This window comes from Phalacrocorax aristotelis, chromosome 33 (assembly GCF_949628215.1).
Source record: "Phalacrocorax aristotelis chromosome 33, bGulAri2.1, whole genome shotgun sequence".
NCBI lineage: Eukaryota > Metazoa > Chordata > Aves > Suliformes > Phalacrocoracidae > Phalacrocorax > Phalacrocorax aristotelis.
The window spans coordinates 1-116,629 of record NC_134308.1 but is presented as its reverse complement, the minus strand read 5'-3'; the positions used below and the strand labels follow the sequence as shown (position 1 = coordinate 116,629).

The window sequence follows — 116,629 nt, the reverse complement described above, 5'->3', positions numbered from 1 at the left end:
TGCTCTGCTCATGTCACGCACACAGCAAGCACACGCTGTGCACATGCTATGGGATGCTTTGCACACACCATCCACATGCCGTGCACATGGCAAGCACACACCATGCACATGCCGTGCACACGCCATTCACACGCCATGGAATGCTCTGCTCATGTCATGCACACAGCAAGCACATGCTATTCACATGCCATGGAGTGCTTTGCACACGCCATCCACATGCCATGGACATGGCACGCACATGTGCCATGCGCACAGCAAGCACACGCCATGCACACGCCATGCACATCGGCCATGGACACGCCACGCTACATGCTATTCACACGCCATGGAATGCTCTGCTCATGTCATGCACACAGCAAGCACATGCTATTCACATGCCATGGGATGCTCTGCTCATGTCATGCACACAGCAAGCACATGCTATTCAGCCATGCCATGGATGCCACGCACACGCTACAGCACGCACGCACACGCCTGAAGCGCACGGTACTGCTTGCCGTGCACATGCCGAGCACACACATCGCACATACATGGCACGTATGTCCCCGCACATGCCCTGTACACGCCACGCACACGCCGTGCCCCGTCCCGCCCTGCGCATGCCAAGCGCACGCTAAGCCCCACGCCCGCCGGGCACACGCCTCGCCCACGCGCCGAGGCCCGGGGGTCGCACACGCCACATACGTGCCGCGTCCTGCCCCTCCCCCGCTCACCCATGGGCACCGGGGGGGGGTTGGGCTCCACCAGCGCCGCCTTCGCCTTCACGGGGAGGGGGGTGCTGGGGCCGTTCACCATCACGTGACCTGGGGGGGGGGGGGGGCAGCACGTGGTCGGGGAGGGGGGTGGTCGCCCCCCACCCCCCCCAAAAACCTTCCAAGGTCCCCCCAGACCCCCCGAGGGCCCCCTCCCAGGCCCCCCCCAGTTCCCCCCCAGACCCTCCCTAATGCCCCCCAAGGCCCCCCCCGAACCCCCAAAGGACCTCTGAGGGCCCCCAGGAAGCCCCCAGACCCCCCACAGAGCCCCCCAAGACCCCTCCCAGCTCCCCAGGGACCCCCACAGAGCCCCCAGGGTCCCCCCCATGGCACCCCAAGACCCCTGAGGTCCCCCCCAGGGACCCCTTAGAGCCCCCAGACCCCCCCTATGGCCCCCAAGACCCCTCCCATCCCCCCCCGTACCCCTTTAGAGACTCCAGACCCCCCAAGACCCCTCCCAGCCCCCCTATACCCCTTTAGAGACCCAGGGCCCACAAAGACCCCCCGGGACCCCTTAGAGCCCCCAGGGTCCCCCCAAGACCCTTTCCAGACCCCCAGGGACCTCTAAAAGCCCCCAGAGGCCCCCTAAAGCCCCAGGGTTGCCCCAAAGACTCCCCCCAAAGTCCGCCCCACAGAACCCCAAGGCCCCCAAAGACTCCCCCCACAGAACCCCCAAGACGCCCCCAGCCCCCTCCAAGCACCCCTAGAGCCCCAGGGCCCACAAAGACCCCCCCTGGGACCCCTTGGAGCCCCCAGGGTGCCCCCAAGACCCCTCCCAGTCCCCCCAGTAACATCTAAACCCCCACGGTCCCCCCAGGGCCCCCAAAGACCCCCCCCAGGGACTGCTTAGACTCTTCAGGGACCCCTCAGATCCCCAAAGACACCCCCCCCAGGGACCCCTTGGAGCCCCCAGGGCCCCCCCCCACCCCCGAGTTCCCCTAAAGCCCCCATGGTCCCCCAACCCCCCCCCCCCGCCCAGGGTCTCCCAAGACCCCTCCCAGCCCCCACCAAGACCCCTTAGAGCCCCCCAGGGACCCCCCCAGCCCCACTTAGGGACCTCTAAAAGGCCCCCAGAGCCCCACCAGAGCTACCTTATCACCCCCGCACAGACCCCTTCGAACCCCCAAGGAAAAACCCCCCCCCCGCCCCCCAACCCCCCCCCCCCCCCATACCCAGGTAATGAAGCAACTTCTGGGCCCGATTCTGGCCGGGGCGGAGGTGGAAGAGTTCGGGGTTCTCATCGATGAACTGGGTGTCGACGGCGCCCCCCAAAAACTGGGGGTGGGCCAAGACGTTCTGCAGGAACGGGATGTTCGTCTGCGCGAGACGCGTCCGTCAGCGTGCGACGCACAAGGGGCCGGCCACCGTCCTCCTCCTCCGCCCCCCACCTCCTCGTGCGATGCACCAGGGCGGGGGGGAGCGTCCCCTTCGTGCGATGCACGGGGACCCCCGGTGCAGTGCACAACCCCTCCCGCCTCGTCGTGCGTTGCACGAGCTCCCTGCCCCATCGTGCATCGCACAAGGGGCCCCCCCACAGCATCCTGTGCCTTGCACGAGTCCCCCAGCGCATTGCACGAGAGCCCCCAATAACCCTCTCGGCATCGCATGAGTCCCCTGGTGAGTTGCACGAGCCCCCTGCCCCATCGTGCATCGCACAAGGCGCCCCCCCATCATCCAGTGAGTCGCACAGCTTCCCCGGTGCATTGCACGACCCCTCTACCCCATTGCATGTCGCACGGGGACCCCCGTGCATCGCACGAGAGCACCCCCAAATCCTCCTGGCGCAATCGCACGCCCCCACCCCTCCGTGCGTTGCACGAGGGCCCCTGTATATCGCACAAGTGGCCCCCCCACCACTCCCCCGTGCCTCTCTCCCCCGCCCCACACCCTCGTCGTGCATTGCACGAGGGCCTCCCCCTCCCCGTGCCCCACCTTGACCCCGCGGATGCGGAACTCGGCCAGGGCCCGGCTCATCTTGGCGGCGGCGGCCGGCTGGTCGGGCCCGTGGGCCACCACTTTCACCAGCAGCGAGTCGTAGTGGGGGGAGATCAGGGCCCCCTGGAAAGCCGACGCCCCGTCCAGGCGGATCCCCATCCCCTCGCCGCTGCGGAACACCTGCCGGCACCCCCGGACCCTATAGAGGACCCTACAGGCGCCCACGAGGCCCTATGGGGTCTTGTGGAGACCCTATAGGGCCTCCTTTGAGCAACCCACTGCCCCACTGAGCCTCCTACAGGCACCCACCCACCCCATAGAGCCCCCCTAGAACCTCACAGGGGCACCCCCAGACCCTACAGATACCTCTATAGGCATCTACAGGCCTCATAGGGTTCTGTGGAGACCCTATAGGGAATCCTCTGGGCACCCCACTGCCCCACTGAGCCTCCTACAGGCACCCACCCACCCCATAGAGCCCCCCTAGAACCTCACAGGGGCACCCCCAGACCCTACAGATACCTCTATAGGCATCTACAGGCCTCATAGGGTTCTGTGGAGACCCTATAGGGAATCCTCTGGGCACCTCACTGCCCCACTGAGCCTCCTACAGGCACCCACCCACCCCATAGAGCCCCCCTAGAACCTCACAGGGGCACCCCCAGACCCTATAGATACCTCTGTAGGCATCTATGGGCCTTATAGGGTCCTGTGGAGACCCTGTAGAGCCTCCTCTGGGCACCCACCCACCACACAGAGCCTCCTACGGGCTCCCCCCAACTTACAGAGACCCTACAGAGCTTCCTACAGGCACCTCTGGACCCTATATGGCACCACAGAGTCCCTATAGGGAACCCTATAGGCACCCACAGGCCATAGAGACCTGCACAGACCCTATAGAGCCTCCTAGGAGCACTGCTGCGCCTCATAGAGCCCCTATAGAGTCTCCTATAGGCACCTATGGGGTCTATGTGGCTCCCCAGACCCTTATAGAGCCTCCTGCAGGCACCTATGGATCCTATATGGGACCCCCTTGGGACCCCCAAAGGGGGTGTCCTGAGTTGAGTCCCGCGGGGGGGGTCCCATGGGGGGATCCTAGGGGGCATTCCACGGGGGGTAACTGAAGGGGGGGGTCCGATGGTGGGGGGTTCCACAGCGGGGGGTCATATGCAGGGTGACTGAAGGGGGTTCCCATGGGGGGGGTCCCAAAGGGGGGTCCCATGGGGGGTCGGGGGCCCAAGAGGGGTCCCAAGGGGGCATCCCATAGTGGGCAGGGACACCCAAGGGGGGTCCCATGGGGTTAGGAACACAAAGGGGTCCCATGAGGGTCCCATGCTGAGGGGTCCTAGAGGGGTCCCTAGGTGCTTTCATGGGGGATCCCAAGAGGGGTCCCACAGGGAGGTCCTGGGGGTGGTTTGGGGTGTCCATGGGGGATTCACAAGGAGCTCCCATAGGAGTCTCAAGGCAGGTCCTAGGGCAGGGTCCTATGGTGGGGTCCCAAGGTTGGGGGGATCCCTGGGGTGGGGGGATCCCTGGGGTGGGGGGATCCCTGGGGTGGGGGGATCCCTGGGGGTTGGGGGATCCCTGGGGTGGGGGGATCCCTGGGGTGGGGGTTTCCCAGGGGTGGGGGGTCCCGGGGTGAGGGTTTCTAGGGTTGGGGGCTCCTGGGGTGGGGGATCCCAGGGTGGGGGGTTCCTGTGGGTTGGGGGGTTCCTGTGGGTGGGGGGTCCTGAGATGGGGGATCCTGGGGTGGGGGAGTCCCAGGGGTGGGGGATCCCGGGGTGAGGGTTTCTAGGGTTGGGGGTTCCTGAGGTGGGGATCCCGGGCTGGGGGATCCCTGGGGTGGGGGTTTCCCAGGGGTGGGGGTTTCCCAGGGGTGGGGGATTCCTGTGGGTTGGGGGGTTCCTGTGGGTGGGGGGTCCTGAGATGGGGGATCCTGGGGTGGGGGAGTCCCAGGGGTGGGGGGTCCCGGGGTGAGGGTTTCTAGGGTTGGGGGTTCCTGAGGTGGGGGATCCTGGGCTGGGGGTGTCCCGGGGTTGGGGGTCCCGGGGTGAGGGTTTCTAGGGTTGGGGGTTCCTGAGGTGGGGGATCCCGGGCTGGGGGGGTTCCTGGGGGTGGGGGGCTCCAGGGGGGGCACCTCAATGCGGCCTGTGTCGGGCTGGAAGCTGCGGGCGGGGTCCTCGGTGGTGACGCGGCACTGGATGGCGCAGCCGTTCACCCGGATGCTCTCCTGCCGCAAGCCCAGCTCCGGCAGCGACCGGCCCGCCGCCACCTGCAGCTGTGCGTGGACCAGGTCCACGCTGTCCGGGTGTCACCAGGGGGCACCCGGGGGTCCCGGCACCCACTCCGCCACCCCCAGGGGTCCTGGCACCCACCCCACCACTCCCATGGGAACTGGGGGTCTGGGCACCCACTCTGCCACCCCAAGGGGACCCAGGGGTCCGGGTACCCACTCCGCCACCCCCAGGGGAACTGGGGGTCCTAGCACCCACTCCGCCACCACCAGGGGACTGGGGACCCATGCCACCACCCCCAGGGGACCCGGGGGTCCAGGCACCCACTCCACCACCCCCAAGAGAACCAGGAGTCCTGGCACCTGCTCTGCCACCCCAGGGGTCCCGGCACCCACTCCGCCACCCCCGTGGCAACCGGGGGTCTGGGCACCCACTCTGCCACCCCAAGGGGACCCAGGGGTCCCACTCCGCCACCCCCAGGGGTCCCAGCACCCACTCCGCCACCCCCAGGGGAACTGGGGGTCCTAGCACCCACTCAGCCACCCCAAGGGGACCCAGGGGTCCGGGTACCCACTCCGCCACCCCCAGGGGAACTGGGGGTCCTAGCACCCACTCCGCCACCACCAGGGGACTGGGGACCCACGCCACCACCCCCAGGGGACCCGGGGGTCCAGGCACCCACTCCACCACCCCCAAGAGAACCAGGAGTCCTGGCACCTGCTCTGCCACCCCAGGGGTCCCGGCACCCACTCCGCCACCCCCGTGGCAACCGGGGGTCTGGGCACCCACTCTGCCACCCCAAGGGGACCCAGGGGTCCCACTCCGCCACCCCCAGGGGTCCCAGCACCCACTCCGCCACCCCCAGGGGAACTGGGGGTCCTAGCACCCACTCAGCCACCCCAAGGGGACCCAGGGGTCCGGGTACCCACTCCGCCACCCCCAGGGGAACTGGGGGTCCTAGCACCCACTCAGCCACCACCAGGGGACTGGGGACCCACGCCACCAACCCCAGGGGACCCGGGGGTCCAGGCACCCACTCCACCACCCCCAGGAGTCCAAGCACCCACTTCACCACCCCTACAAGACCCAGGGGTCCAGGCACCCACTCCACCATCCCCCAGCAACCCAGGGGTCCAGACACCCACTCTGCCACTCCCCAGGGACCCAAGGGTCCCAGTACCCCCTCCGCCACCCCCAGGGGTCCCAGGGGTCCCGGCACCCACTCGGTGATCTCCTCGGTGACCGTGTGTTCCACCTGCAGCCGGGAGTTGACCTCGATGAAGTAGTAATCCCCGCTCTGGTCCACCAGGAACTCCACCGTCCCCGCGTTCTCGTAGCCCACCTGCGTCCCCCAAAACCATCAGTTTCCCCCCCCCCCAGTACTGGGGTCACCCCACCCTGGATGCATGGGTCCCCCAAACGCCTGCATCCCCGTTCCCCCATCCCAATGGTGGCTTGCCTTGGGGGGTCCCCTTGGAGCACCCTATGGGGGCATGCACCACCCCCCTGGACCCCTGCGTCCCTCTCCAGACCCCCCCATGGGGTCTCTTGGGTCCCCCCACCCAACTCCTGGGTCCCCTGGAGATGGCTGCAGGTCCTCTCCTTGACTCCTGGGTCCCCTCCCACCCCACCATGGTCTCTTGGGTCCCCCCACCCAATTCTATGGTCCCCTGGGGTGGGTTCAGGTGCCCTCCTTGACTCCTGGGTACCCCGATCCACCTTTAGGCTCCCCAGGAGTGGGTGCAGGATCCCCCCACCCCAGACTCCTGGGTCCCTCGGGGAATGGATGCGTGTCCCCTTCCCCAGAGTCCTGGGTCCCACCCTGAACTCCTGGGTCCCCCCACGGACTCCTGGGTCTCCCACTCCAACTCCTGGGTCCCTTCCCTGAACTCCTGGGTGTCCCCCCATGTTCTCTTGGGTCTCCAACCAGACCCGTGGGTCCTCCCCCCCCCCCCCCAACTCCTGGGTCCCCCATGTTCTCTTGGGTCCCACCATGGACTCATGGGTCCCCCCTAGGTCTCCCACCCCAAACTCCTGGGTGTCCCCCCGAACCCCTGGGTCCCCCCCACGGACTCCTGGGTGCCGGTACCTGCTGGGCGAGGCGGACGGCGTCGCTGGCCAGGCGGGCGCGGAGGTCGGGGTGCAGGCGGGCGGCCGGGGCGATCTCCACCACCTTCTGGTGCCGGCGCTGGATGGAACAATCCCGCTCGTAGAGGTGAACCACGTTCCCGTGCTGGTCCCCTGGGGACGGCGGTGGGGTCAGAGGGGGGGGACCCAGGCGTCTGGGCACCCCCAAAAAGGGACCCAGGCATCCGGGTACCCTCACACACCCCCCACTGAGGGACCCAAGTGTTCAGGCATCCCCAAAAATGGACCCTGTCTGGGCACTGCCACTCTCCTCCCATTACCTCCTGCCCCCCCCCAGGCCCCCAAACACAACTGAGCCCCCCAATCCTCTCCACCCCAGCCCTCCAAAACCATCAGACTCCAAAAACCTCCCAACTGCCCCCAAACCCCTCTCCAGACCCCCTAACGCCCCTTTAGACCCCCCAAACCCCCTTGAAGTGCTACGAGAGGACCTGGAGACTGCTTCATATCCCTGAGAACCACCCACAAAGCCCACCAGGACCCCCCCCCGAACACAACTAATCTCCCAAACCTCTCCACCCCAGCCCCCCCAAACCCTCAGACCCCAAAATCCTCCCAACTGCCCCCAAACCCCTCCCCAGACCCTCCAACACCCCCTCCAGACCCCCAAAAACCCCTGGAGGTACCCTGAGAGGACCTGGAGACTCCCTTGAATCCCTGAGGACAGCCCCCTAAGCCCCCAGGACCCCCCCCCCGAAAGCCCCCCGACGTACCCAGGATCTGAACCTCGATGTGCCGCGGGCGCTCGATGAATTTCTCCACGAAAAGGGCCCCGTTGCCGAAAGCAGCCAAAGCCTCCGAGGAGGCGCGGGAGAAGCTCTCCTCCAGCTCCTGCACACACCGGGATGCCTGGGTCCCCCCAAAACCTCTGGGTGCCCCCCACCCACTTGGGTCCCCTCCTGGAAGCCTGGGTCCCCTCCCGGACACCTGAGTCCCACCCAAAACTACTGGGTTCCCCCCACTCACTTGGGTCCCCTCCCAAACGCTTGGGTTCCCCTGCAAATACTTGGGTTCCCCCCCAAATGCTTGGGTTCCCCACCCCACTTGGGTACCCCCAGACCCACCTGGGTACCCCCAGCACACCTGGGTACCCCCCACCCATGTGGGTCCACAGCCTGGGGGGCTGTTGTGAGGAATTCAGGGTCCCAGGGGTTTTTGGGGTTCCAGATGTGTGGGTCCCATGGTGGTGGTGGGGGTCCTGCGGTGGGATTGCTGGGGAACTGGGGGTTCTGGATGTGTGGGTGCCACGGTGGTGGGGGGGGTCCTGGGGCGGGACTGCTGGGGAACTGGGGGGTTCCGGATGTCTGGGTCCCATGGTGGGGGGTGTCTTGGGGCAGGGGTCCCAGGGAATTGGGGGTCCCAGACACCAGGGTCCCATGGTGGGGTGGGTTCCCAAGGGGTCTGGATGCTGGGTCCTATGGTGGGGGGTGTCTTGGGGTGGGGGTCCCAGGCGACTGGGGGTCCTGGACACTGAGGTCCCATGGCAAGCGGGCCCCAAGGGGTCCAGATGCCAGGGTCCTATGGTGGCGGGTGTCTTGGGGTGGGGGTCCCAAGGAATTGGGGGTCCCAGACACAGGGTTCCCGTGGCAGGGAGTCCCACGGGGCCTGGATCCCGGGGTCCCATGGTGGGGGGTGTCTTGGGGTGGGGGTCCTGGGGAACTGGGAGCCTTGGATGTTGGGGTCACATGGCGGGAGGGTCCCGAGAGGTCCGGATGCTGGGGCCCTATGGTGTGGGGTGTCTTGGGGTGGGGGTTTCAGGGAATTAGGGGTCCTGGGTGTTGGGAGTCTCATGGCGGGGGGCTCCCTTGGGGCCTGGATCCTGGGGGTCCCCCATACCTGGGGGGAGCGGACCACCCGCATGCCGCGGCCGCCGCCACCGTAAGCCGCCTTGAAGATGATGGGGAAGCCGACCCGGTGGGCGAAGTCCTGCGCCTCCGACAGCACCGACACCGGCGCCGGCGTCCCCGGCACCACCGGCACTCCTGGGGGAGCCCCGTCAGTGCCGGCATCGGGGACACGCTGCTCCCCCCGCCCTGCCCTGAACCCCCAAGCCCACTTAACTCCATCCCCCTCCCCTGGAACCCATAGCCCCCATAATCCCCCCTGTAGCTCCCCAACAACCCCCCAGGCCCCCCCCAGCCTCCTGTAACCCCCCAATAACCCCATATCCCCCCATAACAACTGCCAATAACCCCATAACTCCCCCAACAGCCCCCCATAATCCCCCCAAAACCACCCATTACTTCCTTCAATATCCTTATATCCTCCCAGAAAACCCCATAACCCCCCCCAATAACCCCATAAACCCCCATAACCCCCCCAAAATCCCATAACTCTCCAATAAACCCACAACCCTCCCCATAACCCTCCCCAGCCCCCCTAATAACCCCATAACCCCCCGATAACCCCATAACCTCCTCATACCGTGCAACAACCCCCCAAAACTCCCCCAATAGGCTAAAAACCCCCAATAAACCCCCCGAATAACCCTACTATCCCCCCCCAAAAACTCATAACCCGCCATAAACCACTCCAAAAGCCCATAAGCCCCCCAAATAACCCCATAAGCCCCTCATAATCCCCCAACAAACCCCCTTAACTACTCCATAACCCCCATAAGCCCCCCATAACTCCCTCTAATAACCCCATAATCCCCTCGTAGCCCCCCAATAACTACATAATACCCAGTACACTCCCTTAATAATCCTACTACTCCCAATTGCTCCTTCGATAACCCCATAAACCACAAATATCCCCCAAATAACCCCCCGGTGACCCCATAACTCCCCCCAAATAACCCTAAAACTCCCCCATACCCCCCCAAGCCCCCCCAAAACCCCATAACAGCCCCACCCACCCACCGGCAGCGATGGCAATGCCGCGAGCCTCCACTTTATCCCCCATCTTGCGGACGACGGCGGGGGGGGGTCCCACAAACCGGACCCCCGCGTCCAGGCAAGCCTGGGCGAAGTCAGCTCGCTCCGACAGGAATCCGTACCCCGGGTGGATGGCGTCCACCCCATTCTCCTGTGGGGGAACCCAGGTGTCCAGGGGGGGTGTCACGTGACTCCCAGCACCCCCAGACCCCCCACCCACAGAGCCAGGTGGGTCAGGTGACCCCCTTCAGCACCCTGTCCCCAGACCCCCCACCCAGGGACCCAGTGGCCTCATCTCCAGGGGACCCAGGAGTTCCCCCCTACCCATGGGTTCCCCCCCGCAGGGGACCCAGGCATGCCCCCCACCCATGGGTGCCCCCATAGGGGACCCAGGCATGCCCCGCCACCAATGGGTTCCCACCCATAGGGTCCTCAGACATCCTCCCCATAGGGTTCTCAGTGATGTCCCCCCCCAGGAGACCCATATGTGCCCCCTTGCCCATGGGTTCCCCCCACCAGGAGACCCAGACATGCCTCACACCCATTGGTTTCACCCCCAGGGGACCAAGACGTGCCCCACACCCATGGGTTCCCACCCCAGGAGACCCAGACATGCCCCCCACCCATGGGTCTCCCCCCCAGGAGATGCAGGCATGCCCCCCATGGATGTCCCCAAAGTGGACTCAAGCATGCCCCCTGCCCATGGGTCCCCCCTCAGGGGACCCAGACATGACCCCACCCATGGGTTCCCCCCCCCAGGAGACCCAGGCGTGCCCCCCCAACCCTTGGGTGTCCCCAAAGGGGACCCAAGCGTTCCCCCTCACCCATAGGTCCCCCCACAGGGGACCCAGGCGTTCCCCATCCCAGGGGACACAGGTGTGTGTGTGTCCCCCCAAAGTGTCCCCACCGTGGGGGTACCTGGGCGACGCGGATGATGTCGGGGATGTGGAGGTAGGCCTGGACGGGGGGCAGCCCCCTCCCCACCAAATAGGCCTCGTCTGCCTTCTGCCGGTGCATCTGCCCCGTGTCCTGCTCCGAGTACACGGCCACCGTCCGGATCCCCAGCTCCGTGCACGCCCGGAACACCCGGATGGCGATCTCGCCTTTGGGGGGGAGGGACACGGGGACTTGGGGACACCCCTGGGGCACCCCAGGGACACCCCAACTCGCTGGGGACACGGGGATGGGGACACCCCAGGTGGGAGGGGGACGCGGCCACCGTCCGGATCCCCAGCTCCGTGCACGCCCGGAACACCCGGATGGCGATCTCGCCTTTGGGGGGGGGACACGGGGACTTGGGGACACCCCTGGGGCACCCCAGGGACACCCCAACTCGCTGGGGACACGGGGATGGGGACACCCCAGGTGGGAGGGGGACGCGGCCACCGTCCGGATCCCCAGCTCCGTGCACGCCCGGAACACCCGGATGGCGATCTCGCCTTTGGGGGGGGGGGGGGACGACACGGGGACTTGGGGACACCCCTGGGGCACCCCAGGGACACCCCAACTCGCTGGGGACACGGGGATGGGGACACCCCAGGTGGGAGGGGGACGCGGCCACCGTCCGGATCCCCAGCTCCGTGCACGCCCGGAACACCCGGATGGCGATCTCGCCTTTGGGGGGGGGGACACGGGGACTTGGGGACACCCCTGGGGCACCCCAGGGACACCCCAACTCGCTGGGGACACGGGGATGGGGACACCCCAGGTGGGAGGGGTACACCCTGGGGACACCCCATGGGGACAGCCTGGGAGGGACCCAGGGGACATGGGGGGGGATGGAGGGGACAAGGTGGGGCAGCCAGGGGACAAAGGAGGGGGGGGACAACAATGGGGCTGGGGTTGACCCCAGAGCACTCAGGGGACATGGGGGGGGGGCAAAGGGGGGGCACCCAGGGGACATGGGGGGATATGGGGTGGTGGAGGGGACAAGGGGGGGCACTGAGGGGACATGGGGGGGGATGGAGGGGACAAGGGGGGGCACTGAGGGGACATGGGGGGGCACTGAGGGGACAAGGGGGGGCACCGAGGGGACAAGGGGGGGCACCGAGGGGACAAGGGGGGGGATGGAGGGGACATGGGGGGGGATGGAGGGGACAAGGGGGGGCACTGAGGGGACATGGGGGGGCACTGAGGGGACAAGGGGGGGCACCGAGGGGACAAGGGGGGGCACCGAGGGGACATGGGGGGGGATGGAGGGGACATGGGGGGGGATGGAGGGGACAAGGGGGGGCACTGAGGGGACATAGAGGGAATGGAGGGGACAAGGGGGGGCACTGAGGGGACATGGGGGGGTACCAAGGGGACATGGGGGGGGATGGAGGGGACAAGGGGGGGCACTGAGGGGACATGGGAGGGCACCGAGGGGACATGGGAGGGGGATGGAGGGGACAAGGGGGGGCACTGAGGGGACATGGGGGGGCACCGAGGGGACATGGGGGGAATGGAGGGGACAAGGGGGGGCACCCAGGGGACATGGTGGGGGATGGAGGGGACAAAGGAGGACCTGGGGAACATGGGGGGTCCTGGGGGACATTGGGGTGTCCCCCAGGTAACAGGGGTGTCCCCAGGGCTGTCACTCACCTCGGTTGGCCACTAGGACCTTGCGGATGGGCTGGTAGCTGACGGGGCGGGTGGTCGCGGGGGGACCCCGCAGCAGCCGCACCCCCAGGAGGGCCCGGCCCCCGCGGGGGACGCATCGCTGCAACATCTTGGGGAGGACGACACACGAGTGGGGGAGATGGAGGGGGTGGGGTGTCGCAGGTCAGCGTGGCAGCCGGCAGCCCCCCAAAACCCGCTGCCAGCACAACCCTATACAAGCCAGTGGAGAATCCCCACCTCCCTCCCCCTTTCCCAGAAGGGACCCAGGCATCTGGGGCCGCTCACCTTTGCCCCAGTGCCCTTTGACACCCCTTCTTCCCAACCAAAAAACACCCACATCCCCTGTAGGGGATGGTGGAGAATCTCCTCCCTCCCCCCCACCCAATTTTCCCAGAAGGGACCCAGGTGCCCGGGCCACCCCCTCCCCTGCGACCTTTCCCCCAGTGCCCTTTGACCCCCAAACCCTCAGGAAAGGACCCAGGCGTCTGGGAGGGCCCCCCACCCCCAGCCCTTGCACAACCCTATACGAGACACTGGAGAATCCCCCCCCCCCTTAATTAGCAGGGGTACGTTAACGGGGGGGAGGGGGTTGTGACACGTGTGTCCCATGCACACGTGCAAACCCGCCCTCGCATGAGGAGCTTTGCATGAGCTTTGCACAAGGACCCCTTGCACGAGCCCCCCTTGCATAAGCCCCTCCCTTGCATGAGCCCCCCTTGCACGACTGCCTTTTGCACAAGCACCCCCCTTCCACAAGCACCACCTCGAGCCCCCTTTGCACGAGGCCCCCTCACATGAGTACCTTTTCCACGAGCCCCCCTTGCACGAGCCCCCTTTGCATGAGCCCCCCTTGCACAACCACCTCTTGCACAAACAACCCCCTTGCACGAGTACCTTCTCCACAAGCCCCTATTTGCACGAGCACCTCTCTTGCATGAGCACCTTCTCCACGAGACCCCCTTTGCACGAGCCCCCATTTGCACGACCACCTCTTGCACAAGCACCACGAGCACCTTTTCCATGAGCCCCCCCTTTGCACAAGTGCCCCTCGCACTAGCACCTCTTCCACAAGCCCCCTTTGCATGAGCCCCCCTTTGCACGAGCGCCCATCCCACGAGCGCCTCTTCCACAAGCCCCCCTTTGCACGATCCCCTCTTGCACAAGCACCTCCCTCGCACGAGTACCTTTTCCACAAGCCCCCCTTTGCACGAGCCCCCCTTGCACAAGCACCCCCCTTTGCACAAGTACCTTTTCCACGAGCCCCCCTCGCACAAGCGCCTCCTCCACGCGTGCCCCTCGCCTGCCCTCTGGCTGCCCCTCACCGCGGGCAGGCCGGGACTCGCCGCCGCCCGCCCGCCGTCGCACGCCCCTCGCACGCGCCCTCGCACGCCCGGCCCGCGGCTCCCCGCCCCCGCCACCCGCCGCCCGCGTGAATCATTGACCCACGGGGCAAAGTCCATACGGCCCCCGACGCCCCCTCCCTCCGGGCGCCTATGGCTCCATACGGCCCCGCGGGGCACGTATGGCCCTGTATGGCCCCGTATGGCCCCACGGATGAGCGGCCCGGTGGGGCCAAACTGGGAGCACTGGGCCATACTGGGGCTCTAGGAAGGACCAAGTCTATAGGGGACCTGGTCTATAGGGGCTGCCAGGCCCTATAGGGGGTCACAGCCGGTATAGAGGGCTGATTGGGGGGAAGACTGATGCAGAGGGATCTTGGTCCTATAGGGAACTAGGGGATCTGGTCCTATAGGGGACCTGGTATATAGGGGGTCCCAAGCCCTATAGGGGGTCCCAGCTGGTATAGAGGGCTGATGCAAAGGGGTCTTGATCCTATAGGAGACCTGGTCTATAGGGGGTCCCAAGCCCTATAGGGGGTCCCAGCTGGTATAGAGGGCTGATACAAAGGGGTCTTGGCCCTATAGGAGACCTGGTCTATAGGGGGTCCCAAGCCCTATAGGGGGTCCCAGCTGGTATAGAGGGCTGATGCAAAGGGGTCTTGGCCCTATAGGAGACCTGGTCTAGAGGGGGTCCCAAGCCCTATAGGGGGTCCCAGCTGGTATAGAGGGCTGATGCAAAGGGGTCTTGGTCCTATAGGAGACCTGGTCTATAGGGGGTCCCAAGCCCTATAGGGGGTCCCAGCTGGTAAAGAGGGCTGATGCAAAGGGGTCCTGGCCCTATAGGAGACCTGGTCTATAGGGGGTCCCAAGCCCTATAGGGGGTCCCAGCTGGTATAGAGGGCTGATGCAAAGGGGTCTTGGTCCTATAGGAGACCTGGTCTAGAGGGGGTCCCAAGCCCTATAGGGGGTCCCAGCTGGTATAGAGGGCTGATGCAAAGGGGTCTTGGCCCTATAGGAGACCTGGTCTATAGGGGGTCCCAAGCCCTATAGGGGGTCCCAGCTCGTCAAGAGGGCTGATGCAAAGGGGTCCTGGCCCTATAGGAGACCTGGTCTATAGGGGGTCCCAAGCCCTATAGGGGGTCCCAGCTGGTATAGAGGGCTGATGCAAAGGGGTCTTGGTCCTATAGGAGACCTGGTCTATAGGGGGTCCCAAGCCCTACAGGGGGTCCCAGCTCGTCAAGAGGGCTGATGCAAAGGGGTCTTGGTCCTATAGGAGACCTGGTCTATAGGGGGTCCCAAGCCCTATAGGGGGTCCCAGCTGGTATAGAGGGCTGATGCAAAGGGGTCTTGGCCCTATAGGAGACCTGGTCTAGAGGGGGTCCCAAGCCCTATAGGGGGTCCCAGCTGGTATAGAGGGCTGATGCAAAGGGGTCTTGGTCCTATAGGAGACCTGGTCTATAGGGGGTCCCAAGCCCTATAGGGGGTCCCAGCTCGTCAAGAGGGCTGATGCAAAGGGGTCTTGGTCCTATAGGAGACCTGGTCTATAGGGGGTCCCAAGCCCTATAGGGGGTCCCAGCTGGTATAGAGGGCTGATGCAAAGGGGTCTTGGTCCTATAGGAGACCTGGTCTATAGGGGGTCCCAAGCCCTATAGGGGGTCCCAGCTGGTATAGAGGGCTGATGCAAAGGGGTCTTGGCCCTATAGGAGACCTGGTCTAGAGGGGGTCCCAAGCCCTATAGGGGGTCCCAGCTGGTATAGAGGGCTGATGCAAAGGGGTCTTGGTCCTATAGGAGACCTGGTCTATAGGGGGTCCCAAGCCCTATAGGGGGTCCCAGCTCGTCAAGAGGGCTGATGCAAAGGGGTCTTGGTCCTATAGGAGACCTGGTCTATAGGGGGTCCCAAGCCCTATAGGGGGTCCCAGCTGGTATAGAGGGCTGATGCAAAGGGGTCTTGGCCCTATAGGAGACCTGGTCTATAGGGGGTCCCAAGCCCTATAGGGGGTCCCAGCTGGTATAGAGGGCTGATGCAAAGGGGTCTTGGTCCTATAGGAGACCTGGTCTATAGGGGGTCCCAAGCCCTATAGGGGGTCCCAGCTCGTCAAGAGGGCTGATGCAAAGGGGTCTTGGTCCTATAGGAGACCTGGTCTATAGGGGGTCCCAAGCCCTATAGGGGGTCCCAGCTCGTCAAGAGGGCTGATGCAAAGGGGTCTTGGTCCTATAGGAGACCTGGTCTAGAGGGGGTCCCAAGCCCTATAGGGGGTCCCAGCTGGTATAGAGGGCTGATGCAAAGGGGTCTTGGTCCTATAGGAGACCTGGTCTATAGGGGGTCCCAAGCCCTATAGGGGGTCCCAGCTCGTCAAGAGGGCTGATGCAAAGGGGTCTTGGCCCTATAGGAGACCTGGTCTATAGGGGGTCCCAAGCCCTATAGGGGGTCCCAGCTCGTTAAGAGGGCTGATGCAAAGGGGTCCTGGCCCTATAGGAGACCTGGTCTAGAGGGGGTCCCAAGCCCTATAGGGGGTCCCAGCTGGTATAGAGGGCTGATGCAAAGGGGTCTTGGTCCTATAGGAGACCTGGTCTAGAGGGGGTCCCAAGCCCTATAGGGGGTCCCAGCTGGTATAGAGGGCTGATGCAAAGGGGTCCTGGCCCTATAGGAGACCTGGTCTATAGGGGGGCCCAAGCCCTATAGGGGGTCCCAGCTGGTATAGAGGGCTGATGCAAAGGGGTCCTGGCCCTATAGGAGACCTGGTCTATAGGGGGTCCCAAGCCCTATAGGGGGTCCCAGCTGGTATAGAGGGCTGATACAAAGGGGTCTTGGCCCTATAGGAGACCTGGTCTATAGGGGGTCCCAAGCCCTATAGGGGGTCCCAGCTCGTTAAGAGGGCTGATGCAAAGGGGTCTTGGTCCTATAGGAGACCTGGTCTAGAGGGGGTCCCAAGCCCTATAGGGGGTCCCAGCTCGTCAAGAGGGCTGATGCAAAGGGGTCTTGGTCCTATAGGAGACCTGGTCTATAGGGGGTCCCAAGCCCTATAGGGGGTCCCAGCTGGTATAGAGGGCTGATGCAAAGGGGTCTTGGCCCTATAGGAGACCTGGTCTATAGGGGGTCCCAAGCCCTATAGGGGGTCCCAGCTGGTATAGAGGGCTGATGCAAAGGGGTCTTGGCCCTGTAGGAGACCTGGTCTAGAGGGGGTCCCAAGCCCTATAGGGGGTCCCAGCTCGTCAAGAGGGCTGATGCAAAGGGGTCTTGGTCCTATAGGAGACCTGGTCTAGAGGGGGTCCCAAGCCCTATAGGGGGTCCCAGCTCGTCAAGAGGGCTGATGCAAAGGGGTCTTGGTCCTATAGGAGACCTGGTCTAGAGGGGGTCCCAAGCCCTATAGGGGGTCCCAGCTCGTCAAGAGGGCTGATGCAAAGGGGTCTTGGTCCTATAGGAGACCTGGTCTATAGGGGGTCCCAAGCCCTATAGGGGGTCCCAGCTGGTATAGAGGGCTGATGCAAAGGGGTCTTGGCCCTGTAGGAGACCTGGTCTAGAGGGGGTCCCAAGCCCTATAGGGGGTCCCAGCTGGTATAGAGGGCTGATGCAAAGGGGTCTTGGTCCTATAGGAGACCTGGTCTAGAGGGGGTCCCAAGCCCTATAGGGGGTCCCAGCTGGTATAGAGGGCTGATGCAAAGGGGTCTTGGTCCTATAGGAGACCTGGGCTATAGGGGGTCCCAAGCCCTATAGGGGGTCCCAGCTGGTATAGAGGGCTGATGCAAAGGGGTCTTGGTCCTATAGGAGACCTGGGCTATAGCAGGTCTCAGGCCTATAGAGGGAGCCCTTTTCCGTGCTTTTCCCAGCCACTATAGAGGGCTGATGAGGGGGACCCGCGCAGAGGGCTCTTGGTCCCTATAGGGGGATTAAGCCTATAGGAGCCTGGTTTATAGGAAGTCCCAGGCCCTATAGAGACTCCTAGGCCTTACAGGAAACCTCAGCTCACATAAAGGGTTGATGGGGGGCTTATGCAGAGGGACCCTGGCCACTATAAAGGCACCAAGTCTATATGTGCCTATAGCGAGTCACAGGCCCTGTATGGGGGGCTAGGCCTTAAAGGGGGGCTCATGCAGAGTGGTCTTGGTCCCTATAGGATGGGCCTGGTCAATAGGGGTCCCAGACCTATTGGGGGGGGACACAGACACACCGGCCGGGGTCCCCTATGGCCTGGGACATATTGGGGGGGTTACTTGGGTCACGGCCCCTATAGGGGACCCCGGGCTATGGGGGGGGGGGGGGTGTCACGTGGGTCCAGGCCCCTATAGCGGGAGGCCGGGGGGAAGGGGGGGTCGCGGTCTATGGGGGGGGTCAAGCCATGTGGGTCAGGCCATATAGGGGAGGGGGCAGGTGACCCGGGCCCGGGGTCACGTGGTCCCCGGTGTCGCTCCCACCCCTCAACTCACCGCTCCGCGACCGCGACCGCCGCGTCCCGGCCGGCCCCGCTAGCCCCGCCCCCTCGCCCCCGATTGGCCAGCGACCGCCCGCCCCTTCGCTGCCGCGCCCCGCCCCTTATCGGAGGCCGGCGGGAACGAACGCGCCTCATTGGCCCGCCCGCTCCCGTGCTCCCCTCGCTATTGGGTGAAGAGGCCGCCACTCCCACCGGAAAAGCCACGCCCTCTCCAGGGGAGGGCGGGGCGTCGCGACGTCTCGGCGGCGTCGCTCGCCGCCATTGGCGCGCTCGGCGGCTCTGATTGGGTGGTCGGGCGTGGGCGGGGCCACTGAGAAGGAGGGGCGGGGGCACGTGACCCGGGCGGCATGCACGTGACCACTGCAGCCGCTGCCGTGTAGCGCTGGCCCTATAGGGGTGTCCTGCGCATTCCGGCACTTATAGGGCGCTGACACCCCCAGGTTCATAGGGGGCGCCCTATAGAGGGCCCTAAGGCCGCTCCCTTTTCTATAGGCAGCTTTCTATAGGCCCCTGTCTGTTTTAAGGGTCATTCTGTAGGCCCTTTCCCCTATAGAGAGTGCATGGCTTGACTTCCACAGGGCCATAAAGCCCCTCCATGTGCTACTGAGAGTATCCTATAGGTCCCCCACCCTTACAGGGGATCACATAGGGCTCTGTCTGACCTATAGGGGAGCATAGGCCTCACCCATGCCCCCCCCCTCAGGAACACACTATAGCCCTCCTCCCCTTTAGGGGACACCCTATGATGCTACACATCCTATAGGGAATCCTATGGATGGCATGATGCAATGTCCCCCCCCTCCCCCCATACCATCTTTCCCCCTATAGGGGACAACCAATGGTGCTGTTTGACACTGGCAGGGCGGCAAAGCCCTGCCATCCCCTATAGGGGAACACCTTGTAGGCTCCTGCCCCTTATAGGGGACACCCCATAGCCCCCCCGTCCCTTATAGACGCCTGTATACAGGGGGAGAGTCCTGGACTACAACTCCCATGAGGCACCGCGCCTGGGTGCCTTGGCGACGGCGCGTCTGACACATGCGCAGGGGGGGAAAAGGGGCGGTGTTTTCTCCCACGGCTGCGCATGCGCAGTAGCGCGGAGCTGCGGCGGGAGGGAGGCGTTGGGCGCATGCCCGGCCGTTGGCGCATGCGCCCCGCCCCGCGGCCCCGCCCCTCGCGGCCCCGCCCCGTCAGTCGGTGCGTGGCCGCCGCGCCGGACGGACGCGCTACCGCGGGGCTCCGCGATCGCTGCCATGGCCGACCCTGCCACACAGTCCCCTTTCGTCTCCTCATCCTCCTCCTCCTCTTCCTCCTCCTTCTCCTCCGGGCAGCCCCAGGTCGGAGGCTGCGGGGGCGCTGGCTCCGCCTCCTGCGCCGGTAAGGGCCTGGCGGGGCCTGAGGAGGGGGGCGGGAAGAGGCCTTGAGGGGGTAGGTATGAGGTGAATAGGGGTCGGGGGGCAGAAACGGTGGGGGAGAGGCCTTTAGGGGACAATTATGAGGGGAAAAGAGGCCTTTGAGGGGGCAGTTGTAGGGGAAGGGGGCCTTTAGGGGAGTAGATATAGTGCAAGAGGCCTATAGGGAGGGTAATTATAGGGAAGAGGCCTTCAGAGGGCGCATATAGGGGAAAGAAGTCTTTGGGGAGCCAGATATAAGGGAAAAAAAGTCTTTGGGGAGCCGGATATAAGGGAAAAAAAGTCTTTGGGGAGCCAGATATAAGGAAAAAAAGTCTTTGGGGGGCAAGATATAAGAGAAAGAGGCCTTTAGGAGGGGAGCCAGATATAGGGGAAAGAAATCTTGGGGCGTCAGATCTAGGGGAAACAGGGCCTTGGGGGGCGCAGAGTCACACCCAGCCCCGGATCCTACAGAAATGGCGGGGAAAACATGCAGAAAAGGGACTGTTGATTTTTTTTTTTTGGCGGGGGGGGCGGGGGAGGTTGTTGGAGGTTGTTGGATGTCTGGGCTGTTCCGTCCGTCTGTCCGTCCTAGGGGGGGTCCTGGCATTTTAGGGGGTCGGGGGGGCACTTTGCCATCCCACTCACCCCCAGGAGCCCCCCCGGATGCCAGCGCTCATTTCAGGGCGCCCTGACTTTGTGATTGCCGCCGGTGCACCCCAATATTGTCCCATGGATTACCCCAGTTGTCACAGCCCAATACCACAGAGCCCCAAAACTCGGTGGTTTTACCCCAAATATCACCCTGGCGGGGGGCGAGTGGGCTTCCCCAGGGCTGCAGCGCCGAAGGGGGGAAGGTGGAGATTTTGGGGTGACCCGACGCCATCCGTGCTCCGGTTGTTGTCACCCAGCGGTGACAGCTGCTGCACTGGGATCCCAGCCTGAACAGCATGACCTGGGTGGGGAAAATGGGGTTTAAAAAAACCCCAAATTTGGTCATAACAGGATTTTGCCTGATGGTCTGATGTCAAAGAGGCGGCGGCAGGTCACCCCGAAAAGGGGAAGCTGGAGGAAACCCGGTTTCCCCTCTACGGTACAACCAGGTACCCCAAAAGCCCCAGGACCCCCCTATTTTGTGGTTTGGCGGGAGGGATAACACCTGGAACGACTGTGAAACCGCCGGCGCCTGACGCCCGCCGATTCAGGGTAAAACCCTGTGGAAAAGGATATGGAGACTCCAACTGCGGGAGTTTGAGGGTGCTCAAGCCACACCCTCCCCCCATCTGCCCGTTTTCAGGGTGAAGAGGCAGCAATCGTTCCCAATTTTGGCTGATTTCACCACGAAAACTCATCAGTGCCCCCAAAAAATTCATCAACACCCCAAAAAGATGCCGGAAAAGCCGGGACAAAACCTTACTCGTCGAAGTGAAACCCCATCCCTGCTTTGGGGGGGTGGGGGGGGGGATGGGACACCCCGGTGGGTTCTGGGGGGGGCTTTGGGGAGGCTGTGGGATTTTGGGGGGGGCCCCGCCCAGGGCGCTGAGCTCTCACCCTCTGTGTTTTCTTGCAGATCCCCCCGCTTCTTCCTCTTCCTCCCAGCCTGTCTCTCTCTTTGCGGCTTCACCAGGCAAGTCTCCCCCCCTCCACACCCCCCAGGAAGAAAAATGTCGGGGGGGGGGGGGGAGGCTGTAACCCTAAAACAGCCCCCCTGGATTTGCAGTGGGGGTTGTCTCTAATACCAGTTTGGGGTCCCCAATGCCGCTGCGCTCTCCATCTGGGCACTGCCGGTGTCTCGGGGAGGGGGGTGACCCCAAAAATAGCCCCTGTTTTTTGGGGGAGCTTCACCTGCAGCTCATTTTGGGGGGGTGAAGGGGTTTGAAGACCCCCCCCTCTAATGGCTGCCTGGGGGGAGGGGGGGTGGGATGTTTTAAAACCCGCCAAAACCAGACATTTTTCTTTCGCTCTCTTAATTTTCCTGCTTATTAACACAATTTCTTCTCCCTTTTTTGGGGCGAGCGCCTGCCCCACAGCTTCGCGCCTGCCCCATGGCTGTGCCCCCCCACCCCGCCCCACGGCTGCTGTTCCTGCTTTGCACGCCCTGCTGCTCCCCCCCCGTCCCCCCCCCCGCCGCTGCTCGCCCAGTTGAGGAGGAATTCGCCGTTTTTCTTGTTGTTTATCCTCAAAAAACAACCAACCCCCCACGACCCGCCTGCGCCCGCGTCCCACCCGCCGCCGTCTGTGTTTGTGTGTGACCCCCACCCCGCCCCCCGCCTGGATCCGCCCCTGAAATTTGGTGGGGAGGGGGAGGGGAAGGTGAGGACCCCCCCCAGATCCTCCCCTCCCAGCTCTGGAGGACCCCAAAATCCCCAAATCTTGACCCAAAATGAGCGGGTGGGGGAGGCTGCTACTATGTTGGGGTTGCACACCCTTTGGGGGGAGGGGGGCCTCAATCCTGCCACCCCCCCCCATCCTCACACTGGACCCGAATCAGGTGGTTTTAGCCCCAAAATGAGGTCCCCAGCGGGACACCCCCCCGCCCCGTCCTGGTGTCGAACCTACAGGTTTGGGGTGTATTGGGGGGCGGGGAGGCATCTGACTGCTCGCGCCGCCGCGGGACCTGCTCAAACGCCCCCCCCCCAGCATGGCTGCGCCAAGGGGGGGGGACCCCGAAACGCCGCTTGGGGTGCAGCCGGGTGCATGGTGGCCCCCCCCATGCATGCTGTGCCCCCCACCCCCCAAAAAATCTGCCCCCACTCCATGCCTGACTGTCTCCCCTCTCTCCGGCCCCAGCGGGTGCTGAAGCGGCACTGGGGGGACAAGGAGGTCGGGGAACCTTCCTCCCCGCCCCCCACCTCGCCGCCGCCTCCTCCTCCTCTTCCTCGGGAGCCCCCCCTCAAAAAGAACCGGATTCCCCCGAATCACCTTTCGAGGTCGTACCGGATCGCGCCGCTTTCGACCGAGAATACGGCACCGCGCTGCTGGGAGAGCGCGAGGTGCTGAGTCAAATCCCCGAGGATCGCGTCTGCGACTTCCCGGCAAAACCCCGCGCCGGCAGCGCCGGCGTCACGGCGAAGATCCCCGCCGGGTTGTGCCGACAAACATCCGGCACCGCCGCGGCGTTGGAAGAGGTGTCCAAGTGCGTCCGGGAGATGCATAGTTTCACCAACGAGTTGCTCAGCTGGGATTTGGTGGAGCGTAACGGCATCGGTAACGGCCTCACCAGTAACGGCGTCACCGGTAACGGCGTCACCGGTAACACCGGCGCCGAAGCCGACAGCTCGGGTGACTCCGACGACACCGTCATCGAGGAAACGCCGGTTGAGGACGTCACCGTCCCCCGGCACCACGTGACCGCCGGCGGCACCGGCATCACCGTCGTGCCGCCGCCGCCGCCCCCCCTCCCCGAACCGTCCCCCGGTGCCGCCGCCCGGGATTGGGAGGAGGAGCGGATGACCCTGCGGGCGCTGCGGGAATTGGGGGAGCCCCCCCGAGGTACCCCAAATCCCCCCGGGGTCCCGGCTGAACCCCCCGTGGGGACCCAGCTCCTCCCCCGCCTGGCAGGTAAACCTGAAGAAAGCGCTTTTTTTACCCCAAAAACGCCGCCGTTGCTGCCAAGTTGCCCCCAAAAACAGGTTTGGGGGGGGTGGTTCAGCCAGATCCCCCCCAAAAATGGGGTGGGGTGTGTGAAAAAGGGGGGGATCTGGCCCCAAAATGCTGCTGGGGATGTGGGGGTGGGTGGGGAGCCCCGCGTCTGCCTCTCGTTTTGGTGTAAAAAGGGGGATTTCTGGCAAAACCCGCCGCCATGTTGGGGGGGGCTAATTAGCGCCTGTTTGTAGCGGGGGGGGGCTGGGTTAATTAGCGCCTGTGTCTAATGAGCGGATGGATTGGGGGGGGGGGGGGGGGGGCACAGGGACAGTGCCAGCCTCATTTTGGGGCAAATCGGGGCGAATTAAGGCGAGACAAGACCATCGGTGAGGACACAACCATCCGCCGCCTGTGATGGGGGGCGGGGGGACAACACCACAGGGTCCCCCCACTTTTCTCAACCTCTGTGTCCCCAACAGCCCACGACCTCCTCTTCTGGCGGGACGTGAGGAAGACGGGGGTCGTCTTCGGCATCAGCTTCATCCTCCTCCTCTCCCTGGCCACCCTCAGCGCCGTCAGCGTGGTCGCCCACCTCGCCCTGGCCCTGCTCTCCGTCACCATCAGCCTCCGCGTCTACAAAGCCGTCATCCAGGCCGTCCAGAAGTCAGAAGAGGGGCACCCCTTTCGGTGAGGGATAGATTTTGGGGGGGGGTCCCCCCATTTTTTGGGGGGATTTTGGGGTTTCCCGCCCCTCCCACACCCCCACACCCCTCCCAGGGACGGCAGCTGGGTGATGCACTTGGTGGCCTGGCTGCTGTTTCCCCCTCTGCAGGGTGGATGAAGGTTTTGGGGTGCAGAGTGGGGGGAGCTAGGGGTGTAAAGGGAGATTTTGGGGTGCGGGGGGGCAGAGCTAGGGGTGTAAAGGGAGATTTTGGGGTGCGGGGGGGCAGAGCTAGGGGTGTAGAGGGGGATTTTTGGGGTGCCCCCCCTCAACTGAATGTGCTCACCCAACTCAGACCTTACCTGGAGCTGGATGTGACGTCCCCCAAGACCTTCCAGATTTTGGGGTGCGGGGGGAGGTTTGGGGTGTAGAAGATGATCTTGGGCTGCAGGGGGGGATTTTGGGGTGTAAAAGGTGATCTTGCGTGTGCGGTGGGGGATTTTGGGGTGCCCCCACCCCTGGAGCCAGACATGCCATTGTCCCCTGAGACCTTCCAGGTTTTGGGGTGCAGAGGGGGATTTGGGGGTTCAAGTGGAGGTGCAGGGGGATTTTGGGGTCCCCCCTCAGCTGACTGTGCTCCCCTATCCCAGGGTTTACCTGAAGCTGGACATGCCATTGTCCCCCTAGACCTTCCAGGTTTTGGGGTGAAGAGAGGATTTTTGGGGTTCAAGGGGGTTACAGGAGGGGTTTTGGGGTGTAGAAGGGGGATTTTGGGGTGCCCCCAACTGATTGTGCCCCGTACCCCAGGGCTTACCTGGAGCTGGACATGCCATTGTCCGCTGAGACCTTCCAGGTTTTGGGGTGCAGAGGGGGATTTTGGTGGTTGGGGGGGGCACAGGGGGATTTTGGGGTGCAGGGGGGAGATTTTGGGGTGCCCCCTAACTGACTGTGTCCCCCCACCCCAGGGCTTACCTGGAGCAGGACGTGACCTTGTCCCCCGAGACCTTCCAGGCTCATGCCGCCGCCGTCGCCCTCCACCTCAACCAGGCGCTGCGGTTCCTCCTCCGCCTCTTCTTGGTGGAAGATCTGGTGGATTCCCTGAAGGTAAGGGGCCTTCCTCCCCCTCCTCATCTCCCCCTCCTCATCCTCCTCATCCTTCCGCCCCCCCCCCGGGTACCCCCAAAAACCAGCCTCTTATCGCCGCCCCCCTCCACAGCTGGCCTTGGCGATGTGGCTGCTGACCTACGTGGGAGCCGTCTTCAACGGCATCACCCTCCTCATCCTCGGTAAGAGCCAGCCTTTGGCCCCCCTACCCCTATAAAATAGACCCCCAAAGTTGATTTTGGGGGGGGGTGGCCCCCCAAAAAAGAACACTGGGGGGGGCTTGGCCCCCATCTCATGATGCTGAGGCCCCCCCGTCTCTCTTGCAGCCGAGCTGTTGGCCTTCACCCTACCGCCCCTCTACGAGAAGTACAAGGTGAGCCTTAAATTAGGGGTGCGACACCCCTAAAAATAAGGGGGGGAGTCCCAAAAATGAGGGCACGCCCAGAAATCAGAGGGGCACCCCAAAAAGGTGGGGGGCACCCCTTTAAACCCCCTCCCCTCTACCGCCAGGTGCAGATCAACCACTATGTGGGTATCGCCCGTCGCCAGACCAAGGACATTGTGGCCAAGTAAGTGCCGATGGGGCCCCCCCCAAATCCTTGGGGCCCCCCCAGAATCCATGTGGCCCCCCCCCAAATCGCTATGCCCCCACCCAAAATTGCTGTTTCCCACCCCCGCCCGCCCAAGCTTCTCACCTCTCTCCTCTCCCTATAGGATCCAGGCGAAGCTCCCAGGCCTGGCCAAGAAGAAGCCGGAATAAAACCCCGGGGGTGGCGGGGAAATATCGGGGTGCCCGGCTGGTGCCCCCACCCCCAAAGCTCGTCTGCCCCACCCCAAGTTCATCACCCCCCCCCCCAAACTCATACCCCCCCCCCCAAAAAGCTCGTACACCCCTCCCATATCTCACAGTGGCGTCTGTCTGTCCTTCCACGCACCCCCCCCATAAGCCTTGGACTTGGCCTCCACTGGGGGGCTATCGGGGGGGGGGCTGCACCCCAAAACCCTGTTCCCTGGGGGGGGCTCCCACCCCCCCAGCTCGTTGCTCCCCCCCCCCCCGCCTTTTATTTTTTTTAACGTTAATTGAGGTGAAATGTCTGTAACTGCTGTAAACTGCAAGGGGGGGGGGGGGGCAAAGCTCCTTGAGGGGGGGCTCAGCCCCCTCCCGCAGCCCCCCCAAACCGCACTGCGTCCCCCCCAGACCCCTCCCCCTTAATCTGGGGGGGTGGGGAATGGGGGGACACCCCCCCCCCCATCTGCCCGCGGGGATGTGGCATCAATAAAACACCGCGACGGACGCCTCCGCTCCCCCCCTTTGTGCCAGTGTGTCGTCGCCCCCCCCCAAAATGGCCCCATGTCCCCCCAGTATGGCCCCGTGTCCCCCCCCCCAAATGTCCCCATGTGTGTGTCACCCCCAAAATGTCCCCGTCACCCCACCGCGTCACTCCACGGGACCTCCAGGAATGGGTTTATTGAGGGGTGTCACGTACAAAAAAAGGGGGGGGGGGGCTTAGAAAAATAAAAGGGACACACACGCATAAATAGGGTGACACCATGGGGGGGGGGGGGGGGATGTTGGGGACCGGTGACACCATCAAGGGGACCCATAAGTGCCGCTTCTGAGGGGTGGGGGGGCACTGGTGATACTGGGGGGCACTGGGGGGTGGGTCTCTGTCATTCCCCCCCCCCGGTATCCCCATTCCCCAGGGGCTCAGGCCGTGCAGGCAGGGGGGGCTCCGGGGTGCATGGAGAAAATGGGAGGGCTGCGGCTGCCGCAACCCCCCGGCGGGGCCCCCCTTGTAGCCCCCGCCCCCCCCTCGTCCGCTGCAGCGGCTGCTTCGGCCTTGGTGGTTGCTTCATCCTCATCCTCCTCCACGGCTGGGCTGGGGGGCTGCGGGGCTGGGGGGAGTGGGGACAGCCCTGTTCCCCCCCCGGCCTGCCCCCAGGTGGGCACGGGCTGGGCCCCCGGGGTGGCCCCAGTCGCCCCAGCGCCCCTGTGTCCCCACACCCCCCAGTGGCCCCAGTCGCCCCAGTGCCCCTGTGTCCCCACACCCCCCAGTGGCCCCAGTCGCCCCAGCGCCCCTGTGTCCCCACACCCCCCAGTGGCCCCAGTCGCCCCAGCGCCCCTGTGTCCCCACACCCCCCAGTGGCCCCAGTCGCCCCAGCGCCCCTGTGTCCCCACACCCCCCAGTGGCCCCAGTCGCCCCAGCGCCCCTGTGTCCCCACACCCCCCAGTGGCCCCAGTCGCCCCAGCGCCCCTGTGTCCCCACACCCCCCAGTGGCCCCAGTCGCCCCAGCGCCCCTGTGTCCCCACACCCCCCAGTGGCCCCGGTCGCCCAGCGCCCCTGTGTCCCCACACCCCCAGTGGCCCCGGTCGCCCCAGCGCCCCTGTGTCCCCACACCCCCCAGTGGCCCCGGTCGCCCCAGCGCCCCTGTGTCCCCACACCCCCCAGTGGCCCCGGTCGCCCCAGCGCCCCTGTGTCCCCACACCCCCCAGTGGCCCCAGTTGCCCCAGCGCCCCTGTGTCCCCACACCCCCCAGTGGCCCCAGTGGCCCCAGCGCCCCTGTGTCCCCCACACCCCCCAGTGGCCCAGTGGCCCCAGTGCCCCTGTGTCCCCACACCCCCAGTGGCCCCAGTCGCCCCAGCGCCCCTGTGTCCCACACCCCCCAGTGGCCCCAGTCGCCCCAGTGCCCCTGTGTCCCCACACCCCCCAGTGGCCCCGGTCGCCCCAGCGCCCCTGTGTCCCCACACCCCCCAGTGGCCCCGGTCGCCCCAGCGCCCCTGTGTCCCCACACCCCCCAGTGGCCCCAGTCGCCCCAGCGCCCCTGTGTCCCCACACCCCCTAGTGGCCCCACTGCCCCACACACTCCAGCATCCCCATTTCCCCCAGTATCCCTATGTCCCCCCAGTGTCACCATGACCCCACATCCCCGTTTCCCCCCACCATCCCCATTTCCCCCGACATCCCCATTCCCCCCACATCCCCATTCCCCCCCACATCCCCATTCCCCCCCACATCCCCATTTCCCCCCACCATCCCATTCCCCCCCACATCCCATTCCCCCCCACATCCCCATTCCCCCCCGACATCCCCATTCCCCCCCACATCCCAATTTCCCCCCACATCCCAATTTCCCCCCCACATCCCCATTTCCCCCCACATCCCCATTTCCCCCCACATCCCCATTTCCCCCCACATCCCCATTCCCCCCCACATCCCAATTTCCCCCCATATCCCCATTTCCCCCCCACATCCCCATTCCCCCCCACATCCCCATTCCCCCCCACATCCCCATTTCCCCCCCACATCCCCATTTCCCCCACCGTCCCCATTCCCCCCACATCCCCATTTCCCCCCCACATCCCCATTTCCCCCACCATCCCCATTTCCCCCCACATCCCCATTTCCCCCCCACATCCCCATTCCCCCCCACATCCCCATTTCCCCCCACATCCCCATTCCCCCCCACATCCCCATTTCCCCCACCATCCCCATTCCCCCCCACATCCCCATTCCCCCCCACATCCCCATTTCCCCCACCATCCCCATTCCCCCCCACATCCCCATTCCCCCCCGACATCCCCATTCCCCCCCACATCCCAATTTCCCCCCACATCCCCATTTCCCCCCACATCCCCATTTCCCCCCCACATCCCCATTTCCCCCCCACATCCCCATTCCCCCCCACATCCCCATTTCCCCCGCCCCCCTCACCGTCCCGCCGCCGTCCCGCGGCCCGGCAGGCTCGCAGCAGCTCCCCGCGCTCGGCGGGCCCCAGGCGCAGGGTGCCGGGGTGGGCGGCCAGCGCGTGCCGGCGGATGTCGCCGAGGTGCAGCGAGGGCAGGGCGCGGGCGCACAGGAGGCACCGCAGCCGGTTCCCCCCGGCCTCCAGGTCAGCAGCAGCTCGGCGCGAAGCCACCCCCGTAGCGAGTCCCCCCCCGGGCGTCCCCTCGGCACCGCCGCCCCCCGGGGGGACGGTTTGGCGTCTCGCGGGGACGGGGGACGGCGGCGGGGGCGGCCGGGGGACGGGGGGCCTGTGGGAGGACGGGACAGCAGGGTCAGCGAGGTGGGGGGACACAGACAACACCTTGGGGACAAAGGCACATGTTGCGGGCCTTGGGGACACCTTGGGGATGTGGGGAGGGGACAGGGGCCTTGGGGACACCTTGGGGACATGGGGAGGGGACAGGGGCCTTGGGACACCTTGGGGATGGGGGGACAGGGACTTTGGGGACACCTTGGGGACATGGGGGGGACAGGGGCCTTGGGGACACCTTGGGGATGGGGGGGACAGAGACTTTGGGGACACCTTGGGGACACGGGGGGGGACAGGGGCCTTGGGGACACCTTGGGGATGGGGGGGACAGGGACTTTGGGACACCTTGGGACACGGGGGGGGACAGGGGCCTTGGGGACACCTTGGGGACACGGGGAGGGACAGGGGCCTTGGGGACACCTTGGGGATGGGGGGACAGGGACTTTGGGGACACCTTGGGGACACGGCAGGGGGACAGGGGCCTTGGGGACACCTTGGGGATGTGGGGAGGGGACAGGGGCCTTGGGGACACCTTGGGGATGGGGGGGACAGGGACTTTGGGGACACCTTGGGGACACGGCGGGGGACAGGGGGACAGGGACTTTGGGGACACCTTGGGGACACGGGGGGGGACAGGGGCCTTGGGGACACCTTGGGGATGAGGGGGACAGGGACTTTGGGACACCCTCGGGACATGGGGGGCGTCGGGGACCCCATGGGGAGGTGGGGGCACGCTGGGGACATGGGGGCGCGCTGGGGACACGGGGACAGCAAGCTCGGGGTCCCTGCATAGGGGGGCGGAGCCCAGCCGGGGAGGCGTGGTCTGAGGGGGCGTGGAAATAGAGGGGCGGGGTCTAAGCAAGGCGGCTGCTTGGGGCGTGGCTACGGTGTGGGTGTGGCTAAGTGGGCGTGTGCTACAGGAATGGGTGTGGTCTGTCAGTCCAGGGACGGGGCTTGACTTAAAGGGGCTTGGGGGTGTGTGAGAGAGATTTAAAAGGGGCGTGGCTCCATGTGAATGAGCGTGGTCACATTAAAGGGGCGTGGCCCACATTTAAAGGAACGCGGCTTAGATTAAAGGGGGTGTGTCTGGTTTTATGGTGGTCCACATGGAAGGGGGCGTGGTCAATATTTAAAGGGACACGCACCAGATTAAAGGGGGCATGCCTTGCTTTATGGGGACCACATTTAAAGGGACACAGCTCAGATTAAAGGGGGCGTGGCCTCATTTAAAGGGCCATGGCACAACTGGGGGGAACACATGTTGAGGGGGCGTGGCCGCTATTTAAAGGGACATAGTACAACTTGGAGGGGGAACACATGTTGAAGGGGGCATGGTCCACATTTAAAGGGCCGCAGCACAACTGGGGGGGAGAATCCACATTGAAGGGGGCGTGGCCCATATTTAAAGGGCCACGGCTGAGGTTAAAGGGGCGTGGCCCATCTTTAGGGGGACCCACATTAAGGGCCCCCACATGAAGGGGGTCTGACACAGCCCCCCTACCTGTCCCGTGGCCGCTGCCGGGGGGTCCGTCAGGGCGAGCGCGGAGCCCCAAATGGGCGTCCCAGGAACGGAGGACGAGCTGCTTCTCGCGGGGTCCCCAAGCGCCGGAATAAGGATGTTTCTGCCGGATGTGGCGTTTGATGGTGCTGAGCTTGAGGGTGGCGAGGGCGCTGCCGCAGACCATGCAGAGCATCCCGTGTCGCGCCGCGTTGAATTCCATCAGGTATTCGGCTCGCCAACGCTCGTGGTAATACCGACGGTGATCCCGACCCGGGATACGGCTCCGACCCGGTCGCGACGCTCGAGCTTCGCAGTGGTCCGAGCTCCGACGGCCCCCCCGCGGTCCCGGCTCTGGCGGGGGGAGGCTGGAGGGAGGGGGACATGGGGAAAGGGGGTGATGGAGGGAGGGTGTAGGATTTGGGGGTGTTGGGGGACCACTTTATGGGGGGCTCTAGGGTTGGGGAGGGGGATTTGGGGGTGTCTAAGGGACAGAAGGGTCATGGGGGATCAATGTTTGGGGGTTCCAGGGATGGGGAGGGGGCTTTGGGGTGTCTAAGGGATGGAAGGGTGTTGGGGGACCACTTTATGGGGTGCATTAGGGATGGGAAGGGGGATTTGGGGGCACTTTGGGGTGTCTAAGGGACAGAAGGGTCTTGGGGGATCAATGTTTGGGGGGCTCCAGGGATCAGGAGGGGGATTTGGGGGGCCTCCAAGGATTAGGGAGCTGGGGGGGGGCTCTTGTATGGGAGTCTTTAGGGCTCCCCAGGGATGAGGAGGTTTCTGAGGGTCCCTGGTGATGGGGGGGTGCTTGGAGGGACGCTTATGTCGGGGTTTTGGAGGGGCTTCAGGGAGAGCAGGGCCTCAGGAGACCCATTTTTGGGGGTCTTTGGGATCCTGGAGGAGGGGAACCCCCATATGGGGGTCTTTGGGGGTGCCTATGGGGGGTGGTCCCCTAGGTTGGGGTCTCAGCCCTGCTGGGGGTTGGACACATGAACCCCAGGAGTGACCCAAAATTAGGGGGATCTGGGGAGGGGGGGAACTGGGGGCTCTTAAAGGGATAGGGGCAATCAAAAGTGGGGGGCCCCACAGGAATGGGGTGTCTTAAAGGGGCAAGAGGCGCTCTTAAAGGGGCAGCGTGTATTAAAGGGGCAGCGTACTTCAAGGGGCGGGGCTTGTGAATGGGGTATTTAAAAGAGGCGGGGCATCTCAAAGGGGAGGGGCCTTTAAAGGGGCAGGGGCATGTCAGAGGGAATGGGGGTGGTTAAAGAGGGTGGGGGTATTATCTTAAAGTGACAGCAGCACCTTAAAGGGGCAGAGGCATCTTAAAGGGTCAGGGGCCTCATAAATTGGGTGGTGGTATCTTAAAGGGACAGAGGCACCCTAAATTGGATGGGGGTACCTTAAAGGGACTGGGGCATCTTAAAGGGACAGGAACACCCTAAACTGTATGGTTGCATCTTAAAGTGACAGGGGCATCCTAAATTGTATGGTGGCATCTTAAAGGGACAGGGACACCTTAAAGGGGCAGGGGCATCTTAAAGTGACAGGGGCATCCTAAATTGGATGGAGACATCTTAAAGGGACAGGGGCACCTTAAAGTGACAGGGACATCCTAAATTAGATGGAAGCATCTTAAAGGGACAGGGGCATCCTAGAGGATGACAGGGGATGGCAAAGGGATGGGGGCAACCCCAGGGCTCGGGGGCATCTTAAAGGGCCAGCATTGCTCCCATTGTGCATGAAGGGGGAGCCCAGCTCCCCCTCGGCGGGAGAGGGGTCTCCTTAAAGGGGCTGCACCTCCCTCCCTCCCCACTCCCCCCCCCCCGCCGTGTCGTTGCTCACCTGGGCGGTCCGGGTGCGGGACTGGGCCGGGGTCGGGGTGGGGGTGCGGGGGCTCCATGGCGGGGCCCGGGGCGGCGGCGGCGGCGGCGGGCAGGGGCCGGCCGGGGTGGGGACGCCGCCGTGGGGCCCCTGGGGCTCCTTTAAGGGCTCCTGGGTAAATTTAAAGGGGCCGCGCGCCTTTCCCATCCCCCCCTCAAGCCCGCCCCGCCCCGCGGCGGGGGGCCGCGGTGGGGGCGATGAGTTGCCGTCAGCTCTCAGCCCACCCCCCACCCCAAAAAAGCCTACCCGCCATAAAAAAGATTTTAAGGTGGTCTCCCCCAAGGGGGGGGGCGGGAAGGGCAGCCCCTGGATGCTTCCCTCCCCCATGCAGCCCCCTGCCGTCCCCACCCCCACCCTGCAGCATCGCCCCAGGGCCCCCGGACCTATGGGGCACCCAAGAAACCATCACCACCCCCACATCCCCGAGCTGGCCCCGCCCCTTTGGTCCAGAAAGGGCGTGGTCTGGGCGTGGAGATCACACCCTCCCTGTGGAGGAAGGGGGTGTGGTTTCCCCAGCTGGCCCCGCCCTTCATCTCCTAGACTTAGTCCCCCGGGACCGGTTCCCCCTTCCCAGTGCTCCCAGTACCTCTCCCCACTGCAGCCAGGGAACCCAGGCGTCCGGGCCCCCTACCCCAGTGCCTGGGGAGGATCCGGGAGCGGACACCACACACCCCCCCCCCCAAAAGCCGGGAGAGGACCCAGGCGTCCGGGCCTCCCCGCACCCCCTTCCCCCCTTGGGGTCGCCAGCAGAGATGGGGAAGGAGGGGGATTCGGCTCCGCTCGGGTGTTTCCGTCAGTCAGCGGAAAGACCCGATGGCAGCCGAGGGGCGTTCGGGTCTTTCCGGATCCACTCGGCGGAGATGGAGTTCGGCTCTTTCCGCCGCCGTCAACGGAAACTGCCGAAGGAAGCTTCGGGTCTTTCCGCGGCGGGATGGGACCAGGGAGAGACATCGGGTGATTCCGGAGCGCCGCCGGAAACGCCCGAAGCCGGGAGCCGAATCTATCCGGAAAGAGCCGAAGAGAAGCGGGAGGCGTGTCGGGTGTTTCCGGCGCGGCGGCGGAAATGGCCGAGGGCCGGCGGCGGCGGCCATGTTGGGAGCCGCTGGGTGCTGAGGAGGCGCGAGTGTGAGGCGGCGGCGGCCGGGCCAGGCGGACTCGCCGCCCGCTCCCCTCTTCCCCTTTTCTCCTCTCCCGTCCCCCTCCCCGGCCTCCCCCATGCCGGTGGCTTGGCCTCCCCCCGCTCCCTGAGCGCGGCCCGGGGCTCCCCTACCTCCCCTTCCCCCTCCCCGTACACCGCCCGCCGCGGCTTCCCCCTATCGCGATAGTCGCCGGCGGCGGGGGGGGGCCGCCATGTCGAGCAGCGGTCGCAGCCCTCTGCCTACGGTCAACGAGAGAGACGCGGAACAGGTAGGGCCGACGACGGGGAGGGCCTCTGTGAGGGGAAAGGGAGGGGGTGTCTGAGGGGGTCGGGGGCTGTTTTGTGCGGGTAAAAGGGGGTCTGGGGTCTGTCTGTGAGGGGGAGAGGGTGTCTGAGGGGGTCGGGGGCCTGTTCTGTGAGGGGAAGGTGGGGCCTGAAGGGGTTGTGGGCTGTTTTGTGAGAGGAAAAGGGGGTCTGGGGTCCGTTTGTGAGGGGAAAAAGGGGTCTGAAGTGATCGGGGGCCTTTTTGGTGAGGGGGAAAGTAGGTCTGAGGTCGGTTTGTGAGGGGAAAAGGGGGTCTGAGGGGGTCGTGGGCTGTTTTGTTAGGGGAAAAGGGGGGTCCTGGTAATTTTATGAGGGAAAAGGGGTGGTCTGAGGGAGTCATGGACCGGTTTTTGAAGAGAAAAGGGGGGCCTGGGGTCGGTTTGTGAAGGAAAAAGGAGAGTCTGAGGGGGACCTGGGCAATTGTGTAAGGTAGAAAAGGGGGTATGAGGGGGACCTCGGCTGTTTTGTGAGGGGAAAAAGGGGGTCTAAGGGAGCCGTGGGCCCTTTTGGGGAGGAGAAAGAGGGGGTCTGAGTGGATTGTGTGCCATTTTGTGAGGGAAAAGGGGGTCCTGGGCCTTTTTGTGAGGAGAAAGGTCGGTCTGAGGGGGTCCTGGGACCCTCTATGAGGGGAATAGGGGGGTCTAAGGGGACCCTCTGCCCCGCAGCCTGGCCCCTCTGCAAGGCCCTCTCACAGACCCCCTCTCATGAAGCATCCTGGGGTCTCCCATGACCCAGACCCCTGTGTGGGGTTCGGAGCCAGGACCCCCCACCTTGGGGGGGCTGGATCGGGCTCCTCTATGGGACCTGACATAGGAAGGGGTGCTCCTGGGCTGGACCCCACCCAGAGGGGTCTGGGGTCCCATTTTTGGGGGTCCTTGAGGGGCATGAGGGTCGCTCCTTTGCCAAAGGCAGGGGTGAAAGGGGTCAGGCATTGCAACTCAAAGGAAGGGGGCCAGGCAGGGGGGGTGCTAGCCCCCCATGTTGCCCCCCCCCACCGCAAGGGTCTGGTATCTGCCAGGGTGGGTGCGAGGTTTGGGGTGTCATCGTTGTTGTCATCGTTGTCGTCCCCCCTTCCCGTTTTGGTGGCTGCGCGGACTGGGTGTGGGGGCGTGAGCCCACCCCCTTCCCTGCTGCGGCCCCCCTCCCCACGGCGCGGGGCGGGGGTTGTGGGGGCGGCATTGCTGCCACAAGCTGGGCGCACTGTTGTGGGGGCCTGTGAGGTGTGTACCCCCCAAAATTATGTGGGTACCCACCCCTGTCATGGGGGCCGAACCTCCCCCCAAGGTGGAGAGGGTGGGGGTTTACTCCCTGTGTCTGTTTGGGGAAGGGGGTGGTGAGGCCCAGACCACTTTGGGGGCAGCTGGAAGGGGGGGTCCCCCCCATTTTAGGGTGTAGGTCTGGGGGGGCTCTTGGGGTCCCTCCTACTTCCAGGTGTGTTGAGGGGACCCCACTTATGGCTGAGCCCTGGTGGGGGGCCTGGGGGCACCTCTGCTTCCCCAGCTGTGCAACACCTCCATTTTTGGTGGTATTTTGGGGGGCTCCCCACCATCCGCAATGAGGGGGACCCTCAAGCGATGGGAAGGGACCCTAGCAGGATGCGGCCCAGGGCTGGGGAGGAAGGGGGCACAAGTGGTTCCATCTCCGTGTCCCCAGTGCTGAGGACAAAGCAATGCCACCTGCACTCTGGCCTTCACCGTGGCATCGGGCACCCCCTCATTTTGGGTCATTTTTCCTCTATTTTTCCGCCGTTATGTAATGACAGAACAAAATTCTTCCCGGCTGGGAAGGTTTGGGGAGGGGGCGGCGGAGGAGAGTTGGGGGGGCTGCCACATCTCCCCCCAAACTGGCATCTGAAATTGGGGTGCGTTCCTTCCCCCCCCCCCAGTCACGTGGAGGCTGATCTGGTGTGGTTTTTATATATAAAAAAAAAAATTTGTCAAAAATAACTAAATTTGGCTGACATTTCAGCGCCGCCGCACCAAAGCTGTTTCACCATCTCCTGGTGGCTGCTGAGGCGGTGGTGGGGTTTGGGGGGCAGGGACGGGACACTGCCCACCCGCCGCAGGTAGGCCCGGCATGGTGGCCGTTACCGGTTCCACCGTTACTGGTTACCAGTTACGCCGTTGCCGGGTGTCACCAGTTTTGTGCCCGTGGCACAGTCGGGTGTTAGCGCCACAGCCTCTTTGCGTTGGGATCTTTAGAGCTGACCGGTGACATCACCCCTGGACCTAATGACATCACCCCTGGACCCGGTGACATCATCCCTGCCACCATTCCATTGGTGATTCCCAGTGGTTTGGCTCTAGCACCAGCCAGTGAGCGAGCCGGGGCCTTCCCATCCCGATATGTCTCATTAGCATCGATTTTTTTTTTCCCTTTCCCATGCTGTTTTCACCCCCGTGGTGCTTCAGGTGTTCCCCAAAACTGCGGTGCAACACCGTAACCCCGCCAGCTCCCATGGCCCGGCTGAGCCGGCGTCAGCCCCAACCGGTTGAGCTGGTCTGGCGTTCCCGGCGCTCCTTAGGGAGTTCAACTCTCGGCGAGCTTCCGCCGGCACCACCCCGCACCGGGCCGGCCGTGGCCGTTGGTGTCGCTGGCACTGCCGCGAGCTGAGCCGGTTTGGGGTTGCCAAGCGTGTGAGTCCCTGCCGTAGCGCCGGGTTTTGGGTGGGGAAACTGAGGCACAAGGGGTGACAGCAACGAGGGAGGGGGTTTAGAGCCCAGCTCAGGACCCGTAATTAAACAAGAGTTTGGTTAATGAGCGCAGAGCCCGGTACCGCTCTTCATAGCCGCGGGGGGATGCCGCGGCGCTGAGGGCCAGGTCCTTCCCCGCTGTGCCAGAACTGGGAGTGCCAAGGCGGCTGCCCACATCCTGGTGAGGGAGACGGTGACAACCTCCTGGTGTTTTGGCACCGCACCGGCAAAGCCTGGAGCCGGTAGTGCTTTTGGCAAAACCTCACTGGGCCCCGGCGTGGCTGCCACTGCTCTCCTGGCATGACCTTTGCCAGTGCAGGGAGGTGGAGGAGAGCCACCAGCGCCAGAGGATGTTTGCCAGCTGCTCCAGCCTCATTGATAAGAGGTGCCGGAGAAATGCCAGGCATGCTGGCTGCTCACCAGCACCGCCGCGGACCCCCACAGCAGGGTTTTGATGGTGGGGGGGGAAGGTGGCATTGGTGCTGCCGCACGCCTTGAAACCCCGAATTAATTCCCCAGCAGTGTGGCCAGATGGCGGAGCACGCTCCCCGCCCAGTTGCCACGGCAGTTCTTTGGCAGAAAAACCCCATTTTTCTTCACTTTTCTCTATCATCCTTCCAGCAAAGTGCTGGATTTTAGGGGAGGGGGAGGATTCCCCTCCCCAAAATGCCACATTCCCCCCCCCCTTAAATATCTGGGGGCTCAGTGCCTTGCACCCAGTTGCGCCATCGTCGGCTGAGCAATAGCTAAAACTCCCCTCCTCGCTTCCGCCAGCAGTTTCCTTCCCACGGGGGGGGCCACCCCAAGAGTGTGACCCCTCCCAAAACCGCAGGGAGGTTTGGGGGGGGGGGGGGAGGGAAGGGAGGGGCTGTGGTGGCCCCAAATCCCAGGGGTGGGCGGTTCGGCTCAACTCCCCACCCCCCCGCCCACTCACGCGCACCCGTTATCTCTGGTGTCACTGGAGTGGTGACAGCACGATGTGGGGGGCGTGACAGCGCCCATCGCTGGTGTTTCGCTCCCCATAAGGAAACACCCCAAAAAGCATCCCCAAAGCTGGGGTGACCCTCCGGGGCAGGGGGGGATGGTGGTGTCCGGGGGGGCTTCTGGGGTGCAGGATGGGGGGGTTTGGTGCAGTGGTGTCTTGAGAGACTCCCTCCCCGTTTTGGCTGTGGGATGAACCCAGGCACCTGGGTTGCCCATTTTGGGATAAAATCAGGATATTTGAGCACCCCATTTCTAGGAGGGGTTTGGGGAGGGGGCAGCCATGTCCCTGTCCCCTCCCGGAGAGGTGGTGTCACTGCACTGTCCCTGCCGTCGTTGTCCCATCCCACACACACACCCTGGGCCCAGCCCGAAACCGCGGTGCTTGCGTCAGGTATCGGGGGCGGCTCCCGGCCTGCCCGGGGCGCGGCACGGCGCTGTATGGCAACGGCGCTCCTGGACTTTGCTCCCGGCTTTGCCAAGAACCTCCGGACCCCCCCGCCCGGGAATACTTAGGGGGGGTAGGGGGACACGGGACATGGAGCTGATTGTCCCCTTCATGTCCCCGCAGCCGGGTCCCGTGGAGGGGAAGGGTGGCGGGAAGGCCAACATGCTGCGGGGCCGGAACTCGGCCACCTCTGCCGACGAACAGCCCCACATCGGCAACTACCGCCTGTTGAAAACCATCGGCAAGGGCAACTTCGCCAAGGTCAAGTTGGCCCGGCACGTCCTGACCGGCAAGGAGGTGAGTGCCACCATGGTGTGGGGATGATCCTCGTTCCATCAGTGCCACCGTGGTGTGGGGACAGGCTTGTGGTCCTTGCCCTGTGGGTGCCACCATGGGGACAGACTTGTGGTCCTCGTCCCACTGCGGTGTGGGGACAGCTCTGAGCAACCTGTCCTTGCCCTGTGAGTGCCACTGTGGTGTGGGGACAGCTGTGGGCTTCCCATCCTCATCCCGCAAGTGCCACCGTGGTGTGGGGACAGCTCTGGGCCCCTGGTGCTTGTCCTGCAAGTGCCACCGCGGTGTGGGGACAGCTCTGGGCCCCCGGTCCTTGTCCTGCGAGTGCTACTGCGGTGTGGGGACAGCTCTGGGCCCCCGGTCCTCGTCCCGTGAGTGCCACTGCAGTGTAGGCACAACTCTGAGCAACCTGTCGTCGTCCCATGAGTGCCACTACAGTGTGGGTACAGCTCTGGGCTCCTGGTCCTCATCCATGAGTGCCACTGCGGTGTGGGGACAGCTCTGGGCTCCTGGTCCTCATCCATGAGTGCCACTGCGGTGTGGGGACAGCTCTGGGCTCCTGGTCCTCATCCATGAGTGCCACCGCGGTGTGGGGACAGCTCTGGGTTCCTGGTCCTCATCCCCTTGAGTGCCACTGTGATGTAGGGACAGCTCTGGGCTCCCTGTCCTCGTCCTGTCAGTGCCACTGTGGTGTGGGGACAGCCCCGTCCCCCTGTCCCTCACCCTGCAAGTGCCACTGCTGTGTGGGGACAGCCCTGTCCCCCGTCCCTCACCCTGTGAGTGCCACCGCAGTGTGGGGACAGCCCCGTCCCCCTGTCCCTCACCTTGTGGAATCAGTCTTTGGGACAGTCCCCTCCCCATGACACCTTCTCCCCTGTCCCAGGTTGCCGTGAAAATCATTGACAAGACACAGCTCAACTCCTCCAGCCTGCAGAAGGTGAGAGGGGGGTGTCACTGGCGGGGAGAGCTGCTTTTCGGGGGGAACACAAGGCGGGTTGTGGCATCTCATGCTCACCCGCCCCACCCTGTTCCTCACAGCTCTTCCGGGAAGTGCGAATAATGAAGGTCCTGAACCACCCCAACATAGGTAAGCCCCCCAAAAAACCTGCCCAGCTATATGCTGGGACTCCTGTGCCCCACTTTCCCCACCCCTGAGGGGGATCCCTCACCCCTGGGGGGGGGTCCCAGGGGGTGGCCCCCACCTTGCCGCCCCCCCCCATCTCCAGCCCTGCTTTGCCCCCTTTTACAGTGAAGCTCTTTGAGGTGATCGAGACGGAGAAGACGCTTTACCTTGTCATGGAGTATGCCAGTGGGGGTGAGCAGCAGGCAGGGGCAGGCAGGGGGTGGGCACAGCAGGCAGGGAGGGGGCAGGGCTGCCTCTCACCCCTGCCTTCTGTGTCCCCCCCCTCCCCGTGCCCCCCCCAGGTGAGGTTTTCGACTACCTGGTAGCCCACGGGCGCATGAAGGAGAAGGAGGCCCGGGCGAAGTTTCGACAGGTCGGGGGGGACACACCGGTGTGACACCCCCGAGGGGGTTTGGGGACACCTCTGTGTCCCCAGGGGGGCTGGGGGACACCCCTGTGCCCTGTCCCGGGGTGGGGGCCTCCCCTGACACCCCCCTCTCCTGCAGATAGTGTCAGCTGTGCAGTACTGCCACCAGAAGTTCATTGTCCACAGGGATTTGAAGGTAAGGAGCACCCCCCCCCCGCTTTAAAGCCCCTCACCCCCCTTGGGACCCCTGCCAGCACCCCAAGGTGCTCTATGGATTCCACACGCCACGTCTTGACCCCAGAGTGGCACCTGGATACCCTTAGGACCCCCAGGACACCACCCATATACCCCTAGGACCCCTTGGGAGCTGCCATTGCCCTGTGGGGCACCACCCAGGCACCCTCAGGACCCTCTGGGAGGCACCCAGACCTCCTGGGGCATCACCCAGTCACCCTCAGAACCACCAGAGCAGCACCCAGACAACCCTGGACATCCCTGGGACCCCTTGGGAGGTGCCAGGATCCCACCCAGGGCAGCACCCGGATCCACCTGGGAGGTGCTGGGGCTCCCAGAACAGCACCAGATAACTCAAGAAACCCCCCTGGCTGCAACCACATACCCCCTAAAATCCCCCCATCAGAGCACCCAGACACCCCTAAAGCCCCTTGGGGCCCTCTCCCTCTCCTGGGACAGGCGGAAAACCTACTGCTGGATGCTGACATGAACATCAAAATCGCCGATTTTGGCTTCAGCAACGAATTCACCTTCGGGAACAAACTGGACACATTTTGCGGGTCCCCCCCTTACGCCGCCCCCGAACTCTTCCAAGGGAAGAAATACGATGGCCCAGAAGTCGACGTCTGGAGCTTGGGTGTCATCCTTTATACCTTGGTCAGCGGTTCTTTGCCTTTCGATGGGCAAAATCTTAAGGTAATGCCTCGTTTTCTGGGGTTCCCTGGGTGGGGTTGCAGTGTGCTGATGGATGGCTTTTGCTTCAGGAGTTACGGGAGCGGGTGCTACGGGGCAAGTACCGGATCCCCTTTTATATGTCCACCGACTGCGAAAACCTGCTGAAGAAGTTTCTCATCCTTAATCCTACCAAGAGAGGCACCTTGGAGGTGAGGAGGGGTGCGAGAGAGACCCACGGGAGCACCCCCACCATGGTCCTGGCCACCCCTGGGACACCCAAATGCGGTCCTGGGCACCTTTAGTGTGGTCCTGGACATCCCTGGGATCTCCCAGGACCCACTGGTGTGGATCTGGGCACCCATAAGAGCACCCCAAGACCCCCCAGCGTGGTCCTGGGTGCCCCCAGGTTTCCCCAGGGCCCCCCAGTGTGGTGCTGGGAACCCCCGCCCCCAGGCACCCTAAAGACCCTTTGAGCACCCCCAACATGGTCCTGGGCAGCCCTGGGACCCCCCAGCATGGTCCTGGACACCCCCAAGAGCACTCAAAGGCCCCCAGGATGGTTCTAGGTGCCCCCAGGGACCCCCAGTGAGGTGCTAGGAATCCCCAGGAACTCCTAGACACCCTTAGGATCCTCTGAGCACCCCTAGTGTGGTCTAGGGCACCCCTGGGATCCCCTAGCATGGTCGTGGGCACCCCTAAGAGCACCCCAAGATCCCCCAGCATGGTCCTGGGTACCCCCAGGTTTTCCCAGGCCCCCCAGTGTGGTGCTTGGAACCCCCAGCATAGGCCAGGGCACCCCTGGGACTCCCTAGCATGGTCCTGGGTGTCCCTGAGAGCACCCCAAGACTGCCCAGTATAGTCCTGGGTACCCCTCTGGGACACTGAGTATGATCCTGGGATCTTCCAGGACCCCCCTAGCCACCCCCAGCATTGTCCCGGGCACCCTCAGAACCCCCTAATGTGGTCCTGGTTGTCCCCTGGGCACCCCCAGCATGGTCCTGAACCCCCTGGGACTCCCCCAGGCACCCCCAGCATTGTCCTGGGCACTCCCAGAACCCCCTAATATGGTCCTGGGCACCCCCAGCATGGCCCTGACCTCCCCCAGCACCCCCAGTATGCTCCTGGGCACCCCCAGGAGTCCCTTGGGACCCCTCAGTACAGCCCTGAGCCCCCACAGTGAACCCCCAGCACAGCACCAGGAAACCCTGCCCCCCAGAATGTCCCTGCCAAGCCCCCCAGGAAGCTCCCAGGGACCCCCAGACCCCCCCCCTCAAGACCCACTTTCTTATGTCTGTGTCCCGCACCCAGCAAATCATGAAGGACCGCTGGATGAACGTGGGCCATGAGGATGACGAGCTGAAACCCTACATGGAGCCTGTGCCAGACTACAAGGACCCTCGGAGGACAGGTAGGACCCACCCCCAGGACCCCCTTTTTGGGGGTTGGGGGGTCCTCAAGGGGCCACCTGGATGCCGGGGTTCCCCCACTGAGGCTTGTGTCCCCCCCCTCAGAGCTGATGGTGTCCATGGGGTACACGCGGGAGGAGATCCAGGAGTCGCTGGTGGGGCAGAAGTACAACGAGGTGATGGCGACCTACCTGCTGCTGGACCACAAGAGCTCAGAGGTGCGAGGATGGTGGGGACACCACGGGGGTGCAGGGGACATGGGGACAATGGGGTGAGGTGACACGGGTGAGGGGACGTGAGGAGGGTCATGGGGGCACAGGTGTGATGGGGAACACGGGGGGATGAGGGGATGCAGGAGGGCCATGGGGGTGCAGGTGTGATGGGGAACACGGGGGGATGAGGGGATGCAGGTGTGATGGGGAACACGGGGGGATATGGGGACGCAGGTGTGATGGGGAACATGGAGGGTCGAGGGGATGCGAGGAGGGTCACGGGGATGCACGTGTGATGGGGAACATAGAGGGGATGAGGGGATGTGAGGAGGGTCACGGGGACACAGGTGTGATGGGGAACACGGAGGGTCGAGGGGACGCAGGAGGGTCACGGGGATGCAGGTGTGATGGGGAACACAAAGGGGATGAGGGGGCATGAGGGTCATGAGGACACAAGCATGACACAGTACATGGAGGGGATGAGGGGACACGAGGAGGGTCTTGGGGATGCAGGTACGATGGGGAACATGGAGAGGACAAGGGGATGCGGGAGCAACCAGGGGACGTGGGGACAAAGTGGGACACTGAGGGGGGGCACACAGGGACACGAGCGACACCGTCCTCGCATGCCAGTGCATCCTGGTGCCATCACGTCCCCCCTTCCAGCTGTGCCGCATGCTGGCACGTCCCCGTGCTGGCGCATCCCTGTCCCCAGCTGTGCCGCGTGCTGGCACGTCCCTGTCCCCAGCTGTGCCGCGTGCCAGCACGTCCCTGTCCCTGCACGTCCCCCACACCAGCACGTCCCATCCCCTGCCCTGGTCAGCGGGTCCTCATCCCTGTGCCTGCTTGGTGTGTCCCCACATGTGTCCCCTTCATGTCCCCAGCTGGAGGAGAGCCTGTCGCTGAAGCCGCGGGCGGCCCCTGACCTGGCCAACAGCTCGGGCCCCTCCCCGGCACACAAGGTCCAACGCAGTGTCTCTGCCAACCCCAAACGCCGCGTCAGCGACCAGGGTGAGCCCCCTCCTTCCCTCCCTCCCCGGATGCCTGGGTCCTTGGGCGGGGGGCAAGGGAAAGGGGCTGGATGCCTGAAGCACTGGGTGGGGGGGTGGGGGTGAGCCCCTGGGTCCCGGGGAGGTGTGGGGGGGCCCAGATGCTTGGGTCCAAGGGGGGAGTCGAGATAAGGGGCTGGATGCCTGGGACACTGGGTGGGGGGTGGGGGTGAGCCCCTGGGTCCCTTGAAGTGTGGGGGTTCCCAGATGCCTGGGTCCATGGGGAGGGGGGGCAGTCACCTGGGTCCCTTGGGGGTGGGAGCAGGGGGTGGGGCTGGATGCCTGGGTCCCTTGGGAGTGAGGTCCTGAGACACATGGGTCGCCATTAGGGGTGGGGGGGGTGTAGAGTGGGGGCCCCCCACATACGTGGGGGCCACCTGGGTCCTCAAGGGTGGAGGGGATGAAGTAAGGGGGTCTTTGTGGGGCAGTGGGGTGGTGCAGGGGCCCCTTGGGACCCCTGGGGTGGGGGTGTGTGTGTGGATTGGGTCTGTGGGAGGGTGGGGAGCAGGTCCCCAGATGCCAGGGTCCCCATGGGACTCCGCCCTTGACACTCCCCTCCCACAGCCGGCCTCTCCATCCCCACTTCGGCCTCCTACTCCAAGAAGACGCAGGCGGCCAACGCCGAGAACAAACGAGGAGGAGGAGGAGGAGGGGAGGAAGAGGGGGGGCGGCGGGCAGGCAGCACTGCCAAGGTGCCCCCAAGCCCACTGCCGAGCCTAGAGCGAGCCAAGGGCACGCCCTCGCCCTCCACGGTCAGCATGGGGTGGGGGGGACACCCATGCTTGGGTCCCCTGGGGGTGGGAGCAGGGGGGGCTCAGGCACCTAGGTCCCCTGGTTGGGGGGGTCAAGGTTTTCTGGGGGTGCAGGGGTGGAAGCCAGGGGGTCCTGGATGCCTGGGTCCCCTGGGGGGGGTGGGAGAAGGGGGGCCTGGGTCCTTCAGGGGTGCCAGCATGCTCTGGTTCCTGTGGGGGCCTGAAGGAGGGTGCCAGACACCTGGATCCTCCATTTGGGGGTTACCCATGGGGTGCCCAGATGTCAGGGTCCCCCTGTGAGCACCCCACCTTGTGTGCCCCGCTCCCACAGAACAGCGTTCTCTCCACCGGCACCACACGGAGCCGTAACTCCCCGCTGCTGGACCGGGCCAGCCTGGGCCAGAGCTCCCTGCAGAACGGCAAGGACAGGTAGGGGATCACCCTGCACCCCCCCAAATATCCCCTTACCCCCCTCCTTAACTCCCCCCCCGGCCCCCTGCTTTTCTTTCCTAGCCTGCCTGCACCAGGCTGCCGGCCCTCACCCGCCGCCCCCCCGGCCCCTGGGGCCCCCCCGCGGTCCCGGCAGCACCCGAAACCCACCGCCACCCCCGCCGACGCCAACTGCGAGGCCCCCCGGCCCAGGCAAGGCCCCCACCGTGCCCCAAAATCCCAGCATGGGGCCCGTGTGCTGGGGGGGGACCCCTGGGAGGGTTTGTGGGGGTCCCCACGTGCCTCTCCCTGACCCTGCTGCAGCACCCCGGCATGTCTCCAGGGAACAGGAGGGGGATTTGGGGTGCCGGTGTCCCCACGCCTGGCACCCCAGCATGTCCCCAGGGAATGGGACGGGGATTTGGGGTGCCGGTGTCCCCACGCCTGGCACTCCAGCATGTCTCCAGGGAAATGGGAGGGGGATTTGGGGTGCTGCTGTCCCCACGCCTGGCACCCCAGCATGTCTCCAGGGAAATGGGAGGGGGATTTGGGGTGCTGCTGTCCCCACGCCTGGCACTCCAGCATGTCTCCAGGGAAATGGGAGGGGGATTTGGGGTGCTGCTGTCCCCATGCCTGGCACCCCAGCATGTCTCCAGGGATCGGGGGGATTTGGGGTGACTGGGGGTGCTGCTGTCCCCATGCCTGGCACCCCAGCATGTCTCCAGGGATCGGGGGGATTTGGGGTGACTGGGGGTGCTGGTGCCCCCATGCCTGGCACCCCAGCATGTCTCCAGGGATCGGGGGGATTTGGGGTGACTGGGGGTGCTGGTGTCCCCATGCCTGGCACCCCGGTATGTCTCCAGGGATCGGGGGAATTTGGGGTCTCTTGTCTCCAGCCCAATATCTCAGGGTATCCCCCAGAGCAGGGGGGCATATGGGGTGACTGTGGGGTGCCGACAGGTCCCCAGGTGCTGCAGGGTGTCAGTGGGTCCCTGGGGTGCTGGCAGGTTCCCAGGGTGCAGCAGGGTGCCAGACGGTCCCTGGGGTACCTTTGGGTGCTGAGGGGTGCTGGCAGGTCCCCAGGGCGTAGCAGGGTGTCGGCGGGTCTCTGGGGTGCTTTGGGGTCCCAGTAGGTCCCTGAGGTGCTGTGGGACCCCAGGATATGGCAGGGCACTGGCAGGTCCCCAGGGTGCTGTGGAGTTCCTGGTGGGTGCTCAGGGTGCAGTGGGGTGCCAGTGGGTCTCTGGGGTGTGGACAGGTCCCCGGGGTGCTGTGGGGCACTAGTGGATCCCCGGGGTGCTGTGGGGTGCCAGTAGGTCCCTGGGGGGCCATGGGGGCCAGCCATCCCCGCCCAGGTACCCCCAGTTAACCCCTCCATTCCCACAGCGGGGTGCCCAGCCGGGTGCCGGCAGCTTCTCCTTCAGCCCACAACGTCAGCCAAGGTCCTGGGGAACGTCCCAGCTTCCCCCGGGGGGTTTCCAGCCGCAGCACCTTCCACGCCGGGCAGCTCCGGCAGGCACGCGACCAGGCCCCCCTGCCCTACGCGCTGCCCCCCGGCCTGCCCCCCGCCTCCCCCTCCGGCACCAGCCAGGGCCGCCGCGGCCCCTCCGCCAGCCTCTTCAGCAAATTCACCTCCAAGTTCGTCCGGAGGTGAGGAAGGGAGGAGAGGGACCCTCGCCACATGTCCCCAATGTGTGTGGTTCCTCGGTGTGTGTCCCCTGGGCTGCCCCTGTGTACCCCAGGGATCCTATGTGTCCCCTCCTGTGTCCCCTTGTCCCTCCCAGGGCTCCTCTTCTGCCACTTGTCCCCCACAGGGATCCTCTGTGTCCCCTCCCTGTATCACCTCGTCCCCCCAGAGCTCCTCCGTGTTCCCTCCGTGTGTCCCCTTCTCCCCGCCAGGCTTCTCCTGTGCTGCCTGTCCCCCCTTGGTGGCTGTGTGTGTCCCCTCACTTCCCAGGGATCCCCTGTCCCCCACTGTGTCCCCCCACTTTGTGTGTCCCCTTGTTCCCCTCCATGGCTTCTGCATGTCCCTTTGTCACGCCAGAGCTCAGTGTCCCCTCTGTGTGTCCCCTTGTCCCTCCCAGGGCTCCTCCGTTTCCCCTCTATGTCCCCCCTTGTCTTCCCCATCCCAGAGCTCCTCAGTGTCCCCTTGTCCCTTCCAGGGCTTCTCCTCTGCCACTTGTCCTTCCCAGGGCTCTCCGGTGTCCCCCACATCCCCCCGGGGCTCCTGTGCCACTCATGTCCCCCCCACAGCTCCTCAACGTCTCCCTCTGGGTGTCCCCTTGTTCCCCCCAGGGCTCCTCCTTGTCCCCTTGTGTCTCTCTGGGGCTCTTACATGTCCCTTCTGTGTCCCTCCTCCCTTGTCCCCCGGGGGCTTCTGTGTCCCTTCTGTGTGTCTCCCCCTCTATGTCCCTTCTGTGTCCTCGCCCTTGTCCCCCAGGGCTCTTCTGTGTCCCCCCCAGGTCCCTTCCCGTCCCCCAGGTCTCCTGCCATCCCCTGGGGGTGTCCCCTCCTTGTCCCCATGTCCCTTCCCCACCTCTCTGTGGTGCCACAGAGCTGCGGAGGGGGCGACGGGGTGGGGGGGGCTGCTTCACCCCAGATGCCTGGGTCCTCTAGCTGCCCCCAGCCCCATTTGGGGGGGACTGGGAGGGGGAGGAGGGGGTTCCCCAAAGTGTGGGGGAGGGGGATGGCTCGGTCCCGGCCCCCCTCCCCGCCCCCAACGTCGCCCTTCTCTTCTGTTTGTCTTTGTAGAAATCTGTCTTTCAGGTTTGCCAGAAGGTAGGGCTGCGTCGGACGCCTGGGTCCCCCCCCTCCCCCCCCTCCTTCACTGCATGCTACCCCCTCCCCGTGTGCCCCACCCCCACCTGGGGAGATCAGGTCCCAGCCCCCCACCCCCTCCCAACCCCCCCGCGTCGGCGCTGCACGGCCCTGCACGGCCCCCCCCCCTCCCCGCTCGGCTGTGGCTGTCTGTCTGTCTGTGTCCCCCCCACCCCTCACCGCGTGTGTGTGTATGTGTGTCTGTCCCCCTCCCTGTGCTGTCTGTCCGCCCGGACGCCTGGGTGCTGTGCTGGGAGGGGGAGGGGCTGCCCCCCACCCCATCCCCCCCTCACTGATCTCTGCCCCTTCTTGTTTCTCAAGGAACCCACACGAGCCCGAGAACAAGGACCGGGTGGAAACGTTGAGGTGAGTGTGGGGACGGGGTCCCCGTGATGCCCCTGGGGTCCCCGTAACACCCAGGACCACTGCCTTGTCCCCCATGACACCCCTGGGGTCCCTGTTGACACCCCAGGGTCCCCAGGACACCCATGGGGTCCCCATAACACCCAGGACCACTGCCTTGTCTCCCAGGCACCCATGGGGTCACTGTTTACACCCCCCAGCTCCCTGAGACATCCAGGACACCCCTGAGGTCCCCACAATACCCCCAGGGTCCCCAGTCACCCATGGGGTCCCCAAGGCAACCATGGGGTCTCTGACACCCCCCTGGCTCCTTGGGACACCTATGACACCCTTGGGGTCTCCAGGACACCCCTGAGGTCCCCACAACACCCCCAGGGTCCATGGGACCCCTAGTGGCACCCAGGACCACCACACTGGGCCCAGTGACATCCCTGGGACACCTGGGCTGGCTGTGCCAGTCCTGGTGACATCCCCAGGGTTTCCATGACACCCAGAGCCACTGTGCTGGTCCCAGTGGCATCCCCAGGACTATCATACTGGTCCTGGTGACATCCCATGGGGCACCCAAGCCCACCATACTGGTCCTGTTGACATCCCTGGGACACCCACAACACCCAGCACTGCCACCCTGGTCCCTGTGACATCTCCAGAGCCTCCGTGGGAAACCTAGGCCCACTGTGCCGAACCTGGTGACACCCCGGGGGTCCTTATGACCCCCAGGACCTCCAGGGGGGTCCTGGTGACAGCCCTGGGACCCCCAGAATGTCCACGCCAGTCCTGGTGACATCTCTGGGGTCCCTGAGACGTCCACGCCAGTCCTGGTGACATCTCTGGGGTCCCTGAGACGTCCACGCAGGTCCTGGTGACATCCCTGGGGTCCTGGTAACCTCCAGGCCCTCCATGCTGGTCCTGGTGACATCTCTGGGGTCCCCACAACATCCATGCCAGTCCTGGTGATGCCTCTGGGGTCCCTGAGACCCCCATCCTGGTCCTGGTGACACCCCTGAGATGTCCGGGACCTCCATCCTGGTCCTGGTGACATCTGTGAGGTCCCCACAACCCCCAGACCCTCCATGCCGGTTGCGACGTGTTGTGTGTCCCGTCCCCCCCCACCCCATGCTGCTTCCGGTACTGCCCCCCTCCCCTCGGTGACCCCCTTGTCACCCCCCTTTCCCCAGACCAACAGTCGGTCCCGAAAAAGAACCGCGCGAAGCGAGCGGTCGAGAAGCCAAACCTCGTTCTTTACGTTTTACCTGGAGCATGAAAACGACGAGTTCCCTTGAACCGGGCGAAATGTTACGGGAAATCCGGAAAGTTCTGGACGCCAACAGTTGTCGTTGCGAACCCCAAGAGCGTTTCGTCCTCCTCTGCGCCCACGGAGCTCCCGGCCACGATTCTTTCGTCCAGTGGGAAATGGAGGTTTGCAAACTTCCCCGGCTTTCCCTCAACGGCGTCCGCTTCAAACGCATCGCCGGGACCTCCATGGCCTTCAAGAACATCGCCTCCAAGGTGGCCAACGAGCTCAAGCTCTGAGCGGGAGGGCGACGCTGCCCCGCCTCGTCACCCCGCCCGCCCGCCTGTTGACGGGGGGGGCGGGGGAGGACGCACGGACACACGCACACCCCCTGCCCCGAGGCGATGGATTGAGGAGGGGGGAGGGGATCGGGGTGGGGGGGATGGGGTGGGGGTGGGGTTGAAGTTGCCTCGTGGTGGAACGTTGTGGATGAAGCCAAGGACCTTCGGGGGGGTTCGGGACAGCGGGCGGCGGGGCCCGGGGGACGTTTGGGGATGTCCTCAAGGGCTCCGGGGACGCTTGGGGACGTCCTCAATGGACCAGGACCTTGTGCGGACGTCCTCGATGGCTCCAGGGATGTTTGGGGACATCTTGGATGACTCTGGGGATGATTAGGGACGTCCTCGATGGGTCTGGGGACTCTTGGGGGCGTCCTCAATGGACCAGGACCTCATGGGGATGTCCTCGATGGCTCCAGGGATGTTTAGGGACATCCTCGATGGCTCTGGGGCCGTTTGGGGACGTCCTGGATGGATCAGGACGTCATGGGGACAGCCTCGATGGCTCTGGGGACATTTGGGGACATCTTGGATGGTTTTGGGGATGTCCTTGATGGCTCCAGGGACATCTTGGATGACTCTGGAGAGATTAGGGGACGTTGTGGATGGCTCAGGACCTCATGGGGATATCCTTGATGGCTCTGGGGACGTTTGGGGACATCCTGGATGGATCAGGACCTCAGGGGGATGTACTCAATGGCTCTGGGAATGTTTGGGGACATCTTGGATGGTTTTGGGGATGTCCTTGATGGCTCTGGGGACCTGTGGGGACATCGTGGGTGGCCCAAGGCCATCCCCTGGTGGCCCAGGTCCTTGTGGAGACATCTTGAGGGGCCTGGGGGACCCTTGGGGACATCCTCGATGGCCCAGGGACAGACATGGGGACATCCAGGATGGACATGGAGACGTCAGGGATGGACATGGGGGGTCCCAGACAGCCTTGGGGACACCTTGGGTGTCCCAGGACCTCATGGGGACACCCCTGGTGACCTTGGGGACAGTGACCTTGGGGATGTCACGGAGCCTTATTGGGGGGGGAGGGGGCAGCTTGGGGACATGGGGATTGTCCGGGGGAGGGGGGTGGGGACAAGGCCCCCCCCCCCAGAGCCTTATGGGGACACCCCCCACCCCCGATGTCCCTGATTCCCTCCCCCAGGGACCCCCGGTGGCCTTAAGGGATCCCCCGCGGGGTCATTGGGGGTGTCCTGGTGCCACCCCACCCCCCAGGGGGGCGTCCCCTCCCCCCCTCACTCAGGAAGGGCCCCGGGGGGGTGGGGGAGGGGTTCTGCTGCTGCTGGGGGTCGCCCCTCCCCCCTCCCCCGCGAGGGGGGGGTTGGTCGTGCTGCCCCCTCTGACCTGCTGTAGCCCCGCCCCCCGGGGGCGCGCGGACGCCTGGGTCTCGGGGGGGGGAGGGGCTGCGCCTGCCCTTTACATACCTCGGGGGGGAAATGTCTCAGCCCCCTCCCCCCCTCCCCCCCCCGGGCGCTGCCACCCCCCTGCCAGGCGGGGGGAGGGGCGGGGGGGCACCCTGGGGTGCTATTGCCCGGGAGGGGGCAGAGGGGTCACCCTGGGGTGCTGCTGGCCCCGCCCCCACCCAGCGCCGCTGCGGCTTTTCCAGGTTCTAGATTAAAAACTTTCCAGAAAGATCTGTTGTCTCTGACCGGTGCTCCCAGTACGGATCAGGGGTCCCAGTACAGACCAGTGCTCCCAGGATGGCCCATACACCCCCCAGTACCCACCTGGTGTAGCCTAGCACTTCAGGTACAACCCAGGGCCCACCAGGAACGGCCCGGTGCTCCCAGTAAACCCTCCCAGTACCCACCCCAGTCCTCCCAGTAAACCCCTCCTGTGTTCCCATGAACCCCTCCTCCCCCACCCCAGTAGCCTACCCAGTGCTTGCCCCATGTCCCAGTAATCCCTCCCAGTAGCCACCCCCTCCGCTGCTCCCAGTAACTCCATCCAGCCCTCCCAGTAACCCCTCCGCTGCTCCCAGTAACTCCATCCAGCCCTCCCAGTAACCCCTCCGCTGCTCCCAGTAACTCCATCCAGCCCTCCCAGTAACCCCTCCGCTGCTCCCAGTAGCAGCCCCCTCCAACTGCCCCCAGTAACCCCTCCCAGGAACTCCCTCCAGCCCTCCCAGTAGCCCCCCCCGCCCCCCCCCCATTGCTCCCAGTACCCACCAGTGCATGCACCACTCTAGTAAAATACCTTTATTGCAAACGCGGCCGGGGCACCCCCCAGCCCCCCTCCCCCATCCCGGGACAACCCCACCTCCCCGCGCCCCTCCCCCCCCCCGCCCGGGACCGCGTGTCCTCCGGCCCGGCAGGGGGCGCTGCGGAGGCGGCGGATCCCCAGCGCTCAGCGGGGCGGGGCGTGGCCGGCGGCGGGGGGGCGTGGCCGGGCGGCGGAGGCGTGGCCAGGGCGGATGAGGGGGGGCGGGGCCCGACCCTGCTGGAGCGGCGGCGGCGGCCGCGGCAGCACCGGGGCGTGGGGCGGGGCCGGGCGCAGGAGGGGCGGGGGCTGAGGGGGGCGCGAGGGGGAGGGCGGGGGTGGTGGTGCCGGCGGAGGGGGCGGGGCCGCGCTGGGGGGCGGAGCCGGGCGAGAGACCCCCGTGATCTGCACCTGCAGGGAGAGAGGCGGTGTCAGGGCGGGGCCGTGCCGGGGGGCGGGGCCGAGCCGGGTGGGCGGGGCCATGGCCAGGGGCTCCAGCACCGGGAGCAGGACCAAGACCGGGACCAGAGCTGGGGCTGGGACCAGTCCTTGCCTCAGGACTGGGACTGGTACCAGGAATGGGGCTGGGACTGGGGATAGAACTGAGACCAGTCTTTGAACTGGGACCATGTAGGACCAGTGCCCAGATCAAGGCTGGGACTAGGACCAGAAATAGGGCTGGGATTGGGACAAGTGCCTGGCTCAGGAATGGAACTGGGACCAGGCCTGGGACTAGGATCAGTGCCTGACTTGGGATGGGAGCTGGGACCGGGGATGGAACTGGGACCAGTGCCTGGCTCAGGAATTGAACCGGGACTAGGATGGGGATCAGGAATAGGGCTGGGGCTGGGACCAGTGCCTGGCTTTAGGAGGGGAACTGGGACCGGGACCGGGACCGGGACCAGTCGCAGCCCTGATGCGAGGGCCTCGTCCCAGTCCCTGGCTCAGAACTAGTCCCAGTCCCCTCCCGCCCACGTCCACACACACACTCACCTCTTCGTCCTCCTCCTCCTCCTCCTCCTCCCGCCCTGGCGCGGGGGGAAGCGCGGGGGGCTCCCCCCCCCTCAGGGCCTCCCGCTCCCGCAGCAGCCGGTCAAGGCCGAAGCGGCGCCGGGCGCCCAGGACGAAGCTCTTCACCTGCGCCGCCGTCTTGTTCCCCAGCACCCCCGCCACCGCCGGGAAGTCACGGCCGTAGCGGCGCAGGGCTGGCGAGGGTTAACGAGGGCGGGGGGGTTAATGAGGGGGGGGTTAATGAGGGAGGGGTTAATGGGGGGGTAACAAGGGTAATGGGGGGGGCTCACCCTGCACCGCCAGGAGCTGCTCGTCCGTTGTCCAGCGAGAGCTGAATTTGCTGCTGGCCTGGAGGGAGACGGGGGTGTGGGGAGATGTGGGGGGCTGGGGGAGATGTGGGGGGATCTGGGGGGCTGGGGGGAGATGGGTGTTGTGGGGAGATGTGGGGTGATTGGGGGATGGGGGAGATGTGGGGGGCTGGGGAAGACTGGGGGGGACGTGGGGGGTGTGGGGAGATTGGGGAGCTGGGGGAGAGAGGGGGTATGGGGAGATGGGGGCTGGGGGAGGTTGTGGGTGTGGGGAGATGTGGGGGCTCGGGGGAGATGTGGAGGGTGCGGGGAGATGTGGGGGGCTCGGGGGAGATGTGGGGGGTGTGGGGAGATGTGGGAAGCTCGGGGGAGATGTGAGGGTGTGGGGAGATGTAGGGGGCTCGGGGGAGATGTGGGGCGTGTGGGGGGATGTGGGGGACTGGGGGAGTTCTGGGGGGCTGGGGGTAGATTGGGGTAGGGGAGATGAGGGCTGTGGGGAGATGTGGGGAGATTGGGAGTTGGGGGAGATGTGGGGGGCCGGGGGAAGAGGTGAGGAGACGTGGGGGGCCGGGGAGAGATTGGGGGGTTGTGGGGAGATGTGGGGGGCGTGTTGGGGGCTGGTGTGATGCGGTGGGGAATGGGCAGGATGTGATGGGATACGGGTGGGGCACGGCAGGCCGCTATGGGGCGCGTGGGGCCTCCCCCAAACCCCCACCTCCGGCGGCCGCAGCCCCTCCACGCCGCCCTCCAACGCCTGCTTCAGGCCGCTGTTGATCTGCTTGATCCGCTGCACCTGTGAGAACGAGGGGCCCACGACTTGGGGGGCACCCCACGACTTGGGGGGCACCCCACGACTCGGGGGGCAGGCCAGGTTATTGCTCGCTACCTGCCGTTTGAGGGAGACCAGCTGACAATCCAGCTGCCGCAGCGCCAGAGCCCCCAAATCGGGGTTCGCGGTGACGTCGGCGACGTCTTCCCGGCTGAGGTGCATCCCCCGCGGTGGGCGACGCCGGTGCCGCGCCGGGGGGTGGTGACGATATTGCGCCTCCTTCCGTGCCGCGGTTTTGGGGTAAAAAGGCTGGAATTGATTAATTTGGGGCGGGGGGGGAGGGAGGGCTGGGGTCACCGTGCTCACAAAGTGACCCCAGCCCTCTTTCCACCCCACCCCCAAACCTCTTTTTTGGGGTCCGGTGTTTCTGTTTCCCCATCGTTAACGGGGCGGTGGTCGTCGGTCTCGTCGTTGCTATGGAAACGGGGGTGAAAAAGGGGGTTTGGGGTTTTTTTGGGGGGGGGGTTTCTTGGGGGGGGTGGGGGCGTTACCTGTCGTCGCGGTCTTTGCGGCCGAGGAGGCGTCGCGCCTGTCGGTCCATGACGCTGGTTCGGGTGCGGGTTTTTTTCCAGGAATAATAATATTTAACGAGGCTGGGGATCAGCTTGTCGGGGAGCTGCGAGGGGGGGTGGGGGGGGCGAGGAGGGGGGGTTTGGAGGGCACAGGGTGAGTTTTGGGGGGGTTTTGTCTTAAGGATGGGGAGGGGTGGGGGGAACCCTCTAAAAATGGGAGGAAACCCCCCTAAAATGGGGGGGCAGAACCCTCTGGAAGTGGGGGGGGGCATCCTAGACAAACCCCTAGAATTTGGGGGGAACCCCCTAATGATGGGAGGGGCAATGGAGGAGGACCCCCCTGAATTGGGGGACAGCCCACTAGCAATGGGGGGGTGGAGAACCCCTAAAAACGGGGGGAAGCCCCCTAAAAGGAGGGGAGGGGGAGGTACCACCTGCTGGGGGGGAGCAGGTGGCACTGCTGGGGGCAGGATGGGGGCGGCAGGTATCATCCCCTATGGGGGGGCCGGGGGGTAGCACGTACCATCCCCTATGGGGGGGGTGTTGGGGGGTGGCATGTACCACCTCCTCGACACCAGGGGTCCCAGGAGAGTCCGTCATCCCCCCCCCAGCACCCCTGGGGACACCCTGGGGATCCCATGCAGACACCAACCCCCAGCCCAGCATCACTGGGAGACACCGGAGAAGGCCGGGGATGGATGCAGCTGCTGCTGGGGGGTCACCAGGGGGCACAATGGGGTGCAGGGGGGTTTGGGGATGCATTTTAGGGGGGTCTCTCACCATTTGTTGGATGCGGGCGAAGCTTTTGCCGTGGAAGCTGAAAGCTTGTTCGAAAAGGACCTTGTCCTCCACTGTCCACTCGTCCGGGAAGGGTGTGAAGTTGGCCAGGTCGGCCAAGGACTTCTCCACGTCGTGCTTGTGCCACAGCAGCATCCCCAGAGCCTGGGGGAGGACAGGGACACGGACACAGACAGATGGACACAAGGCGGGGGGTGGAGATCAGGAGGTGCTTGGGGTACAGCCTGGGGGATTCCGGGCTGTTTGGGAGGGGGGAAGGGGGTGTCCCCAGTACCTGCTCGATGTTGTAGCCGTGCTTGTCCTTTGCCATGGCAATGTACTTGTCCACTGAGGGAGTAAAAAGGGGGTTCGGGGGGGTTATGGGGGGTACAGGGCGTGTGGGGAGGGTAAAGGAGGGGGGACGGCGTGTTGAGGGGGTGGGGGGGGACAAAGAGGGTATCAGAGAGGAAAAGGGGGAATTAGGGAGTGTTGGGGGGCAAAGGGGAGTTATGGGGGAGAAAAGGGAAGGTTAGGGGAGGTAAAGGAGTGACTGGGAATGAAAACGCGGTGTCGGAGGGGGTAAAGGGAGTGTCAGGGAGGCGGGGAGCACCCCACAGCCCCCCCCCCCGCGCCGAAGGACACCCCGATATGACATGGGGGGGCTCACGTTTGGCATCAGAGACGCAGTGGTTGGGGGCCCAGACCAGCATCCCCTTCAGCTCCTTGTTGCTGTAGCGGGCAGGGCTCTCTGGGGGGGGGGCAGGGAGGTTAAAGGGGGGTGGGGACACCCCCCAGCCCCCCTTCAGCCCCCCCAGATCTCCCCTACCTGGTTTGCAGTCGGGGATCACCGCCTGGTAGTCGGCCCCCACCCGGATCATGCTGTCTGGGGGGCGGGGGAGAGGGAAAAGGGGGGGGATGGGGGTTAATGGTGGGGGTCTACGCAGAACCCCCTCATGTTGGGGGGGGGAGGCAGTGGTTGTGCCCCCCTCCCCGCCGGCGAACAAAGCCGGCAGCCGATGCACACGCGGGCAGTCGGGGACAATGGGGACGGGGCTTTGTTGTTCCCCCCCCCCCAACAACGTGCCCCCATGTCGTGTGTGTCCCCCCGCAGAATAAAACCCCCACGGGTGGGGGGTGACGTGAGCGCAGCCCCCCCCCGCCCCCAACACGTGGGGCGAGTGTGGCGCCCCAACACATAGATGTGGTTGGGGGGGTGTGGGGGGCGCAGGCATGTTTTTTGGGGGGGGTCACAGGTGCGGGGGTTTTGGGGAGGGGGGGCAAACTCACCGTGGGCGTGCTCGTCCTCGCTGCCCTCGTCTTCGGAGGGGGGGGGACCACCGCCGGCGGCCACCGACTTCGCCCGGCTGCGGGACAGGATCCCCGAGGGCTTCTCCATCACCGACGGCATCGCCTGGAAGGGGGGGGGGGGCTCAGGGTGACCCCCCCCTCAAATCCCCCCCCGGGGACACCCCAGAAAGCCCCGCCGAGGGGGGCGGGGGGGGCTTAGCCCCGCTGCCCCATGCCAAACTTTAACCCAACCTTGGTTATCGGGGGGGGGGGGGGGGGGGCGTGGGAATTTGGGGGGGAAGGTGGTGTTGCTGCGTTGGGAAGCCGGAGATCCCTCCCCAAAAAGGAAGGAAAACACCCCCCCCAAAATGAGGAGTAAAGTGGGGGAAGGGGTGAAGCGGGGGAAAGGGGTGATGTTTTCGGGGGGGTCCCGGCGCCCACCCGAGCCCACCCGCGCCCACACAATGCGCCGCCGGCCGCTCCCGCCGCCTGACAGTGCCAAAGTAGTTCCAGCTCCCCCGGCCTCAGCACGGCCCCCCCGCCCCCAGCGTACCCCTCCGCCGGCGGCAAGGGGGGGGGCGCCGGGGGGGGGCAAGGGGGGGTGGAGACACGGGGGTCCCAGCCTCGCTGTGGGGCGTGTGTGGGGCTGGGACCCATGGGGGGAGGGGGGACACATGCGTGTGCCGTGGCACCCCCTGGTGTGTGGCTGGAGGGAACAAAGGGCCAGGGGGTGATGGGGGGACAAAGGGGCTGATGTGGTGCTGGGGGGGACTGGCCCGCTGGGGGGGGGCTGTGGGGCTGCTGTGGGGCTGGGTGGGGGTCTGGCTCATTAGGGGGGGCCATGAGGCTGGGGGTCTCTCACACTGTGGGGCCATGGGGCTGATGTGGGGCTGAGGGGGTCTGTCCCTTGGGGGAGCCATGGGGCTGATGTGGGGCTGGGGGGGGGGGTCTGTCCCTTTGGGGGGCTAGGGGGGGTCTGGCCCACTGGGGGGGGCATGGGGCTGATGTAGGGCTGGGGGGGGTCCTGTCCCTTGGGGGGGCTGGGGGGCTGATGTGGGGCTGGGTGGGGTCCTGTCCCTTGGGGGGGCTGGGGGGCTGATGTGGGGCTGAGGGCTCTGTCCCTTGGGGGGCCCATGGGGCTGATGTAGGGCTGGAGATTCTGTCCCATTGGGGGGGCTGTGGGGCTGATGTGGGGCTGGAGGGGGTCTGTCCCTTGGGGGGGCTGTGGGGCTGATGTGGCACATGGGTCTAACCTACTGTAGGTAGCGGGGCAGGGGGCCCATGGGGATCCCACACACACCATCACAAGCTCCCTGATGCTCACACACCATGGGGCTGCCCCACACCTCCCTGCCACCCCCTCTTCCCCCCCCATCTGGGGGTGCTCACCACTGTGGGGGTTGTGGGGCACAGCGGTTGGGATGGGGGTGTAGGGTGTCCCCCCATTGCTGGGGGGCTGTGGGGCAGGCTATGGGGTTTGGCTGGGGCTATGGGGCCAGCTGTTGGGCTGGGTATGGACTATGAGGCTCAGGACTATGGGGCTGCCGTGGGTCAGGGCTCAGGGGTAGGCCATGGGGCCACTATGGGGCAGGGCTGTGGGGGAGGCCAAGAACCCTGTGGCCAGGATGTGGGGCAGGGCTATGGGGAAGGCTGAGGGCTCTTGGGCAAGGCAATTGAGCTAGGCTATGGGGCAAACTAAGGGCTGTGGGGCAGGGCTACAGGGCAGGCCAAGGGCTGTGAGGCAAGGTTATAGGCCATGCCAAGGGCCCAGGGCCAGGCTGTGAGGCTGGGCTGTGGGGCAGGGTTATAGGCCATGCCAAGGGCCCTGGGATCAGGCTGTAGGGCAGGATTATGGGCTGTACCAAGGGCCCTGGGGCCGCTGTGGGTCAGACCTGGGGTCCGCAGATCCGCCATGACACCGCTCCCCTTAGCGAACCGCCGCCCCGGCCCCCCCCCGCTCTCCCGCCCTCACCCCTCTCAGCCAATCAGCGTCGAACTCCCTTCGCGCCCAACGGCGCCGCCACGCGCCGGCTCTCCCTCCCTCCCCGCCAATACAGCGCATGAGCGTCCCCTCACGTACCCCCACCGTGCTTGCAGTATTGCGCATGCGCAGCGCCGCTCTGTCCTCCCCCTCCCTTCCGCGCGGGCGCAGTGGCGCTGGCCGGCCGCAGGCGCGCGCACCTCCCCCTATATATAAGGCGCGCTCCCGCGCGCGCCCTATTAGTCCTGTACGCGCCCCCGCGTTGTGTGGGTTCGTCGCGGCCGCGCTCGCCGCCGCCATGGGGGTGAGTGGAACCGGGCCGCAGCTCATCCTGAGGAGAAGGGGGCGGGGCCGGGGCCTTTGAGTAGATTTGGGGCCGTTTGAGTGGTTGGGGGGATGGAGGGGGCTCCTATGAGGAGATATGTGGCTTCTCTGAGGTGATTTAGGACCTTCGGAGGGTGTTGGGGGATTCCCATGAGGAGATTTGGGAGTTTCGTAGGTATTTGGAGCCACCTGAGAGCATTCGGGGCTCTTATGAGAATACCTGGGCTCCCTGAGGGGACATGAGGGGGCTTGGGCTCTTACGAAGAAATGTAGGACCCTCTGTAGGGATCTGGGGCTCCTGTGGGGTACCTCTGAGGCCGTTAGGGCTCCTGTGAGGAGACTTGGGACATTTTATGCGGATTTGAGGCTTCGGTGAGGCGACTTGGGTTTCTCTGAGGCTATTGGGAGCTCTTCTGAGGAGATTTGGGACTCTTTAAGGGGTTTTGGGGCCCCTGTGAGGTGCTTTGGGACCTTTCATGGGGACTTAGACCTCCCATGAAGAAATGTGGGACCCTCTGAGGGGATTTGAGGCTCCCTGAGGAGATTTGGGGCCCTTCTAGGGGATTTGGGGCTCCTGGAGGGGGGTTAAGGAGGGCCGGGGGGGAGGTGGGGGGGGGTTGTGAGGGAGTTTGAGGGGGGATTTGGGGCTGTTTAGAGGGATGGAGGGGTTTCTGAGGTGGGGGTCTGGGGTTTTGGGGGGACTGTGGGGAGAGACGGAGGTTTGGTGGGGCTGAGGGGGGAGGGCAGGTGTTTGGGGTGCAGTAGGGTACATTCAGGCGTCTCAAGGGTTTTGGGGGTCCCTATGGGGGGGTTGCAGGGACACTGGGAGACCCCAGAGACCTCATGCCACTTCCCCTTTAACCATGGACCCCAAGTGCTGGAAAACCTGCAGGTTTTCTCCCTAAAATGAGCCAAACCCGGAGCTTTTGGGGTCTGTATCCCAGCCAGCAGCAGGTGGTTGGGAAAAACCACTGATCCAACCCTCAAAACCTCTTAATTTCCTCCGGAAATGCTGACAGGTGTATTTTTGGGGGGAGGCTTGCCCTGTCCTGCTCCCCAAACCATGTGCATCAGTGTTTTTTATCCTGTAAAACACTGTTTTTGGAGTGTTTTCAACTTAGTTTTGGCAGAGATTAAGCTCAGGAATCCACAGATCCTCTTTGACACCCTGTGGGTCTTTGGGGTTTGCTGGGGGTTTGGAGGGATCCCAGCAAGGATCGTGGGGCTCCCCTCCCTCGTTTTGGGGTAAAATCACCCATGTTTGGGCAGCAGGCTCCTAAAATGTAAGAGAAAGAAGCACTTAAAAGCAGTAATTTTACATGGGTGCTGCTTGATGCTACCTCCCTGTCCTGGTCTGTCTAATGAGCACCAGCTTCGTTAAAACACAAAAGATTTGTGGGTAAAACCCTGCTAATTTAATTACCCACGGGGTCCGGAAGGGTTCAGTGCACCTGAAAGTGCTGGTTTTTCCCAAAAAATCACTTTTTTGCAAGGATTTATTGGCAAACCACACTCCGCACCTGCAGCTTGCTTATTTATTTTCTCCACGGGCTTGAATTATTATTAATTTCTGGGCAAAACATTCCTGCTGTTGGTGGGTGGAGCTTAATTATTTGTTAAAATAACCCAAATTTAGTGAAAATTAGTGCTTTTTTGCTGCTTTTTGCCACAGAGGAAGTCGAGTAAAGCCAAGGAGAAGAAGCAAAAGCGCCTGGAGGAGCGAGCGGCCATGGACGCAGTCTGTGCCAAGGTGGAAGCCGCCAACAAAGTGAGTGTCGCCCTCGCCGGCGGGGTGAAAAAAACGGGTTAAAACTCCACAGAATTGGTGAAAACCCCTTCCCCGCCGAAGAGCAAGGGCCTGGCGGGTGGGAGCAAACCTTCCCCGCTTGTTTTTCGGGGTGCTGTTTGGTGTCTTCCAGCTCGAAGATCCCCTCGAAGCATTCCCAGTTTTCAAGAAATACGACCGGAACGGGTGAGTGTTGCCCGCCGCGGTGTCACTGAAGCCGTTCCCGGCGTCGCCGGCGTATCCCCGGTGCCGACGCCGTTTCCCTCCCGGCATCTCCCGTAGTTTGAACGTCGCCATCGAGTGTAAACGCGTCTCCGGGCTGGAGCCCGCCACCCTCGAGTGGGCCTTCGAGCTGACCAAGACCAACATGCAGACGCTGTGAGTCGGGTTCTGCTGCGATCCCGGTGATCCGGCCTCTTCCCGGCATCCCCGCGGAAACCCTTCCCTGCCGGGACCCCAAATTGTTGTGATTTTGCTCCCGAAATCGTTGGGGTGGTGTTTTTTTTTTTTTTTACCCCCAAATGGTAGATTTTTTGCTCCTCCCCCTCCACATCCTTGGGGTTGTTCTACTTCCCAAATCTTTGGCGTTTTCTTTCCCAAAATGTTTGGGGTGGGGTTTTTACACCCCCAAATTGAGGAACTTTTTGTGTCCCGTCCCCCCCCCGCCCCCCCAGATTGTTGGGGTTTGGGTTTTGCCCCCCCCCCCCAGAACGGTTGGGTGGCGTTTGCATTTTGCCCCAAAAATTGTTGGGGGCTTTGGTTTGCCCCCTAAATTGGTGGGGTTTTGCCCCCCCCAAATTGTGGGGGGTTTTGGGTTTTGCCCCCCAGAATGGTTGGGGGGTGGTTTTGCCCCCCAAGTTTTGAGTGCTTTGGGGTTTGCCCCCTAAACTGGGGGGGGGGGGGGGGGGGGCTTTGGGTTTACTCCCCAACATTGTTGTGGGGGTTGTTTTGACCCCCCCCCAAGATTGGTGATTTTGCCCCAAAATGGTTGGGGGGTTGTTTTGTCCACCAGGATTGTTGAGGGCTTTGGGGTTTGTCCCCCAAATTTTCAAGGACTTTAGGTTTTGCCCCTCAAAATTGTTGTGGGGATGGTTTTGCCCCCCAAAATTTTGAGGGCTTCGGATTTTGCCCCCCAAGATGGTGGGTTTGTGCCCCAAATTGTGGAAGGCTTTGGATTTTCCCCCAAAATGTTTGAGTGGGGTTTGTTTTGTCCCGCAGAACAAGAGAGGGTTGTTGGGAGGGTAGTTTTGCCCCCCAAATTGGTGATTTTGCCCCAAAATTATTGGTGGTTTTGCCCCCAAATAGTTGTGGGGGCTGTTTTTTGCCTTTCACAAATTGTTGGGGTTTGGGGGTTTTTTTGCTTCCCCCCCCCCCCCCGCAAATCCCTGGGCTTTGCAGGGGGGTTTTTTTTACCCTCCAAAATCATTGCGGGGATTTTGCCTCCCCGATCATTGAGTTTTGCTCCAAAATCCTTGTTTTTCACCCCAAATGGGCAGGTACGAGCAGAGCGAGTGGGGCTGGAAGGAGCGGGAGAAGCGGGAGGAGCTGCGGGACGATCGGGCCTGGTACCTCATCGCCCGCGACCCTGGCGCCGGCCCCGTCGCCTTCTCCCACTTCCGCTTCGATGTCGAGTGCGGCGACGAGGTTCTCTACTGGTGAGTGCCCTCAAAAACGGGGCAAAAAACCCAAAAAAGGGTTTTTCTCACTTTATAAGACCCCGATTTTTATCTCCGCAGCTACGAGGTGCAGCTGGAGAGCAGGGTCCGGCGGCGAGGGCTGGGCAAGTTCCTCCTACAGATCCTCCAGCTGGTGGCCAACAGGTGACAACCGGCAACTTTTTTGGGGGAAAATCAGGCGGTTTCGGGGCTGCCCACCCCCTTGGCTGAGCTTCTCCCCCACCCCCCCACTCCCAGCACGCAGATGAAGAAGGTGATGCTGACGGTGTTTAAACACAACCACGGCGCCTACCAGTTCTTCCGAGAAGCGCTCCAGTAAGCGTAAAAAAACACCCAAATTTGCTTGGTTTTACCCCGTTTTCCAGCCCCGGGGTGGAGGGAGGAGTGGGGGGTGGGGCAGGGGGGGTTGTCCGTCCGTCCGTCTGTAACACGTTGTTCGCACGACTGTCTTTTCAGTGCGCTGGCAACGTGCCGGGGCCGGGCGACGCGGGCAGGCGGGGCAGGGGCAGCCGAGAGAGGTGGGTGCTCGGGTCCCCCCCCTCGGCGCCAGGGCCCGCGGGAGTTTTGCCCCTTTTCTGGGGATTTGAACCCATTTTCTGAGGGGTTTTTACACCTTTTCCGGGGATTTGAGCTCATTTTTCTGAGGGCTTTTAGTGCCATTTTCTTGAGGGGTTTTTGCCCCTTTTCTGGGGATTTGATCCCATTTTTCCAAGGGGGTTTTTAGCCCCATGTTTTGAGGGGCTTTTGCCCCTTTTCCCAGGGTGTTTGAACCCCTTTTCTGAGAGTTTTTACCTCTTTTCCAGGGTTTCGAACCCATTTTTCCAAGGGTTTTTTAGCCCCCTTTTCTGGGGATTTCAACCCCTTTTCCGAGGGGTTTTTACCCTTGTCCAGGGATTTGAACCCATTTTCTGAGGGGTTTTTGCCCCTTTTCTAGGGGATTTGAACCTAATTTTTCCAAGGGGTTTTTAGCCCCATTTTTCCTGAGGAGTTTTTGCCCCATTTTCCAGGGATTTGATCCCATTTTCCAAGAGGTTTTTGCCCCTTCTCTGAGGTTTTAAACCCATTTTCTGATGGTTTTTTAGCCCTGTTTTCTGAGGGGGGTTTTACCCCTTTTCTGGGGTGTTTTCACCCATTTTTCCAAGGGGTTTTAGCCCCATTTTCTGAGTGTGTTTTGCCCTTTTTCTGGGGATTTGATCCCATTTTCCAAGGGGTTTTGCCCCTTTTCCAGGGATTTAAACCCATTCTTCAAAGGGTGTTTTTAGCTCCATTTTCCAAGGGGTTTTGACCCTTTTCTGGGCCTCTTTCAACTCATTTTCCGGAGGCTTTTGCCCCTTTTCCAGGGTTTCTTTTATCCGTTTTCTACTTTGTGTGTGTGTTGGCTTTTTGGTGTTTGGGGGTTGTTTTTTTTTTAAACCCCTTTTCTGGATGTTTTCTGGGTTCTTTTTACCCCTTTTCCGGTGTTTTGGGGGTTTTTTTCCCCCTCCTTTTCCAGGTGGTTTTACCTCATTTTCCAGATTATTTTTTTTGAAAACCCCTTTCCTGGGTGTGTTTTTGGCCCTTCATGTAGTTTTTGAGCTTCTTTTTTGGGAATTTTTTAAATTCTCTTTTCCAGGTGATTTTTTTAACCCCTCCTTTTCTGGGACTTCTTAAAACTTCCTTTTTTGGTGTGTTTTTCTCTTTTTTCCAGGTGTTGTAACCCCATTTTTCCAGGATTTTTTTTAATCTCTTCTCCAGGTGTCTTAAATTCTTAATTATTTTTCTGGTTGGTTTTTTTTTCCTTTTTTAAATATTTTTTTAGGAATTTTTAAAAATCCCTTTTCTGGGTGTTTTTAACCCATTTTCTGTGTCTTCCCCCTTTTCCAGGTCTGTTTAATCTTTCCCACTTATTTTTACCATTAATTTTTACTCCCTTTTCCAGCTGTTTTTAGAGTGGTTTAACCCTGTTTTCCAGCTGTTTAGTTTTTACCCCTTCCCCAGATGTGTTTTAACCCCTTTTCTGGATATTTTTTGGTGTTTTTACCCTTTTCTGGGTGTTTTTCCCCCCCTCTTCCCGCACCAGCCAGGGAGGGTGACACAGTGGGGGGGGGGGGGGGTGTTGGGGTGACACGGGGTACGGTCAGGGTGATGTGGGGGTGTTGGGGTGACACGGGGGGGGTCAGGGTGATGCGGGGGGTGGGGTGACGCCCTGTCCCCCCCCCTCCTCCCCCCAGATTCGAGGTGGACGCCGCCTCCCCCAGCGTCTCCGGCTGCTGCGGGGACGATTCCTCCTACGAGATCCTCAGCCGACGCACCAAGTTCGGGGAGAGTCACCCCCACCCCGGGGGGGGACACTGCGGGGGTTGCTGTCACTGAGCCTCTCCCCCACCGCTTTCTGGACCCAAATTGGATGGTTTTACCCCAAAACCACCACCTCGCCTCGGAAACGGGTAACCGGCCCGGTTGTAAACCCTGCTTCCGGTCGCCGAATGGCTGACGGGGTCCCCCCTCCTCGTCCATCCCCCTCCTTTGGGGGGGGGTGGGGGGCTTATTTGGGGGGGGGGGGGGGGGGGGTGGTGTGTTCATTTTGGGGCTGGAAGGGGATTTTTGCCTGTTTTGGTTGTTTCTGGTGCCTCGCGGGAGTCGAGGCCCCTCCTTCCCTCCCTTTGTTGTTTGGTTTTTTTTTTTCTCCCAGCTATTTTGTTTGTATGTAACAAATAAATAATAAAAATTTAATCTGGTCTCGGGCAGGGGGAGGGGCAGGATCCTGCCCAGTTACCCCCAGTTAGTTACTGGTGCAACAGCGCCCCCCTGTGGGCGGGAGGACCGCTCTCCCCAGCCTGGGCATGCGTAATGGCGCCGGGCGTGGGCGTGGCTTCGGTTGATGGGCGGGACTTGGTCACGGCGAAGCGGCTCTGTGGGGATGGAGTTGTGGGAGGGGCCTGGCTGGTGTGCGATAGGCCGGGATTTAGGTCGGGGGCGGGGCTTGAATGCGGGAGGCGGTGCCGCTATTGGGCGGGGCCCGAGTGGCGGTCGTGGTGTGCGATAGGTGGAGGCTGAGCTTGGGGGCGGGGCGTGAATATTGGGGCGGTATCTGGGGCGTGGTCTCGGCGCAGTGGGCGGGGCCACGTTACATGCAGGGAGTGCCTGTGGGCGTGTAAATGGGCGGGATTCCTGTCAGTCTCCTCCGCCGGAAGTGGCGGGCTCCGTTACTTCCGCTTCCGTCGCCGCCATGCCGCTCGCAGCCCGCCTGGCCCGTTCCCTCCTGCGCTCCACGGCCCGGCCTGGCCCGGCCCGACGTGGCATAATCTCGGGGCCACCGCAGCAGCCGCTGGGACCCGGGGTGAGCGCCGGGGGGGTGGTTTGGGGGGGGGGGGGGGGACGACACGACACGGGACGGACACAACCGGGGCGGCGGGTGACCTTGGGCCTGGGGCTGACGGCGCTGTGCCCGCAGGAGAGCGTCGTGGGCTTCCTCGCCATGTTCACTGCCTGCCTGGGCCCCGCTGCCTGGGTGCTCGCCCACCTCGAAGACTACAAGAAGCGGGAGTGATACGCCCCACCTCACCTCCCGTCATTCCACTGGGACCACCCACCGCCGGGACCAGCCAGCACTGGGACCACCGGGGGCTCCGCACCAGGACCCCCCCGCCGATGGGACCCACCTCAATAAAGTCCGTTGATGCCGCTCTCGGCTCCGCTCTTCCTCCCTGCCTGGACGCTGGGGTCCCTCCAGCGGGGGGGGGGAAGGGGCCTTGAGAAGGGAGGGGAGGGTCCCGACGTGGGGAGGGGGGGTTGTGAGGTCATCTGATGGCGTCACGGTGAGGTTACCGAACGGGGGAGGGGGGGTGGGTTGGAGGGGGAGGCCCCGTTGCTAAGGGCGATGGTGGTTGCCAAAGTCGCGCCCTGGTTGTTAGGATGGGTGGCTGTTGCCATGGGGCGGGGCCTGTTGCTATGGGCGGAGTCATTGGGCTCTCCAAGGGCGGGGCCTGTCGCTAAGGGGCGGGGCTTTTATACTCTTCGGGGGTCTCCAGGGGTGGGATCTTTCTAGTCTCTGACAGTCCATAAGGGCGGGGCCTGTTGCTAAGGGGTGGGGCCTTTCGTCCCCGTTGGCCTCCAGGGGCGGGACCTGTCGCTAAGGGGCGGAGCTGTCCCGTTCCCAAGCCGTTGCTAAGGGCGAGGCCCGTCGCTAGGGCTCGCTCCAGAGCGCGCCTTCCCGGAGCACTTCCGGCGTCCTGGAGGACCGCTGGCCCATAGAGCGCCCATCTTCCGGAGGACTGACGGGCACTTCCGGTCTCTTAGAGAACTTACCGAGCTATAGCGCGCCGGACTTCCGGAATGCTGACGAGGGGGAAGGGAAGCGACGTGGCAGTGACGTCAGCGCGGCCGGTAGATCCCGGTGGCGGCGGCGGCGGCGCCAGGCCCGAACCAAGTCCCGGTGAGTGCGCGGGAGGGGCGGGGCCACGTCAGCTCCGCCTTTCCGGTAAACACCCCCTCCCCTTCCACCCCGTTTCTCCCCCGGGACACGCCGGACCGGGGCGGGGGGTCCCGGCCGGTCGCTGACTCTCCCCACCGTTTCCCGCCGCAGCGGCAGGTGATGAGCCCCGATGAACGCGCGGCGCCGGCACGGCTCTAGGCAGCGGGAACCGGGCGTTTACCTGGGACCCCCCCAAACACAGGCCGTGCCCCCACCCCCCCTCGCCGCCCCCTCCCCGCCGCCCCTCCCCCCGCCACCGGACGCCATGTCGTGTCGCGATCGGACCCAGGAGTTTCTCTCCGCTTGCAAATCCCTGCAGGGCCGGCAGGTGGGTGTCCCTGCCCCTCCCCCACCGTAGGGGACCCCTCCTCCAACCGGGGGACCCCCTGCACCCCCTCCCCGGTATCACACACCCACCCCTCCCCCCGGTCTCCCCGCTGCAGGAGGGGGCGCAGCCCGGCAGAGCGGCCCCGGGCCCCGGGCGGCAGCGCAGCGAGTTCAGCCTCATGGCGAAGTGAGGGGGAGGGACGGGGAGGGGCGGTGTTCGGGTGCTGGGGGTTGGGGGCTCCTTGGGGGGGGGGGGGGGGTGGGACAGAGTCCCCAGGGGCAGGAGGAGGACGGGATTCTGGGGGGTCCCATGTGGGGGGGGTGGGGGTCTCCTGGGGGGACACATGAAGGGGATGGGAGGAGGATGGGGTGCAGGGGGATGGGACAGGGTCCCCAGGGGCGGGAGGAGGACACGGTTCTGGGGGGTCCCCAGGATGGGGGGAGGGCAGGAGAGGGATGGGATGAGGGCAGGGTGCTGGGAGGGGGACAGGAGGGGGATGGGGGGTGCTAGGGTGCATGGGGATTGGGGGTCCACAGGTGGGGGGGGGAAATTGGGGAGTCCGAGGGGGGTACAGGAGGAAGATGGGATGCTGGTGTGTAGGGGGACAAGATGGGGTCCCTGGGGGGAGACACAGGAGGAGGACAGGGTGCTGAGGTGCAGGGGGATTGAGGGGTCCAGGAGGGGGGACAGGAGGAAGATGGGGTGCAGGGGGATGGGATGGGGTCCCCAGAGGCAGGAGGAGGATGGGGTGAACAGGGATAGGGGGGTCCCCAGGTTGGGGAGAGCAGGAAGGGAATAGGAAGAGGATGGGGTGCAGGGGGACAGGATGGGGTCCTGGGGAGGGGCAGGAGGAGGACAGGGTGCTGGGGGATGGGGGTTCCCCATGTTGGGGGTGGGAAGGAGGGGCATGGGAGGAGGACAGGGTGCTGGGGGATGAGATGGGTTCCCCAGGGGTGGGAGGAGGATGGGGTGCAGGGAGATTGGGGGGTCCTGGAGGGGAGACAGGAGGAGCATGGGGTGCAGGGGGATGGGACGGGACAGAGTCCCCAGGGGCAGGAGGAGGATGGAGTGCGGTGGGACGGGGGGGGGGCAGGAGGGGAAGGGGGATGGGGATAGGGACGTGGGGGGATGGGATGGGAGGGGGATGGGGTGCTAAGGGGATAGGGACAGGGACACGGGGGGAGGGGGATGGGGTCCATAGGCACGGGGGGACGGGGGGGTCGGGGTCCTTGGGTGCAATGGGATGGGGGTGCCAGGGACACCCCAGCTCTGACGTGTCCCTCTCTGGTGCCAGGCGCATCGGGAAGGACCTCAGCAACACCTTCGCCAAGCTGGAGAAGCTGACGATCCGTGAGTTTGGGGGGACTGGGGGGTGCAGGTGGCACAGGGAGGGGGTGCCCTGACATCTGCCTCCCCCTCTGTGTCCCCCGGCCGACGCTGGCAGTGGCCAAACGGAAGTCCCTCTTCGACGACAAAGCAGTGGAGATCGAGGAGCTGACCTACATCATCAAGCAGGTGGGGGGTCGGGGGGGGGTTGGGGTGGGGGGGGGAGTGTTAAGGAGTGTCCCTGACCCACCCGTCCCCCCTTGCCTCCCCCCCCACAGGACATCAACAGCCTGAACAAGCAGATCGCGCAGCTGCAAGAGGTGGTGCGGGCCAGGGGGGGCCAGAGCGGGCGACATGTCCAGACCCACTCCAACACCGTCGTGGTGTCGCTGCAGGTGGGGACAGCTCTGGGGGAAAAATACACTCCCCACCCCCCCAGTGGCTGATTCCCCACCTCCTCTTCTCCCAGTCCAAACTGGCTTCTATGTCCAACGACTTCAAATCGGTGCTGGAGGTGCGGACAGAGGTGAGGCCTTGCCCTTCCCCACCCCACTTTGTGTCCCCCCACATGCCCCTGCCTGCTCTGACCCTCCCTTTCCACCCCCACCCCCCCCACCCCCAGAACCTGAAGCAGCAGCGGAGCCGCCGCGAACACTTCTCCCGTTCCCCCGTCTCCGCTTTGCCCCTCGCTGCCAGCAACTTGGGTGAGTGCTGGGATTTTGGGGGGGAGGTAAAGGGGGGCTAGGGGAGTGTCTTTGTGTCCTGTCCCACCCCAACATGCCACTCAGGCCCTGCCCCAGCCGCCTCTCTCCCCGCAGGTAGCTCAGCGGTGCTGCAGGACGAGCCGCAGCGCTCTGGGGCAGTGGCCATCGAGATGGACGCGCGGACGAGCCAGCAGCTACAGCTGATCGACGAGCAGGTGGGGATGTGACCCTGAGGGGACACACACACACATATACCCCCTAAAAATGACCTGGTTATGGTGGGGGACACACAGGGACCGATGACCCCCACCTTGTCCCCGCTCTCCCGCAGGATTCCTACATCCAGAGCCGGGCAGACACGATGCAGAACATCGAATCCACCATCGTGGAGCTGGGCTCCATCTTCCAGCAGCTGGCACACATGGTGAAGGAACAGGAGGAGACGATCCAGAGGTACTGGACCCCCTCCCCTCTACATCCGCCTGTCCATCCCTTTGGTCTGTCTGTCCGTCCCCTTGGCATCCATCTCCCTCACTGTCCCACCCTCCCCGCCTGCAGGATCGACGCCAGCGTGGAGGACGCGCAGCTGAACGTGGAGGCGGCGCACGGGGAGATCCTCAAGTATTTCCAGTCGGTCACGTCCAACCGTTGGCTGATGGTCAAGATCTTCCTCATCCTCATCGTTTTCTTCATCATCTTTGTCGTTTTCCTGGCCTGAACGTCCTTTTCCCCCTTCCCTTGTCCCACCGGCCGGGACAGACGGACTCAGTCCGTGCTCTGCGGGGCTCGGAGACGGACATCTGCGTGGGGATGGGGTAGGGTCCTTCCTGGGACCCCAACTTGCCTCGGGGACCCTAACCTGCCTCGGGGACCCTCTTGTTGTCCCACCAGGGGCCAGGCTGGGCCAGGGTGTGGGGGGCAGCACCCCAACTTCCCTCTGAAGGGTCCCGCAGCCTACGCCGAGGCCGGTCCCCGTCTCTGCCTGGTCATGGTGGCTGTGTGGCCCCTCCCGGTGGGCCAGGAATCCCAGGAATGCTGCCATCCCCCTTCCCAGGCTGCAGACCCCCGGAGGGGTTGTGGACCCTGTTAAAGCCGTGGGACCCCCCCGGGATGGGGCACTGTGGACCCAAGTAAAGCCGCATGGCTCCCTGGATGGGGTTGTGGACCCAAGTAAAAGCTGTAGGACCCTTGGATGGACTGGGGTGGGGGGGCTGTGAACCCCAGTAAAGCTGCGGGCCACCCCCCGGGGGCTGCAGCCCCCCCATTAAAACGTTGCGACCCCGGTTTCGAGGCGCTTTTGCTCTGCGCTGCCTCTTCTTCCCGGGGCGGGATTCGAACCGGCGACCTGAGAGTTTCGGAGTGGGGCGTGGCTGCGCATGCGCGGCGCGGGTGGGCAGAGGTAGTGACCTCCGGGCGGAAGTGACGCCCGGGGGGGGTGGGGCGCGGCGGTGAGGCCGCGGTGCCGGGAGCGGAGGACGGTGATGGCGGAGGAGGGCAAAGGGGGCTACAGCGGTGAGCGAGGCCCGGGGCGGCGGGGCCCGGAGGGGAGGGAGGGGGCTCGGGGGGCGGTTGGGGGGAAACACCCGGGCCCGGGTGGGGTGGAGGAGGGGAGTTGTGGAGGTGGCGGCGGTTGGAGGTGGCGTTGGGCCCGGGCCGAGGGCCTGGAGGGAGGGGGCTGGGAGAGGGGATGGGGTCCCAGAGGAGTGGGGCTGGGGGCTCGGTAAGAGAAGAGGGGCAGGGGGGATAGGAGCTGAGGAGGAGGGGGGATGGGGAGAGATGGGACCTCGGGGAGAGGGGAAGAGGGCGCGGAAAGAGAGGAGAGGAGCTCGGGGAGAGGGGATGGGGGCTGGAGAAGAGATGAGGGGACCTGGGGAGAGAGGAGGGGAGCTTAAGTGGGGGGATCGGGGCTTGGGGAGGGGGGCCCGAAGGGAAGGGGTGGGGCCAAAGGAACGAGATGGGGGGCTGAAGCAGGGGGACCCCGGGGCCGGGAGGGTCCTGGTGCAGCAGCTGATGGCGGTGCTGCCTGGGCAGAGCACGATGACCGCGTCGGTGGCCGAGGTTTCTCGGGCCGCAGGAAGAAGGGTCGCGGCCCGTTCCGTGGAAAGATGTACAGTGAGATGAACCACCACCCCCGGAGCCGCAGCGGGCCCGGCATTCGCGCGCGGCTGGAGGAAGACGACGGTGATGTCCCTATGAGCGAGGCCCACGATGGGCCTCGTAGCCGATAGTGAGTGTGGGAGCCCTGTAGAACTGCCCCGAGGCTGGGGAGGGTTTGGGGGTGGTTCAGGGCTCACCCCCAATCTCACCTCACTGTTTCCAGCTTGCCCTACGGGCCGCGGCCAAATCGCACGAACAACATCCACGTCACGGTCAGACGGGATCTTCCCACTCCGGAGCGGAGCAGCAGCACCAGCCGTGACGGCGGGCGCAGGAACTGGTTCAAGATCACCGTGAGTGGAGCAAGAGGCATAGGGATGGGGATCGCAGCCACCGTTACATATCCCGACCCCCCCATTTTGCGGCGTTGGGGCAGCGATCGTGGCCAGTGTCACCCCATTTCCGTGTTAAGAGTCTTATGAGGCGCAGCAGAGGGAACTGGGGATGTTCATCCTAGAAGAAAAGAGGCTGAGGGGAGATGTTATCGCTCCCTACAGCTACCTGGAAGGGATCAGGCTTTTGTACCAAGCGATGGGACAAGAAGAAATGGCCTCAAGTTGTGCCAAGGAAGGTTTAGGTTGGAAATAAGGAAAAATTTCCTCATGGAAAGGGTTGTCAAGCATTGGAACAGGCTGCACGGGGAAGCGGTGGAGTCGCTATTCCAGGAGAGATTTAAAAGATGTGATGTTGAGGGACGGGGTTTAGTGGTGGACGTGGCATTAAAGGTTGGACTTGATGGTCTTAGAGGTTTTTTCCAACTTAAACGACTCTGTGATTGTTCTGGTTTCTGATTCGTGGGATGAAATTTAACAAATCCGAACGCTGGATTCTGCAGCTGGGACGGAGTAACGCTGGGCACAAGGATAAATAGGGAGAGGAGTGGCTGGAGACCTGCTGTGCAGGAAGAGATCCAGGAGTGCTCAACAGGAGCCAGCAGCGAGGGCAAACCACACCCTGGGGAGCATCAAACACGGCGGAACCAGCCGGTTAAGAGGGATTGTCCTGCTGGGTTCAGCTTTGGTGCGGCCTCGCCTCAAGTATTGTGACCCCTTTGTTTTTAAAAAGGATTTGAAGGTACTTGAGTGTGAATTTGAAGGCAGAGGAGGGAGCAAAGCTGGGAGGATTGTCCCATGAGGAGCAGCTGAGGGCTTTGGGCTGGTCTCATTTGCAGAGGAGGAGGCTGAGGGGTGACCGCCTTGCGCTCCGCAGCTTCCCGAGGAGGGGACGTGGGGAAGGGAGGTGCTGAGCTGTTCTCCCTGGGATCCAGGATACAGGATGCCTGGGAATGGCTGAAAGCTGTATCAGGGGAAGCTCAGAGTGGATGTGAGGAAGCGTTTCTTGATTGAGAGGGTGGTCAGACACTGGAGCGGGCTTCCTGGAGAGGTGGTCGGTGCCCCAAGCCTGGCAGGGCTCCAGAGGTGGTTTGACAATACCCTTAACAACAAGCTTTAGCTTTTACTCAGGCCTGAAGGGATGGAGCGGTTGGACGAGATGATTGTTGTCGGTCCCTTCCAACGGAAAAAGTATATTCTATTCTTTACTTTTCCCTTTTTTGCTCTGTTTCTCGCTCCTCTCTCCTTTCTCGCTCCTCTCTCCTTTCTCGCTCCTCTTTCCTCTTTCTTCTCTTTCTTCTCCTTGCTTTTTTTTCGCTTCCTTTTCTCCTGGGCATACGCAGAAAGCAGCTGCATTCTGCCCAGCTGCAACACACGTGGCCTGGGCAGGACCGTGGCAGTTCCTCCACAAGCTTTCAAGCAGCGTGCGCTCTTGCCGCCCCTGCCTGCGCCGTGACGCCGGGCAAATTGTCTCTTTAGATCCCTTACGGGAAGAAATACGACAAGTCGTGGCTGCTGAGCTCCATCCAGAACCTTTGCAGCGTCCCCTTCACTCCCGTCGAGGTGAGCGAGGGGCCCAGGTGCCTGGGTTTTGTTTCGTTTCCCGTTTCGGGGAGGTCGGGGTGGTTTGGCAGGCTGCGGCGAGGGGCACGCGTCCCCCAGGACGTCCGCTGTGCTCCAGCTCTGCGGGAGCTGCCACCCAGACCTCAACCCATCCCGTTTTCAGTTCCACTACAGCCACAACCGGGCCCAGTTCTACGTGGAGGATGCCACCACCGCCAGCGCCCTCAAGCAGGTCTCCCGCAAGATCACCGACAGGGACAACTACAAGGTCTGCGGCTCCTGCCGGGGTCTGCATCCCGCGGGAGCGATCTCACGGCACGGCCGTTCCTCCCTGCTCTGCGTGGGCGCGTTTGCTGCCGGCCTGGCGCTGCCTCACGGTCTGCTTCGCTCCTTTCGTAGGTGGTGATAATTATCAACTCGTCAGCTCCACCTCAGTCCCTGCAAAACGAGCTGAAACCAGAGGAGATTGAGCAATTGAAGGTGAGTGGGGCGGCCGGGTGTGGGCTCTGGGTAAAGCGGAAGAGGCAGAGCCCGCTCTCATCCTCGTTGCGTTGTCCCAGCTGTGCATGAGCAAGAGATATGATGGTTCACAGCGGGCGTTAGACCTCAAGAGCCTCCGCGTCGACCCAGGTAAGCGTTTGTTCACCACCCCGGGGACACAAAGGGTGGGAGGGGGGCTGCGGCAGGCAGCACCTCACCCCCCATTTCCACACAAACACACGCACCCCCTGTAGATTTGGTGTCGCAGAGCATCGACGTGGTGCTGAACCAGCGGAGCTGCATGTTGGTTGTGCTGCGTATCATCGAGGACAACATCCCCGAGGTGAGGACGGGACATTTCTCCCAGCTCCGGCAGCACCAGCTGGACCCCCCCAACCCCTCTCTCTCCTTCCCCCTTCCTAATCCTCGTCTTTCTCCCCGCAGCTGCAATCCCTGAACCTGAGCAGCAACAAGCTCTATCGCCTGGATGACCTGTCGGAGCTGGCGCAGAAAGCCGCTGGCCTCAAGATCCTCGACCTCTCTCGCAACGAGGTGGGTGCCACGTGAGCCCCCCCAGTTTTCACGTGTCTCCCCTCCTCCCCCCGGCCCCTCACCCCCTCTCCCCCTTACTTCCTCCCTGCAGCTGAAATCGGATCGGGAGCTGGACAAGGTGAAGGGGCTCAAACTGGAGGAGCTTTGGCTCGACGGAAACCCGCTCTGCGATGCTTTTCGGGACCAGTCCACCTACATCAGGTCAGTGTTAGCCTTGGGGCGGCCCTAGGGGCCCGTGGGCCGCCCCTGCTCCGCGGGGGGCAGCACGACAGGACGAAGAGAGGCCGTCCCCCCCTCCCCCACATATACACCCCGTGCCTTCTGCTCGCTGGTGCCTGGACACCCCCACACCCCACCCCAGGCTCCCACACAGCCCCTGGTCGTGGTGCGAGGCCAGGACAGGCCATCGCCCGTCCATCAGAGGACGGTGGATCTGTTTCAGCTGCTCGGAGCCCTGCTTTCTCCCCTCTTCTTCCTCCCCATCCTCGCTGCTCCCTTCCCTGTCCTCCCTTGGAGTACGCAGCCTCTTCTCCCCGCTCCCTTCCTGCTGCTCCCACCCCTCTGCCGCGCAGACGGGGCTTTTCGACACCGCTCCGCCCTTCCACGGGCTTTCAGGGGCTGCAGGTCGCGGCACGGGGCATCACGTCGGTGCCCCCAGCCTCCCCCCACGGAGCTATCCCACCCCTTGCGCCCGCGTTTGGCCCTCGACGATGGCTGGCTAGCCAGAGACGGGTAAGATTCCTCACGGGAGGAACAACCTAAGACAGGCACAGCCGTGCAGTGGCCAAACGCCGCCGCCCAGCCGCGGCCGGCGCAGGGAGGCTCTCGTTATCCCAGGCCTGGCGCAGGCCTCCAGCCCGCTCCGGGCAGGCCCCCCCGCGGCACCCCTGGGCGCGCCGACGCCGGCCCCCAGCGCGGGCGAGGGCCTCGGCTCCGGATGCGGCCATACCCGGAGCCCAACACGCTCCTGGGGCCGGGAGGGAGCGGCACAAAGGAGAAGAGGCTCTACCCTGCGCTACCCACCCCTCTGTCCCCCACTCCTGCTTCACCCCTTCTCGCTGCTCGCCCGATTGGGGCCCCCCACCCCCCCGCCAACGCAGGGGCTCCGCAGCTGTAAACAGCCGAGTCATGCCAACGGTTGCACCACGACCGGTGGGGATTTCTCCTCTTCCCCCCCTTCCCCTCTCCTCTGGGCGTCCGCACCCAGGTGAGTACGAGCCAGGTAAGTCCTGAGCCGGCCCGTAGGGCCCTCGGTTCCTCATCAGATGCAGCCCAAGACCCCCCCCAGGGGCAGGGGCAGCCCTGGGGTGGGGAGGATGGCGCCAGGCCCCCAGGAAGGGGGCTGTGGCATCAGGGAGGGGAGAGGCAGCCGTGGGGCGGTCCCGCCACGTGCCCTCGCAACCCTACGGCTCTGGGGAGGGCAGGGAAGGGGTGCAGCAGTGCGGGGAGGGGTCCCGGGGAGGGGGCTGGTGTTTGCCATGGGGGCAAGGCCTGGCCCCGGTGGGCAGCCCGGCCACCGCACTGACTCTGCTCCCTCTCGGCAGCTCCGTCAGAGAGCGCTTCCCGAAGCTGCTGCGGCTGGTGAGAGAGGGGGGCACACTGAGCCCTGCTGGGGGGCAGGAGGGGGCTGCAGGGGGACACTGAGCCCGGCTGGGGGGCAGGAGGGGGCTGCAGGGGGACACTGAGCCCTGCTGGGGGGCAGGAGGGGGCTGGGGGGGACACTGGTCTTTGTTGGGGGGACAGGAGGGGGCTGGGGGGGACACTGAGCCTTGCTGGGGGGCAGGAGGGGGATGTCGAGCCCTGCTGGGGGGCTGGAAGAGGTTTGCTACCCATCCCCGTCTCTGCCTCCCCTCCAGGACGGCCACGAGCTCCCTCCGCCCATCGCCTTTGATGTGGAGGCCCCCACGACGCTGCCAGCCTGCAAGGTAGGGACGAGGCTGGGGGGCATTTGCCCCCATCCCGGACTTGGCGGGGGTGGCTGTTGCTTGGGTTAACCACTGTGCCCCCCACTTTTAGGGCAGCTACTTCGGCTCAGATGACCTGAAGGTCTTGGTGCTGCGGTTCTTACAGCAGTGAGTGCCAGCTCCGGAGTGGGCAGGGGTCTCGCCCCCAACCCTCTTTTATCCCCCCTCACCCTCTTTCATCCCCCTTCACCCTTCCATGTGTGTGTGTGTGTCCCCCAGGTATTACTCCATTTACGACTCCAGCGACAGGCAGGGGCTGCTGGACGCCTACCACGACGGGGCCTGCTGCTCCCTCAGCATCCCCTTTGGACCCCAAAACCCCCCCAGGTACGACCCCTTCGCTGCTGCTCTCGGGGGTAACAGTGGGGACACCCCCCCCATGCCCCGGCGCAGCTTTTACAGGTGTCTGTCCCCGCAGGAATAGCCTGAACGAGTATTTCAAGGACAGCAGGAACGTGAAGAAGCTGAAAGACCCCAGTAAGCACCCCCCCGTTGCACCCCCACCCCGCGCCACCCTTTGTGGGGGGCCATGGGGTGTGTTTGTGGGGGCTCAGCGTTCTTCTCCCTCCCCAGCCATGCGTTTCAAGCTGCTCAAACACACGCGGCTCAACGTAGTGGCTTTCCTCAACGAGCTCCCCAAGACCCAACACGACATCAACTCCTTCGTGGTGGATATTTGTGCGCAGACGGTGAGCAGGGGGAGCCCCCTCCCCACCTCCGGGGCACCGAGCTGCCCCCAACTCACCCGGCGCACCCCCTTCTCTTTCAGAACACCCTGCTGTGTTTTGCCGTCCACGGGATCTTCAAGGAAGGTGAGCTTCACCCCGCCGTGTCCCCCCACCACCACCACCACCTTGCCTTCCTCCCAGCACCTCCCGCCACCTCCTCTCCCTCTTTCCCACAGTGGACGGCAAATCCCGAGACTCGGTACGCGCCTTCACCCGCATGTTCATCGCCGTGCCGGCCGGCAACGCCGGGTAAGCAGCGGATATCGGCTACCGGGACGTCAGCCGGCGCTTCGGCGCTGGCCCCGCTTCACGGCGAAGCTGTCGGTGGGTGGGAGGGGATGAGCAGGATCAGAAAAAAAACTTTTGCGGATCGAAAACCGGAGGTGCCGGTGAGCGGCTCTGCGTGGCGTCGCTTCCCGGAATGGATGGACGTCCCGGAGCGAGTCCGGCAAAGGGCCACGAGGATGAGGAAGGGGCTGGAGTATCTCTTTTCTGTGAGGAAGGGCTGAGAGAGCTGGGACTGGTTTCCCTGGAGAAGAGAAGGCTCCGGCAAGACCTTTCTGCACCTTTCAGAAAGATGGGGACGGCCTCTTTAGCAGGGCCTGTTGTGACAGGAGAAGGGGGGGAATGGCTTTAAACTAAAAAGGGGAGATTCAGACTAGATTAAGGAAGAAATTTGTTACGTCGAGGGCAGTGAGACACTGGGACGGGTTGCCCAGAGAGGTGGTGGGTGCCCCATGCCTGGAAACATTCAAGGTTGAGTGGGACGGGGCTCTGAGCAACCTCACCTGATTGAAGATGTCCCTCTTCATGGCAGAGGGGTTGGACCAAATGAGCTTTACGAGTGCCTTCCAACCCAGACCATTCTGTGATTCAAAGAAATCTAAACCTCTCCTTGTGCAACTTGAGGCCGTTTCCTCTCGTCCCGTCGCCTGGGACAAGAGCCTGGCCCCCACCTCTCTCCAACCTCCTTTCAGGGAGCTGTAGAGAGCGATGAGGTCTCCCCTCAGCCTCCTTTTTCTCCAGGCTGAACATCCTCAGCTCCTTCTCTTGTTCTCCAGACCCTTCACCAGCTTCGTCGCTCTTCTTTTGACACCCTCCAGCACCTCAATATCTTTCTTGGGGTCCAAAACTGGACACAATATTCAAGGTGCTGAGCACTGGGGGTCAATCCCACTCCTCATCCCACTGGGCACGCTAGTTCTGACTCAAGCCAGGAGGTTATCGGCCTTCTTGGCCACCTGGGCACACTGGTTGGAGCCAGGCTCTTACTGTGGTGCCCAGTGATGGGACTGGAGGGAGCTGGGACGCAGGAGGGTCCCTCAGCATGTCGGGAGACACTTTTTGGCTGGTGGTGGAGCCTCCATCCTTGGGGATCTTCAAGGTCCGCTGGGTCATGGTCTTGGGCGAGCGGCTCTGGGTGGCCTTGGAGGTCCCAGCAAACCACATCTGGGAGGGAGGGACGCCAGCGGCAGCGTGGGACACCCCTCTTTTCTCTCCCCCTCCCCAGGCTTTGCATCGTTAACGACGAGCTCTTTGTCCGCAACGCCACCACCGAGGAGATCCGCAAGGCCTTCGTCATGCCGGCGCCCACCCCTTCCTCCAGCCCCGTGCCCACACTCTCTGCCGAGCAGCAGGAAATGCTGGCCGCTTTCTCCATGCAGTCGGGCATGAACATCGAGTGGTCCCAGAAGTGAGTCCTGGCCCCCCCCCCATCCCACCACAGCAGGGGGCTCCCCATGCCCCAGCCGGGAGGGGACTTTACCCCCGGCACCCTGTCGCCTCACTCTCTCCTATGCTCCAGGTGCCTGCAGGACAACGACTGGGACTATGGCCGTGCCGGGCAGGTCTTCACCCAGCTGAAGGTGGGTTTGGGGGAGGGGTCTGAGTCAGGCCACCCCCCCCCAGGGGCACCCCAGCCCCTGGCTGAGCCCCCGACTCTCTTTCTCTTGCAGCTGGAAGGGAAGATCCCTGAGGTGGCGTTTCTCAAGTGAGCAGCGCCCCCTTCCCCCCCCCTCCCCCCTCCCCCGCTCCTCCCCCTATCCCCCGGCATTTTATTCCCCATCGTTTTGTAAATAAATCAATAAATCGACCCGTGTTAACGCTGGTGCGTTCGGGCTGCGCTGCGCCTTTAAGGGAAGGGAGGGAAGGCCGTTTGGCTTCAAGCCCGGCACAAAGATGGCGCCCGGCACCGGAAGTAGAGGTGAAGTCGGTGACCCGGAAGTAGAGGCGGAGCGGGCGTGATGGCGGCGGCGAGGGCCCGGGCGGCGGCGGCGGCGGTGTTGGAGGCGACAGCGGTGCCGCAGGACGTGGTGTTGTTCCGACACGAACGGGGACGTTTTTTCCGCCTGGCAGGGTGGTTCTGCGCGGGGCAGGGTCTCTTTTGGGCCTACCTAGCTCACTTTGCCTTCACGGCGCTTCGCCCGCCTCCCAGTCCCGCTCCCGGTGTCGGTCCTGACGATCCGCTTCGGCCCCGCGACCATAAATGGCGTTTGGGCTTCACCACTTCGTGCCTCACCCTCGGTACCGGGGCGGGAGCTGGTGGGGATGGGAGGGACTTAGGCCCGGCCTCGGGGAGGAGGTCAGGCTTAGGGGAGTGGACCAGGCCTAAGGGAGCAGGTCAGGCCTTAGAGGAGGGGACTGGGCCTAGGGGAACAGGTGAGGAAGGAGGTCAGGCCTAGGGGAGGGGATTGAGCCGGGCCTAGGGGTGGGAAGCGAGCTAGGCCTAGGGGAGCAGGTCAGGAAGGAGATCAGGCTCAGGGGAATGGACCAGGCCTGAGGGAGCAGGTGAGGCCTAAGGGTGGGGAGTGAGCCAGGCCTAGGGGAGGGGAGCAGACTGGGCCTAGGGGAGCAGATCAGGGAGTGGACCAGGCCTAGGGGAGGGGACTGGGCCTAGGGGAAGAGGAGGGTACCAGGCCTTGGGGAGAGGGCTGGGCCTAGGGGAGCAAACTAGACTCCAACCGGCACCGGAGGCCACCCTGATGCCCTCGTCCTGTCCGTCCGTCCATCCCCCCGCAGGCTCTCTGATCGTGGCGGCCGGTTGCCTGTTCCCACTACGTGCCGTCCGCCGGGTGACACTGCTGCGGGGCGGCACGGAGGTGGCCATCAGCACCCACGGACCTCTGGGGCTGGGTCAGGGACCCACCTTCACCGTCCCGTTACGCCACATCTCCTGCCGAGCTCACCGCTCCGAGGTGCCGGCCGCCATCCCCCTCAAGGTGAAGGGGCGACCGTTCTTCTTTCTGCTGGACAAACGGGGGCAACTCTGCAACCCCCGACTCTTCGACGTCACCGTCGGCGCCTACCGCAAGCTTTAGGACGTGATGGGTGGCTGGGACCGTCTGCCCTTTGTCGCTGCCTAATAAACCATGAGCCGCCCCCATGTCTGGCTGCTTTGTGGGGCAAACGGCTGGTGAAAACTTGGGGAGACCCTCCCCCTAAATCCGGCACGCTCTGTTTGGGCATTGCCACAGTGGCAGCGGCCTTTTTGTGCCCCATCAGGGCCGATGTGGAGTTGCAGGTGGTGCTGGTAAATGGGGGGGTCCCAAAGCCGGACCCCCAAAGACCTGGGGGTCCATGCCATGCAGGCCCCCAGCATGGCAGGGGTGCCAGGGCAGTGGAGCCGGTCTAAGCAGAGCTTTGCGCATCCTCCTGGCCTCGGTGGCCATGCTGGCCTTTGTCACCATTTGCACTCATCCTCCTCAGCCGGGTCTTCATCTGCATCCATGGGGGTGAGCTCGAGCTTGGTGAGGGGTGTCTCTGCGCCTCCCCGGCTGCACAGAGGGGGTCCCCTTTCTCCAGCTGGCTGAGCATGAGCCAGCACTATCCCCAGGTGGCCACCAGCGCCCGGGCTTGTGCCGGCACCGGCGTGGCCAGCGGGGGTGGGGGGGGGATGGGGCCCCTGTGCTCGGCCCCGGCGAGGCCCCACCTCGAATGCTGGGCTCAGGTTTGGGCCCCTCGGGACAAGAAGGCCCTTGAGGGGCTGGAGTGTGTCCAGAGAAGGGCAGCGGGGCTGGGGCAGGGTCTGGAGCACAAGTGTGCTGGGGGGCGGCTGAGGGGGCTGGGGGGGTTTAGCCTGGAGAAGAGGGGGCTGAGGGGAGCCCTTCTCGCTCTCTGCAGCTGCCTGAGAGGGGCTGGGGTGAGGGGGGGGTCGGTCCCTGCTCCCAAGCGACGGGACGAGGGGAGACAGCCTCAGGCTGCCTCAGGGGAGGGTTAGGCTGGCGACGAGGGACAATTTCTTCCCCAAAAGGGCGGCCGGGCGTTGGCACAGGCTGCCCCGAGAGGTGGGGGAGTCGCCGTCCCTGGGGGATATTCAAACAAGGGAAGTAGCACCCCTAAGCGCCGTGGGGAACCCAGGCGTCCGGGTACTCCCCCTGCCCAGCCCTGTGGGGACCCACAGGGTCCAGCAGGGGGCGGGGCTATGCAAACTACAGCGGTCAGAGTGGGATGGGGGCGTGGTTATGCTAATAGAGAAATTGACCGGGGAAGAACGGGGCGACGGGAGGACGCGCTGCGGGGGGTCACCGGGGAGCGGCGGCGGTCGGGGGGCGCGGAGCCAGGCGGGGCCGTGCGGAAATGGCGGGGAAGAAAGCGGGGAGCGGGGCGGGGGTGGCGGGGCTCGGCGGGGGAGAGCTGCCGTGAGTTGTGGGCGGGGGTCGTTGGGTGAGTGGGGTCGGTGGGGAAACGGAGGGTATCGCTTCTCGGCCTTTTGGCTAAGATCAAGTGTAGTATCTGTTCTTATCAGTTTAATATCTGATATGTCCTCGATGAGAGGACTTTATATTAAACGGATTTTTGGCGCCGGGAGTTGGACCCGGAGCTTGCTCCCTCCGCTCCGCGCATCGTCCCGGTATTGCAGTGCCTCCGGGTACGGTGCACCCCCGCCCCGGGGACCTGTAGCTGGTCAAAGGCAGAAGGAACCAACCTACCCCCGAGAGGGGGAAGGGGGGGAAGAGTCGGAGCCTCCTGGCCAGACTCTGGCACCTCTCGGGCTCGGCGCTCTCCACGGCCCCTCCGCTCCCTCCGCCTCGGGCCGGGCCCTCCCCGGCGGCTCCGCGTCGCTACGGTACGGCCGAGCGCAGCCCCCCGGCCCCGCTCCGGTGGCGGCCCCCGGGGATGAGCCGAGGGCGGCGGGGCCTCGGCTGGGGCGGAGCTGGACCCGGCCAATGGCATCGCTGCTTACCGTGGCGTATGCAAAGAGTCGCGCGGAGCACGGGCGGTGGGCTGCGATGGGGGCGGAGCGAATGGAAATCACAGCGTGCAGCGAACCAATCGGGTCACCGCGAGGAGCCCGCGAAGGGGCGGGGCGTATGGGAACCCTGGGCGGACTATGGGGAGGGCGAAGGGGTGAGGCGGGGCGGTTCGATCGGGGGCGTGGTTATGCTAATGAGGCATAGCCACGCCCCACCGGCCGCCAGGAGTCCCCGCCGTTGCGGCCCCGCGCTCCGTCGGGGGTCGGTTCCCCCCCGCCGGCCCGGGCCGGGCTCCGCGACCAGATGGCGGCGGAGCGGGAGATCCGACAATATCCCGGCCCCGCTGGGCCGGCAGTGCCCGCCGGACCGCCCCGGTGCGGCTCCGCTGCCGCAGCGCCGGCCGTTCCCGGTGATCCCGGACCGCGGCTCGGAGCGTCCCGGCGGGGCAGGCGCCGCACGGGCGCCCCGCACTCCCCGCCCGCCCGCCCGCCTGTGCCCCGGGCACCTGCGGCACCTCCCACGGCGGGGCGGGGCATGCAAATGAGGGGGCGGGAGCGGGCAGCGCGTCCACGAGGAGGCGGGGAAGGGGCGTGGCGCATGCAAATCAAGGGCGGGCAGAGCCGCGCAGACCCGGCGAGGGGAGCGGGTCCAACAGGGGAGGGAGGAAGGGCGGGGCGTGTGGGTCGAGCGGGGCGGGGCCTGGGGGAGAGAAGGCGGGGTTACGCTAATAAGGACCCAGGCTGGGGAAGAACGGGGCGACGGGAGGACGCGCTGCGGGGGGTCACCGGGGAGCGGCGGCGGTCGGGGGGCGCGGAGCCAGGCGGGGCCGTGCGGAAATGGCGGGGAAGAAAGCGGGGAGCGGGGCGGGGGTGGCGGGGCGCGGCGGGGAGAGCTGCCGTGAGTTGTGGGCGGGGGTCGTTGGGTGAGTGGGGTCGGTGGGGAAACGGAGGGTATCGCTTCTCGGCCTTTTGGCTAAGATCAAGTGTAGTATCTGTTCTTATCAGTTTAATATCTGATACGTCCTCGATGAGAGGACTTTATATTAAACGGATTTTTGGCGCCGGGAGTTGGACCCGGAGCTTGCTCCCTCCGCTCCGCGCATCGTCCCGGTATTGCAGTGCCTCCGGGTACGGTGCACCCCCGCCCCGGGGGCGTGCGGCTGGTCAAAGGCAGAGCTAAACCCCCCTCCCACCAGGGTCCGCCTTCCTCCCCGCCCCGGCACCAGCCCCTTCCCGCTTCCTCTCACCCTTTCCCCGCTCTCCCTCCCCCCACACGCCGACCTTCCCCCCCGCCCAAAACCGGCCCGACACCCTTTGCCAGACCCCCGCCGCCACCAGACCTCCCCCGCCACCCCCTTCCTCCCCCTCCTCCTCCTCCTCCTCCTCAGCCGCCCCCACCCGCGACACAACCCCCGCAGCCCCCAGCGCTCCCGCACACGCTCCTCTCTCGCAAATCCTCCTCTTTAATAGCAAAGTTCACCACCCAAAAAACCCTGACGACGTGGAGGGGTTGGGGGGGGGGGGGGGAGCTGCCGGGGGGTGCCCGGCGCCCCGCGACCCCCAGCTCGCTGGTACAGGGTCCTTTGGCACCGCAGGGCCGAGACCGTCCCCGCCTCCTCGTGCACCGTGGGGTGCCTAGAGCGTACCCCGTGCTCCCCACCGGGGTCTGGCCCCCCCCGAAACACACACCCTGGCACCCCCTTTTCCTTCAGGGCCGTACGGGGCGCCCCCCGAAAATGGCTTCTGTCTCGGCACTCCACTCGGGGTCGTTGCGACGCAGCAGCGGGAACGGGGCCTCCCTCCGCCGCTGGAGCAGCAGCCGGGCGCTCAGGAGGCACCAGAGGAACACGTTCACCCACGCCGATGCCTGTGGGGCCCGGGGGGGGGGTGATGGGGGGTGGGGTCCAGCTGTGCCCTCACCCCCCCCAGTTTCTGTGCCTGGGAAGGTTGAGGGGTCCCCAAGGCAAGGCTACAGCCACAGGGATGCTGTACATGCGGCTGTGGCAGCGTCCGCCTGTAGGTACAGCTGCACCCCTATTCACAACAGCCCGCCCAATGCACGGACGCTGACCCTCACCCCATCCCAGGACAGACAGACAGACTCTCCCTCCCTTCCCCGCTGTGAGAATTGAGGTTTCAGCTTTTCCTTTGCTCCCCCTCGCTCATCCGCCCTCCTCTTCCTCCACCAGCCAGGCTGTGCAGACCCCCAACAGCGGGGGAATGGGGGGGGGGTGGGGGTGGGGTGGGTCACCGCGCTCCCCTTCTCACCTGGGCGCTGTAGAGGTTGCTGTAGAAGCGGTTTGGGGTGTAGGACACCCACGGCTTGTGCTCAGCCTCCTGGCAGCTGTGGGGGACAGGGAAGAGTGGCTGTGGGGTGTGGGGAGAAAGGCGGGGGTCCCAGGGAACACCATATCCCCCCAGAACCAGGGGGAACCCCCCTCACACACCCCCAGTAAGGTCATCACTACCTGGACAAACTCTTGGTCTGCACGATGGAGGCGCAGAAAGCATCCATCCCTACGCGCAGGATGCAGGCTGAGATGAGGAGGAAGAAGAGGATGATGAGGGCGGCGACCAGGGCGATGCTGAGCCAGGCGCGGTCCCTGCGAGAGAAGGGGAGCGGCGTCAGCAGTGCAGGGTTTCGTGGGGCACCCCACCACCCCCCAGCCCTGCAACCCCCCCACCCCAGCTCACCACTGGGCCTCGTTGGTGCAGCAGCTGTAGATCCCGTAGAGGAGCGAGGAGAAGCAATACAGGGCCACCACGATGGAGACGGCCGAGACAAAATAGCAGAGCGAGATGTGGCTGAAGGATTTGGGCACCAGCGCCGTCCCGTTCCAGCTCACCGTCCCGTAGAGGATGCACCAGCCGCCAAACTCTCCCTGCAAACAGGAGGCCGGTGCAGGGGGTGGGGGGTTGCTGCTTAATCACGCCCCCCACCCACCCAGCACCCACAGACAACCACGCTCAACCCCAGCAGGACAGACCGGCGAAGTGAGGTGGAGCAGCAACAGGAGGAGGAGGAGGAGTGTTGGAGGAGGAAGGAAGCCCAAACCACCCCGGCTGACTGCCGTGCTCACATGACGGCGCCGGGGGCCACAGGATGAGCAGGGGGCTCAGCCGCCCCACGCCTGTTATCCCCCCACCCCCAGCATCCCACCTTGCTGCCTGCCTGCGTCCTGGCCCCCCCCCCCCCCACCCATGGCACCCTGTGACCACAAACATGGGGTGCAGGAGTCGAGAGGGGAGGGGGCAGGGGGAGACCCGGCCGAGGCAGGAGCAGGACGGAGCCCACCCAAGGTGGCAGTGCAGACCCCAGAGGCAGCCCTGGAGCAGCGGGAAGGATACGGGGAGCCCTGGGAGAAGGAATGGGGTGAAGCCACTGTGCACTGAGCCTGCCCCCCATCTCCCCCCCCGTCATCGGGCAACGCGGCCGCATCCCACCCGTCCCATCCCATCCCGGTACCTGTGCCACAGTGAGGGCTGACGCGCAGACGATCCCGCAGAGGAAAGCGGCTCCGTGGAGGGCCAGTTCTGCCAGCTGCAGGACGGATACCGCCATCTTCCGTACTCAACCCCCCCCTTTCCACCACCACCACGCTCAGCCCGGCCTCCTTCGCCCCACCCCACCCCCCGGCAGCGCTGGGCTGGGCTCCTCCGTGGCCCCATTGCGGCAGCCGCCGCTGCAAGCCCAGCGTCCCGCCGCTGCCGTCTCACCGCCATGGCATTGCATCCCCCATCGCTCGGCCCCGTGGCTCTCGCTGACCCCGAACAGCTCCTACCCGCAGCCTCCTCGCAGCCGGTGGCGACCACCCACCCACCCATCGCACCCACCCACCTACCCCTGCAGCACAGGGGAGCGCAGGGCGACGGGGAAGCTGCCCCCCCAGCGCCGTCCGCGTCCTGCCAGGGACCACCGTCAGGGAAAATTGTGTCCTCCCCCATCCCTTCTTGGCAGCACGAGCCTCAGCGGCCGCTGTCTCACCCTTCCCCGCAAGGGGATGGGTGCCCACGGCGGCGACGCAGCGCCCACCCGCGCCACGGCGGCTACAAACCCCCCGCCCTGCACCGAGCAGCGGACACTGTTTTATTAACCGCCGGACACACGCTACAGCAACAAAACCACGGCCGGCGGCACCTCGGGGCCCGCGGCACCCACGGATCGCCACGCCGAGGGGCAACGCCGGCGTGGTTGGGCGCTGCCCGGGGCCGATGCCAAGCCCTGGGGGAGGGCGAGCGCCCAGCACCCGCCTCAAAGGAGGAGATGGAGGGAGTATTCGGCCCGTGGCCACCGCCGGGCGGGCCGGGTGGTGCGACCGATCATGGGAAGCTTCTGGGCGTAACGGGAGACGTGGCCGGGTCCGTGATGCTGTGGGAAACTGGTCTGGAATAGGCGGCCTTGGCAGCGTCGGCCGGCTTGGCGACCAGCGATGAGGAAGCTGAAACGCGGGGCGCCGCGGGGCGCGAAACGGCATTTCTGGAAGATATCGCGAGCCCCCGGCCGGTGGCCGGGCTGCCGGGGAGCCCCGCGGGGCCGGGCAAGGCTGGCCGGGCGATGCAGTGCTGGTCGACCGGCCGGGAGCTCGCCCCGCGGGCTCTCCTCTTCCCGCGGGCTCACTGTGGCGCTGGCCGTCAGCTGCGGCATCTTGCGTGCCGCCCCCTCGCCCCCGAAAGCCGGCGGCTCCTTTCGGGTGCCCTCGGGGGTGCCGGGGGGCGGCAGGGTGGCCGGCGGCAGACCCGTGCCGAAACGCGCGGCCAGGCTGTCGCCGAAGAAGTCGTAAAGCTCGCGGTACATATCGTGCAAGGAGAGGGCAGGCGGCACGGGTGCCGACGATGACGGGGGGCCGCCGCTGCCCCCCAACTGTAGCAGGGGCCGGCCGAGGCCGAAGCCCGCCTCGGTCGGGGGGTCCGGCTTGGGGCTGTGCCGTGGGGAGCCCTCCTGCGGCGGGGTGGCCCCGGATGCCGGGGCGGGCGCTTGCTGTGCCTTCATCTTCAGCAGACGCTCGACAGCCACCTGGGGAGGGGGGAGGAAAAACGGTGCTGGGACTTGGGGGGGGGGGGGGGGGGGCGCCATGTGTGCCCCTCGCCCAACCGGGCCACCGGCCACGTCGTAGGACGAGCCGCTCACCAGGATGGCACCGTAGACCTTGTGCCCGTCGGCTTTGACCTGGGCATTGGAAACTGAGTAGTCGTCCAGCACCGCCTGCAGGTTGGCCCAGTAGGTGGGGAGATGGGGGTAAAGCACCCGCTCCACCGCCTGCAGAGGGGACAGATGGACAGACAGATGGTCAGGCAGCAGCACGGGGCGGTCAGGTCCCGCGGCGTCCCGACAAACACTCACCTTCCAGCCCAGGGCGTGCAGCCCCACCACGGCGCCGTAATGGGAGCAAAGCGGACGCACGGGATCGGCCAAAACCTTCTGGAGCGAGAGCAGGATTTGATGGTAGAGGCCGCTCACCAGGTCGCCGTGGGTCCTGCGGGTGACAAGGCGGATGCTCCAGTCCCCCTCCCCCACCAGGGACCGTGCCCCAAGGAGGGTCCCCAACCCACCAAAAAATACGGCTGAGCAGCATAGCGGCGTAATCACGTAGGGTCCAGTGATCGTTGAGGGGGTTGATGGAGGCGGCCAGCGGCTCCAGCGCGCAGTACATGACGCTGGCGATCAGGCTGCGGACGTAGGAACCCAGGCAGAGGAAAGGGTTCTGGATCAGGCTGCGGGCGATGTGTAACAACCGGTTTAGCTGCTCCAAGTCGTGGCTCACCGATTTCACCTGCCGGCACGGCACCGGGGATGGGCTCAGCATGGAGCTTTCCCCCCCAACCCGTACAGGCTCGGAGACCACCCCCCCCCCACCTCCCTGCACCCCATTGCCCGCGCTCACCCCGCTGACCACATAGACAAAATAAGGTAGGAGCGCTGAGATCTTGGAGTTGGTCTGCAGGTCCTGCAGGGCCACCTGCGGGCGAGGATGCCAGCCGTGGGGTGTCGGAGGGGGGGTCAGCCGCACTCGGGGTGCAGGGTCTGCCCCGCTTGGGTGCTCGGGAAGGTGGGGGTGGGGGGGGCTCCCCCCTGCCCCACCCTACCTTCATCAGCTGCGGGTCGTCGCCCAGCACCGCCCGGGTGACGTGCTGGTAGTACTTGAGCAGGTCATCCGTCAGCGTGGAGACAGCGCTGGGCACTGCGGCGTGGGAGGGATGGGTGTCACCCCAAAGTGTGTCCCTGCCATGAGGAGGACAAGCCCCCCCCCCCCCCCCCCAAAACCTGGCGTCACCCCCACCACTCCTCACCAGCTCCCTGCGGCTCCAGGTTGCCTTTTCCATCCAGGTAGGAGACGTGCACTGCAAGAGAGCGCGGCGGTGGCGAAAGCGCCCTGCCTGCGCCGGGGTCAGGCAGGAGCGGGGTGCTGGGGGAGCCCCTCACCTCGCACGGTCGTCTCGGCGCAGCCCTTGGGGATGTTGGTGGCCAGGGCCAGCTCTACCAGGTTGACTTCCCGGTCTTCCTGGAAGTACAGCTCGCCTTCCTTGATGGCCCGGAAGGGCAGAGCGTCCTGGGAGCCGTAGCCACACACCGCCTGGGGGGACACTGTGGTGGAAACCCACCCCCCTGCCCCAAACCAGCAACACCCCCAAAAAACAGCAACGCACCCCTAAAACCAGCAATGCCCTCCCCCAAAACCAGCAATGCCCCCCCTCAAAACCAGCGACAGCCCCCCTCCAAAAACCAGCGACAGCCCCCCCCCAAAAAACCAGCGACAGCCCCCCCCAAAAAACCAGCGACAGCCCCCCCCCAAAAAACCAGCGACCTGTGGGGACCCCAACCCATAGCACCAACACATCCCACTGGGCCCAGTGCTTGGGATGCAGCCCCACCAGTATCCCCAGTCCCACCAGCGCCCCCAGTCCCCCCCAGCATTCCCAGTCCCACCAGTAGCCCCCAGACCCACCAGTAGCCCCCAGACCCACCATTGTCCGCAATCTCACCAGTAGCCCCAACCTCACCAGTGTCCCCAGACCCACCACACCCCTAGACCCACCAGTAGCCCCAGTCCCACCAGTAGCCCCCAGTCCCACCAGTAGCCCCCAGTCCCACCATTGTCCCCAACCTCACCAGTGTCCCCAACCTCACCAGTGTCCCCAGACCCACCAGCGCCCCCCAGACCCACCAGCAGCCCCCAGACCCACCAGCAGCCCCCAGACCCACCAGCAGCCCCAGCCCATCAGTGTCTCCGGCCCCACCAGAGCCCCCAGCCCCACTGCGGAGGAGCAGCGCTGCCGGGACCCCCACTCCTGACCCCTCAGGAGGCAGCGGGGACCCCCCAACCCCAACCCTCGCTGCTTCACCTCCACGTTGCTCCAGCGCAGCGCCCGGTTGAAATCCTCCACGGTGAGTTTGCGCCGCCGCGTGTGTTTCATGAACTGGGAGCTGTTCTGGGGGGGGCGGCAGCGGCACCGGGAGCGTCACCGGCAGCGGGGCCCGCAGCGGGAGCGGGGCCCGCACCGGGCCGAGCCCGAGCCCGGTCCCGGGCCGTTTCTCCCCAGAGCCGTACCTGCGTGGCCTCCCGCAGGCGGTAACAAACGTCCTCGGCCAACAAGGCCGCCACGTCGTCGCTGAGCTCCAGCCCGGTGCTCTCCGCCATCAGGCGCACCGACTCCCGCGGCAGCTCCACGAAGCGCCGCTCCTCCCGCTCCGCCATGGCCGCGCCGCCGGGCTGCGGGGGGGAAGGCGGGAGGGAGGGCGTGGCGCCGGCAGACCACGCCCTTTGTGGGCGTGGACATGGAAAGCGACCGGCGCGCCGGCGCCCAGCGGCATGCTGGGAGTGTTCGCCGTGCGGGCGGGTTCGCCGGGGTTTTGCGGGGCGGGTGGAGGGGAGGCAGGCCGGGGAGTGCGGGAATGGGGGGGAGCAAAGCGGGAAGCAGGTCGGCGCTGCGGGGGCGCGGCGGGGGAGAGCGGCCGTGAGTTGTGGGCGGGGGCCGTTGGGTGAGTGGGGTCGGTGGGGGCAGCGGAGAGTATCGCTTCTCGGCCTTTTGGCTAAGATCAAGTGTAGTATCTGTTCTTATCAGTTTAATATCTGATACGTCCTCGATGAGAGGACTTTATATTAAACGGATTTTTGGCGCCGGGAGTTGGACCCGGAGCTTGCTCCCTCCGCTCCGCGCATCGTCCCGGTATTGCAGTGCCTCCGGGTACGGTGCACCCCCGCCCCGGGGACCTGTAGCTGGTCAAAGGCAGAGTTAAACCCCCCTCCCACCAGGGTCCGCCTCCCTTTCCCCCGCCCCGGCACCAGCCCCTTCCCGCTCCCTCTCATCCTTTCCCCGCTCTCCCTCCCCCCACACGCCGACCTTCCCCCCCGCCCAAAACCAGCCCGACACCCTTTGCCCGACCCCCGCCACCCCCTTCCTCCCCCTCCTCCTCAGCCGCCCCCACCCGCGACACAACCACCCGCAGCCCCCAGCGCTCCCGCACACGCTCCTCTCTCGCAAATCCTCCTCTTTAATAGCAAAGTTCACCACCCAAAAAACCCTGACGACGTGGAGGGGTTGGGGGGGGGGGGGGAGCTGCCGGGGGGTGCCCGGCGCCCCGCGACCCCCAGCTCGCTGGTACAGGGTCCTTTGGCACCGCAGGGCCGAGACCGTCCCCGCCTCCTCGTGCACCGTGGGGTGCCTAGAGCGTAGCCCGTGCTCCCCACCGGGGTCTGGCCCCCCCCGAAACACACACCCTGGCACCCCCTTTTCCTTCAGGGCCGTACGGGGCGCCCCCCGAAAATCCCAGACTCCCAGAATGGCGTGGGTTGGACGGGACGTCTGGGGGGTCGCCGCGTCCAACCCCCCCCCTTGAGCAGGCGCACCCAGGGCAGGGGGCACAGGACCGCGTCCCGGCGGGGTCTCCACGTCTCCAGGGAAGGAGACCCCACACCCTCTCTGGGCAGCCTCTTCCACTGCTCCGGCACCCTCCAGCGAAGGCGGTTTTAAGCCTCTTTAAGCGGCGCTTCCCATGTCCCGACGCGTGCCCGTTGCCCCTTGTCCCGGCGTCGGGCACCGCTGAAAAGAGCCCGGCCCCGACCGCGACAGCCGCCCCGCAGCCATTTAGAAGCACTGACGAGACCCCCCTCGGCCTCCCCCCGTCCCCCCGGCTGAGCAGAGCCAGGTCTCGCAGCCTTTCCTCGCGGGGAGATGCTCCAGCCCCCCGCCCAGCGCGGCAGCTCTCCGCTGGGCTCTCCCCACCCGCTCCCCGGCCTTCTTAAACCGGGGGCCCAGACCCGGCCGCAGCCCCCCGGCCGCGGCCTCCCCAGGGCGGAGCGGAGCGGGAGGACAACCTCCCTCGCCCGGCCGCCCACGCTCCTGTTCCCGCGCCCCGGGACGCCGCCGGTCTTGCCGCCGAGGGCCCGGCGCCGCCTCGGGGTCACCTCGCCGCCCCCCAGCACCCCCAGCTCCTTCTCGGCGGAGCCGCTCTCCGGCAGGTCGCCCCCGGCCCGTCCCGGTGCGGGGGGTTGTTCCTCCGCAGGGGCAGGACCCCACGCTCGCTCTCGGTGAACGCCGCGAGGTTCCCCTCGGCCCAGCCCCGCTCTCGCGGGACGGCGGCACGGCCTTGCGGCGAGCCCCCGCCCCTCCCGGCGCGGTGCCGACAGCCAGCTTGCTGCGGGGACGCGCTGGGGGTCGCATCTGGGACCCCAAAACCGTTCCCTGCCGCTTAAAATAACCCCAAAACACACCATGTACGTTTAAGAGCGGAGGCGTCGTTTTACGCGCAATATTGCCGCGAGCCGAGCACCCCCGCCGGGGGCCATTTATCCACAACGGGTCACCCATGTCGCTTCTCTAGTAGCGAATCATTGACCTGAGCATCCCCCTCCTGCCCTTGGTCTGTATCTTTCCCGCTTCATTTTAAAGCTTCGGTGTGATTTGACTCAGCAACTAGAGCGCTGGGGGTAGTCCTGTTGTCCCTCGATGGAGCCGGCGGTCGCAATCGCCCCCGGAATTACCCCAATTCCTGGGCTTCGGCAATTAGCCTTTTTTTTCCAGCGCCTTTTGGGGCCAGAAGCTCCCTCTCCTCGCGGCTGATTGAGCTGTCACCTTCCCTTCCCACCCTTCTTCGTAGCGGGATGGTGCCACCGCCGGCCCGCGCAGCCCCCCAGGTGTGCGTTGGAGGCCCGCGTCAGCGAGGCCGCGGCGGGGAGGCGCGTTGCTCGTCCCCTCGGAGCAAGCCCAAGCACCAGTCCCTGCTTCGCGCCCTCGGAGCGCCTCAGGTGTTGGGTTCTGCTCCCAGCCGTGATCCCGCCGTCACCACGGATCCCCCCGAGCTCCGCCGTGGCCGCGAGGCGCCGCCGGAGGCCTTGGGGGGCGCCCCGTCGGGGCGGGGCATGCAAATGAGCGGGCGGGGCCGGGGAGGAGCCGGGCACGGGGCGTGGCGCATGCAAATCAAGGGCGGGCAGAGCCGCGCAGACCCGGCGAGGGGAGCGGGTCCAACAGGGCAGGGAGGGAGGGCGGGGCGTGTGGGTCGAGCGGGGCGGGGCCTGGGGGAGAGAAGGCGGGGTTACGCTAATAAGGACCCAGGCTGGGGAAGAACGGGGCGACGGGAGGACGCGCTGCGGGGGGTCACCGGGGAGCGGCGGCGGTCGGGGGGCGCGGAGCCAGGCGGGGCCGTGCGGGAATGGCGGGGAGCAAAGCGGGGAGCGGGGCGGGGTGGCGGGGCGCGGCGGGGGGAGCGGCCGTGAGTTGTGGGCGGGGGCCGTTGGGTGAGTGGGGTCGGTGGGGCAGCAGAGGGTATCGCTTCTCGGCCTTTTGGCTAAGATCAAGTGTAGTATCTGTTCTTATCAGTTTAATATCTGATACGTCCTCGATGAGAGGACTTTATATTAAACGGATTTTTGGCGCCGGGAGTTGGACCCGGAGCTTGCTCCCTCCGCTCCGCGCATCGTCCCGGTATTGCAGTGCCTCCGGGTACGGTGCACCCCCGCCCCGGGGACCTGTAGCTGGTCAAAGGCAGAGTTAAACCCCCCTCCCACCAGGGTCCGCCTCCCTTTCCCCCGCCCCGGCACCAGCCCCTTCCCGCTCCCTCTCATCCTTTCCCCGCTCTCCCTCCCCCCACACGCCGACCTTCCCCCCCGCCCAAAACCAGCCCGACACCCTTTGCCCGACCCCCGCCACCCCCTTCCTCCCCCTCCTCCTCAGCCGCCCCCACCCGCGACACAACCACCCGCAGCCCCCAGCGCTCCCGCACACGCTCCTCTCTCGCAAATCCTCCTCTTTAATAGCAAAGTTCACCACCCAAAAAACCCTGACGACGTGGAGGGGTTGGGGGGGGGGGGGGAGCTGCCGGGGGGTGCCCGGCGCCCCGCGACCCCCAGCTCGCTGGTACAGGGTCCTTTGGCACCGCAGGGCCGAGACCGTCCCCGCCTCCTCGTGCACCGTGGGGTGCCTAGAGCGTAGCCCGTGCTCCCCACCGGGCTCTGGCCCCCCCCGAAACACACACCCTGGCACCCCCTTTTCCTTCAGGGCCGTACGGGGCGCCCCCCGAAAATCCCAGACTCCCAGAATGGCGTGGGTTGGACGGGACGTCTGGGGGGTCGCCGCGTCCAACCCCCCCCCTTGAGCAGGCGCACCCAGGGCAGGGGGCACAGGACCGCGTCCCGGCGGGGTCTCCACGTCTCCAGGGAAGGAGACCCCGCACCCTCTCTGGGCAGCCTCTTCCGCTGCTCCGGCACCCTCCAGCGAAGGCGGTTTTAAGCCTCTTTAAGCGGCGCTTCCCATGTCCCGACGCGTGCCCGTTGCCCCTTGTCCGGCGTCGGGCACCGCTGAAAAGAGCCCGGCCCCGACCGCGACAGCCGCCCCGCAGCCATTTAGAAGCACTGACGAGACCCCCCTCGGCCTCCCCCCGTCCCCCCGGCTGAGCAGAGCCAGGTCTCGCAGCCTTTCCTCGCGGGGAGATGCTCCAGCCCCCCGCCCAGCGCGGCAGCTCTCCGCTGGGCTCTCCCCACCCGCTCCCCGGCCTTCTTAAACCGGGGGGCCCAGACCCGGCCGCAGCCCCCCGGCCGCGGCCTCCCCAGGGCGGAGCGGAGTGGGAGGACAACCTCCCTCGCCCGGCCGCCCACGCTCCTGTTCCCGCGCCCCGGGACGCCGCCGGTCTTGCCGCCGAGGGCCCGGCGCCGCCTCGGGGTCACCTCGCCGCCCCCCAGCACCCCCAGCTCCTTCTCGGCGGAGCCGCTCTCCGGCAGGTCGCCCCCGGCCCGTCCCGGTGCGGGGGGTTGTTCCTCCGCAGGGGCAGGACCCCACGCTCGCTCTCGGTGAACCCCGCGAGGTTCCCCTCGGCCCAGCCCCGCTCTCGCGGGACGGCGGCACGGCCTTGCGGCGAGCCCCCGCCCCTCCCGGCGCGGTGCCGACAGCCAGCTTGCTGCGGGGACGCGCTGGGGGTCGCATCTGGGACCCCAAAACCGTTCCCTGCCGCTTAAAATAACCCCAAAACACACCATGTACGTTTAAGAGCGGAGGCGTCGTTTTACGCGCAATATTGCCGCGAGCCGAGCACCCCCGCCGGGGGCCATTTATCCACAACGGGTCACCCATGTCGCTTCTCTAGTAGCGAATCATTGACCTGAGCATCCCCTCCTGCCCTTGGTCTGTATCTTTCCCGCTTCATTTTAAAGCTTCGGTGTGATTTGACTCAGCAACTAGAGCGCTGGGGGTAGTCCTGTTGTCCCTCGATGGAGCCGGCGGTCGCAATCGCCCCCGGAATTACCCCAATTCCTGGGCTTCGGCAATTAGCCTTTTTTTTCCAGCGCCTTTTGGGGCCAGAAGCTCCCTCTCCTCGCGGCTGATTGAGCTGTCACCTTCCCTTCCCACCCTTCTTCGTAGCGGGGTGGTGCCACCGCCGGCCCGCGCAGCCCCCCAGGTGTGCGTTGGAGGCCCGCGTCAGCGAGGCCGCGGCGGGGAGGCGCGTTGCTCGTCCCCTCGGAGCAAGCCCAAGCACCAGTCCCTGCTTCGCGCCCTCGGAGCGCCTCAGGTGTTGGGTTCTGCTCCCAGCCGTGATCCCGCCGTCACCACGGATCCCCCCGAGCTCCGCCGTGGCCGCGAGGCGCCGCCGGAGGCCTTGGGGGGCGCCCCGTCGGGGCGGGGCATGCAAATGAGCGGGCGGGGCCGGGGAGGAGCCGGGCACGGGGCGTGGCGCATGCAAATCAAGGGCGGGCAGAGCCGCGCAGACCCGGCGAGGGGAGCGGGTCCAACAGGGCAGGGAGGGAGGGCGGGGCGTGTGGGTCGAGCGGGGCGGGGCCTGGGGGAGAGAAGGCGGGGTTACGCTAATAAGGACCCAGGCTGGGGAAGAACGGGGCGACGGGAGGACGCGCTGCGGGGGGTCACCGGGGAGCGGCGGCGGTCGGGGGGCGCGGAGCCAGGCGGGGCCGTGCGGGAATGGCGGGGAGCAAAGCGGGGAGCGGGGCGGGGTGGCGGGGCGCGGCGGGGGGAGCGGCCGTGAGTTGTGGGCGGGGGCCGTTGGGTGAGTGGGGTCGGTGGGGCAGCGGAGGGTATCGCTTCTCGGCCTTTTGGCTAAGATCAAGTGTAGTATCTGTTCTTATCAGTTTAATATCTGATACGTCCTCGATGAGAGGACTTTATATTAAACGGATTTTTGGCGCCGGGAGTTGGACCCGGAGCTTGCTCCCTCCGCTCCGCGCATCGTCCCGGTATTGCAGTGCCTCCGGGTACGGTGCACCCCCGCCCCGGGGACCTGCGGCTGGTTAAAGGCAGAGCCAGAGAGCTGCGGCTCTACACGCCTCCTCACAGGGGCTCCCACACACCTTCCCCCCCCCGCCTCCCTGTCCCGGTGGTACCGGCCGTGGCGGGAAACTTCCCGCCATTTCGCCCGCGCGCGCTCGGGCCGGGCCCAGCCGGGCCAAGGGCGGCCCCCAGCGCCCGGGCTTGTGCCGGCACCGGCGGGGATGGGGCCCCTGTGCTCGGCCCCGGCGAGGCCCCACCTCGAATGCTGGGCTCAGGTTTGGGCCCCTCGGGACAAGAAGGCCCTTGAGGGGCTGGAGCGTGTCCAGAGAAGGGCAGCGGGGCTGGGGCAGGGTCTGGAGCACAAGTGTGCTGGGGGGCGGCTGAGGGGGCTGGGGGGGTTTAGCCTGGAGAAGAGGGGGCTGAGGGGAGCCCTTCTCGCTCTCTGCAGCTGCCTGAGAGGGGCTGGGGTGAGGGGGGGGGTCGGTCCCTGCTCCCAAGCGACGGGACGAGGGGAGACGGCCTCAGGCTGCCTCAGGGGAGGGTTAGGCTGGCGACGAGGGACAATTTCTTCCCCAAAAGGGCGGCCGGGCGTTGGCACAGGCTGCCCCGAGAGGTGGGGGAGTCGCCGTCCCCGGGGGTGCTCAAACAGCGTGTCGGGGCGGCCCTCGGGGACGCGGTTGAGGAGCCCTGGGGGTGTCGGGTTGGCGGCTGCGCTTGATGACCCTCAAGGTCTTTTCCAACCTGAACAAGTCCATGGTTCTCGTCCACCTTCCCGGGGACGGAGGTCAGGCTGACCGGCCTGTTCCCCAGGTCCTCCTTCTTGTCCTTTTTGAAGCCTGGCGTGACCTCGGCTCCCCTCCAGCCCTCGGGCACCTCTCCTGTCCTTCATCGCCGTCCAAAGATGATGGTGAGTGGCTCAGCGAGAGCCTCCACCAGCTCCCTCAGCCCTCGTGGGCGCATCCCATCGGGGCCCATGGATTTGGGAGGATCTAGTTTGCCTAAATGATCTCGGACGCAATCCACCCCAGCCAAGGGGAAGTCCTTTGTCCAGATTTTTCTCTCCTCTGGGGGCTGGGGTGCCTCAGGGCCAGCCTCAGCAGCAAAGACTGAAGAAAAGGTGGCATTCAGTAACTCCACCTTCTGCGTCCTGCCTCACCAGGGCCCCCGCCTCGTTCAGCGACGGGCTCACAGCTTCCCCAGGCTCCCTTTTACTGCTGATGTATTTGAAGAAGCCCTTCTTAGAATCAGAAAATCAACAAGGTTGGAAAAGACCTCTACGATCGTCAAGTCCAACACTACCATGTCTCCTAAACCATGCCCTGAAGTGCCGTGTCTGCATGTCTTTTAAATACCCGCAGGGATGGTGACTCCACCGCCTCTCCGGGCGCCCTCTTCCAGTGCCTGACCGCTCTTGCAGTGAATAAATGCTTCCTAATATCCAATCTAAACCTCTCATGATGCAGCTTGAGGCCGTTTCCTCTCGTTCTATCGCCTGGGAGACGAGACCGACCCCCCCCACCTCACTACAGCCTCCTCTCAGGTAGGTGTAGAGAGCGATTCTTGTTATTCTTGACATGCCTTGCCTTCCTCGTTGCATCTCTGCAGACCATGACGACGCTGCTACATTGCTCCCAAGTGTCCAGTCCCTTCTTCCACGTGCTATCACCCTCCTGCTTCCATTTCAGTTCTTCCAGCAGCTCTTTGCTCATCCATGGGGGTCTCCTGGCTCCTTTGCTTGACTTCTTCCTCCTAGGGATGCACCGATCTCGAGCGTGGAGGAAGTGGCCCTTGACTAGTGACCAGCTGTGTTGGACACCCTGACCTTCGAGAGCCTTAACCCACGGGATTCCTCCAAGCAGGTCTTTGAAGAGGCCAAAGTTGGCTCTCCTGAAGCCCAGGGCTGGAATCCTACTTGTCGCCCTGCCTCTACCACGCACGATCCGCCGCCATCCCACGGTCGCGGCAGCCGAGGCTCCCCCCCAGCCCTCACAGCCTCAGCCAGGGCTTTGTTCGGTCGCACAAGGCCCAGCAGCACACCTCGCCTCGTTGGCTCCTCCGCCACCTGCGTCAGGACGTTCTCCCCAACGCTCTGCAGGGACCTCCGGGGTCGCGCGCGATTCCCCGCGTTGCTTTTCCAGCAAATGCCGGCGTGGTTGAAGCCCCCGCCCCGGGGAGAACCGGGGCCTGCGATTGCGAGGCTGCTTCCAGCTGTCCGCAGGAGGCCTCGGCGCCTTCCTCCTCCTGACGGGGTGGGCGTAGAGCCGGTGAATCACAGAATGGGCTGGGTTGGAAGGGACAGTTAGAAGCCGTTTAGTCCAACCCTCGCCCTGCTTGAGCAGCGGCATCTTCAACCGGCTCAGGTCGCTCAGAGCCCCCGTCCAGCCTGGTCTTGGTTGTTTCTAGGGATGGGGCACCCACCACCGCTCTGGGCGACCCGTTCCAGCGCTTCACCACCCTCATAGGAAAGCCTTTCTTCTTTAGATCTAGCCTAAACCTCCCCTCCTGTAGCTTAAAACCATCACCCCTCGTCCTGTCGCAACAGGCCTTGCTAAAGGGTTACCCCCATCCTTCCTGGAGCCCCCCCCTTTAAGGCGCAATAAGGCCTCCCCGCAGCCTTCCCTCCTCCGGCTGAACAACCCCGACTCCCCCAGCCCGGCCTCGCAGCAGAGGGGCTCCAGCCCTCGGAGCATTTCTGTGTCCTCTGGCCCCGCTGCGACGGGCCCACGTCCTTCTCGTGCTGAGGAGCCCCGAGCTGGACGCAGGGCTCTGGGGAGGGGGTGGGCGGTGGGGGTCTCACCGGAGCGGAGCAGAGGGGCAGCATCCCCTCCCTCACTGTCGCGGTTGTAGCTGGGACAGAGTTAATGTCCTGCACGGCAGCTGGTGCGGTGCCGCGCTTTGGACTCGGCATGAAAATGTTGGTAACGCACCGATGGTTTGGCTGTTGCTGGGGGGGGGGGGGGCTTGTACGAGTCAGGGGCTTTTCCAGCTCCCCAGGCTCCGCCGGGGGCACAAGGAGCCGGGAGGGGAGGGGGCACAGCCAGGAAAGCGGGTTCAAACTGGCCAAAGGGCTCTTCCATATCATGTAACGTCGTGCCCAGTGCGTTACTGGGAGGGGCTGGCGGGGGCGGGGGGAGGCAGCGATCGCGGCCGGGCGACGGGCAGCGTCGGTCGGCGGGTGGTGGGCGGCTGTGCCGCTTGTGTTCCTGTTTTCTCCCTTTTCCTTTTTATTATATTATCGTTATTGTTGTTCTTATCACCGTCTATATCATTATCCCTATTTTATTCTAATTATTAACCTGTTCTTCTCTCAACCCACAAGTTTTTCTTTTTTCCTTCTGCTCTTCCGATTGCCGCCCCCGTCCCGCAGGGGTGGGGGGAGCGAGCGAGCGGCCGCGGGGTGTTTAGGTGCCGGCTGGGGCTCGGCCGCGACACTCGCCCCGCGGCCGGGGATGCCGCAGGCGCCCACAGCGGCGTCCCCCACATCTTGCGGCCCCTCCGTTTGCTCCCGTAAGCGCTCGACTCCGTCGTCCTCCGTCCCCCGGCAGCGCTCGATGCGTTCCAGTTACTCCCAGCAAAGAGCAACCCCCCGGCCTCGCCTCGCCGCTCCGTCGCGCCTAAAACCAGTGCGTAGCCGTCCACGTCGCTCCGGTAGCGCCGATCGCGGGCCGCTTCTGCGCGGGGGGCTGCGGGAAGCTGGTCTGCGACGGGCGGCCTCGGCCAGCACCTTCCGCAGCGGGAGCGGGGTTTGCGTGGCCTCCCGCAGGCGGTGACAAACGTCCTCGGCCAACAAGGCCGCCACGTCGTCGCTGAGCTCCAGCCCGGTGCTCTCCGCCATCAGGCGCACCGACTCCCGCGGCAGCTCCACGAAGCGCCGCTCCTCCCGCTCCGCCATGGCCGCGCCGCCGGGCTGCGGGGGGGAAGGCGGGAGGGAGGGCGTGGCGCCGGCAGACCACGCCCTTTGTGGGCGTGGACATGGAAAGCGACCGGCGCGCCGGCGCCCAGCGGCATGCTGGGAGTGTTCGCCGTGCGGGCGGGTTCGCCGGGGTTTTGCGGGGCGGGCGGAGGGGAGGCAGGCCGGGGAGTGCGGGAATGGGGGGGAGCAAAGCGGGAAGCAGGTCGGCGCTGCGGGGGCGCGGCGGGGGAGAGCGGCCGTGAGTTGTGGGCGGGGGTCGTTGGGTGAGTGGGGTCGGTGGGGGCAGCGACAGGTATCGCTTCTCGGCCTTTTGGCTAAGATCAAGTGTAGTATCTGTTCTTATCAGTTTAATATCTGATACGTCCTCGATGAGAGGACTTTATATTAAACGGATTTTTGGCGCCGGGAGTTGGACCCGGAGCTTGCTCCCTCCGCTCCGCGCATCGTCCCGGTATTGCAGTGCCTCCGGGTACGGTGCACCCCCGCCCCGGGGACGTGCGGCTGGTCAAAGGCAGAGCCAGAGAGCTGCGGCTCTACACGCCTCCTCACAGGGGCTCCCACACACCTTCCCCCCCCCGCCTCCCTGTCCCGGTGGTACCGGCCGTGGCGGGAAACTTCCCGCCATTTCGCCCGCTCGGGCCGGGCCCAGCCGGGCCAAGGGCGGCCCCCAGCGCCCGGGCTTGTGCCGGCACCGGCGGGGGTAAAAATTACCATATTTTATTAGAGGAGAAAGAGAATGTGTAGAATATTGTGTGATTTGAAACCCGTAACCATTGAAGCTCGCTAGGCAGCTGCTGTTTTGAATTAAGACACTAACAGGAACTGGGTGAAACAAGGAAGACTTGAGGAGGGGAGTTTCTTTTGAGTCCTTGTAACGCTAGAAACCCTCTTTGTTAGTTGTTATTATTAATTAAATCTTGTGAAACCAAGGAAACTTGCTATAGAAACCTGGTATGCATCAGTGGTGCTGCTAGGAAATCCCCTGAGCCTTCCCAGCTGGATTTGAGTATCAAGAATTCTAATTAATTGGCATTAATAGAGGTCGCCAATTATTACATGGGGATATGAATAGCGATGACGTGATCTAATAGAAAAAAATAAGGGAAATGTAATAGAATAAGGTAGTTTAGTATGAGTAAGAATTGTGTAACTGATACCAGATGGGCTATTGAGTGATACCACAGGGATATGGATTGATACCAGGGAACATCTGGTCCCCATCTAACCAAAAATAATATATTTACAAATATAAGAGATAGGAGACGTATTTACAAGCATGATAAGGTCAGGGAAAAAAAATTTTAGACAACAGGAAGAGTCTGGACATGATTTAAAAGTATCAAGTCCTGGGTATGCTCTAGTATCACACCCTGGCAGAAGACGGTCTTTACTAATTGACATGATATTTAGTATTACAGAACAATAAATCCTCATTAGAATATTTTTTTCATGAAATAAGCACATGGAGACCCTTGAAAACAAGCCGAAAGAGCCCGCGTGACTCTTGAGCGCAACTAGCGACCACGGTGAGGAAGCCTAGCGATGCCCACCGGTGAAATTTAGACCATCAATGAATTTTACTGATCGTGCGCCAAGTACAGTTGGATATATTAGACTAGCATGAATATTAGAAGCCTTTTCCCAGCAATTTAATGAATATGCACATTTTATGTGTATATAATCGCCGCAATACAACACCCTGACGTGCACATGCGGCGGCGCCAGCCCCTGCGCCCAGCGCGGCAATAAATGCCCACTTTTAAACGTCTAAAGAATGCATCTTAGAGCGTTTCTTTCACTGATTTTTATGGTATCGTAACCAAGGCAACACCAAACTGAGTCTGCCCAGAGACTGAGTTCAACCAGCAGACACTGTGAGGAAGACTATTGACAACCACCACGGGCCCCTGGAAGACCACCAATGCATATGGAAACATGAATGTGCATGCATTAAGGATATTTGCATACGTTAATGATTTAAAATATTACATATACGGTAATTATTGCCTATAAATTGAATGACTATGTATAGTTTGATTGCATATAACGCCTGTACTAGAGCAATTTGGCGCACACTGCATGGCCCAATCCACCATGCCTTTATTTTTTGCACAAGGATGGGTGCTGGGGGGTAACGCCCCAAAGCTGCACCCCACACCGAGCCTCTACAGGCATTTATACACTTAAATGTGCTAATAATTATTTAGGTTCTTTCTAATTTCACCTTACATGCATAGCTCCCTTTAAATTCACCATGTACGCTCAGAAAGCGAGGGGTTCTTTGAGCACAGGGGTGTTTCTGGCCTGTGGATGTGATTTTTTTTTTTTAGTATTATAATGAGGATAGTTCACCTAAAGGACGTGTAGTTTTAGTTCCTACCAGCATCCCCATCGGTTGGTCTCCAGGGATATTCACGTTAGCACTCCATTCTCAGCATCTCCTGAAGTGGGATGGTCCCGTTGATCGGTCTCTCAGTTCTTCTACAAAGATAGAATCATAAACTAAAATCTTCCCTGTCTCTCAACTCCCTTCTCTGGCCGCCACATTCTGCTCTGCCCGGCTTGCACGGTTAGTCAGTATGGCTTAGAACAAAATTTAAATTTTCTTCAGGATATCACTAATATCCAACCTAAAACCTCCCCTGAGGCAGCCTGAGGCCGTCTCCCCTCGTCCCGTCGCTTGGGAGCAGGGACCGACCCCCCCCTCACCCCAGCCCCTCTCAGGCAGCTGCAGAGAGCAAGAAGGGCTCCCCTCAGCCCCCTCTTCTCCAGGCTAAACCCCCCCAGCCCCCCCAGCCGCCCCCCAGCACACTTGTGCTCCAGACCCTGCCCCAGCCCCGCTGCCCTTCTCTGGACACGCTCCAGCCCCTCCAGGCCCTTCTTGTCCCGAGGGGCCCAAACCTGAGCCCAGCACTCGAGGTGGGGCCTCCCCAGGGCCGAGCACAGGGGCCCCATCCCCGCCCCGTCCCCGCCGGTGCCGGCACAAGCCCGGGCGCTGGGGGCCGCCCTTGGCCCGGCTGGGCCCGGCCCGAGCGCGCGCGGGCGAAATGGCGGGAAGTTTCCCGCCACGGCCGGTACCACCGGGACAGGGAGGGGGAGGGGGGGTGCGACAGCCCGCGTGAGGAGGCGTGTAGAGCCGCAGCTCTCTGGCTCTGCCTTTGACCAGCCGCACGTCCCCGGGGCGGGGGTGCACCGTACCCGGAGGCACTGCAATACCGGGACGATGCGCGGAGCGGAGGGAGCAAGCTCCGGGTCCAACTCCCGGCGCCAAAAATCCGTTTAATATAAAGTCCTCTCATCGAGGACGTATCAGATATTAAACTGATAAGAACAGATACTACACTTGATTTTAGCCAAAAGGCCGAGAAGCGATACCCTCCGCTGCCCCACCGACTCCACTCACCCAACGACCCCCGCCCACAACTCACGGCCGCTCCCCCCGCCGCGCCCCGCCACCCCTGCCCCGCTCCCCGCTTTGCTCCCCGCCATTCCCGCACGGCCCCGCCTGGCTCCGCGCCCCCCGACCGCCGCCGCTCCCCGGTGACCCCCCGCAGCGCGTCCTCCCGTCGCCCCGTTCTTCCCCAGCCTGGGTCCTTATTAGCGTAACCCCGCCTTCTCTCCCCCAGGCCCCGCCCCGCTCGACCCACACGCCCCGCCCTTCCTCCCTCCCCTGTTGGACCCGCTCCCCTCGCCGGGTCTGCGCGGCTCTGCCCGCCCTTGATTTGCATGCGCCACGCCCCGTGCCCGCCTCCTCGTGGACGCGCTGCCCGCTCCCGCCCCCTCATTTGCATGCCCCGCCCCGCCGTGGGAGGTGCCGCCGGTGCCCGGGGCAGAGGCGGGCGGGCGGGCGGGGAGTGCGGGGCGCCCGTGCGGCGCCTGCCCCGCCGGGACGCTCCGAGCCGCGGTCCGGGATCACCGGGAACGGCCGGCGCTGCGGCAGCGGAGCCGCACCGGGGCGGTCCGGCGGGCACTGCCGGCCCAGCGGGGCCGGGATATTGTCGGATCTCCCGCTCCGCCGCCATCTGGTCGCGGAGCCCGGCCCGGGCCGGCGGGGGGGAACCGACCCCCGACGGAGCGCGGGGCCGCAACGGCGGGGACTCCTGGCGGCCGGTGGGGCGTGGCTATGCCTCATTAGCATGACCACGCCCCCGATTGAACCGCCCCGCCTCACCCCTTCGCCCTCCCCATAGTCCGCCCAGGGTTCCCATACGCCCCGCCCCTTCGCGGGCTCCTCGCGGCGACCCGATTGGTTCGCTGCACGCTGTGATTTCCATTCGCTCCGCCCCCATCGCAGCCCACCGCCCGTGCTCCGCGCGACTCTTTGCATACGCCACGGTAAGCAGCGATGCCATTGGCCGGGTCCAGCTCCGCCCCAGCCGAGGCCCCGCCCAGCGCTCCGGGCCCCTCCGGCTGCGCCGCCCTCGGCTCATCCCCGGGGGCCGCCACCGGAGCGGGACCGGGGGGCTGCGCTCGGCCGTACCGTAGCGACGCGGAGCCGCCGGGGAGGGCCCAGCCCGAGGCGGAGGGAGCGGAGGGGCCGTGGAGAGCGCCGAGCCCGGGAGGTGCCAGAGTCTGGCCAGGAGGCTCCGACTCTTCCCCCCCTTCCCCCTCTCGGGGGTAGGTTGGTTCCTTCTGCCTTTGACCAGCTACAGGTCCCCGGGGCGGGGGTGCACCGTACCCGGAGGCACTGCAATACCGGGACGATGCGCGGAGCGGAGGGAGCAAGCTCCGGGTCCAACTCCCGGCGCCAAAAATCCGTTTAATATAAAGTCCTCTCATCGAGGACGTATCAGATATTAAACTGATAAGAACAGATACTACACTTGATCTTAGCCAAAAGGCCGAGAAGCGATACCTGTCGCTGCCCCCACCGACCCCACTCACCCAACGACCCCCGCCCACAACTCACGGCCGCTCTCCCCCGCCGCGCCCCCGCAGCGCCGACCTGCTTCCCGCTTTGCTCCCCCCCATTCCCGCACTCCCCGGCCTGCCTCCCCTCCGCCCGCCCCGCAAAACCCCGGCGAACCCGCCCGCACGGCGAACACTCCCAGCATGCCGCTGGGCGCCGGCGCGCCGGTCGCTTTCCATGTCCACGCCCACAAAGGGCGTGGTCTGCCGGCGCCACGCCCTCCCTCCCGCCTTCCCCCCCGCAGCCCGGCGGCGCGGCCATGGCGGAGCGGGAGGAGCGGCGCTTCGTGGAGCTGCCGCGGGAGTCGGTGCGCCTGATGGCGGAGAGCACCGGGCTGGAGCTCAGCGACGACGTGGCGGCCTTGTTGGCCGAGGACGTTTGTCACCGCCTGCGGGAGGCCACGCAAACCCCTCTCCCGCTGCGGAAGGTGCTGGCCGAGGCCGCCCGTCGCAGACCAGCTTCCCGCAGCCCCCCGCGCAGAAGCGGCCCGCGATCGGCGCTACCGGAGCGACGTGGACGGCTACGCACTGGTTTTAGGCGCGACGGAGCGGCGAGGCGAGGCCGGGGGGTTGCTCTTTGCTGGGAGTAACTGGAACGCATCGAGCGCTGCCGGGGGACGGAGGACGACGGAGTCGAGCGCTTACGGGAGCAAACGGAGGGGCCGCAAGATGTGGGGGACGCCGCTGTGGGCGCCTGCGGCATCCCCGGCCGCGGGGCGAGTGTCGCGGCCGAGCCCCAGCCGGCACCTAAACACCCCGCGGCCGCTCGCTCGCTCCCCCCACCCCTGCGGGACGGGGGCGGCAATCGGAAGAGCAGAAGGAAAAAAGAAAAACTTGTGGGTTGAGAGAAGAACAGGTTAATAATTAGAATAAAATAGGGATAATGATATAGACGGTGATAAGAACAACAATAACGATAATATAATAAAAAGGAAAAGGGAGAAAACAGGAACACAAGCGGCACAGCCGCCCACCACCCGCCGACCGACGCTGCCCGTCGCCCGGCCGCGATCGCTGCCTCCCCCCGCCCCCGCCAGCCCCTCCCAGTAACGCACTGGGCACGACGTTACATGATATGGAAGAGCCCTTTGGCCAGTTTGAACCCGCTTTCCTGGCTGTGCCCCCTCCCCTCCCGGCTCCTTGTGCCCCCGGCGGAGCCTGGGGAGCTGGAAAAGCCCCTGACTCGTACAAGCCCCCCCCCCCCCCAGCAACAGCCAAACCATCGGTGCGTTACCAACATTTTCATGCCGAGTCCAAAGCGCGGCACCGCACCAGCTGCCGTGCAGGACATTAACTCTGTCCCAGCTACAACCGCGACAGTGAGGGAGGGGATGCTGCCCCTCTGCTCCGCTCCGGTGAGACCCCCACCGCCCACCCCCTCCCCAGAGCCCTGCGTCCAGCTCGGGGCTCCTCAGCACGAGAAGGACGTGGGCCCGTCGCAGCGGGGCCAGAGGACACAGAAACGCTCCGAGGGCTGGAGCCCCTCTGCTGCGAGGCCGGGCTGGGGGAGTCGGGGTTGTTCAGCCGGAGGAGGGAAGGCTGCGGGGAGGCCTTATTGCGCCTTAAAGGGGGGGGCTCCAGGAAGGATGGGGGTAACCCTTTAGCAAGGCCTGTTGCGACAGGACGAGGGGTGATGGTTTTAAGCTACAGGAGGGGAGGTTTAGGCTAGATCTAAAGAAGAAAGGCTTTCCTATGAGGGTGGTGAAGCGCTGGAACGGGTCGCCCAGAGCGGTGGTGGGTGCCCCATCCCTAGAAACAACCAAGACCAGGCTGGACGGGGGCTCTGAGCGACCTGAGCCGGTTGAAGATGCCGCTGCTCAAGCAGGGCGAGGGTTGGACTAAACGGCTTCTAACTGTCCCTTCCAACCCAGCCCATTCTGTGATTCACCGGCTCTACGCCCACCCCGTCAGGAGGAGGAAGGCGCCGAGGCCTCCTGCGGACAGCTGGAAGCAGCCTCGCAATCGCAGGCCCCGGTTCTCCCCGGGGCGGGGGCTTCAACCACGCCGGCATTTGCTGGAAAAGCAACGCGGGGAATCGCGCGCGACCCCGGAGGTCCCTGCAGAGCGTTGGGGAGAACGTCCTGACGCAGGTGGCGGAGGAGCCAACGAGGCGAGGTGTGCTGCTGGGCCTTGTGCGACCGAACAAAGCCCTGGCTGAGGCTGTGAGGGCTGGGGGGGAGCCTCGGCTGCCGCGACCGTGGGATGGCGGCGGATCGTGCGTGGTAGAGGCAGGGCGACAAGTAGGATTCCAACCCTGGGCTTCAGGAGAGCCAACTTTGGCCTCTTCAAAGACCTGCTTGGAGGAATCCCGTGGGTTAAGGCTCTCGAAGGTCAGGGTGTCCAACACAGCTGGTCACTAGTCAAGGGCCACTTCCTCCACGCTCGAGATCGGTGCATCCCTAGGAGGAAGAAGTCAAGCAAAGGAGCCAGGAGACCCCCATGGATGAGCAAAGAGCTTCTGGAAGAACTGAAATGGAAGCAGGAGGGTGATAGCACGTGGAAGAAGGGACTGGACACTTGGGAGCAATGTAGCAGCATCGTCATGGTCTGCAGAGATGCAACGAGGAAGGCAAGGCATGTCAAGAATAACAAGAATCGCTCTCTACACCTACCTGAGAGGAGGCTGTAGTGAGGTGGGGGGGGGTCGGTCTCGTCTCCCAGGCGATAGAACGAGAGGAAACGGCCTCAAGCTGCATCATGGGAGGTTTAGATTGGATATTAGGAAGCATTTATTCACTGCAAGAGCGGTCAGGCACTGGAAGAGGGCGCCCGGAGAGGTGGTGGAGTCACCATCCCTGCGGGTATTTAAAAGACATGCAGACACGGCACTTCAGGGCATGGTTTAGGAGACATGGTAGTGTTGGACTTGACGATCGTAGAGGTCTTTTCCAACCTTGTTGATTTTCTGATTCTAAGAAGGGCTTCTTCAAATACATCAGCAGTAAAAGGGAGCCTGGGGAAGCTGTGAGCCCGTCGCTGAACGAGGCGGGGGCCCTGGTGAGGCAGGACGCAGAAGGTGGAGTTACTGAATGCCACCTTTTCTTCAGTCTTTGCTGCTGAGGCTGGCCCTGAGGCACCCCAGCCCCCAGAGGAGAGAAAAATCTGGACAAAGGACTTCCCCTTGGCTGGGGAGGATTGCGTCCGAGATCATTTAGGCAAACTAGATCCTCCCAAATCCATGGGCCCCGATGGGATGCGCCCACGAGGGCTGAGGGAGCTGGTGGAGGCTCTCGCTGAGCCACTCACCATCATCTTTGGACGGCGATGAAGGACAGGAGAGGTGCCCGAGGGCTGGAGGGGAGCCGAGGTCACGCCAGGCTTCAAAAAGGACAAGAAGGAGGACCCGGGGAACAGGCCGGTCAGCCTGACCTCCGTCCCCGGGAAGGTGGACGAGAACCATGGACTTGTTCAGGTTGGAAAAGACCTTGAGGGTCATCAAGCGCAGCCGCCAACCCGACACCCCCAGGGCTCCTCAACCGCGTCCCCGAGGGCCGCCCCGACACGCTGTTTGAGCACCCCCGGGGACGGCGACTCCCCCACCTCTCGGGGCAGCCTGTGCCAACGCCCGGCCGCCCTTTTGGGGAAGAAATTGTCCCTCGTCGCCAGCCTAACCCTCCCCTGAGGCAGCCTGAGGCCGTCTCCCCTCGTCCCGTCGCTTGGGAGCAGGGACCGACCCCCCCCTCACCCCAGCCCCTCTCAGGGGGCTGCAGAGAGCGAGAAGGGCTCCCCTCAGCCCCCTCTTCTCCAGGCTAAACCCCCCCAGCCCCCTCAGCCGCCCCCCAGCACACTTGTGCTCCAGACCCTGCCCCAGCCCTGCTGCCCTTCTCTGGACACGCTCCAGCCCCTCCAGGCCCTTCTTGTCCCGAGGGGCCCAAACCTGAGCCCGGCATTCGAGGTGGGGCCTCCCCAGGGCCGAGCACAGGGGCCCCATCCCCGCCCCGTCCCCGCCGGTGCCGGCACAAGCCCGGGCGCTGGGGGCCGCCCTTGGCCCGGCTGGGCCCGGCCCGAGCGCGCGCGGGCGAAATGGCGGGAAGTTTCCCGCCACGGCCGGTACCACCGGGACAGGGAGGCGGGGGGGGGAAGGTGTGTGGGAGCCCCTGTGAGGAGGCGTGTAGAGCCGCAGCTCTCTGGCTCTGCCTTTGACCAGCCGCACGTCCCCGGGGCGGGGGTGCACCGTACCCGGAGGCACTGCAATACCGGGACGATGCGCGGAGCGGAGGGAGCAAGCTCCGGGTCCAACTCCCGGCGCCAAAAATCCGTTTAATATAAAGTCCTCTCATCGAGGACGTATCAGATATTAAACTGATAAGAACAGATACTACACTTGATCTTAGCCAAAAGGCCGAGAAGCGATACCCTCCGCTGCCCCACCGACCCCACTCACCCAACGGCCCCCGCCCACAACTCACGGCCGCTGCCCCCCGCCGCGCCCCGCCACGCCCGCCCCGCTCCCCGCTTTGCTCCCCGCCATTCCCGCACGGCCCCGCCTGGCTCCGCGCCCCCCGACCGCCGCCGCTCCCCGGTGACCCCCCGCAGCGCGTCCTCCCGTCGCCCCGTTCTTCCCCAGCCTGGGTCCTTATTAGCGTAACCCCGCCTTCTCTCCCCCAGGCCCCGCCCCGCTCGACCCACACGCCCCGCCCTTCCTCCCTGCCCTGTTGGACCCGCTCCCCTCGCCGGGTCTGCGCGGCTCTGCCCGCCCTTGATTTGCATGCGCCACGCCCCGTGCCCGGCTCCTCCCCGGCCCCGCCCGCTCATTTGCATGCCCCGCCCCGACGGGGCGCCCCCCAAGGCCTCCGGCGGCGCCTCGCGGCCACGGCGGAGCTCGGGGGGATCCGTGGTGACGGCGGGATCACGGCTGGGAGCAGAACCCAACACCTGAGGCGCTCCGAGGGCGCGAAGCAGGGACTGGTGCTTGGGCTTGCTCCGAGGGGACGAGCAACGCGCCTCCCCGCCGCGGCCTCGCTGACGCGGGCCTCCAACGCACACCTGGGGGGCTGCGCGGGCCGGCGGTGGCACCACCCCGCTACGAAGAAGGGTGGGAAGGGAAGGTGACAGCTCAATCAGCCGCGAGGAGAGGGAGCTTCTGGCCCCAAAAGGCGCTGGAAAAAAAAGGCTAATTGCCGAAGCCCAGGAATTGGGGTAATTCCGGGGGCGATTGCGACCGCCGGCTCCATCGAGGGACAACAGGACTACCCCCAGCGCTCTAGTTGCTGAGTCAAATCACACCGAAGCTTTAAAATGAAGCGGGAAAGATACAGACCAAGGGCAGGAGGGGATGCTCAGGTCAATGATTCGCTACTAGAGAAGCGACATGGGTGACCCGTTGTGGATAAATGGCCCCCGGCGGGGGTGCTCGGCTCGCGGCAATATTGCGCGGTAAAACGACGCCTCCGCTCTTAAACGTACATGGTGTGTTTTGGGGTTATTTTAAGCGGCAGGGAACGGTTTTGGGGTCCCAGATGCGACCCCCAGCGCGTCCCCGCAGCAAGCTGGCTGTCGGCACCGCGCCGGGAGGGGCGGGGGCTCGCCGCAAGGCCGTGCCGCCGTCCCGCGAGAGCGGGGCTGGGCCGAGGGGAACCTCGCGGGGTTCACCGAGAGCGAGCGTGGGGTCCTGCCCCTGCGGAGGAACAACCCCCCGCACCGGGACGGGCCGGGGGCGACCTGCCGGAGAGCGGCTCCGCGAGAATGGAGCTGGGGGTGCTGGGGGGCGGCGAGGGTGACCCCGAGGCGGCGCCGGGCCCTCGGCGGCAAGACCGGCGGCGTCCCGGGGCGCGGGAACAGGAGCGTGGGCGGCCGGGCGAGGGAGGTTGTCCTCCCGCTCCGCTCCGCCCTGGGGAGGCCGCGGCCGGGGGCTGCGGCCGGGTCTGGGCCCCCCGGTTTAAGAAGGCCGGGGAGCGGGTGGGGGAGAGCCCAGCGGAGAGCTGCCGCGCTGGGCGGGGGGCTGGAGCATCTCCCCGCGAGGAAAGGCTGCGAGACCTGGCTCTGCTCAGCCGGGGGGACGGGGGGAGGCCGAGGGGGGGTCTCGTCAGTGCTTCTAAATGGCTGCGGGGCGGCTGTCGCGGTCGGGGCCGGGCTCTTTTCAGCGGTGCCCGATGCCGGGACAAGGGGCAACGGCACGCGTCGGGACACGGGAAGCGCCGCTTAAAGAGGCTTAAAACCGCCTTCGCTGGAGGGTGCCGGAGCAGCGGAAGAGGCTGCCCAGAGAGGGTGCGGGGTCTCCTTCCCTGGAGACGTGGAGACCCCGCCGGGGACGCGGTCCTGTGCCCCCTGCCCTGGGTGCGCCTGCTCAAGGGGGGGGGTTGGACGCGGCGACCCCCCAGACGTCCCGTCCAACCCACGCCATTCTGGGAGTCTGGGATTTTCGGGGGGCGCCCCCGTACGGCCCTGAAGGAAAAGGGGGTGCCAGGGTGTGTGTTTCGGGGGGGGCCAGAGCCCGGTGGGGAGCACGGGCTACGCTCTAGGCACCCCACGGTGCACGAGGAGGCGGGGGACGGTCTCGGCCCTTGCGGTGCCAAAGGACCCTGTACCAGCGAGACTGGGGGTCGCGGGGCGCCGGGCACCCCCTGGCAGCTCCCCCCCCCCCCCCCCAACCCCTCCATGTCGTCAGGGGTTTTTTGGGTGGTGAACTTTGCTATTAAAGAGGAGGATTTGCGAGAGAGGAGCGTGTGCGGGAGCGCTGGGGGCTGCGGGGTGGTTGTGTCGCGGGCGGGGGCGGCTGAGGAGGAGGAGGAGGGGGAGGAAGAGGTGGCGGGGGAGGTCTGGTGGCGGCGGGGGTCGGGCAAAGGGTGTCGGGCCGGCTTTGGCGGGGGAGGGGGAAAGGAAGGCGGACCGTGGTGGGAGGGGGGTTTAGCTCTGCCTTTGACCAGCCGCACGCCCCCGGGGCGGGGGTGCACCGTACCCGGAGGCACTGCAATACCGGGACGATGCGCGGAGCGGAGGGAGCAAGCTCCGGGTCCAACTCCCGGCGCCAAAAATCCGTTTAATATAAAGTCTCTCATCGAGGACGTATCAGATATTAAACTGATAAGAACAGATACTACACTTGATCTTAGCCAAAAGCCGAGAAGCGATACCCTCCGCTGCCCCCACCGACCCCACTCACCCAACGACCCCGCCCACAACTCACGGCCGCTCCCCCCGCCGCGCCCCCGCCACCCCCGCCCCGCTCCCCGCTTTGCTCCCGCCATTCCCGCACGGCCCCGCCTGGCTCCGCGCCCCCCGACCGCCGCCGCTCCCCGGTGACCCCCCGCAGCGCGTCCTCCCGTCGCCCCGTTCTTCTCCCCAGCCGGGGGTCCTTATTAGCATAACCCCGCCCTACTCCCATTCGCCCCGCCCCCCGCGCTGATCCGCACAGCCCACGCGTTTCAGTTCGCCCCCCCTCACTTCACAGGTTCCCCCCAAACATCCAAGGGGAGGCTGGGCGGGGGCTCTGAGCGGCCTGATCCGCTTGAAGATGCCCCTGCTCAAGCCCAGCCCCCCGGGACCCCCCGGCCCCGCCACCCGCTCCCACCTCATCCCTTTGGGAAGCTGCAGAGAGCGAGGTGGTCACCCCTCGGCCTCCCTTCTCCCCGCTCCAGAAGCCCCCGGATTCCCCAACCCACGTAATAAGGAAAATTGCTCCGTGTTTCCCTCTGCTTTCCTTTTTTTAACCCCTCAAAACCCGACTCTGGCGCCCATCGGGTCGCATCCCCCCCCCCCCCCTCCAAGGAGAACCCACACAGGAGACGGCTGCAAAACCAACCTTTTTACTACAGAAACTCAGGATGTAGAAAACATTCCCTCATTCCCCCCACCCTCCCCATCCCGCTGTTCCGGCTCCCCCCCAGCCCCCCGGCCCAGGCGCCGCCGCACCGCGGTGGGCAGAAAACTCTGCAAAAAGTGGAAAAAGTCCCGGAAAAGCGGCCCCGGGGGGGCTGGGGATAGGGGACCAGGCGCAGCTGCACCCGCACCTCCCGCCGCGTCCCGGCCACCCGGGCGCTGGCCTCGAAGCGGAGCAACGGCTCCGGCGGCCGCCCGGCTTCCTCTTGCCGCACGATGGCTTCCGACACCTTCTGCTCCAGCTCCAGCGAGTCGCCGTCTGGCCCTTCGGGAGCGTCGCCGTGCCGGAGCTGGCGGCGAACGCGGCGTCGGCCCGTCCACACGCGGTGCCAGACGGCGCAGCTCCACTTCGCCGTCTCCTCGGGGACGTTTCGTCCGCGGTCTCTTCCCGTGCGGGAGAGCGGTGCCGTTTGTCGCCTCGGGTAGGCGACGCTTGGAGCCCGCTAACGGCGGCTCCGCTGCGGACGCCTCCTCCGCGTCGGGTCCCGCAGGCGGCTCCGAGTCCTCCAGGAGCTCGCGCTCCTCGCTGGGAGCTCGCGGCGCCTTCCCCGCGGCACAGCTGCACTTGAGGACGTCCCTCAGCACGAAGGCGACGGCAGCGCAGACCTCGCAGAACCAGGGGCTGCGACCGCCGGGCTCCCGGCAGAGCTGCTGGGAACCTCCGGCGACATCCAAGGGAACAGAGATGAGAAAAGCGCCGGCGTTCCGCCGCTCCGGGCTCCACCGCGCCCGGCTGGAAAGAGCCGCGTCAGCCCCCAAGCCCAGGCCCTTGCTGATTTGCGGCGGTACTGCAGGCTGCGGCAATATTTGGCGGCGTCGCGACAGCAGCGCCCAAAACGCGACGCCGTCTTCTCGTTGACGTTGGCTGCCACGTTGTGGCTCAGCTCGAAGGGATCCTGCAGGTTGAGGGGTCCTAGTTTCAGCCTTCGTTGGCCTCGGGGGGGCGGCGGCGGGCGGGCAACGGCAACGCCCGGCCTTCCCGCAGCGAGATCACCTGCCCCGGGAAATCGAAGTCCCCAAAAACGTGGAAGAAATCGGCCAGCAGCGAGCCTGCGGGAAAGCGCGGTGAGGGCGGCGCGGGACGCCGGGAATCCCCCCCTGGACCCCCCGCCCGGCACTCACAGAGACTCTCGGTGTTGGCGCTGGGCTCCAGCGACGCCACGTCCCGGGGAAAGCTGCAGTCCCATCCGCCCACGACGGCGCGGTTCTCGTCCCCTGGAGCAGAACGGCCCTGAGAGGAGCACCGGCGCAGCGGGGGCCATGTATAAAAGAAGACAGAGGGACGGACGGACGGAAGGACCCTACCTGCTAAGTCACGCAGCTCGAGCGACGGTGGGCAGCACGGGGGGGCTGCGCGTCTGCAGGTAAAACAGCACCAGCAGCGTCAGGGCGTAGTTGTTGAGGAGGGGTCCGCCCCCGGAGGGGTTTCCTGGGGGAAACGGCGTCAAAAGCTGCGGCCGCGCCCGACGCCGAGGCGGCCAGGACCCCGCCGTGAGCGTCACCCGCTGTGTCCTCACCTGCCAGGCCCTGCTGCTTGGCCCAGAGCCTCACGGCGTAAACCAGCGCCGCACGCGCTCGTCCGCCTCGGCAAAGAGCTGGAGGAAACCGCGTGTTGAGGAGCGCCAGCCTGCGGGGACATCGCGGGGGACGGAGGCGTCACCTGGAGGGGAGATAATCCCCCCTCAGCGACCCCCCCTGCCGGGATCCCGCAGTCGTCCCCCCCGCACCCACCCACAGACCTGTTGTCGATGGAGATGTCACCCCGTCAGCCCCGACTGCTTGTGGCAGAACTTGACGACGGGGCGGCGGGCGGTGGGGACGGCCCGGACGCGGCGTACGCCCGGCACGCAGCGCCGAAGCACGGGCCGCCACCAGCTCCAGCACCTCCGGCGTCGGCGTCGCCGCCAAATCGATGTCGCTCAGGATGGAGTCCTCCGCGCCAGAGCCCGAACCGGCCCCGGGAGCGTCTCGTGTCGATGCCTGGAGGGATTTGGTCGGCTCCAGGTCCAGCAGCAGGTCCAGGTCGCAGCCGCGGGTATCGAAGCCGTTGACAGAGGAGCCGAAGGGCACGACGGGCAGCCTGGGCGGGGAGGGACGGAGCCGCGTCGTGTGGGGGCACGAGGGATGCTGCGGGGGCCACGAGGGACGCTGCGGGGGGCACGAGGAGGAGACTCACCGGGGAAGAACTCGGTGAAGACCTCCTGGAAGAGGGTGACCAGGAGGTGCCGCACACCGCGCTCATCCTTGCTCAGCTCCAGGAGCCCCACCAGCTGCGACATCTGGGCGTTCCACCTGCGGGGATCGGCCTCAGCGGTGGTCCTGTGGGGTGCCTGCCCCACAACCACTGCCCCGGGAGAGCCTCAGGACCCCCCGAGATTCCTTGGAGAGCCTCAGGACACCCCCAAAACCTCCAGACAGGCTAACTGGCAGCCCCCCACCCCCATCCCAGAGAGCCCAGTCCCCACAGAAGATGCTCAGGACACTTGCAGTCCCCAACGTGTTCCTCCACACCTGGGAGAGCCTTCGGGACCCCCCAACCCACCAGGAGCCTCTCAAAACCCCTGGGAGAGCCTAAGGACCCTCCCCAAACCCCCAAGAGAGTCTTAGGACCCCCCTCCCAAATCCCCATGAGATCCTCAGAACCCCCCTAACCCCCTAGGAGAGCCTCGGGATCCCTCCTCAAACCTCCAAAGAGCTCAGGTCTCCCTACAAATCCCCATAAGAGCACCAGAACCCCTTCCAAAACCCAGGACCACGCCCCCCAAACCTCTAGGAGAGCCTCAGGATCCCTCCTCAAACCCCCACAAGCATCTCAGAACCTCACCATGCATCCCTAGGACAACCCCAAGCCCCTAGGAAAGCCTCAGGATCCCCCCCAAAATCCCCAGAAGAGGCCTACGACCCCTCCTCGAACTCCTAGAACCCACCCCCGCTGCCAATCTCCAGCAGAGCTCCTCCTCAAAGGGCTGGGGCCCCCCCAAAATAACCTCGGGGTGTCCCCCTGCACCCCTACTCACATCCGGGGCCTGACAAAGCGCCTGCTCCAGCCGCCCTGAGCCGAGGGGCTCCTGTCGGGGGCTGCGTCCCGGGGGTCCGTAGGCAAAAACCTTCTGCTCCCGAGGCCGGACACGAGCCGGTGCCCGGCCAAACCGTGCTGGGGTTCCGCCAGTGCCCGCCTCCCGGCCCGCAGCATCCCGCAGCTCCACGATGGCGTAGGCACCCTGCGTGGTGGTGGGGACACACCGTCAGCCCGCTGCCCCCCACGGACCGCCCCCCCCCTCCCACCCCGGTTCCCCACCTGCCACCACCTTCTCCTTGTCCATCACGGACGGCCGCCACGTCCCCGAAGGCTCCAAAATACTCGGCGAGTTCCTCGCCCGAGGTGCCGCGGGCAAAACCGCTGACGAAGAGGCTCCGTTGCTCCTGGGCCCGGCGTTCGGCCCCGCAGGCTCCGCAGCCGCTGGTGCTTCTTCCCCCGGAGATGCTCCGCCAGGCTCGGTCCTGCGCGGGGAGGGGAAACGCTGCCGTTAACCGGTACCCACGGGGCTTCCCCCCCCACCCCCACCCGTTAATCCCCCGCCACCGGAGCCCACCCCCGCCCCACACTCACGGTTGGCGGCGGTGACTTGGCACAGGCGGCAGCGGAACCCGCCCCGTGGGAGCGTCTCCACGTCGGGGTCCGCCACCGGATCGGGCGCCGCGCCCGGGTCGGGGGCCGGGCCGGGGGCCTGCATCCGCGGTTGGGCCGGGGTCGGGGTCAGGGTCGGGGGCTGGGCCGGGGGCCACGTCCATAGCTAGGCCGGTCCCGGTGCTGGTTCCTAGTTCCGTCCCCGGTTCCGGTCCCCGGTTCCCCGAGCCGGTCCCAGTGCCGGTTCCGGGTGTCGTTCCCGGTTCCCTCCCCCGCACCACCACAGCCTCCTCCCGCGCCCCTTCTCCCGGCACCACTTCCGCCGGAAGTAGTCCGTCCCCCCAACCTCCCTTCCGGGGAACTTCCGCCCGAAGCGTTCCGCCCGGAAACGCGACCCGCCGGAAGCGTTCCCACCCAGAGCCCCCCCACCCCCGGGCTCCCCCCACCCCACCCCGCGGCGCCCGGTTTTTGGCTCCCGGTGAAGAAAAATCATCAGTTTTATTTCCTGTCGCTACAGAACACGGGACAACCCGAGATACAAAAACCGGGGGCGTTGCTCCACGTACAAAAGGGGCCCGCGGGGGGTCGGGGGGCAGCGCAGGGGGGGAGGGGCTCCAGACCGGCACCAGGACCCCCTCCCCCACCCCCCCCATCCCTCGCCATTTCTATGGAAATAAAAAAATACAAAAAGGGGCCCGGCCCGGTGGCGGGGGGGGAGGGGGGTCAGTCCTCGAGGACGATGGGCTCCGAGGTGCTGGCGGGGTGAGGGGGGGCAGGGGGCGCCAGGGACCCCCCCCCCAGGCCGCAGGGGCATCCCCGGCTT

The 116,629-nt window shown here is 65.0% G+C and overlaps 12 protein-coding genes, 1 long non-coding RNA gene and 10 other non-coding genes across 36 annotated transcripts; 13 read left to right on the top strand and 10 right to left on the bottom strand.

Moving 5' to 3' along the window:
* Positions 1 to 453: 453 nt before the first annotated feature.
* LOC142049165 (pyruvate carboxylase, mitochondrial-like) lies at positions 454 to 14,156 on the bottom strand. The gene is made up of 12 exons (XM_075076624.1): positions 13,869 to 14,156; positions 12,529 to 12,655; positions 10,864 to 11,048; positions 9,931 to 10,096; positions 8,906 to 9,051; positions 7,783 to 7,900; positions 7,011 to 7,162; positions 6,145 to 6,263; positions 4,825 to 4,987; positions 2,685 to 2,867; positions 1,925 to 2,069; positions 454 to 803 (listed from the first exon to the last, which is right to left on the bottom strand). The coding sequence occupies exons 1-12, from the start codon at positions 14,139 to 14,141 to the stop codon at positions 454 to 456; spliced, it is 2,127 nt and encodes a 708-aa protein (XP_074932725.1). The 5' UTR covers positions 14,142 to 14,156.
* Positions 14,157 to 19,495: 5,339 nt separating this feature from the next.
* RTN3 (reticulon 3) lies at positions 19,496 to 26,352 on the top strand. Of its 5 annotated transcripts, none has more exons than XM_075076630.1 (9): positions 19,497 to 19,694; positions 21,279 to 21,335; positions 22,499 to 23,269; positions 23,773 to 23,980; positions 24,920 to 25,058; positions 25,171 to 25,240; positions 25,385 to 25,431; positions 25,569 to 25,627; positions 25,773 to 26,352. In XM_075076630.1, the coding sequence occupies exons 1-9, from the start codon at positions 19,571 to 19,573 to the stop codon at positions 25,816 to 25,818; spliced, it is 1,521 nt and encodes a 506-aa protein (XP_074932731.1). In that variant the 5' UTR covers positions 19,497 to 19,570; the 3' UTR covers positions 25,819 to 26,352. The 5 variants fall into 5 exon arrangements, with proteins under 5 accessions (XP_074932735.1, XP_074932731.1, XP_074932733.1 ...); XM_075076631.1 differs by lacking the exon at positions 19,497 to 19,694 and adding an exon at positions 20,718 to 20,811; XM_075076632.1 differs by lacking the exon at positions 22,499 to 23,269 and having other exon boundaries at positions 19,499 to 19,694.
* Positions 26,353 to 26,511: 159 nt separating this feature from the next.
* On the bottom strand, positions 26,512 to 32,494 carry ZFTA (zinc finger translocation associated). The gene is given in 5 exon segments (XM_075076623.1): positions 26,512 to 26,954; positions 28,772 to 28,939; positions 28,942 to 29,091; positions 30,595 to 30,945; positions 32,437 to 32,494. Coding segments are annotated over 5 exon segments (915 nt in total). The 3' UTR covers positions 26,512 to 26,766.
* A 1,032-nt stretch (positions 32,495 to 33,526) lies between these two features.
* Positions 33,527 to 50,996, top strand: MARK2 (microtubule affinity regulating kinase 2). Of its 6 annotated transcripts, XM_075076617.1 has the most exons (19): positions 33,527 to 33,882; positions 38,183 to 38,356; positions 39,237 to 39,290; positions 39,392 to 39,440; positions 39,603 to 39,668; positions 39,779 to 39,849; positions 39,983 to 40,039; positions 40,537 to 40,773; positions 40,842 to 40,961; positions 42,061 to 42,160; positions 42,264 to 42,376; positions 43,255 to 43,381; positions 43,984 to 44,171; positions 44,503 to 44,600; positions 44,685 to 44,813; positions 45,987 to 46,250; positions 47,352 to 47,378; positions 47,739 to 47,783; positions 48,959 to 50,996. In XM_075076617.1, the coding sequence occupies exons 1-19, from the start codon at positions 33,826 to 33,828 to the stop codon at positions 49,311 to 49,313; spliced, it is 2,331 nt and encodes a 776-aa protein (XP_074932718.1). In that variant the 5' UTR covers positions 33,527 to 33,825; the 3' UTR covers positions 49,314 to 50,996. The 6 variants fall into 6 exon arrangements, with proteins under 6 accessions (XP_074932718.1, XP_074932720.1, XP_074932719.1 ...); XM_075076619.1 differs by lacking the exon at positions 44,685 to 44,813; XM_075076618.1 differs by lacking the exon at positions 47,352 to 47,378.
* A 551-nt stretch (positions 50,997 to 51,547) lies between these two features.
* Positions 51,548 to 56,794, bottom strand: RCOR2 (REST corepressor 2). Of its 4 annotated transcripts, none has more exons than XM_075076645.1 (13): positions 56,729 to 56,794; positions 56,288 to 56,411; positions 55,827 to 55,883; positions 55,668 to 55,748; positions 55,296 to 55,348; positions 55,004 to 55,165; positions 54,203 to 54,327; positions 54,056 to 54,125; positions 53,769 to 53,960; positions 53,598 to 53,675; positions 52,865 to 52,922; positions 52,557 to 52,768; positions 51,548 to 51,974 (listed from the first exon to the last, which is right to left on the bottom strand). In XM_075076645.1, exons 2-13 carry the CDS (start codon positions 56,406 to 56,408, stop codon positions 51,711 to 51,713), a joined length of 1,473 nt encoding a protein of 490 aa, XP_074932746.1. In that variant the 5' UTR covers positions 56,409 to 56,411; positions 56,729 to 56,794; the 3' UTR covers positions 51,548 to 51,710. The 4 variants fall into 4 exon arrangements, with proteins under 4 accessions (XP_074932746.1, XP_074932747.1, XP_074932749.1 ...); XM_075076646.1 differs by having other exon boundaries at positions 56,739 to 56,789; XM_075076648.1 differs by lacking the exon at positions 56,729 to 56,794 and having other exon boundaries at positions 55,827 to 55,879; positions 56,288 to 56,371.
* A 1,615-nt stretch (positions 56,795 to 58,409) lies between these two features.
* On the top strand, positions 58,410 to 64,808 carry NAA40 (N-alpha-acetyltransferase 40, NatD catalytic subunit). 2 transcript variants are annotated; one of them, XM_075076635.1, is made up of 9 exons: positions 58,410 to 58,572; positions 60,265 to 60,360; positions 60,512 to 60,564; positions 60,661 to 60,756; positions 61,875 to 62,033; positions 62,115 to 62,198; positions 62,292 to 62,369; positions 62,511 to 62,572; positions 64,265 to 64,808. In XM_075076635.1, the coding sequence occupies exons 1-9, from the start codon at positions 58,567 to 58,569 to the stop codon at positions 64,525 to 64,527; spliced, it is 897 nt and encodes a 298-aa protein (XP_074932736.1). In that variant the 5' UTR covers positions 58,410 to 58,566; the 3' UTR covers positions 64,528 to 64,808. The 2 variants fall into 2 exon arrangements, with proteins under 2 accessions (XP_074932736.1, XP_074932737.1); XM_075076636.1 differs by lacking the exon at positions 62,511 to 62,572 and having other exon boundaries at positions 58,411 to 58,572.
* Positions 64,809 to 65,228: 420 nt separating this feature from the next.
* LOC142049173 (uncharacterized) lies at positions 65,229 to 65,719 on the top strand. The gene is made up of 2 exons (XR_012657622.1): positions 65,229 to 65,373; positions 65,488 to 65,719. It is a non-coding gene; the product is annotated as an uncharacterized LOC142049173 (long non-coding RNA).
* Positions 65,720 to 66,332: 613 nt separating this feature from the next.
* Positions 66,333 to 70,150, top strand: STX5 (syntaxin 5). Its single transcript, XM_075076639.1, has 11 exons — positions 66,333 to 66,468; positions 66,619 to 66,835; positions 66,951 to 67,021; positions 68,130 to 68,185; positions 68,280 to 68,350; positions 68,440 to 68,556; positions 68,631 to 68,687; positions 68,784 to 68,865; positions 68,980 to 69,080; positions 69,197 to 69,318; positions 69,424 to 70,150. The coding sequence occupies exons 2-11, from the start codon at positions 66,638 to 66,640 to the stop codon at positions 69,581 to 69,583; spliced, it is 1,035 nt and encodes a 344-aa protein (XP_074932740.1). The 5' UTR covers positions 66,333 to 66,468; positions 66,619 to 66,637; the 3' UTR covers positions 69,584 to 70,150.
* Positions 70,151 to 70,288: 138 nt separating this feature from the next.
* On the top strand, positions 70,289 to 78,733 carry NXF1 (nuclear RNA export factor 1). Its single transcript, XM_075076627.1, has 21 exons — positions 70,289 to 70,377; positions 70,897 to 71,092; positions 71,186 to 71,315; positions 72,834 to 72,917; positions 73,081 to 73,185; positions 73,317 to 73,397; positions 73,478 to 73,547; positions 73,652 to 73,740; positions 73,842 to 73,949; positions 74,041 to 74,150; positions 75,494 to 75,530; positions 75,806 to 75,874; positions 75,966 to 76,021; positions 76,133 to 76,240; positions 76,332 to 76,390; positions 76,487 to 76,602; positions 76,683 to 76,725; positions 76,818 to 76,890; positions 78,152 to 78,334; positions 78,446 to 78,506; positions 78,597 to 78,733. The coding sequence occupies exons 1-21, from the start codon at positions 70,347 to 70,349 to the stop codon at positions 78,633 to 78,635; spliced, it is 1,848 nt and encodes a 615-aa protein (XP_074932728.1). The 5' UTR covers positions 70,289 to 70,346; the 3' UTR covers positions 78,636 to 78,733.
* Positions 78,734 to 78,848: 115 nt separating this feature from the next.
* Positions 78,849 to 80,021, top strand: TMEM223 (transmembrane protein 223). The gene is made up of 2 exons (XM_075076628.1): positions 78,849 to 79,164; positions 79,660 to 80,021. Exons 1-2 carry the CDS (start codon positions 78,885 to 78,887, stop codon positions 79,956 to 79,958), a joined length of 579 nt encoding a protein of 192 aa, XP_074932729.1. The 5' UTR covers positions 78,849 to 78,884; the 3' UTR covers positions 79,959 to 80,021.
* A 1,312-nt stretch (positions 80,022 to 81,333) lies between these two features.
* LOC142049189 (U2 spliceosomal RNA) lies at positions 81,334 to 81,524 on the top strand. Its single transcript, XR_012657625.1, has one exon. It is a non-coding gene; the product is annotated as a U2 spliceosomal RNA (small nuclear RNA).
* A 1,261-nt stretch (positions 81,525 to 82,785) lies between these two features.
* On the top strand, positions 82,786 to 82,976 carry LOC142049192 (U2 spliceosomal RNA). Its single transcript, XR_012657628.1, has one exon. It is a non-coding gene; the product is annotated as a U2 spliceosomal RNA (small nuclear RNA).
* Positions 82,977 to 83,277: 301 nt separating this feature from the next.
* TMEM179B (transmembrane protein 179B) lies at positions 83,278 to 85,439 on the bottom strand. Its single transcript, XM_075076615.1, has 5 exons — positions 85,299 to 85,439; positions 84,527 to 84,714; positions 84,301 to 84,435; positions 84,101 to 84,176; positions 83,278 to 83,699 (listed from the first exon to the last, which is right to left on the bottom strand). Exons 1-5 carry the CDS (start codon positions 85,392 to 85,394, stop codon positions 83,541 to 83,543), a joined length of 654 nt encoding a protein of 217 aa, XP_074932716.1. The 5' UTR covers positions 85,395 to 85,439; the 3' UTR covers positions 83,278 to 83,540.
* Positions 85,440 to 85,898: 459 nt separating this feature from the next.
* Positions 85,899 to 89,568, bottom strand: TAF6L (TATA-box binding protein associated factor 6 like). The gene is made up of 10 exons (XM_075076638.1): positions 89,380 to 89,568; positions 89,174 to 89,260; positions 88,254 to 88,404; positions 88,121 to 88,171; positions 87,917 to 88,011; positions 87,715 to 87,789; positions 87,383 to 87,603; positions 87,174 to 87,306; positions 86,961 to 87,089; positions 85,899 to 86,846 (listed from the first exon to the last, which is right to left on the bottom strand). The coding sequence occupies exons 1-10, from the start codon at positions 89,524 to 89,526 to the stop codon at positions 86,085 to 86,087; spliced, it is 1,851 nt and encodes a 616-aa protein (XP_074932739.1). The 5' UTR covers positions 89,527 to 89,568; the 3' UTR covers positions 85,899 to 86,084.
* A 273-nt stretch (positions 89,569 to 89,841) lies between these two features.
* On the top strand, positions 89,842 to 90,032 carry LOC142049191 (U2 spliceosomal RNA). The gene has a single exon (XR_012657627.1). It is a non-coding gene; the product is annotated as a U2 spliceosomal RNA (small nuclear RNA).
* Positions 90,033 to 92,595: 2,563 nt separating this feature from the next.
* Positions 92,596 to 92,786, top strand: LOC142049190 (U2 spliceosomal RNA). Its single transcript, XR_012657626.1, has one exon. It is a non-coding gene; the product is annotated as a U2 spliceosomal RNA (small nuclear RNA).
* A 2,562-nt stretch (positions 92,787 to 95,348) lies between these two features.
* On the top strand, positions 95,349 to 95,539 carry LOC142049198 (U2 spliceosomal RNA). Its single transcript, XR_012657634.1, has one exon. It is a non-coding gene; the product is annotated as a U2 spliceosomal RNA (small nuclear RNA).
* Positions 95,540 to 99,746: 4,207 nt separating this feature from the next.
* LOC142049197 (U2 spliceosomal RNA) lies at positions 99,747 to 99,937 on the top strand. The gene has a single exon (XR_012657633.1). It is a non-coding gene; the product is annotated as a U2 spliceosomal RNA (small nuclear RNA).
* A 2,697-nt stretch (positions 99,938 to 102,634) lies between these two features.
* Positions 102,635 to 102,825, bottom strand: LOC142049193 (U2 spliceosomal RNA). The gene has a single exon (XR_012657629.1). It is a non-coding gene; the product is annotated as a U2 spliceosomal RNA (small nuclear RNA).
* Positions 102,826 to 104,114: 1,289 nt separating this feature from the next.
* On the bottom strand, positions 104,115 to 104,305 carry LOC142049196 (U2 spliceosomal RNA). Its single transcript, XR_012657632.1, has one exon. It is a non-coding gene; the product is annotated as a U2 spliceosomal RNA (small nuclear RNA).
* Positions 104,306 to 108,523: 4,218 nt separating this feature from the next.
* LOC142049195 (U2 spliceosomal RNA) lies at positions 108,524 to 108,714 on the bottom strand. The gene has a single exon (XR_012657631.1). It is a non-coding gene; the product is annotated as a U2 spliceosomal RNA (small nuclear RNA).
* Positions 108,715 to 111,242: 2,528 nt separating this feature from the next.
* Positions 111,243 to 111,431, bottom strand: LOC142049194 (U2 spliceosomal RNA). Its single transcript, XR_012657630.1, has one exon. It is a non-coding gene; the product is annotated as a U2 spliceosomal RNA (small nuclear RNA).
* Positions 111,432 to 112,118: 687 nt separating this feature from the next.
* TUT1 (terminal uridylyl transferase 1, U6 snRNA-specific) lies at positions 112,119 to 116,050 on the bottom strand. Its single transcript, XM_075076637.1, is given in 22 exon segments — positions 112,119 to 112,280; positions 112,283 to 112,546; positions 112,548 to 112,883; positions 112,885 to 112,917; positions 112,919 to 113,131; positions 113,134 to 113,228; positions 113,301 to 113,409; positions 113,501 to 113,607; positions 113,696 to 113,743; positions 113,746 to 113,782; positions 113,784 to 113,805; positions 113,918 to 113,940; positions 113,942 to 114,040; positions 114,042 to 114,258; positions 114,351 to 114,484; positions 115,196 to 115,311; positions 115,314 to 115,353; positions 115,355 to 115,399; positions 115,487 to 115,504; positions 115,506 to 115,619; positions 115,621 to 115,679; positions 115,789 to 116,050. Coding segments are annotated over 22 exon segments (2,415 nt in total). The 5' UTR covers positions 115,913 to 116,050.
* Positions 116,051 to 116,629: the final 579 nt, after the last annotated feature.

Coding starts and splice junctions, on each gene's coding strand:
- LOC142049165 (XM_075076624.1), bottom strand. CDS start 14,141: ATGGCCCAGTGCTCCCAGTTTGGCCCCACCGGGCCGCTCATCCGTGGG. Junction 7,901..8,905: donor GGGTGGTCCGCTCCCCCCAG/GTATGGGGGACC, acceptor CGGTGTGTGCAG/GAGCTGGAGGAGAGCTTCTC. Junction 2,070..2,684: donor TCCGCATCCGCGGGGTCAAG/GTGGGGCACGGG, acceptor CGTCTCGCGCAG/ACGAACATCCCGTTCCTGCA.
- NAA40 (XM_075076635.1), top strand. Junction 60,757..61,874: donor AAGACCAACATGCAGACGCT/GTGAGTCGGGTT, acceptor CCAAATGGGCAG/GTACGAGCAGAGCGAGTGGG. Junction 62,573..64,264: donor GGCAGGGGCAGCCGAGAGAG/GTGGGTGCTCGG, acceptor TCCTCCCCCCAG/ATTCGAGGTGGACGCCGCCT.
- TAF6L (XM_075076638.1), bottom strand. CDS start 89,526: ATGGCGGAGCGGGAGGAGCGGCGCTTCGTGGAGCTGCCGCGGGAGTCG. Junction 88,172..88,253: donor CGCCGAGACGACCGTGCGAG/GTGAGGGGCTCC, acceptor GCTCTCTTGCAG/TGCACGTCTCCTACCTGGAT. Junction 87,604..87,714: donor TTGTCTATGTGGTCAGCGGG/GTGAGCGCGGGC, acceptor CCGTGCCGGCAG/GTGAAATCGGTGAGCCACGA.
- NXF1 (XM_075076627.1), top strand. CDS start 70,347: ATGGCGGAGGAGGGCAAAGGGGGCTACAGCG. Junction 73,950..74,040: donor TCGACCTCTCTCGCAACGAG/GTGGGTGCCACG, acceptor TCCTCCCTGCAG/CTGAAATCGGATCGGGAGCT. Junction 76,391..76,486: donor GAAGAAGCTGAAAGACCCCA/GTAAGCACCCCC, acceptor CTCCCTCCCCAG/CCATGCGTTTCAAGCTGCTC.
- STX5 (XM_075076639.1), top strand. CDS start 66,638: ATGAACGCGCGGCGCCGGCACGGCTCTAGGCAGCGGGAACCGGGCGTT. Junction 66,836..66,950: donor AATCCCTGCAGGGCCGGCAG/GTGGGTGTCCCT, acceptor TCCCCGCTGCAG/GAGGGGGCGCAGCCCGGCAG. Junction 69,319..69,423: donor CAGGAGGAGACGATCCAGAG/GTACTGGACCCC, acceptor CCCCGCCTGCAG/GATCGACGCCAGCGTGGAGG.
- RCOR2 (XM_075076645.1), bottom strand. CDS start 56,408: ATGCCGTCGGTGATGGAGAAGCCCTCGGGGATCCTGTCCCGCAGCCGG. Junction 55,166..55,295: donor ACGGCTACAACATCGAGCAG/GTACTGGGGACA, acceptor GTCCTCCCCCAG/GCTCTGGGGATGCTGCTGTG. Junction 52,769..52,864: donor GCAGCTCCTGGCGGTGCAGG/GTGAGCCCCCCC, acceptor AACCCTCGCCAG/CCCTGCGCCGCTACGGCCGT.
- TMEM223 (XM_075076628.1), top strand. CDS start 78,885: ATGGCGGCGGCGAGGGCCCGGGCGGCGGCGGCGGCGGTGTTGGAGGCG. Junction 79,165..79,659: donor CACTTCGTGCCTCACCCTCG/GTACCGGGGCGG, acceptor ATCCCCCCGCAG/GCTCTCTGATCGTGGCGGCC.
- TMEM179B (XM_075076615.1), bottom strand. CDS start 85,394: ATGGCGGTATCCGTCCTGCAGCTGGCAGAACTGGCCCTCCACGGAGCC. Junction 84,436..84,526: donor TGCACCAACGAGGCCCAGTG/GTGAGCTGGGGT, acceptor CTTCTCTCGCAG/GGACCGCGCCTGGCTCAGCA. Junction 83,700..84,100: donor GCAACCTCTACAGCGCCCAG/GTGAGAAGGGGA, acceptor CGGGCCCCACAG/GCATCGGCGTGGGTGAACGT.
- MARK2 (XM_075076617.1), top strand. CDS start 33,826: ATGTCGAGCAGCGGTCGCAGCCCTCTGCCTACGGTCAACGAGAGAGAC. Junction 39,850..39,982: donor CCCGGGCGAAGTTTCGACAG/GTCGGGGGGGAC, acceptor CCTCTCCTGCAG/ATAGTGTCAGCTGTGCAGTA. Junction 40,774..40,841: donor TCGATGGGCAAAATCTTAAG/GTAATGCCTCGT, acceptor CTTTTGCTTCAG/GAGTTACGGGAGCGGGTGCT.
- RTN3 (XM_075076630.1), top strand. CDS start 19,571: ATGGCCGACCCTGCCACACAGTCCCCTTTCGTCTCCTCATCCTCCTCC. Junction 25,241..25,384: donor CATCACCCTCCTCATCCTCG/GTAAGAGCCAGC, acceptor TCTCTCTTGCAG/CCGAGCTGTTGGCCTTCACC. Junction 25,628..25,772: donor ACCAAGGACATTGTGGCCAA/GTAAGTGCCGAT, acceptor CTCTCCCTATAG/GATCCAGGCGAAGCTCCCAG.